At 48.7% G+C, this 101582-nt stretch overlaps 6 protein-coding genes across 7 annotated transcripts in view; 4 read left to right on the forward strand and 2 right to left on the reverse strand.

Moving 5' to 3' along the window:
• NXN (nucleoredoxin) overlaps positions 1–33843 on the forward strand; it is a 47835-nt gene extending 13992 nt beyond the window's left edge. The window contains exons 2-8 of the mRNA XM_042879831.1: positions 17723–17840; positions 19247–19380; positions 19774–19874; positions 20155–20261; positions 27460–27639; positions 30054–30178; positions 32780–33843. Of these exons, the coding sequence (XP_042735765.1) occupies positions 17723–17840; positions 19247–19380; positions 19774–19874; positions 20155–20261; positions 27460–27639; positions 30054–30178; positions 32780–32962 (948 nt within the window). The 3' untranslated portion in view covers positions 32963–33843. The remainder of the gene's footprint in view (positions 1–17722; positions 17841–19246; positions 19381–19773; positions 19875–20154; positions 20262–27459; positions 27640–30053; positions 30179–32779) is intronic.
• A 1987-nt stretch (positions 33844–35830) lies between these two features.
• MRM3 (mitochondrial rRNA methyltransferase 3) lies at positions 35831–38220 on the reverse strand. The gene is made up of 4 exons (XM_042879750.1): positions 37970–38220; positions 37645–37889; positions 36684–36839; positions 35831–36498 (listed from the first exon to the last, which is right to left on the reverse strand). Exons 1-4 carry the CDS (start codon positions 38218–38220, stop codon positions 35930–35932), a joined length of 1221 nt encoding a protein of 406 aa, XP_042735684.1. The 3' UTR covers positions 35831–35929.
• Positions 38221–38304: 84 nt separating this feature from the next.
• On the forward strand, positions 38305–42462 carry GLOD4 (glyoxalase domain containing 4). The gene is made up of 9 exons (XM_042879772.1): positions 38305–38424; positions 38633–38682; positions 39120–39240; positions 40128–40272; positions 40471–40607; positions 40917–41003; positions 41222–41335; positions 41422–41508; positions 41771–42462. The coding sequence occupies exons 1-9, from the start codon at positions 38335–38337 to the stop codon at positions 41834–41836; spliced, it is 897 nt and encodes a 298-aa protein (XP_042735706.1). The 5' UTR covers positions 38305–38334; the 3' UTR covers positions 41837–42462.
• Positions 42463–42872: 410 nt separating this feature from the next.
• On the forward strand, positions 42873–46225 carry GEMIN4 (gem nuclear organelle associated protein 4). Its single transcript, XM_042879771.1, has one exon. The coding sequence runs from the start codon at positions 42873–42875 to the stop codon at positions 46089–46091; it is 3219 nt and encodes a 1072-aa protein (XP_042735705.1). The 3' UTR covers positions 46092–46225.
• A 358-nt stretch (positions 46226–46583) lies between these two features.
• TLCD3A (TLC domain containing 3A) lies at positions 46584–51511 on the reverse strand. Its single transcript, XM_042879773.1, has 5 exons — positions 51360–51511; positions 51185–51268; positions 49253–49466; positions 48701–48796; positions 46584–48538 (listed from the first exon to the last, which is right to left on the reverse strand). The coding sequence occupies exons 1-5, from the start codon at positions 51479–51481 to the stop codon at positions 48269–48271; spliced, it is 786 nt and encodes a 261-aa protein (XP_042735707.1). The 5' UTR covers positions 51482–51511; the 3' UTR covers positions 46584–48268.
• Positions 51512–51693: 182 nt separating this feature from the next.
• Positions 51694–100419, forward strand: VPS53 (VPS53 subunit of GARP complex). Of its 2 annotated transcripts, XR_006180587.1 has the most exons (23): positions 51694–51790; positions 53686–53766; positions 54714–54763; positions 55551–55617; positions 65869–65955; positions 66210–66325; positions 67324–67443; positions 71839–71917; positions 73003–73146; positions 73826–73968; positions 74277–74418; positions 75890–75991; positions 78729–78823; positions 82518–82760; positions 84158–84305; positions 84462–84544; positions 86628–86706; positions 90737–90885; positions 94634–94703; positions 96086–96223; positions 97963–98067; positions 98423–99463; positions 99793–100419. XR_006180587.1 is itself a non-coding variant. In XM_042879637.1 (22 exons), exons 1-22 carry the CDS (start codon positions 51707–51709, stop codon positions 98591–98593), a joined length of 2496 nt encoding a protein of 831 aa, XP_042735571.1. In that variant the 5' UTR covers positions 51694–51706; the 3' UTR covers positions 98594–100419. The 2 variants fall into 2 exon arrangements, 1 of the variants encoding a protein (XP_042735571.1); XM_042879637.1 differs by having other exon boundaries at positions 98423–100419.
• The last annotated feature ends 1163 nt before the right edge of the window (positions 100420–101582 follow it).

The following is a 101582-nucleotide window of genomic DNA, read 5'->3' on the forward strand; positions in this document are numbered from 1 at the left end:
AAAAAAAAAAAAAAAAAAAAAAAAAAAAAAAAAAAAAAAGAGAGAAGTACATTTAGGAAGGAGAAGAAAGCCTACAGTTTGCTTTTTGCTGCATGTAAGAGTTGGCTACAGGACATGCTGTTTTCCATTTTTCATCTTGGTAATGTGCATGATTTAAATATGCTGCCCTGGTTGAATGCATCTGCTGGTGTCTGCTTCTTCATGTCCACTTGGGTATCCCTGGCATCTCCAGATGCCATTTGACCTTGGCATAATGAAACTACAGCAGTGGTGTTGGGTGGAGGAAGAGTTTTCCTAGAGAGAATATAAAGGTTCTCTGGGTGCTCTGAGGAAATGTATGAGCGTTACTGACAGGAGAACTGGCTGAGCAAGTTAGCAGTGGGTTTGAGATAATAGCTCTGTGGCTTTTGTCTACCAGAGCCTGAGCAGTATTTGATGTGCAGACATGTTTTCAGACATTTCTCATAGAGAAGGTGTTGGCAGGTCTGTTGTTAACACTCCTGCCTTTAGGCCAAACTATTGAAATTTCAAGTTCAGCTTGAATCTTATTTCAATGGCTTGGAAGGCTGCAATCTGATGGGCCAAAACATCTTGTCCAACTCCAGCCCTTATTAGGAGCTTAATCTGAAGCGTGGCCAAAGCCAAATAAGGGGGAGGGCAGAAAAAGCAGTAGAATGGAACCAGAAATGTGCATCCAATTTACAGTATTCCTCTGCAGCCTTAATTCAGCCCCCTGCATGCGTTACAATTCAGTTTCTAATTACGGGATCCCGTCCTGCTTTTTCCATGGCACCCCTGCCCTTGCTGCTCACGCAGGGTTGACAGAGCTTGGGAAAGGAAATGGAAGCAACCCAGAAGGGGATGCGACCGTGTGCGTGGGACCTCTGCCCTGGATGGTGCAGCATTTGGGGTGAGTTGTGGGAAGCAAGGAGGGATAAAGCCATGGTAAAGGAGCCTGGAGCCCTGCTGGGCTTCTGCCGCAGGGTTTGTGTGCAGTGTGGGGCTCTTCAGGCACAATCAGTGCCTTTATTTCATGGGTCCCAATCCCAGGGCTGCTTTAGGAGTGCTGCGTGCTCCTGTTGCAGATGATCTCATGGGAAGCCGTACGTCAGACATTTAAGGCACTGCTCACTGCTGTTTATTTTTTAAAAAGTGAGCTGGAGGCTGCTTCTGGAACTGCGTCTGTGCCTCTTTTCTTCAGCTATAAAACGGAGGTGTTATGAATGTAGCTCTCTAGGTTTTACTGAAAATAAATGTACAGTCCTTTGAGAAGTATCCCAGCTCTGCTGTAGCAAAACGCCTTCATTTTTGCCTCGGAGCAGCGCATGGAAAGCCTGAAGTGAAGGGAGCTGAGCACCACGCAGTGAACGACTGGAAGCAGCTTTTGTTTTCTCAAAGCGAATGTGAGTGGTTCCTCACTTCTGAGCTCAGTACCAACTGCATCAGGACTTCATGCACACGTGGTATGTGTCCGTGCTGTAAAGACCATGCACAAGTGGATCAAAGTGAAGCTATAGAGAAAACTTACTTCCAGCGCATCCTGGCTGTTTAGGGCTTGGCAACCTTAATGCAGCCCTACAGATATAATATGGTATAAATTACAGGGCTGGGTGAGTAAGAAGTTGTGTGTGGAGGGTACAGGCATAGCTGTGGCATACCTTACAGGGAAGCTTGATCCTGAGGGTGGTAATTCATTTGCTTTTCTGACCTGTAGCAGAAAGCAGGATGGTTTGGGACCCTCCAGGAAGGATCCTGTGTGCAGTTGATGCCAGATGTCTGCTTTTGGCTTACCGGCCGTGGCTTTTGTTTCATCTTTAGGCTGGGCCACTGCTGCATGTTGGAGCCTCACTTGCAAAGCAGCTCATGTGTCCATCGAAGTCAGAGGTTGAGGAAGTTATTTTTTCTGTGGTTTTCTGGAACTTCATACTGTCGTCTGTCTCTAAGGAAGATGTGACGCACGATGGCTTTACAACTATGCAGCTCGATGGAGAGGCACGCAGCTGCCTGTGCTGTCATAGGGATACTCTGGTGAGAGGCTTGCTAAGCAGAGGGGCAGCCTGTGTTTCTTCTCTTTCAGCCCAATCTCCTTCTGTCATAGCGTGGCTTAGGAGCTGCAAGCGCTGTACAGGAGAAGCAGCACTGGCCATGCTGCTGGTTGAAGGGTGGCACTCAGCTGTGCTGCTCCAGGGCTATGCGAGGTTCTGGGCTCAGCGCTCTTAAATCAGCAGATGTTGTCAGGCATGCACAGGCAAAACCTTGCTCTCATTCACTAATTACAAAAATTCCTGGCAGAAGCTCGGTGTGAGTCAGCTACAGAAAAATTACTTAGGAAAAAGAAAAGTTGATGGTATGAGGCTGAATTTAGCGCACAAAACGGGAAGTCGGGGCTTTCTGTAAATGCCAGTCAGCCCACCATGCATGTGTGTGGAGGGAGAGGTGATGGGAGAAGCTGGGAGGGGACAGCCTGAGAGTTTGTCCTGCGCCCTGCAGCTGGTGGTGTGCAGGGATGGATGGATGGATGGATGGATGGATGGATGGAATGTCCTTCCCATGGCCACAGAAGAGCTGGTGTTGCCTGATGAACAAGGCAGGCTCTAAACTGCAAGCTTTGGGGTTAAGCAGGAGGCTGTTGCCCACTTGGGGTTCTGTGTTTGCTTTCAGCTCCTGAACAGCTCGCCCAGAGCTCTGCAGGGGCCAGAGGAATCCTCAGACCTTGACAGGTCTCGAATGATCTGCAAACAGTGCAGTGCATTTGCAGCACTGTCTGCTAGAGAAGTTGCTTTTTTTCTTCCCCCCCCTCTGTAGAACTTTGGATTTTATTTTTGTTATGAAAACCACACAACTAATTTCCCTTGGAATCTTCTGCAGGCGTCTGCTCTGAGTGTGTTTTGGCCTCACTGTCCATTGCTGGGTTTGAATCCCAGTCCCAGCGGTGAGAAGATTTAGAATTAATGCCAGTTGTATTTTATTTTTTTTGATAGAATCCTAGTGTCCGCCTGTGGGGTTTTAAACAAATATCCTTCACTTTGCATTTTTCCTGCAAGTAGACAGGATCCAAAGTACATGCAGCCAACAACAGTGCTTTGGCAAGGATGCAGCATTTCCCCTTTGTCAGAAGTGGCTTTGTGTGTCTTTCTGTAATCTAGCATGCACTGCCCAAGTCCTGCTGCTGTACCTGGCTGCTGCAGTCCCTGCAGGATCAAGGGAGGAGGTGTGCAGTCCCCATGGGGGGATGATTGAAGGTTAGCCCTGGGGAGCACACGGTGGTCCTGGTGGGGTGTGGTGGCTGCAGAAACATTCAATGGTAGCAGTTGGTGTTTGTGTGGAGGAAGGTGGGGATATAAAAATGCTCGCATTTGGAGTGGGAGAGGGAAGCAGAATTCCTGCAGGCAGTTTTTTAGCTTCTTGAGGCTTCTGAACCCGAAAAGCCATCTGTATCCTGGAGGAGGCTTGCATTTATTCCTTGGAATCCAGAATTTGCAGAGCATGTGCTGGCTATGCAGAATCTCAGCTTTGCCATAAATCTGTTTTTTGGCAGCGCTTGTCAAAATGCCATATTATCCAGATAGGAATAGATAGGGGATTAAAACAGAATCCTTCCACTATTTATGGACTGCCTTTGGGAATATGCTGTATTATTCTTTTGAATTGAATAAAAGGTAACCACAACAACCTGCTGCACATGCTAAATCTTTTCTGCGACCCTCCTTAGAGCTGTGGAGGGGGGAGGGGGATGCTGTGAGAGATTCCAGCCCGCAGCCCTGCAGCCATGTGCTTGGTTCAGACCTCAGCAATATGCCACCTGCTGAGCGCCTGGGAAGCACGAGGTGAAAAGCCTAATTCAGAGCAGAGTTTGGGACGGGTGCTTGGTTTCTGCACAAACTGGTTTAAATCTCTATTGTAAGTAAGTCTGAGCTTAGAGGAAATTAATTATTTGGTTTTGAGGGAGAGGTGTGTGGTTGGACCAGGTGTGGCTGCTGGCTCCCATGGCCTGTAGGAGCTGACCCCAGAAGTCCCTTCTCCTCCTTGTATTGGAAACCGTAGGTGTAAGAGATCAGTGTTGCACAGCAGATGGCCCTATGTGGGTTTCTCAGGGTGTTTGCACGATGTGCTGAACCCATAGCAGCCCCTAGGGCAAGCATCTGCCTGCTGCAGGGCAGGTGGGAGCACTGCAGTGGAATGCTGCTGAATGCTGCTTTCCCTTACCAAGCACTTTTTGTTTGTATTCAGGAGCAGCAGGTTTACCCGTGTGGGGAGCACACCTCACTTCCCTCGTGGTCCTTTTACCTGTGCATGCTGAGAGACAGTAAAACCTGGAGTACCCGCTTGGCCAGTGCTCTCTTTCTCCTTCACATGCCTGGTAAATTGGATAATCTGCTTGGCCTTGCCTTTCTGTTTACCTTAGCGTTTGTTATGACAAAGAAGATGGATTTTTCCTGGCTCTTGCATGTACTGTACGTAAACCAACAAGATGCAGTACATGGGTCAGCATGCAGTCTGCTGCCAGCAGGGAACTGGTGCTGTGCAGTGCTGTCAGTGTTTACTCACTGCCTTGTGCCTGTGGTTTGCATTACACCTCCGCAGCTCGGCTCCTCCAATTCCCCAGCCACTCACTAGCACACACAGGGCTGTTCCAGACAGTTTTTTCCATGGAAATAGAGGAATCTAGGAGAAGAGTTACAACTAAACCTTCAGTGTCCGCCAAACCCCTTAGACCTGGTGAATTCTTGGAAGTGAGAAGGAATTTGTCTTTATCTTCAGCTGTGTTCATTCTCCACTTTTAGTCCAATCAGATTGGCCTTGAATCTCAGGACAGTTTTTGCACAGATTTTCCTTGTTGTCTTCTTGAATCCCGAGTTTCTCAGCTCTTACAACCCGTCTAGGGAATTCCTTTTCTTTTTCCCATTCCTCTTCATTATTGGTGGCAGTTGTAATTTATCGGCGCTAGCTTGTCAATAGAAGGTTGGAATAAAAGGCTTTGTGGTGTGCTGCTCAGCTGGCTGTATAAACATGAAAGCACTGGGTTTTTAACCAGCTGGATCACATGGCTTTTCCCTGCAAAGCTTTTGCCAAAACACTTTGCTAGATAAAAGGGCTGCTGAGAAAGACCAGGTCACTAACAGATTGTCTGCAAAGGAGGATAACATTGATCTTTGTTTTAGTTTTACTTTTGTTTCTTGTAACTTTTCAGTAAGAGCAGGGACTGAGTATGAATCATTTTTATCTCTTGGTCGGAAATGAAGCTGGACAGGGCGCTGGGCTGCCTGGCAAGAGCTGCTAAAGGGGGAGCCCAGCTGCATCCCTGCCTCCTCAGACCCTGGTGTCCTCCTGGCAGCCTTTTCCCAGCTGTGGGGCAGCAGGACACAGGGGGGATGGAGGCTCACCCAGCCTTGAGCTGCTCCCTATTCGAGTTTTGGGGTAGGTCAGGCAGAGCAGGATACACCGGTGTGGTGCTCCTCTAAAACGGGGTTCTCTCAGGCAGCCGGAGACAATTTATGCCTTGCCCTGTGCTTACTGCAGTGAAAATGAGGCAAGTCTTGTTTCTTCGATGTTTAAATTGTGATGGCAGTACATTGCAGGAGGGCACAGCAGAAACTGATGTTCCCAAGCCTTTCTTCCAGGCATGTACCCTCTCAGGCTGAAATAACACAACCATTTCTATTGCAAACCATGCCACCAGCAAAGCTAAATCTTTCGTGCCTCTTCAGCATTTACCAGGGAGAGAGAAGTTTGCACAGCTGTCGAGTAGCTGTTAGGAAGAAGTTACAACTCAGCATCTCTTTGATCTGGCTTCTCGCAGCTCTGCCTGTCCCTGCCAGTCCCTGTCACAGCCATCTCTCGGTGCCACCAGGCTGCAGGACCAGAGCACAACCTTGCCCAGGAGGTATGCATGGACCTGGATACTGCTGGTGCTGCAGGCTGAACTCCAGTTCTGCTCAATTGCTTTTGATGGGCTGAGCACAGTTGTTGCAGAGCCCTGCCAAAAAAGCACGATGCTGTTTAATAGCAAAGTAGCTCCAGGCCCAAACAAGTTTTGTGCTTCCTGCTTCCCTTCCCCAAACTCCTCTTTAAATATCTGAGCTGGTGACTTATTGCCTTGAGTTTGCTGAGCTCTTTGAACTGAAATAAATGACAGGCCCCAGGGATGAGGCCTTTGATCAGGCGCTCACCTCTCACCTCTTGGGGCAAGGCTTTGAGTCAGGTGTGGGATTAAATGCATGAGGTTTGGTGCCCCCCAGGTCATGTCCTGAGCGGGCTGCAGAAGCTGGCTCAGATCTGGGAAACCTGAGTTTTAGATCCCAGCACCGTTCTGTAGAGTTTGAAGGTAAACAAAGGGCAAAGCAGGCTTTGAGTAAGAGGCAATGCTGTGTTCATGTTCAGACTTTAGGATTCCAGGGTCTTAATTTGCTCTTTTTTTTAATGCAAGATTTCACAGAACAGGGAAATATTTCTGCATCCTGTGTCGTGATGAAGCACAGAGGGATGGGAGCAGGCTGGCTCTCACCTGCCTCATGTCCATCAGCAGTGCTTATCACTGCTCTGGGTAAGTTGTTCTGCTACTTGTGCAAGCAGGTCCACCCTGTCCTGCCTCCTGGATAAGCCTCTTGTAGATGATTGAGAGATTCCTGGCACCGATCTCTTTGCGTAACGCTCTCTTAATGTTGTTATTTTGTTAATGAGTGTCTGAAGATGCTTTATTGGAAGGCACTGGCTCTGTCGGTGCAGGCTGGGGAAGACGCAGGTCGCTCTTGTTTGGCCCAGCAAGCCTGGGCGGGGATCCTGGGGGAAGTGCCTTTCCCATCCCAGGATGATGCTCAGCACCCAATGCATGGGGCTGCCTGGGGAGGCTGTCATGGCAAGACTTGGACTGAGAAGTGTCAGGAGAATTCCCTATAGAAACACATTACTGCTTTTTACTGTTGTTGCCACTGTTGGAATAGCCCCTGGCTGCCTGCCTTTGTAGTGTCCCTGAGAGGACGGAAGTTGCAGAAGCCACATGGCAAAACAGGGCACACTGGGACCTCTTGGTGGTGTTTATTTTCTGAAAATCAGAGTTGAAATCAGAGTTTGAGCCTTGGCAGGACGGAGACCTTTCTGACTGTCTCACTGATGGCAGGGTTACCAGTGAGAGTACATAAATCCCAGTGTCAGGTTGTTCCCAAATGCCTGACCTGTACTTCTCTGTTTCGTAGTCCCTGTTGGTTACAGATTGGTGTTTTATGACAATGGGGTCCCAACCCCATTTAATCTTCTGGCTGCACTGCTGTGATGATGGTTGGCATTAGGGCAGATTTAACGGTGATGCATCCAGAGCACTTTGTCCTCACGGTTCCCAGTGGGACAGCAGAGGGCTGAAGCTTGATCCAAAGCTATACAAGATCTGGGGGTCTCCTGCTGAGCTCCCTCTGCAGCCATGCCAGTGCTTGGAGGTGAAAATTGAGCAGCAGCTGCTGGATAATGAGCCCTTGGGTTTGAGAATTTCTTCTTCCTCAAAGGGCCAGTGCAGGGCTATTGCACAGTGCAGCTTTGGGCAACTCCAGCAGGATGTGTGCTGGTGTGCATGGCGGGATGACTGTCCTAAACTTCCTGGCCTTTGATGTGCTGTGTGTGTAATGAGCATCTGCCCTCTAAGAGAAAACAGATTGGAGTTATAAATTTGAAAAAAGAGGGAGCAGTTTTGCTTAATCATTTTCACACAGATCCACAGGCATTTCTATGAGAGTGAGCAGCATCTGGTTCAGGAGTTTGGACTGCTTTGAACTCTCGTGTAGCTTCTGCAGTCTCAGGCAGAGAGTGATGTTCCAGATGCTGTTCCCTGCAATCAGATCAGTGACATCCTTATTCAGACTTTTCATTTCTTAAAGAAGGAAAGAAGTAGTTTGCACTAAGGTTATCTGAAGTATCAGGGATCTGCAAGCATTTCTTCCCTCTCTTATTGGAGTAGAGCGCTGCAAATTATTTCCCCATTTACAAGCACCATTTAGGAAGCAGGAAGAAGTGAGCTGCCTCTCTTTATAGGTTCCTGTACCCTTCAGGTTCTTGTCACTGCAAGAAATACAGAAATTTTTGAATTTAACTCAAAGATTTCATTTCAGGGAGGAAAGGTGTAATGCAGCAGTGCCCCTCCGTGCAGCTTGCCAAGCAGGCTGTACTTGTGTGCAGACATCTGTGTGTGTGGGAAAATCACTGAGAGGCAGGGAAAGTGCAGGAAGGCTTTTGGGATTTAAGTCCATGAACAGCCTTTGTGGTCAGCTGCTGGTGCAGGGACGCAGCTGCCAAGGCTGCTCTGTGCCACTTTGCCAATGGGATTTGCCAGAGGCAGGTTGACTGTATCCCTGCTTCCCATCTGTAGCAGTGCTGCCAGCCTTGTGGTGTCCAGTGCATTATTTCTCAGATGGAGACGTCCTCAGGGTCACCAAGTCCCCAGATTTGGATGTAGCTCCCCTGGCATCTCTACAGTGGATCTGTAAGGGTTTCCATCACCCCCTGGATCTGCTCTTTCATCTCCTGCCTTGGCTGAGAAGTGTCTGAGTGGCTGAGATCACAGCTGCAGGACTTTCCTTGGGATGTCCTGGAGGGAAGGTTTCTGATTTTTCTGCCTGTAAAAGGCATTGGGCAAGAGAAGGACCCACACCTTGTCCCTCATGGAATTGGTGCTTGCTCAAGGTCTGATTGCTGCACAAGATACAGACAGAACAAAATTCCACAAAATAAGCCAAAGATTTTGTTCTCATTAGTGTAAAATCATAAAATCTGATGTTTCCGATGTCGCTAGAGAGAGAAGGAGAATTAACTCCTGGAGAACGTAACCAGAGGATACTTAAAAGGCAAATTGCTCACATACTTTCTTTAAAATTTGCATGAGTGTAGTAAAAGGTCATCGTAAGTGCTGAATCTGCTCCTCAGATCCTCGCCTGCTGGCGGCTGATTGCAAGAGCCTGTTGCTAAGTGTTCCTGGAAACGGAATAAAGATGAAGCAAGATAATTGAACAAGAAGGAGGGAGAGGGGAAAAAGCTTGGAGCTAATAGTCAAACTGCGGAGCTGCCAAATGAGATGAATATGTCAAAGTTTGACTCTGTGGCTGCATCTAATCAGCTCTGACCGAGGGCTGGATGGCAATGCCCAGCCTGGAACTTCATGGCAGAGCCCTGGTAGGAGCTGCTCGGATGCCAGCAGCAGATTTGCTGCATTTTCCAAAGCTCCTCCAAGTCCAAGCATGCTGCTTTCTAACGTTTAGTTTAGAGCAGAGGACGAGAAAGCAAAACACGCTCTGAAGATGGTTTGTGTTATTTCTGTGTATAAATATGCTGTTCCTGCGGTGTGCATTTTGTTAACCTGGGATCTTTATCTGGACAATCAGTAATCGCAAAAACCAACAGAAGAAAGCAAAAATACAAACCAATCCGGAGCTTGGCTGAGCAGACAGCTGCAGCTCCAGGTGACCTCAGAGGGGTTTTTCCTGCTGCTTTTGCAGCAGGCTGCCTTTTGCTATGTGAAATGTGGGTCAGGCTCCTGGAAAAGCACACCCTCCAGGGAGTACCCAGTTTGTCCCAAGGCTTCAGCTTGTCTCATGTCAGTGGTTTGCATTTTCTGAGTCAAACCCTTGTGCAGCTCCTGTTTGTTGCCGAAAAGACAAGGAAGCAAAACTTCCTTTAGCTGCGATTATTTCTCCCGTTGAAGCTTTTGTGAAAGTGCAGAACTTTCTCTTTCGCTGTCTCTATGGATCGATTTCCTGGAAATAGTTTTAGTAACTGTTTCTGGAGTGATTTTTATCATCCCAAAGCATTTTACAACCTCTGAATTTAGTAACAGCTGAAAGACAGCCACATCTGAGGAAGGCTGCTGCCAGTGCACAGCAGCATTAGGCATTCCATAAAGGAACACACACTTGGCTCTTTCTTCGTACAGAATCCTCCTCCTTGTGCCAAAAAGACAAGGCTGTGCTCTACCATTCATCCCCTTTGGGTTCGGAGCTCAGCGGCGTCGCGGCACACCGAGCAGGCTGAAATCTTTCCTTCCAGTTTCCAGCTGGGTCTGGCTGTCGGAGGAGGTAATGAATACGCTGCATCTTATCTGACATTTCAACTGCCCCTGTGGGATTCGTGGTGTCATCGGCTTCTGACAGCGGCGTCTCGTTCCTGGCAGGTTCCCTTTGCACCGTGCTCAGTCTCTGTTTAAAATAGCAGCCTGGGGAGAAGGAGGCTGCTCAGTGGAGTCGGCGGTGGGGGATTGGTGTCCTAAATGCCATGTTGTGTCTGCACACTGACTGATGGACTCGCTTCTCCAAGAAGCCATTTATCTCGTGACTTCATGACTCGAGGCAGGATGGAGCTGGAGCTTCTGACCTTGCAACTGATTTATCACCGCTCCTTTTCTTCTTTTCGATTGGTTCAGCAATCTCAAAGCATCACTTAAAGCTGAAAATGAAGGTTTTCAGCCCCGAGGGCAGCCCTGACCTCTTGTCAATGAGATCGTGGTCCCAACCACACTGCTGAGTGTTGCAAAGCAAAGCTGCACTCCCGCCCCATTCTGCATTGCTTTCTACTTTCTTAGCTAATTCTGTGAAGAGTTTGAATAGAGAGTTTAATGGGCAAGCCTGTCCTGTAGAGGAGCGGTCAGGTGAGGAAAGGGTTTCTCTTTCTGCTGTACGCTGGCTTTTGCTGCTGTTTTGGTATTAGTTTAGCCAGAGCTGTGTTTAGGGTTATTCTAGTCTGGTTTTTAACATGTGCAGTTGATTAATTACTAATGCTGGCCTCGCGGTTGCATTTTCGTATTTGGACGTCACTGGCTTGGCTCCTGTCGGGTTTACATTTCCAACCTGCAGCCTTTCTGAGGAAGGATTGGGTTTCAGCTTGGGGCAGAGGAGGAAGAGGGGAGTGCAGCAAGCCTGCGCGGTGCATCCTGCAGCAGCTGCTGCCTTCAGGTGATGGCTGAGCCCCAGGTAGCCCCATGCTGTCACTGGAGGGGATCACTTCCAGCACATGGGGCTGACTGACTCAAGAACACTGAGATCAGAGTCGTTGCAAAGTGAATTACTTGGGGAGGCTGCAGTGAATGCAACTGCAGTGGCTCGACCCGGCGTGCTGTAATCATTCACTCCCAGAACCACTGGAGCTCCTGCAGGAACCTGTTTGCTTTCAATAGTGTGTATATTTGCAGTGATGCAAATGCTTTGTTTAGTGCAGCTTTGTGCAATGAAGTGTCACCAGTGATGCTGTGGATGAGCTATTTCATTCCAAAAGGTGCTGCATATTGAGCGGGTTTTCCATCTTCTGGTTGTTCTTCATACGTCAGCAACAGTAGGTAGATGCCTTCGTAATTTTACAGTGCTGTTTCTTACCATAACTGTGAGCTGTTCATTTGTACCCAGTTCAACGCTGCAGAGCTTCTGACTTTCTAGATGCTGTTAATTAGAGAGGCAGAAACTGATACATTTGGGCAAAGTGGCAGCTAGTTGAGTCACCAGCACTTTGTGTGAATTCATGCCAGCTCCAAGCTGCAGTAAACTTTCTCCTTTCTTTTTGAGATCTGAAGGGTTGGCTAAATACGCTGTATTTCAGGCACTGTATCATTTTCCTGTGATATACATATACTGCTAAGACTCTTGGTATGACACTTCTTGGATAAAAGCTAAATTAGGTATATTTTTAAATGCAAACAAGTATAAAAATGACTTACCTGTCCCTTTGGCTAGATATTAGCGTAGGTGAAGATGCTACAGCTGGATAACCTGATCTTACTGTAGCTGTCCCTGTTCATTGCAGGGGTCTAGATGACCTTTAAAAGTCCCTCACAGCTCAGATGATTCTGTTATTCTATGCTAGCAAAATACTCCTCCCTTGCTTTGGTAGCACCTTCATTCTTCGGAGGCCATGCGAGCGTGGGAGCAGCGCAGTGGAGGCTGCCAGTCTGTGGGGTGTCCTGGGGCAGCTCGTGGCATCCTGAGGCTGTGGCTGCCCCGGGTTCCTTACAGCACCAACAAATGCTCTTTTGTCTTCTTAGCAATGGTGTTGTTTTTTTTTTAATCTGATTGTGTAAAGTTCCCTTTCGGATTAAGTGCTGAAAACAAAACAGAAACCACACCAATACCTCATTGTGTTTATTAAACAACGGCAAAAAATCCCTGTGTCCCTGCCGATTTAAAAGGCTTTTGTGTTTGGTGGGAACTCTATCTAAACTTTGGGCTTTTCAAAAGTGTTTTCTTTCTTGGTGATCTGGGATTGCAGGGCATTTGACCTCACGATGACTATCTGCGCTATATACCAGCTGCCTTCAAGTGAACGGTAGCAGCAAAAGTGAACGTGACCGATAGGAAATCCATGCTGCAGTGTTGAGGTAACCCTGGCAGCCAGCCTGCTCCGCATGACAGATGAGACCTGGGACCAGGAGAGACTCTGAACTTGTATTTGATGTCCCAAACCGACCACCCCACCCCTTCCCTTTCCTACAGACGGATGGAAAAATATCCCTTCCCCACAGAGAGAGAGAAATTATTATTTTTTCTTATTACCTTTATGTTTACATAGCTGTTTCTTACTTAGTGCTAGTCATCTGGGGGCACAATTTATAGGGGCCGTGTATGATACACTTCTACGTGTGTCGTGACTTTTTCTCACAAACATTTGAGCTCCTTCCATCCTTACTGCTGTTTGCGTGCATGTCCTGCTGCCTTACTGCCAGAGCTCTGCAAATGGGATGACAGAGAGCTGGCAGAACAGAGCTCAACCAGAAAGGTTGAGATCAGAGCCTTCAGCAACCAGTCCTGGCACGTGGCTGTCTGATGGGTGTGCTGGGACCGTGAGTAAATGTGTGTGAGGGTTTCAGATGCTGACAGACCTCCTGGGTCCTGCACCCGTCAGCGCTGTGGGTTTCTCAGTGAGCTCTGAGCCTCTGTTTTCCTGTGGATAAAGAAAGAACGCGTGATCTCTGTAAAGTAAAACATCATTTACAAAATACCTGGAGGTACTTCGGTACAGATCTCCTGTTAAACAAAGTAAACAAAGTCATGCTCGTGAAGAAAAAAGCCATTTTGGAGGAATGCTTGTAGGAATATCTCCTGGTGTATGAAGTACGAGGAGCAGCCTGTCTCACAGCATCCTCCCTAAGTGAGCTGCTGGGTTGTTGTGTGGGCATTCAGGCAGGCGCTGCTTTGCTCTGCTCTCCCCGAGTGCAGCTGCTCGTTGAAGCCTGCGCACAGGGCAGGCCGCGGCTGCAGGCCCCGAGGCTTTGCTTGCCATAGATCATGTTAACCTCTCTTAAGTCCTGCTCAAATTAAATGTTTTCGTATCAGATGTGGGTTGTGGAAGATCCAGTCTGTCAGCCTGAATGTGTGTCAGGAGGAAATGAGGCAGCTTGCGCTCGGAGTCTGGTGTGCGCGCCAGGGCCTGGCAGCCATATGCTGCTCTGCCCTAACAGCAAATGCTCAGATCTCAGCCGCCAGGGCTGCTTAATCCGGGAATTACTGCAGTAAGTGGGACGCTTCATTGGGAGTGCAGACGTATTTTCTCACCTTGATGAAGGACAGCAGGGTGACAGAGGGTCCACCTGGACCCTCCGTGCAAATCCTGATGGGATTTAACAAAGCTTGGTTGCACGTGGCCGTGGGACGGGGCTGGTGGTGGGGGCAGCTGCCACGTGCAGAACCCTGTGATGGTGGTGCTGGGGCAGTGGCTGGAAACCAAGAGTGGTCAGAGAGAGCAAAATGGAGGAAACGATGCAATGGGAAGCATAGGGTTGTGCTGGCTGAGCCCCTCCTTGGTCAAGAACTTTGACCACTGTGCTCCTCGGAAATCCATAAAGACCTCTGCTGGCAGGGGCTTGGTCAAAAAACCCTAACAAAAGGGATTCCTTCTGCTTTACCTTGGAAGCTTTTGGCCTTGTGTGCAGCAGGGAGGAACGAAAGCTGCAGGCATGCAGCGGTGCCAGTCTCAGATGTGAGCCAGCCCCACAGCTTGCAGAGGGGCAGCTCTGACATTCAGCCTTTGGGGCTTTGGTTTTGGTTTTTGCTTGCACGGCTCATGCAGTTGGGCTGCAGCCAGCAGGGGGGAAGTGCAGACAATTGCATTTACAGCAATCTTGTTGACTACAATTCCAAATCCTCTCTCCTCGTTTTATTAATGGAGGAGACAACATCTCTCTCACCATTGTGTTTTGTAATTAGATTTTAATTTCCTTTTAGAGAGAAGCAGCAGCACCACAGCCATGAATTTATCTCAAGCCCACTTGTTTGGTCTCCTGTATGACAAGATCAGACCCTGGCAGACACCATCTGCCCCCAAACTCTCCCTTCTATACTCAGCTGAGTTTTGTTCCCTCACCATGCCCCCTTCCTACAGACTGGAAGGGAAGGGGAAGCCTTCTCCTGAGCTCAGCCTGAATCGCTGGGACAGGCGTTAAGTGGATTTAAATCCATGGGGTGAGGGAGCTGCCTGTTGTTCTGCAGTCTGTTGCTCTTTGCAGAGCCTGGGTGGCCCCTGGTGCTTGTAAACCCTTTAAGGCACGCTGTAAAAGCTGTGATTTAACATGGAGAGCGAGCCAGGACTGAAGGGTCCCTGCAGCGCGGGGCCGTGGGAGCAGGGCAGTGGAGAACGAGGGTGCTGTGGGCTCCGAGGGGCTGCAGCCTCCCCATTGTCCCTCTGCCATTGCAGGTTTCCTAGTTGTTATTCTCGTTTGCCACGGGAACTTTAGTCACCTTGAATGGCGTGTGTTGGTCAGCTTGTCCTCCTGGTTCACGTGTTTGTGAACTGATGTGCTTTGGAGTGAGGTCTGGGGAGGAGAGGAGGAAATCCAAACAGGATTAGTTATGGTATCTTCGAGAAATGACGAGAGCTGTAAGAGCTGCAAAACACACAGAATTAATCTTTCCGTGCCTTCTGGCACAGGCAGGTATCGCTGAAAGCTCCCACTTCTGGCTGGAGGCAGCTCTTTAAGCTATGGAGGATGGAAGTGCAGCATCTGTTGCAGTCCCAGTTTGCACAACAGTGGAAAAATGCAGCTACCAGGGGACTGGTGAGCAAACCTCCTCTGCAAGCAGGGCTGCATCCCAGTCCCCCCATGTTGCAGAGCTAAGAGCCCCCAGGTTGAGTGTTGAATTCAGCAGGCGTGCACAGTGATGGGGAGTGAGGAGCACTTGGAGAGGATCAGCTGATTTCAGGCTGAGCAGTCTGTAGATTATTTCCACATCTGTGTTAGCTTTGGCTTGATCCCACAGATTTGCAACAGCTGTTGGGAAGCGGAGCAGAGATCCCCTCTTTAAATGGATGATCAAATCCTCCGAGTGTGGAGTGTGTTATTTCTATGTCATCCTCTTCAAGACAGGAAAAACAGCTTTTAAATGTTGCTGAGGCAGCACTCAGCTCTGCTGCCTGAGCTATCATCCGATCTTCCTGCGGTTTCAGAGCCAGTCGTAATTTGCGTTCTGCATCCCACGCCTCGCCCGACACGTGGCCTTTGGAGAGCTGCACATCTGCCTGTCTTTGCCCAGATACCTGCACAGCAGCTGCCTCTTTCCTCTTGGGCTCACCTTTCTGCACATCACTGACATGCCGTGTTGTGCCTGGGGAGTGACCGGCTCCCTGGATTTTCGTTGTTTAAGATACCTAACCAGTGCCAGGGTGCCTCTGGTGTCTCCCTGTATTTTAGTTATCCTGTGAGGGTATTGACTGCTACCAACAAAATGTTTAACATTCTGATTCAAGGGCAGAAGCAGAGGTGGCAGCAGGTGCCTCAGACGTAACACAGAGTGGTCTCCTCCATGAAGGGGTAGAATTAGAGGGTATTTGAATTCCAGCATTAAATACATGAGAAAATGATTGAGCCCGTTTCCCATCCAGGCTGCGTCCCTTCAAGTCTGACTTGCAGTACAAGGAGCCATTGGGCTCCGGAAGGCTGAGCCTGTGGGAATGGCCACCTCCATGGGGATGGTGATAAATCTGGGTGGTCATCCTTCAGAGCATGCAGTTCTCGATTCCAATCAGCTTTCCTAATGCACAGCAGGGCCATCAAATCGGACTGCTCCAGTGTTAACAGTGCGCTCGTGTGCTTTCTGATACAGGCATCAAAATTAATATGGTTAATGCTTTGGGACCATTAATTTGCAATTCAAAGCTTTTATAACTGGCCTTAAAATGGCAACGTGATTCAGGTCGTCCTACAAGCAGTGATGTGTTTGTTCATCCGTGGTATAAATGACATCTCTGGCAGTGTCAGTAGCTGAGCAGCCTTTCTTCAAGGGGTGGTTTGGGCCCCAGCTGCTGCTGCTGCACCCTCAGAAACCCCATATGGTTGCTTGGTAAGAGCTGCCAGGTCAGCTGGAGACCAGGGACCAACAGCCAGGTGTGTGTGCTCTGTCCATCTGTCCATCCCAGCCAGAGTGGGTTTGGTTTGCTTTTACCCCGTGCTCTGGCTGCCCCTGCCCCCTTCCTTGGAGGCAGCGAGCTGATTCCGCCTGCTGGGCTCCTTCAGCCAAGCCAAACTGCTACAACACACTGCACTGCCCTAAGGGAGCTGCTTTCCATATACAAAAGGCTTGGCGAAATGAAGTGAAATGTAAGCAACTCTTTGAGGAGAACTATCCAATTGCTAGTTGTAATTTCCTCGTTGTTTGCAGCACCCTATTATGTGCTTGTGATCCTTATAAAGAGCTCTCCCCCACCCTTTAAACTTCACAGAGTTGGATTTTACCTTCTGTGGTTTGACCACACTCACTGCAGGGGGCTGGTTTGCATTTAGTATCTTTTTTTTTTTTTTCCCCTTCTATGTGCCCAAAGCTATTTGGTTTGTGAATGAGCGTTATGAATGAGTTGGCTTATCCCAGGAAATGTGTCTATTCGAAATTCAGGGCTGGTGGGCCAAGCACAGTACCATATATTTCTCTAGATCCTGGTAAATGGAAATCAGTAGCGTCTTCTTTGATTGTGTTAACACTTTCCTTCAGAGCCAAGAGGATTTTGAATACACTGAAAGCGTGTTAGTTCTTGTAACTCTCTCAGATAGCTTTTATGTTGGAAAAACCATTAAGTATAGTGACAGTGAAACCTAAATGTGCTGCATAGACCCAAATGCTGTGGGAAGCAGCTGCAAAGCAAACTGGCCAGAAGACAGCAAAATCTACATTGGGACATGCAGTGTGCAGCCGTTCCAGCCTGCAGGGCTTTTGTTTGGGGTGGGCAGAGGACTGCAGCCAGGCTGGCAGCAGGCAGTGCAGCCCCCAGGCTGATGCCAAACCCATTCAGTGGGAACAAAACTGGGAAGCCCCAGTTAGAGCAGAATCGTGTTTCTGTGTGTTGGCCTTGTTTTCAGCATGGCTGTGTCTTGGCAGAGGTTATTAAATTTATTTAATGAACGTCGAAATTGGAGAAGAGGAAGCAGCCAGGAAAGCATTACAAATTGCTTTAGAGCAGTGGCATTAAAAGTATTTGTGCTTACCATATCTTCTAAGCAAAGCCCTCAAAGCACAGTACAGGGCTGGTAAGTGTTATCCCCTTTGACTTGCAGAGAGGCAGATGTGTTTGAAGGAGAAGCCTGTACCTGCATCCCTGTTCAAGCCTGCAGCAGGAGGCAGGCAGCATGCAGTGGCTCCAGCATCGTCCTGCATCAACTCCATTTCTTTGCTTATCTCCGAGCCCTTGTCTAAAAGATGGTAGTGCCCCAAAGTCTTCCTGGTCACGCTGCCAAGCTTATCTCTCTTTTCTCTTCTTCTCCCCTCCCTCTGTGTTACAGCTGAAACTGTGGAACAAGTACAGAGTCTCCAACATTCCTTCCCTGATATTTATCGATGCCTCTACTGGGAAAGTGGTTTGCAGGAACGGCCTCCTGGTAATCCGTGATGACCCAGAAGGTAAGGCCTGTCGTCCTGTGCCCTAGATGCATGGCTATGCAATGCCTTGTTATTTTAGCACGCTCCAAATTGCCTTGGAGGTTTAAAAAGAACCCAACAAAACAACAAAAAGAGGAAACAAACAGCTATTGTCATACTTGACTAATCAAGGCACTGTATTATTTTCAGTATAACATTTTCTGCATCGTTCCTGCCAGATCTTGTGTTTTGGTTTTCTTGTTCAGAAGAACAAAGACTTCCCCTCCAGGATTTTTGTCTGAAGTGCTAATGAGGAAAAAGACTAAGTGAAACACAAAGTTTAGATTTTCTGTGATGGAGGCACACAGAGAGAACCTGACTTTCTGTACCTCGGGAGCAGAATCTTTCCTAAATAGCGAGTGGGTGCTTATCACTGGCATCACAGCCTGTTAGGATGAGTTCTCCATTATTTGTAAATGAGACAGAAAAATGCTATTGTTCTCGATTCCCAAAGTTGTGTTGGGAGTTAATTTTAAATCCTTCTTAATTATATTTGTAAAAACTTAAACGTGCAAAATGCACACCCTCACTCACGTTCTGCAGACCTGATGTTCGGCTGTTAAACTGCCCATGCAAACATTCCTCCACGCAGTAGATACTGAAAATGGTGGCTGCTGGCAGGAACTGTGCAGCAAATACAAGTTATGGCCTGGGCCATCTGTGTTGCTTCCTCATCTCTGGCTGAATATCTCAGATCAATTTCTGTAGGAGCTGGCAGCAGATGATTCTGAGCATGTGTTTGCATGTATGCAGACATGCTTTATTTGGGGTGCAGAGGATTAGTGCAAGTTCTAGAAGTTTGTGTGCGTTCAACATGAGGAAAAAAAAATCAGTCCAGTGATATGGTTAATTGCTATGGTTAAAGCTTTAAATTTAGAGGAATTAGAGCTGTGATGATGTGTCCTGCACCATCTGCTTCTCTGTTTGTGTAGAATGGCAGCTGGTTGGGAGGCAGGGTGGGTGCAAGGACTGCAATCAGCAAAGTGGCTTTAATCTGTAAGTGGCAAACAGTCTGCCTGTGTTCCTGAGCACGTACCACCTTGCCCCTGTTGTTTAAACAAACACTGTGGATAAGGAAAAGGTGCATTATCAGGCACAAAACCAGAGCAGAAGTTGCTCTGACTTGGGCAAGGATGCAGATACCTGTGGAGCTGAGGTCACTCTGGGTGCTCAAGGCAACACTGTGGTGGTGCCAGGGCAGTTGAGTAATTCTACATTCCCCTTTAATGGGATGAGCCTCAATAGGGTCCCTCAAATAGCACCCCCCCGTATCTTTTCAAATGGCAGGATGGCTTTTTAGTGGAGCTTTTGAAGCTGTAAATGCTCCATATGCTTCCTATTTTGTATTTTGTATTTTTTTTTTCTACTCCCATCCCATCCCTCTCTAGGACTGGAGTTCCCGTGGGGGCCAAAACCCTTCAGTGAAGTTGTTGCTGGACCTCTGCTGAGGAACAATGGCCAGACACTGGACAGCAGTGCTCTGGAGGGCTCTCATGTCGGGGTCTACTTCTCTGCACACTGGGTGAGTGGTGGGTGCTCCGCAGAGCAATTGCAGTGAGCTCTGGGCAGCCCTTGGGCGAGGTGAGGAATCACTGCCAACCTCTGCAGAACCTCTGCAAGAGGCTGAAGACCTCAGGACGGTTGGTGCATGAGCAGTTAAGATGCCCTGGTCCTTTTGGTAGAAGCCAGCAGCATTACAATTGCATGACATCCTCATCTGACTCTTTGGAAGGGGAAGAATTTTCAAAGTGGGAGAGATTTTGGCAGCAATTTCAGGAGTTGGTGACCTCCTGCCGTTAACACCAGCCACATCCAAAGCTGTTTCCTGGCTCTCCAGAAGAGAAGAGATCACGTTTGGCTTTTGGCAATGGCTCCATCATCTAGACAGTGTGCCCATGTGTGTGTTGTTTTGCAGTGCCCTCCCTGCCGAAGCCTCACACGGGTCCTGGTGGAGTCGTACCGGAAGATCAAGGAGGCTGGCCAGAAATTTGAGATCCTCTTCGTTAGTGCAGACAGGTAATGAAGCAGTACCTCTTGGTGCAGGCAGAGCTGATTGCCACACAGCAATCGGTCTTGGAGGTATTTTAATCACAAAAAGCGTGCTGCAGAACCTTTCTGGAGAAATTTGGGCTTGAAATTTAGTGCAGCTCGCCCCAGGTTTGTGTGTCCCAGAAGCAGTTGCTGGTGGGCTTAGTGCAACGGGGAAAGGTCTTTGTGGGCCAGGTTTTCTATGAGGATAAGGGGTGTGTCAGGTAGTGGGGCAGCACTGAGGATCCTGCACTGTTCTGTTGCACAGGTCAGAGGATTCCTTCAAGCAGTATTTCAGTGAGATGCCCTGGGTAGCTGTGCCGTATGCGGATGAAGCCAGACGATCACGCCTGAATCGACTCTATGGCATACAAGGTAGGAAAGGCCCTTCTGAGGTGCAACTCTCCTTTCTGCTGCTTTTGTTGAACGTTTGTGGTGTCTCCTCTTGTTTAACTAAAACAAGAAAATGGCAAAGCAAAGCGCAGTGCCCCCAGGCAGAGCTGCTTCATGTTTCTGCTCTCTGCAAACTCACATTCCTACCACCTGCCAGGCAGGCTGTTAATCGAAACAGGACTTCCATAAACAACCTAATTCTTCCTGGAAACTTGGAAGCTTTTTTTGGCTTGGATGTTTTTTACCTAATTACTGATTTATTTATTTTGTCTTTTCTTGAAGGTTTAAGTTTCATTTTCTTGCTGTTTTATGTAATGCAAAGGCAGGCGATCATTCTCTGCAGAGGCTGAGGAAGATGGCATCTGGTTTATGTTAGCAGCATGAATTACAGAAGAGTGCATGTTTGATGTAAACCATGGCTTTGCCTTTACTGTATGCGTCTGTGCCAGAATCCAGCAGCCTCAGCTGCTCAGAGGGCAGGGAGAGGCTCTCTCTGTCTGGGTGTTTTGAGAGTGTCCCAGAGATGATAAAAGTTCCCAGCAGCCCTCCTGGGAACTGGTATGTTGTTGGTGCAGGGGATGAGGTGCACTGCAGAGATGTGAAAGGTAAATAGCTTGCAAGGAAGCTTCCATGTATACATCAAATTTCTCCTTGTACATAAGGAATTAGGAGATAAAGAGCCACCAGTCTTGCTGCAAACTGCGTGTTTCTCATTGTTTCAGTGCAACATCAACCAGGTGGGTGCAGGCTGAGGCAGGCAGAGAAACAGGAATGTTGCCAAAGGTGCCTGGGGACGTCAGTGAGGGTCCCTGGACCATCCTGGTGATCGTGTTTTGCCCTCCTGTATTTGCCTGCATCGCTTTTGCAAAGCGTCAGCAGCAGCAGGGTCCCAGAGTGGCCAAACCTCTGAGTGCATTCATTTCAGCTTATTCATCCGTGTTGACTTTAGTGGGATAGTTTTGCTGATAAGAGCATTTGGCAGAAACCCAGCGAGCAGGAGAAACGATCCCTCTTCAGAATCCTCCCCGAACACCCCTTCGGGGGTGAGCTCAGGTGCCAACGCTGTGCTCTGTTCTCTGACCTCAAATCAAGAATAACTGTTAGCCTGCTTTAAATAGCCATCATTTTGCTTCTTAATTACCTTCCCACGAGGCAAAAGCTTTCCATGTTCATCTGTCTTTTCCCCAGCCTGCTCAAAACCTTCTCCAGCGCTGGTTTCGGTGGAGCCCTGCAGGACTGCTGCCAGTTTCGCTGGGACTTTCTGTAAATAAGGTGTCCAGACATGGATACTCAGCACTGAGCATGCTGTAGCCAGGGAAACAGTAACAACAGCCTTCCCTTTAACTTCAGCCGCTGTCTCCTTAAATGTCTCTCTTGGTTGTGTGCTGACCTGAAAATGTAAACATTTGCTGTTCCCATGTGCCCTGACCCTTTCCTCACTGACATAGCTCCCATTTTACCCCTCGTATTCCCACATGACAGGGATGCTTTACTGGGGATGCTGACGCTGGGATTTGGGCACGTTTGACTGCAAACCCTACTTGTTCACAGTTTTTTCATAAAGTAGGAACCTCCCTGCAAGGATGAAGTGTGATGGGCAGTCACATTGAAGTGTAGAGGAGGACTGGTTTATATGTTTTGGGGGGAACCTCCTCTGCTCCCAGCAGTTGCTGGGTTGTCACTTATTCCTGCACAGGCAATGACTCCTCATCCTCACAGAGCATTCGAGCAGTTTTGCTCTGTGAGCGCCTGCTTGGCTTCCCACATTTCCTGCCAAACTTGGACAACGCTGTGCTGCTCCAGCAGCTGCCTTTGTTCTCAGTCCTCACAGCACTGTGCAGGGAGCAGCATCCATGCAGCCCTGTGCAGCCCTGCTGGCCTCTGACACCACGCATCCCTTGTGTAGGAGCACGTGCCTCGGGTTGTGTCTGCAGGGTGGCTTTTCCTCTGATTTTTCTCAGGCCAGCAGAGCCCTTCCTGGAGCTGGAACAACAAAAGAACTTGTCTTCCTGAACAGCTCTGGGCTGCTGGAAAGCAGCAAGACAGTCAGACCTCATGTTGTTTTAGTCCTGTGTTGGCCCCTACAGCATTCAAATAAGTCAGTGTAAAATGTAAGTTGAGTTATTGGCCTTTATTTGGGTTGACCTGAATGCTTCTATTCATAACCCACGTGCAGTCAGTGGGCTGTACCATACCCACCTATATTAAATTGCTTCTGGGTGCAGCACTGTCTTGAGAGAGAGTTGTTTCTCGTGTCACAGCTTCTTATAAGGAATTCTCCATTGTGTGCTTCTGTGTGGCTGTCACAGATGAAGTCTCCTAACTCTCCTTTTTGGGCAGGGACTGGTAGTGAATGCTGTACTTAGATGGGAATTGTCCTTTATTGCCATGTCCTAGGAGAGATTTTGTGATCCTGGAAGTTTCCTGCGGGATGTATTGCAGCACTGTGGGATTTGCAGTTACCTGGGGGAGCTTCAGAGACCTGTTGTTTCAGCCCTGGGCTCTGTTCCAGACACCCTCTGGTCACTCCACAGCCCAGCTGGGAAGTCATGGCCAGGAGAGGTTTCCCATGCTGGGTTTCTGAAGCTTTCTTCTAAAGAGGTCAAAAAAAAAAAACAACCCAGCAATAAAACCCCAGTGTTGTGTTCTCCGAGCGTTTTATTCACGGTGATTTTGATTGCTCAGCCAGCAGACTTAACGCAGATGAGATTTCCATGTCGGATATGGGTTTTAGTATATAAATAAATGCATTGCCAGGTTCAGTAACAAATCATTTGGCCCCCATGTTTTCGCAAAATGCTCGCCTCGTGGGAACTGAATCCATTTTCTAATGCGTAGAGTCAAACTGAGCCCGTCTATGCTAATTCTCATCTAAAGCTTATACAATATTCATTGCAGAACGTCTGATCTATGATTCTTCTTGATAACTAAATTCTGGTGTTATGACTCACGGCAATTACCAGAGCCCCCAAAAGGCTCTAAAATAACACGTAGTGGCTGTAGGTGAGTAGGGAGGGGGCGGGTGGAAGCACCCAGGTTAGCAGGTGTGGGTTTGGTTTGAGGCTTGGTGGTTAAGGATGCCCAGCCAGAGATGCAGGGGAAGAAGCTTAGGAGACCAAGAGAGTGCTCAGTATGCTCTGGGGTGGCTGTGGCAACAGGGACAGATGCACTGCAGCAACCTCAGCCTTCACCGTATGGATCCAGAAAGGAAAGCAGAGCTTTGTGGTTGATGAGGAGCTTCTGATGCCAAATGAAAGGTGAAATTTATGGATCCTGCGTGTCACGTGGCTCTCAACAGGCTGCAAATCGTGAAATCAGCCTCAAGATTTCAGATGTGTTATTGGCATTCCCAAAAACATTAAAACACAGGGTGGTTTATCTTAGAGTCTTATTTTTTGAGTCTTGGAAGTTTTAGCAGCTGGGTGCTTTGGTGCGTGTCTGCATATGCAGATCTAACTGTTCTGAATAGCAGATGAAATCACTGGTGTCTGTGGGGTAGCACTAACAGAATGACCTGTGTCTAAAGCAGGCCCTGATTATTCCCAGGTCAGACGGCCTCCTTTGCAGCCTGCTTCAGTCTGCTGGACTTCAGGGCTTGCTGGCGAAAGGAGGTGCAGGAAGGGCTGTGGCCTTGCTGAGAGCTGATCCCACAGACCCAGTGCTGTGGGCTGGCTGGCTGCATCTCTCAGATAATGCAGGTCTGGAGGGGACCAAATAGCAGGCATCCAGGGTGAGGATGTGAATCGTAAATGGATGGAGACCTGAATTATGTGGGGTGCTGATCATCATGTGCTTCTCTTGGCTTCAGTAGTATTTCTGATGCTTTGTGCCTTGCAGGGTAGGGACAGAGAGAGTTTTCCCAATTTCTTCCACTCTGTTTAACCTCTCCCTGCCCTGGAGCTATTTTGAATACCAGAAGGTAATGAATAAGATTTTCTGTGATAGAAAATCTGTTTCTTGGCATTCCCTTAGGATTTGCAAGCCCAGCCATCACGCTGTGTTACTGTGCAGCTCCTGCAGCTGACCCAGCGAGTGCAGCCCCGTGCATGGGAGGAATGTGAGCAGCCCTGTCTGGGCTGGAATGAGGGGAATGCAGCCGCTCGCCCGGACCTGCAGGCAGGCTGGGACAGACAGTCAGCCATGTATTTCCTAGAGAAATGCCTAGAATTCAGAGGGCTCGTGAGTAACCCACTGTTGTATAGGACGACAGTGCCAGGAGACAGCAGTAGCACGCTGGTTTCTCCTGCACGGAAAATGATTTGATCGAGTATTTCTAATAAATGTGGCTTGAAATGAACCTTTGGGCTTAGAGGCGAGGGTAGGAAGATTTGTTGTCTCAGTTTGCTGCTGTGATTTGGAGGCTGTTGCTGGGTGGATGAGGAAATGCCTGATAGCAGTTGGGTTGAGCACTGAGTGATGAGTATCTGACAGCAGAGCCTGCTGCTGACACTGGCTGCCTGGCCCCTGTCTCTTGGGGCCCGGTATCAAATTGTCTCCCTTTTCCTTCCTTTCGGGATGTTTTTTTACGTCCTTTATGACAGAAAACAGTGTTTTTCCCAGATGAAATCACCAGCATGGGCCATTCCTGTTGGCTTTGACCACCAGCTCCTGCAGCTCCATCCTCCTGCAGGTCAGGGGCAGCCATCAGCAGTCAGTGCAGAACGAGCCTTGCCTGCAGGCGTGTCCCAAAAGCATCTCACTGACATTCAGCACCATTCACCCCCAGGGCCACACTGCAGGGGCTTGCCACAACTGTCAGTTCTGGGGCCTGGAAGCCTCCTCTGTGTGCTACTGGCTGGGACAGTCACCAGCTGGTGTCCCCTGCACAGTACCTGGTCAGATGTTGGGAATTGACTTGTGCTAAATCTCAGCTGCATGCAGCCACTCCTTGCTTTGTCCCAGCCAGCAAATCCCAGGGCCAAGGCCCCACAGCCTGCAGAGCCAGCAGCCCACTGCCTTCTGGTGAAACCTTGCCTTTATTCCCAACAGTTTGACTTGTGTGTCGTTAGAGCAGAGCTGCAGCTGGTCCTGATGTGAAAAGCTGCAGTTCTTCTGAGCCTGTGTCACATCTGCTGTGTTTTTCTAGCTTGTGCTTAAGGCTTCCTGGGAGAGCTGTCTTAAGACGTTGCTGCAGCCAGGTGGGATGAATGAAAGCATCATTAAAGCCGCGCTCTCTGCAACCAAGAAGAAAAATCCCTTAGCTATTGCTGGGATCCCTTTCTCTTCTCTTACCTATCCTGGCTGTGTTTTCAGGTTCTCATTTTAGTGCACTCCTCATAAGGCTTTTGTTTTATCCTTGGGCTTTCCAGCCCTATAGGTCTGGGCAGAATGGTGCTCTGGCCTAAATTGACACTCTCTGCCACATAGCCACACATTATTCTCAGGAGAGAGGGTCTGTGCCACATCTACCCTTATCCGTCTTTGTATAGAGGGACATATTTAACTGATTATTTCTCTGGTTTTGGTTTGTTTCTTTGTTTGTATTCCATGGATGAAGCAGAACATGCGTTCCTCCCTCTCCCAAGGGCTGCTGCAGAAATAAACAACTCAGGACCCCCATCCTGCAGGCAGGAGAGCACTCAGCCTGGCTGTACTGGGGCTGGAGGAGCTGCATTGTGCTCAGCAATGAGCAGCTCTGGGCCCCAGCTGGGGAAATCAGCTTGGATGAGTGCCAGTGATCTGCAGGCCGGCACTGGTGTGAGGGATTCTCAGTTTCCCCATCTGCTCCCACGCTGTCCCCTGGCAAGGACGTGGCCCTGCCCAGAGGTGCTGGCAACATCCTATGGGCTGGCAGCACAGCCAGGGAAGGCTCAGCGCATCCATGTGCATGCACTCATCCTGAATCTTGCAGTTTTGGTGTGCACCTACATCCGTTTGTTGGATGCCAGCTTTCTGCCCTAGACAGAAGGCCCTTTTTTGGGTTAAGGGCACAGCTCTGCATGGTCCCTGTGCCATCTGGTGTTGCTCAGCTCCAGGGGACGGTAAATAATGGTGCGTTCTGCAGTCTGAGCAGCTGCTGGTGCACACGCAGCTAGAAGTGCGATGTGCAAACCCAGCAGGACAGCATTTTTAATAACTTAGGAGCCGGCTCCAAAGTAATAAAAGGTGAAATAATTACTTGCAAAATTGATTTGAAGTGCAGGAAGTATCCAGTAGCTCTGCAGCCCTGTGCCTGCAGAGCTTTCCCCACAGCCGCAGTGCTGTGCTGGGGCAGGAGCTGCACAATCATTGGAGCAGGGTCCCAGCATCACATCCCCTTGGTCCCCTGGGGGCTTGGGGAGGGAAGGAGCAGCACAAATGAATTAGCACTGAGCTTAACTTCCCCTTCTCTTAACCTCTGGGCTGGTGGTGCCAGCAGAGCTCCCAGCTCTGTTCCTGCTCAGTGCACCAGTTCCTTGGAGCATTCCCAGCAAGGACCAGTAGTCCTGTTTGGCCATTTCATTCAGTGAAGGCTGTGCTTGCTGTGCAGCTGCCTTCTGCTCCTCAGCCTTTCATCAGCTGGGGACCTCAGGTGTCTGCCTCTCCATACACAGAATGGTGTCCCAGCCATGTAACATTCGTGACCTGCTGGACCCAGATGTGTGCTGTGAAAATGATGGGATGATTACTTCTGTGTCGGAAGGGGTGTGGGGGGTTCATGAAGGAGTTCATGGCTGCTGAAATGTGGGCTTCTGCTGGGAACAAACACACCCTGCTTCCTGGCTGCTGCTGCTTGCAGCCTGCCTTGCCACGAGGTTTGCTTGTGATGCTTTGAACCACGAGTCTCCAGGCTGGGGTGGTGATGTGTGTGCTGAGCTCTGCTGTGCACACGGGAGAGAATTCTGTCCATGCTTTGTGAGATGCAGTGAGCTCCTGAGCAGGGTCCTGTCTGCTGTGCCACAGGTTGTGTGCAGGAACATCAGCGTCAGGCAGCAGTGTGTGAGCTCTCCCTGTAGTCAGACAGGAAAGGAAGGCGATGCCGGAGCCTGTCTCCCAGCTTCCTGCTCTGGCTCCTCAATTACTGCTCTCCCAGAGCAGAAACAGGATCCAGGGATCCCGCTTCCCATCACATAAGCTGCAGCGGCTGCACTGACGCTGGGCTCCTGCCAGATCAGAGGCAATAGGACGGATCCTTTTCCCCACACCCTTTTACTCCCATATTAGCACTTTGGCACTAATCCCTGTTTTTCTCCTATCACAGGCATCCCAACACTCATTGTGCTGGACTCCCAGGGAGAGGTGATCACACGGCAGGGGCGGGTGGAGGTGCTGAATGACATCGAATGCCGAGAGTTCCCCTGGCACCCCAAACCTGTGCTGGAGCTGACGGACTCCAACGCTGTGCAACTGAACGAGGGCCCCTGCCTTGTTCTCTTTGTAGGTATGGAGCCAAATGCTGGCAGGGAGGGGTCTGTGTGCTGCGAGGGCTCTGCAGCTTGCTGCTTCCCCTTTGGGGATTCAAGAGGGTGACAGTCCTTGAACTTGCTTCCTAATGGAGTGTAGGCTGCTTGCCGCTCACAGGGGTTTGCCAGAGCCATGCCCATGGCACAGCTGCCCATGTCTGCACCTCCAACTCTGCAACTCCAGCCCTGCAGCGAGACATGCTGAGGAGCAGCCATTTGCAGCAGAGAGGAGCTGTCATAAAAGACACTTTAGTGGTGGCTGTGGTGAGGCATGCTAATTAACATTGAAGAGTGCTGGAAATGCACTGGTGGTGGCTGAGAGGAGGAAGGCCTTTTCTGGAGCTGATACCTGAAGCTTGGGAGGCAGAAGAGTTACAGCTGTATGCTGGCAACTGCAGCTCAGGGCTTGAATTCCATGGCTGAGCAAGGTTTGTTGGTTCTTGAGTGTCCCCCCTACATGGGGATCTGGCTGCAGGACAAAACAGACTTCCCCTCCCAAGCTGGGGTTCCTCTGCTGCTGCTTACCCACTCATGAAGCTCAGCTGTGGCTGGAGATGGGCCTGGAGCACAGCTGGGTTGTCCTAGTCCTTCCTCTCCAGCAGGAAATGGTGAAATCTCACCAGTGATCCCAATGAGCCAAAGAGCCCAGTGGGGAAGCTGCACTTGCCCTGATCAGAGTGCAATGGGTTTGCTGAAGAGCCTGTGTCACCCCGAGCCTGCTTGCCAGGCACTGGAGCGTGCTGGGGGCTGCTGGGACGCAGTCAGGGCTTGTGTCCTGCTTCCTCATGCCCCCTTTGTTAGCAAAAACCCTTTTCTGCAGCATTTATGATGTGTCTCTTGCTCTTTCCCTTCCTCCCTTTCAGATTTCCTTTTGACCCTGATTATTTATTCAGTAGAACCCAGCAGGGGATGTGAGCACTGAGCCAAAAATACTCTCCTCAAGCTGGGAGGACTCGCTCTCCACGCTGAGTGTGATTGATGGGGGCTGTCGCTGCAGGCCTCGAGAAAGAGTTATTTTTGTATTGCTCTGAGCAAAGTTTTTCTATCACCTTTCTGCAAACAGCGGCCAGGGCTCTCGCCTGGGTCCAAGGGGATGCTCAGCCTTGGTGAAAGCTGCTGGTGCTGCACTAAGTTGTGTGCTGGGAATGTGGGGATGGAGGCTTCTGGCCAACCTGTGTCCAGCTGAGAGACCCCCAGCAGCAGTGTCCTTGCTTTTTGGGGCAGTGCAGAGCTCAGTTGTGCTTTCCGTGTTGAGCTGATGTTGGGGTCACCTGGAGACAGCAGCACCCCCAGGAAGAAGCAGCCTGAGGCACTGGGAGGGACGTGGGATTTGCTGAGTGCAGTGTGTGAGGTCGGGGCTGTGTCAGTGGGCTTAGCAAGAATTGGGGGTGAATAAATGCTGAGCGATGTACATCTGCCGCTGGAGAGTTTAGGGCTGGGTTAGCCAGAATGTTGAGGGCTGGCCTGGAGTGCAGCCAGCAGCGTTTGTTAGCAGAAAAATCAATCACTGCATAAGCCCCACAGCTCTAAGTATTTATCTCTGTCGTCCACACAGGACACATCCAGCAATGCAGCATGCAGTGTCCTCAGCGTTCTTGTCTTTGCTTGAAGAAGCCAGGGAGGAGGTGGGGAAGCACTGTGCAAAAGCTCTGGTACTGGGAAGTGCCCACCAGGTGGTTCCAGGGGTTCACATGAGCTGCACACTGCCAGGCAACAAGGAGCCTGTTTTCTTGGCTTTTTTTTTTTTGGTTTTTGTTTTAATGATTTATTATTATTTTTCTCGCTGAAAGTTGTCCCCAAATTGAAATCGTTTCATCTAGGTGCTGCTCAAGGACGCTGTCTCTCTTCTCCCCAATTCAGTATTTGAACTTCAGCGGTGGCTGGCATTTGATTGATGTTTCCATCTCTTTCTACTCTACCTCTGGCAAATCAAAGCTGCCTTTACAGAGCCGCCGCCGCGGAGACTCGAGCAGAAAAGCTGCTGAGCTGCCGTCCCAAGGCGGAGGGATGGTGGGTGGCGGGCAGGGTGGCAGGCAGCTCATTCGTTTGGTCTTCAAAACAGCCCGACCTTTTCAAGCTGCACACCAGCTTTGTTGCTTCTGTTTGTCCCTGTGCTGCAGCAGCAGCAGCACCAAGGGAGCAAGCGGTGAAGTATTTTGGGAGAGGGCGCTGCTCTTCTGTTACATGTTTCCCTGTCTCACATGAAAAGTGCAATTCAGCTGCTCCCTAATTGCTACACAGCCGCATGGCTTTGAAGTTGCTGCTGTGTGTTCAGACTCCTATTTCCTCCTTGTTGCTGCTGTGGGGTAAAGCTGCCCGTGCCCTGGGCTGTTTGCATCTGTTTGATCCTAACCTCCTTTTTGTATCGTCTCCCCACGTCTGTGCCCTGCAGATTCAGAGGATGACGGAGAGTCGGAGGCAGCGAAACAACTGATTCAGCCCATAGCTGAAAAAATCATTGCCAAGTACAAAGCCAAAGAGGAGGAGGCACCGTTGCTCTTCTTTGTGGCAGGCGAGGTAAGCAGGAGGGGAACGTGAGGGCTCCCTGCAAGCACAGGGCTGCATCCTGCGCTGCTGGGGCTGGTGGAAACAGAGCAGTTTCCATCCTGTGTGCTGCTGAGCCACGGGCCTCAGGATGTGAGCTGGGTTGGGTAGTGCTGTCTGCTCTCCAGGTGGGTAAACTGAGACACGGAGCTGCAGCAACTCGTCATGGAACTCAGCTGAGCTGAGTGCAGCCACGCAGCCTGGGTTGGATTCTAGTAGCTGAGGGATTCTTTCCCAAGTTTTGCTGTAGGTTGCCCTCAGTACTTTGAGTCTTGGGCTTGTACAAAGGTGGGAAAGCCTCAAGGCCAGGAAGGGAACTGGTGGGGACAGGCAGAGATGGGCGCTGGGAGACAGGAGTGGGTGGCAAGCTCCCACGCTGGGGCTCCCAGCTCCATGCGGCCACTTCAAACACTGGGGCTGTGTGTGCTGGCTGCACGGGCAGCACTCCCAGTCAGTCTCTGCTTTCAGTCTGTTGGCAGCCAGGTCAACCTGGCTGTGCTTCCCACCTCACTGCAGTGCTGCTGCTTTTCTTGCCACCCTGAGTGAAGGGAAGGGACTAGCACTCCAGCCTCTTCCCTAATGGGCTGGCAGCTGCCCAAAGTCATCGCGGTGGTGCCAGCGCGAGCTGGCAGCATGGGCTCTGCTGGGAGCTGGGCCAGGCCAGCCCAGGCTGCCTGGAAGGGGAGAGGCTAGCAGAACAGAGCCCTCCCACGTCGCTGGAGAGGGTTTTCCTCATCCCAGCTTTGAAGTGAGGGACCCCAGGGTGCATTCGCCCAGTTGATGGGGCAGCCCCTGGCTGTGGTGTAGGATGAGCCTGGCCTGCAGCTGGTTTGCATGCTACTGCCTGCCCAGTTCCTGTGGAGGCAGCCGCGATCCCATGGGGAGGGATGATTTCTGTGCCGTGCAGATAATGCTGGACAAAACTGCCTTTGGGAATAGGCAGGGGCTGCCTGAGGAGCAGATCTGCAAGGCCTGAGGTTTGGCTGCTGTGCTGTAAGGTGCTTTGTCACAGCACTCCCTCCTCTTGGGCTTCACCCACCCTGTGGGAAATGAGTGTTTCCCAAGCTGCCACGCTACTGGTGGCTGGACTGGTGCTGGGAATGTGGTGCAGAGTGCCCAGAGCCAGGGTTCTGCTCTTGGCCTTCAGGGAAGCGGGACACTCTTGTCCTGTGTGTAGCATTTCACCCTTCTATAGGCTTGCAAACCGGAAAGGTTTTGCGTCAGGCTCTAAAAAAGCTCCTGGCTCCCCTCCTGTGGGACCCAGGAAGGTGGGAACTGCCAAGCTGCTGTGCGCTTGCTCGCCCGCCCGGCCTCCATGCTCACGTCACAGCCGCAGTGCGCACCAGCGGGTCCCCCGGAGCCGCCCAGCACACAAAGAGGCCTGCGATGCCGCACCGGGCTCCCCCCACACTGAGCCCCCACCACCACCACCCACAGCCCCTTGGGCCCCCGCCACCCAGGCACTTGTGCTCCCATGGCCGTGACGGGTCTCTGAAAGTCCCAACTCGGCCCCACGCCCTTGAATGAGTCTCTTGTTGGAAGGGTTCTATGGTGAGGGTCTGGGAGCTGCCCCCCTCCCCCAGAGCCTGCGAAGCGTTTTCCTCCTGCTTGCTGGCTGCAGCTGAAACATTGCTGCTATTCATGCGGCTCCCGACATCCCTGTGGCAGCAGGGCCGAAGAATGGGGAGCATCCGGCACGTCCCATTCATCCGTCACCTCAATAGCCCTGGCTGCTGGCCTCGGGTCTCCGTTGGCCCCAGTGCACAATGCAACCAGGCCGCGGCCGGAGCAGGCGCCTCCCATTCCTCTGCCAGCGCCTTTGGGCCGGTTTTGCATTGATTAAAAGGTTTCAGTTGCTTTGCAGCGATCACATAAAGGACGAGGCATCCCAACACCTCTGCTCTTGGCCAGTCCCAGAGGTGGGAAGCGCTGGGGGCCGAGGTCACGGGCCCAGCCCTGCTCTCCCTTCCCTGCCACGTGGTCCTGCGCCAGAAAACCCTGCAGTGGAAGGGGAGGCGCGATAGGAACCACCCTGCCGGCCACCGCCCCGTGCTGCATCGCTCCCAGCCGCCTCTGGATTCCTTTATTTCCATCGCTGCTGTTGGAAAACTGCTCAGAGAAATGCCCGGTTTCAATGACCAGGCAATCTGGACACGGCTCCTGTGTGTCCCCACATTTCCCTGCCATGCTCAGGAAATGAATTGCCCCAGCACCGACGTTTGAATTCCACAGCCCCAGCAGTGATAAATGAGTTTTTCGCTTTCGTGATTTGTCTGGCTGCGGAGCGCGTTGCTTGAGTGTGCTGTGGGTTCTGGGCCTGCACTCACACACACTGTGGGTCTGCCTGTGGGGTGAGAGGTTCTGGGGGGTGTGAAACAGAGGAAGGAAGGGGCTGGAGAGGGGTAAGAAGAAGCAGGGTGAGAGTGAAGCCTGGGTTTGCTCAGTGGGTAGGTGGTAGGGCTCAGCACGGCGCAGCGCAGCGCTCTGTGGGATGTGATGTGTCATGGCAGCAGCGCTGCTCCTGGATGTGTAGCTCTGCTGATGCTCCTCTCTCCCTCTCGTTTTGGCCTCCAGGATGACATGACTGACTCTCTCCGGGATTACACCAACCTGCCTGAGGCTGCACCCCTGCTCACCATCCTGGACATGTCGGCCAGAGCCAAGTATGTGATGGATGTGGAGGAGATTACGCCGGAGATCGTGGAAGCCTTCGTCAGCGACTTTCTAGCAGACAAGCTAAAACCCGAGCCCATCTAAGGGAGCTTCTGCACCCACGGACATTATTTAAAACTAGGTCTCTCTTCCGCCGCTCATGGATTCTCCAGCGTGTTCTCACGCCCGACCCAGTATCCAACCTTCTTGTGGTGCCTTGTTCTACGCAGTGAATCCTTCTCCTAAGCAAACTCCTTGAGATGCACTTTCAGCAGGGAGTCGTTGGCGTTCGGAGACTTCGCTTGTGCTTCGTGGTGATATATTCTCTAATAACCAGGCCAGAACTGTTACCGTACTTACTTTATACATGGCACTAGCTAGCAGGCAAATCTTTTTGCATGGTGTTCTTCCCAACGTATGCATCAGGCGGTGGATGGGGTTCTCGGGGCTCTTTTTTTTTCTCCTTCTCCCTTTTCTTTCCTTTCCTACAACCTCTGCTGACTAAATTACTTTAAGGAAGCAATAAGGAAATTGTCCCCTTTGCCCCTGCCCCACCTTCCTTCCCCACTTGAGTAACAGTGCCCTGATGAGGCCAAACAAAGTCTTAACTGCTGACAACCTCTGAAAGACCACAGCGCAGCCGGGCTTTTCCTCCTCGGGGTGAGAACTTCCTGGGTAGTTTTCCCACCCCACACACCGACAGCCTTATGCAGCATTGGCTGCACACATTGGGGCAGTCCAACCCCCCCGTGGCACACAGATATCCCTCCTGCACTGAGCCAGGAGCAGAACACCACCAGGCTGCCCTCGTCTCCCCGTGGTCTCTCCCTTGTGCTCTCCCTATCCCCTCTCCCTTTCCTGTTCCTTCTTTCTGGTATGAATTGTCGACCCTTCTATGTTAGTCGTTTTTTGTAGTTGTGTCCCAAACCTGACAGTAATGGTGCTGTTCTTTAAAAAAAGAAAAAAGAAAAAAGAAAAAAGAAAAAGAAAAAAAAGATTCCAGTCCTTAGCAGCACAGCCAAGCCCTCCCGAAAGTGACATTGTAAAAACTGTACATGGTGATTGGAACTTTGTAATAAAACTGATGGAATAACCGAGCTGGGAGGTGCCGGTTGCCGCGTCCCGCAGCCCAGCACAGACCCCGGTGCTGTTTCCATCAGGGCGGTGTCCTGGAGCTCAATAGTGGGCGTTGTGTGAGCCACCACGTTTCCTTTCAGCTCGTTTGTCAGCAATGGCAGGATTACAGCCTCTCCCTTTATCACTGTTACAGCAACCCACCCTGGCAGGAGCTGGGAAAAGCAGCCAAGTGCGGGAAAGGCAGAAATGGTGTAAATCTCTCTTGTTGTTTTGCACGTTTCAGATTCTCGTGTTCGGTGCTGGTTAGCTGAGCTGTGAGGCGGTCAGGAAGCAGCAGCACGGTGGAGCTGCCAGCCACAGCTCACTGCCCTCCCCAGCACTAGGCTGGAAGGTGGGCTCAGCCCTGCTTCCGTAGTGCCCCCGATGAGCTGAATCAACTCAGATCCCCTCTTTTCTGGGGATTTTTTGAGGGAATAATGCTTTGGTGAGTTACCATCCACCTCAGGGTTAAGGGAGCGCGCAGTGCGATTGCAGTCCCAATTCTTGCTGCGTGTGGAGCAGCTAGGCAATAGAATCACTTCCAGACCCCACTGCCACCTAGCGCACGTTGTCTGTGTACTGCAGGTCCTGCTGGTTTGGGGGCAATCCCGATGTGTTTGTGGTTTGAAAAACGGTTACAGTGAGGTTGGAACTGGAACCGCAGTGTCTGTAGTGTTTGGTCATGCAGCAGTGGCTGATGTTTGTAGGCAGGGAGAGCCCGTATTTGTTTCCCTCTGGACACTGCGGTTGGGGCTCCCAGAGAGGCAGCAATGCCTGCCACAGTCACGCTGGTCACTGCTTGGTAGGAACTGGAGCAAAGCAGCAATTTTCTGCCCTAGAATTGGGTTGTATGGGGTTGATTTGATGGGAACCAGCACAAGAACCAGTCTGTGGGGATAGAACTGGTTGGCTGGAGCACTTTCAGCTGTGAGCTAACACCAGCTTAGTCCTCAGCTATCAGGGCTTAGATGTGGAGGAGGCTGGCAGTCTGGGTGTCTCACAATCAGACCTATCGATGACCTTTCGGTGGTAACAGGAAACAGGAGCCGGCAGTGGCTGTGTGAGCAGCTCATGCAACTCACAGCCAGTGAAGGCAGGTGGCAGCCAGCGCTGTCACAGGAGCTGTCAGTCAACACACAGCTGTCAGGGAAGCTGAGAGCATTGTGCAACATGGGCAGGAGCCCCCAGTCCTGCAGCGGAGGAGGATGTTAGTGCAAGCTAATACTGTCCTCAAGGAGACATGGACAGGGCCCCCGGTCTTACTCTCACTGTGAACATCCATCTGAGGAGCAGCAGTGCCTGCAGCTCCCTCTTCCAGTCCCTCATTCATAATTTATCAGTGCTGAGGCCCAGCTGCCAGAGCTGAGCTGCATGGGACAGGCACTGCCACCTCCTGGCAGTAGCACAGTTCTTGGTGCTCTGCTGCCCTGCACCACGGTGGGGTGCCTGATGAGGTACAGGGTTTGTGTAAGCATGGACAGGAGCTGCTCAGGTGGCAGCTGTCAGGCATTCCTAACCCAGAGCCACAAGTACAGTGGCTCCTTTGTCCCCAGGCAAGCAGTCCAGCAGTACTGGTGGTTGCACAGCCTAAGGGCTGCAAGAGGAATGACATGCTTTGCCAGCAGCATCCTGGCCAGGCTGGCACTGATGCTACTGCAGCTGCTACGTGGGGTTTGGTGTGAATGGAGCTCTGCTCACCTCTCTGCAGCATTCCTGACGAGGCACAGGGCAAGCTGTGTCCCTCCTCCCACCCCCAGCGTGCACACACACACACAGGTAAGCTGGGGAGCTCATGCTCCACTTGCACTAGCATGGAGCAAGAGAGGCTAGCTCCAGGCACAGCTATTTAACAATCTCTTAGCAAACAAAACAGACCAGGCTGCTCTTTTATTAATTAATTCCTCTGCAGAGTGCCAAAGGGAAGGGGTGCTGCTTCAGCACCCAAGTCTCAGCAGTTTATCCCACTACTGGGAACTTCTGCCTTTCATCTTCTTGCTTGTGCCTCCTCCACTGCAACTGCCTCTTCCCTTCAAACAGCACAATGGCAGCAGCTACAGCAGAGTTCAAACTGTCCACACCAGGCACCACAGGGATGACCAGTCTCTTCCCACCTGTGCTGGCTGCAAGGTGAAGTGCATCTGGGCTCAGGCCGTGGGTCTCTCCACCAACCACGACTGCTGCTGGGGACCGTATCCAGTTCTCATAGTAATACTGTGCAGCAAGCTCCGAGGCGCAGATGCCCTCCGTTCCCTCCTCATCCTCATGTTCAGGAGGAGCAGCCTTGTGTTTGGGTTTTACAGGAGCCTTTAGGTTGCCAGAAGGGGAGCCAAACCTGCCAGCTCCCTGGGGTGTGGGTTCTGTCTCAGCCTGAACCCCTGGGTCTTTGTTGTCAGCCACGCAGACCCGCACACCAGAAGGAAGGTTGCTGGGAACAGATTCCCAGTCCAGATCGGCAACAATGGGCACTCGGAAGTGAGCTCCCATGCCTGCACGAAGCACCTTTGGCTCCCATGGATCCACACAGCCTGAGACAGGGGAGGAAAACAGTGACAGTGCAGCAGTTCCAGCAAAGACTCAGGAACTGCTTCCCACAGCAAAACCTGTCTGTGCTGGACACTGCTTACAAATTCCATGAAACAACATCTTTAAGCACTGCCTTACCCCAGAGATCTGTCAAACTAAACACCTGTCCTGGAAAAAAGGCCCTTACCTTTGGTTAGCAACACTTTTTCACAACCTGCTCCTGCTGCAGATCTCAGAATAGTCCCCAGGTTTCCTGGATCCCGGATGTTGTCGCAAATGAGAACTAGGGGCAGCTGGGCAGTAGGGTAGGACATCTTGGCATGGTCAGGCTTGGCGAAGATCCCTGAAGAGACAAAGTGCTGATGAGCTTTGGGTGATGCACCACAAAGAGAGGGGTGGCTGTCATAGCTGTAGATGTGCAGGAGAAAGCCCCAGGGAATCACAGAATCATTAAGGTAGGGAAAGACCATAAAGATTCCTGAGTCCAACCCCACCTAATTCCCTCCAGGCCCCCTGAACATGTTCCTCAGTGCCTCATCTCCATGGTTCTCAAATGCCTCCAGAGATGGGGACTCCCTCGCTTCATGGGGCAGCCTGTCCCACTGCTTGACCACTCTTTCAGAGAATAAGCTTCCAAATATCCAACCTGAACTTCCCGTGGTGCAACTTGAGACCATCCCCTTGTGTCCTATTGCTGTTACGTGGGAGCACAGACCAGCCCCAACCTCACTACAATCTTTCAAGTCACTGTAGAGATCAATGAGGCCTCACTCACAAGGCCAAGGGATCTGAACCATCCCAATTCACTCACCTGCTCCCTCTAAGATTTCTGCTCCACACCCTGCACAGCTCCATTGCCCATCTTTGGACACACTGCATAAGGGACATCTGTGAAGAGTTTGTCACTCCACAGAGAGAACCGTTTCCCAGCAGAGCTAAAGCAGCGTGCTGTGACAATCGAGCATTAGCACCCTGTACGACTCCAGCAGCCGCTTTCACAGCTCTCACAGCAGAAGGGAGCTCTCCAATTACACTGTGTTTGACACACTGCCAGAGCTGCTAGAAGCCAGAGATCGTCGTTATCTGCTTATCAGCTGTGGAATGACTTCCCTCTGAGCACCGTTGTCACTGTTTCTATCGCATCTCACCTATCATCCCCTGCGGGGCCACCACGTCGGACCAGCACTTGATGTCCTCGAACCTCACCCTCACCAGGCGGGCTCCCTTCAGCGGTGCCGGCGGCAGCTCCCTCAGGTGCAGGGCGGTGCTGAAGAACAAAGCCCGGGGCACGGCGCCCGCCTCCAGCGCGTCCCGGATCAGCCTCTGCCCCTCCAGCAGCACTTTCCCGTGGCGGTCGCGGAAACTCCGCGACTTAGCGATGGTCACCACTTTTCTGGGGAGAAAACGAGGGTAGAAAGCGTGAGGTGAGGGGAGCGCTGCCGGGACGGGGCCGCTCCCGCCGTCGCGCCTCACCCCAGGCTCCTGTCGCCGGGCGACGCCTTCTCGTACCACAGCCCGGGCCCGGCCGAGTCCCGCTCCACAGCCGGGAGAGGCGGATGGTGCTCCACGGGGCTCTGCTGCGCCTTGGCCTGCTCCTTCAGCGGCGGCAGCACCCGCACAGGGCTCCGCCTCAGCGCTCGCACCCAACGCCGTCCCGGGGCCGCCCCACCGGGCCCCGCCAGCGCCCGACTCAGCACCGGCACGGCGCGCCTCAGCGCCGCCATCTTGATCCGCGACGTCAGAGCTGCGCCGCCGTCTCCGAACGTCATCGCTGTGCGCGGCGGGAAGGTCGGGCTCGATGACGTCATCTTTCTGCGCGAGGGGGCGGTGGTGGAGCGATGGCGGTGCGGCGCGCCTTGCACTTCGTGTTCAAAGTCGGCGACCGCGCGCGGACTGCGCGCTTCTACCGGGAGCTGCTGGGCATGAGCGTGAGCGCCGTGCGGGGGGCGGGAGGACTGAGCGGGAGCGCGGCCCTCAGCCCCGGGGAGACGCCCTGCGCTGCGGGAGGAGGGTGAACCGGGCAGAATCGCGTTTGCTCTTCTTTTAGACAGCACAGCCCCCAGCTCGGCCCGTTTACCCCCTCCTCCCCTTTTTTTTCCCCTTCTATCTTTAATATATGTACATTTAATTCGTAAGGTTCTGAGGCATGAGGAGTTTGATGAAGGCTGTAAGGCCAGCTGCAATGGGTAAGTGCGTTGCCTGAAGTGCTCGTTTCCCGTAAGGCACCTCCCTGTTCTGCCCCGGTATTTAACGGATGAATCCACGTGGTATTAAAAATTCACCCCGTGGTGCCATTTCTGTGTCAGCGTGGGGTTTGCATTTGGGCTCTGCTATAGCTGTGTTACGTTGTGTTCTGATACCGAACCTGCAGAATGAAACTGTTGGGGTTGGACATGGGGATCTTGGTTGTTTTTTTCCCACCTGAATGATTCCATGATTCTACAGTCATGGCAGCTTTAGCCACAACAGCTCCAAGAACTCTCTGTAAGTGTCAGCTCCTTTCCAATGGGAGGTGCCAGGTTAGCTGTGCCATTTGTTCTTGAAATGATGTTCTTTGCTGAAGCATTCATGGTTGCATCTCTTGGTGTTTGTTTCTCATATTCATTCTGAATAAATCTTCTAGCCCTTACGATGGAAAATGGAGCAAAACAATGGTGGGCTATGGGCCAGAAGATGACCACTTTGTTGCAGAGTTGACTTACAACTATGGTATTGGAGAGTATCGCCTTGGCAATGACTTTCTGGTATGTGCCAAGCTCAGCAAAACCTTATTATGATCAGTGCTTTCATTTTCTCATTAGGAGTCTCTTATATGGCTTATAACAGGTTTTTTTTTTAATACTATTTGATTTATTGAACCCTTCTCATTCATGCATTTTAGTTGTCTCTAAGCTAGAAGAGCAAAAGGTAGAGGAGCTTTGTGTTCATGTAGGATTGTGGAAACGCTTCCTTCAGCACTTCCCCACCCGTGGTTGCTGTGTGTTTGCTGACAGATCCAGCTTGAAGTGGTCAGCTGAGAAGGATCATGCTATAGGGACACTCATTTGTTATTACTCATTCATTTGTTAGCTGATGGTTAATGTGTTTGCTCACTGTTTCTGTTGAGCTAATGTTTTTCCTTGAGTTTGGAGAATGTTGAGGATCAGGTGCATGGAGCCACAAACATCTCCCTAAGCTGGTAGAACAGCCGGGATTTGGTTTTCTGCTTTGTACAGTGCATTGACACAAATTCTTTTCCCATTACATTTCCCTTTGGCGTGAAAGAAGAGTAGAGTAGTATGTCCCAGAAACATGGGAGATGCAGGGTTAGCCTAAGCTTATTTTCTAGGAGCAAGTTACCTGCTTCTCAGGAGGTTGTGTGGTCAGTGTGCTTTATAAAGTAATCTGGCTTGTTTCTTTAGAGGCAGGCTTTCCAAAGGTAGGGCTTCACCCTACCTGGGATGGTCAGATATCCTTGACCACAGCCACAGACTGTGGCTAACAGAGCCTGGAAGGGTGAAAGCAGTGAAGAGTGAGGTCTTCCTGCTGATGCACGTGGGTGAGAGTTGCTTTGTCAGCACAGCTGAGGGAGGTGGTTTTTCGGCTGTTGTTGCACCAGTGGATTTATTGTTGTCTTTTCTGTTCTTGGCAGGGCATAACCCTGGTGTCCAGCCAGGCTGTGAGCAATGCTAAGAAGATGGGATGGCCCCTCAAAGAAGTCACAGCCGGTGTGTTTGAAACTGAAGCCCCAGGTGGATACAAGTTCTACTTGGAAGACAAGGAACAGAAAAAGCAAGGTGAAATAAATGTACACGTGCTCTTCTTTGTGTTCAGAAGATATTTACAAGTTGGATGTGCGTTTGTCTCAATGGCATTTTATGAAACAGGGCCTATATTGTTATTTCTTTATTACTTTTCTTCTTAAGATTGTAAAACAACGCAATTAAAACCATGATTTATCTTGTAACTATTCTCCATTTACTGCACTCCCACAGATCCTGTGCTAAAGGTAACCTTGGGTGTCTCTGATCTGCACAAGTCTGTTAATTACTGGTCTCATTTGCTTGGGATGAAAATATATGAGAAGGATGAAGAAAAACAGAGGGTTTTGCTGGGCTATGCGGATAACCAGGTTGGTTCTGTAGAAAGCCTTCCAGTTCTTTAAGAGTCACGTCGTAGAAAGCTCTCATTTCATTCTGTGATTCTGTAAATCTTATGATAGAAACAACTGTGCACTTCAGAGCCTGAATGCTTTAATTTAACTGCTTTTTCTTCTTTTTTTACAACCAAAAGCTGTGGTTTGCTCTGGGAATTTTGATTCATCGGGAAATTCTTGTAAGGGCAGTGTTGAAACAGTCTGCAACAATGAGAAGCTGGAGCAAATGTGGCACTGAGAGCAGTGTTCCATGCAAGTTTGTTAGGTTTTCTTGTTTTCCTTCAGTGTAAGCTGGAGCTGAAGGCTGTTGGAGGAGCAGTGGATCATGGAACAGCATTTGGAAGGATTGCCTTTTCCTGTGCCAAGGAAGAGGTAATCATCATGCTTTCATTACCTCTCATCCAGCTGAGTAGTGGGAGATAGGTGTCTACTACTAGCAAAATCTCTCAGAATTGATCAAAGTAACACTGATCAACTTCTCACAGTGGAAATGCAATGGAGTTGCAGGTAACAGGAAACTAACTGAGAACGGCCTGAATACATCCTGGCTTCATCTGACTGGGGCTGGTGTTGTTTGTTTTCTGTTTAAGTTGCCAAACATTGAAGCACTGATGAAAAAGGAGAACCAGAAAATTTTAACGCCTTTGGTTAGCTTGGACACACCTGGCAAAGCTACAGTGCAAGTGGTCATTTTGGCTGATCCTGTGAGTAGCATCAGAAATAGTAATAAAGTCAGTTCTAATTTCTCTGCCCTGGTTATCTGCCTGACTTGCTGTTAAATTTGGCTTAGGATGGCCATGAAATCTGTTTTGTGGGAGATGAAGCATTTCGAGATCTGTCCAAAGTGGATCCCAATGGTGACAAACTGTTAGATGATGTAAGTAATGCTCTGCCTTTTGTTTTCATCCTGATCACTGCCACCTGTAGAATCAAACTTTCTTTGCAGCAGAAAATATTGGCTGTCAGTGCCTGTTTTCATTAGTAGCACACAAGAAACAGTTTCTTTGTCAAGATAGCTTTCCTCTGGATTATAGAGCCTTACAGACAGCCTGTTGTTGTGGGGCAGGGTGGTGAGAGTGGGCAGCCCAGTGTTTGGAATGGCTGAGTCAGCCAAACATGCTCATGTTTTCATTTTGCAGGCTATGGCAGCTGACAAGAGTGACACGTGGTTTGCTGCCCGAAATATGAAGAAGGTGTCTGCATAGCTGGAGGAGGAGCTGGGCTGGCTGGTTGTCATGCCTTATTTTTCATCTGGGCAAAACTTGCTGTGCTGTCCGTCCCATGGGAGAGTGCAGTCATGTCCCATACTCTTCTGTCGGTTCCTTTTCAGCTTGTTATCTCTTTCATTTCAAGCTCCTTTTTATTTTCAATCAAATATCATGTGCTCCTTCATACGTGAAAAGTGAGGAGGATGTCGAGCACGTGGCTTCCAACAAGGGAGCTGCAGGCTAACACCTCGTGTATCTCTAGTGTGGTTGCACTTGAAGGAGAAGTTGCCAGATTGATTAGAATATCCAGATCTGTAATTAATGAGCTGTAGCCCTCCTGACTGCAGTGCAGGGCTGAGATTTTGGGGTATCAGCAGCTGTAGTGCCTGGCATTGTTGGGCAGGCTGTTTGTTTTTGATCTCTCTCGATGAAAATCAACAGCACTGGCAGTCGTTGCACCGTGTCAGTGCCTGCAATGAATATTCCGAATGGAAACAGTGCTTGATGTGATGGTGTTGCGTTGGCATTGATGCAGTCAATGAGTTGGGGCTGGATCAGGGCTGGTGCTATTGTTGGAAATTTGCCTTTACTTGAATAAAAGTAACGAGCGACGTCCCCTGGGAGTCTGTATTGGGACTGCTGCTCTTTAACATCTTTATCAATGACATCAACAACGGAATCCAGTTTGCTGATGACACCAAGCTGAGTGGTGCGGTTGATGCGGTGGAAGGAAGGGATGCCGTTCAGAGGGACCTCAGCAGGCTTGAAAGGTGAGCCCGGGTGATCCTGATGTGGTTCAGCACAGCAAAGTGCAAGGGAATATTGGTGGCCCTGCACGTGGCAGGGGGTTGGAGCTTCGTGATCCTTGAGGTCCCTTCCAACCCGGGCCGTTCTGTGTGTCCTTCCAACCGCGGCTGAATTGGGGGGGGAGGCGGGAAACCTCCGCTCCGCCAGGGGGCGCTGTGGGACCGCGGCGGCCGCCTGCTCTGACGGAGCGCAGCGCGCGCCGCGTTGTCTGCCCGGAGCCGCCGCCATGGAGCCGGGCGGCGGGAGCGGGGAGCGGGTCGCGCCTTGGGGCGTATGCGAGGAGACCGCTATCCTGCACGGCGCCTTCCTGCTGGCTTCCAGGCTTCTCCAACCGCGGCCTCTGCGGGAGCTGCGCAAAGCCGAATGGCCGCTGGTCGGGCCGCCCATCACCGACGCGCTGAGGGAAATCGGCGCCCGCTGCCCCTCGCCGCGGCAGCACGGGCTGTGGAAGCAGGAAGCCGTGGCCATCGTGTGGGCCAAGGTGCTGCTGCCCGCCCCTCCCGCCGCCTCTCTGGACCGGGAATGGAAGGAAGACGCCTTTTTCTCCGTGGGCGCGATGATCCCCGACGTTAACCGCACGGTTCTCTTCGAGCTGGTGAAAGCCCTGGCCGCTCCCCGGCTCTTCGTGCAGCTGCTGCTGGCGCTGCCGCACGCCGTGTGCCGGGCTGAGCTGCGGCGCCTGGTGCGGTACGTCGGGCAGGACACGGCTCCGTCGGATGTCGGATTCCTCCTGGATGTGTGGTGGGAGGCGATGAGACAAGGGCGGGATCCGGAGGAGGGCACTGTCGCCGCGTTCGGCTCCCTCGTGCGTGAGCACGGCTGTGAGCGCGCTCTGGATGATGGCTTGCGGCCCCCGAAGCGGTTCAAGGAGGACCCCGGCTCTCTGGATGGCTCTTCTGCCGCTAACAGCCTGCTCGTGGTCCTCATCGAGGGGTTAAAGCAAACCTACGGGAGCATAGCCTCACCGCGCGTGAAGTGCTATGCCCTGGGCAACCTGGTGGAGCTGCTGTCTATGTTCACCGAGCTGGAGCCGCAGGGCAGCCCCCTCACCGTTGCTGAGTACCTGGCCAAGATTAGCTCGGTGGTCAGCCTCTGGAACAGTGATGCTGAAAGCCAGCACCACCACAGCGGGCTGGACGAGAAAGTGAAGGAAGCTGAGAGGACCGTGAGCTTCTCGTCCATGGCTAAGCTGTCACGTGAAGAACTGATAGCTGGCTTGGACTTTCTGCACAGCTTGTTGCGTGTCTGGGGAGAGGAGCTGCAGGGCGTCCTGAGCAGCACAGAGAATCAATGCTATGAGAGCTGCTGGCTCCTTGATATTCTTCCCACCTTCAGGAAGGCCCTGGTTTGCTTCTCTGAGACTGGAGACCTGAGTGAGGATGAGATGCGTGTTGCATTAGAACTGGCACAGACAATTGATGACTTTCTCAAGGAGATAAGCACCACTCAGAAGAACAAAGATTTGGACGCCAGCCTTGCATCTTCAGTTGCCATGACAATCATTGAGCAAAAGCTGAACCGGCACATGGAGATGTGCTCCATTTTTGCTTCTGAAAAGACCTGGGCCTTTTCGAAAGACTGGGTTGACTGCCTTGTGAAAAACAGAGCTCTTTTCCAGAAACCAGACCTAGTTTTGAAATTGCTGGAGACTGTGGTAAACTTTGCCACATCCTGCAAAGACAGGGAGGCCCAGGAGATGCAGTTGCAAGTGACCAAAACCATCGTGGAATGTTACAGTGAGCTTTCACTAGCAGACAAAAACGAAGTGATCTCTGGTGTTCTGGAGGCTTGGGGTGGGCCAGGGCTCTCCCTGAACTTGCAGGTTGTCGTGGATGGATTCCAGGAGGACCTCAATGTGACTTTCAACCAGATCACCAAAAGTGTATCTGATGAAGGCCTTACCAGGGCTGTGGCTGCTGTGGCTAGGCTTGCTCTGCTGCACCCTGAGGCCACTGTGAAGCAGATTTGTAGTCTTGCTGTAGTCAACCTAGGAGCACACCAGTTGCTGGCACAAATCCTCTGCTCTTTCCCAGCACTGAGCTTCCTAGAGGTGCATGATGATCCAGGCAGACCACGCAGTCTGGTGCTACGGTGCTTGAAGGAGGCAGCATGGGGGAAGCTTTCCTCTGCGAGGGAGGAGGAGCAGTTTCTTAAGTTTTTGGCCTTTCTCATGCAGCCAAGTTCAGCTGCCCCGCTTGTATCACCTGCAGAAGTGACCAAAGCTTTTGTCCTTCCCTATTTGAAATCGGACTGTGCTCAAATTGAGCTGAGCCTGCAGATCCTCAGTAAAGTTTTGGAGATACAGCCCTACCCAGAAGAGCACTGGATCAAGTCCTGCCACCCGTTCCCACTTCTCCTCAGCCTCTGCAAGCTTCTAGATGGCTACACAAAGTACTGGCATCAGCCCAAGGACCAGCTCTTCCCATCCCTGGAGATCAAAGACCTGGTGCTGAATGTCCTCGGCCAGCTCTGTGAGGTAATGACTCCAGAAACTGCCTCCTCCCCAGAGGTTTGGGTCCAGTCTCTGGCCTGGCTTCACAGGAAGGTGGCATCACTGGACTGGACCATTGGTCTCCGTTTGAAGAAGTTTTATGGAGAGCATTTCAAGAATGAGGTCCCAGCAACGCTATTTGAGATCTGCACGCTCCCTGAAGATGAATGGACATCCCAGCCTTTGCCAGCCTACGGGCCGGGCAGCGGGCTGCTGGCATGGATGGAGTGCTGCTGTGTGTCCACTGAGCTCAAAGAGACGATGCTCTCACTCCTCGTGGTCAACGTGGACAACCCTGAGGAAGTGAATCTCTTCAGCAAAGGCTTCCTGGTGGCTTTCATACAGGTCCTCCCTTGGTGCAGCCACAGTGAATGGAAGAGGCTTGTGCATGTGGTCACAAACCTGCTGGAGAGGCAAGTGTTGCATGTGCCCTACACGCTGGAGTACGTGCAGTACATGCCCCTGCTGAACCTCCGGCCGTTTGCCTGCTACCTCCAGCTCTCCGTGCTCTTCCTGAGGGGCTTCCAGCTCCTCTGCAGCTCCAGCTGTTCCACCTGGCTGCCACCACAGGCTTGGCTCCACGTGGTCCAGCTGTACTGCAGCAGCCTCACGGACCTGCTGAGCTCCATCAAGAGCGCCACAGGGTCTCCCTTGCACCCCGCTGAAGACAGAAGCTCCACAGAGGAGGTGTCCTTTGTCTGCATTCAGGTGTTTTGCCACCTCCTGCACGTTGCAGCCATGCTGCCTCCAGATAGTGGGTGCACTGAGCTGCTGGTGGTGGTGGCCTTGGAGGTCCTCTCTCAGTACGAGGTGTTCAGCTCTGCAGATTCGTCCCCCAGCAACGTGCTGAGGAGAGCCAACGAGAGGCACTTCCTGGAGTCCATCACTGACAACATCAGGGACAAGGCACTGTGCAGCCCCCTCCTGCAGAAGCTCAGCAAGCTGGGTGCTTAGGCAGCCCACTCGGCCAGGGATAGCCTGAAGAGTTAAAGGGAGAATCATAGGGGAGCACTGACCCTGCTGCAAGGGACCACTATGTGGAAAGCTGTAAGATCTGTAATAAACCTCATCTATTTTTCACTTTTGAACTCATTTCTTCCCTGCTCTGTTCTCTCGAAGCCTCTCTAAACAGCAAAGCAGCCACATAAACAGCTGTAGACAACTACTGCTGCTGCAAGCTGCCAGTCCCTTGGTCCCAACCTTGCCCAATAGTGGTCTGGAGTTGTAGTGAGCTCTGGCACTCTGGCATCAGGGAAGTACTTCTGTTGGGCTGCCCTCTCCTCACCACAGCCACACTGCTGTTTGTTTCAGAGCAGCGTGCTCTGCAGGATGAGCAGGCACCTTGGGCAATAGGTGTGGGCTGCTGCCTTGGGGTGGGTGCCCAGTGGCAAACTGCTGCTTAAGTGCCTCCCCACCCAGAAATGAATGGCACGTGGGAGGGAGGCATCCGGTGGTGTGACTCAGGAAAGAAGTCTTTATTGATCTCTTCTGATAGGTGCAGTAGTAAATGGGGCAGTGTTAGTGCAAACTGAGATGCCTCAGTGGATTTTTTTTTTGTCTTTACATAAGGCACGTTATCTGTAATAAAAACAGCAGTATACAAATATTTGCAATGGGTAGCAAGCGGTTTATAACAGCAGCTTGTCTCAATGGTTAATGTAACAGTAGTGCTTGTGCAATAACCGACTGCGTGCCGGAAGAGGCTTTTTTAAAATTATTATCATTCTTTCCAGCCTGCACAGCCATGGCTGGGACAAGATCTGACACCCAAAAGAAATGATTCTCCCAGACTAGATCTCTTCCAGCCATCCTTTTTAGCTTTTAGACAGAATGAAAGGCACAGAGTGGGTGCTGGTCTGTCAAGTGCTGGTGCAGCTGGCTGCCCTGGAACAGAGGAAACTCCAGGCTTGTGCAGGAGGCAGTGGGGAAAACCTGGCTGCTCAGTTTTACGCTGTGCTCAGAGAAAGCAGGATTGCTGTCCAGCTTGTACACGCCTGCTGGGCTGCAGTCATGGTGCAAGGTGAGCACAGAAGCCTTGCCCCTTTTTCACTGCACTGAAGGTGGAAATGGGCTGAACTGGTTAAGGACACAGCTCAACACCCTGCTCTGGTATTGCTGGTTGCTTATGCACTGACCAGTTCCTTCCCTGCCAGCTTCAGGCAGGCCTCCCTTTGTGGGAGACTCGGATGGGGCAGGAGGGGCAGCTGGAGCTCAGGTTGTACCCACAGAGTGCTGCTGGTGTCAGCTGAAAGGGAGAGCAGGGGCAAGGAAATGTGTTGGGCTTTCAGTTACCTTATAGAGGTAATGAGACAGATGCATGCATCTCCATGTGCAACTGCATCAAGGCAGGGGGGTTGAAACCAGCCATCACCTGCCACGGAAGGGCTCTGTGTTGGTGGGATGGGGACAATCTCCTGCCCCTGTCCTACCCTTCAGCGATGGCCCTCTGCCTGCCTTGCTTGCAGTGCAGCCAATCCTAGGATCTTGCTGGGGGCTCCAGAGCTGCCCTACACCATCAGCCACAGACATCAGACAGTGGTACTGAAAATCCTCTTTGAGTTAAGTGGAGAGTCCCAAGTGCCCAGCAGCAGTGAGGTGTGGGGAAGTCAGAGGCTGAATGCAGCTGTAGTGTAAAGGCACTGTTGGGGAACAGGCTGTGCAGAATCGTGGGGCTTGGCTCTGCTCCCTGCTGGAGGAGCAGATCTGAGCCCAGCAGGGACAGCACACAGCTCCCACATCCCCAGCACTGCTGCCTGGGGCTGGGCACGCTCCAGCACCGCCTACCCTGCTGCATCCACTCCACAAGCTCCTTTGTGCCGTGCCTCACTGTGCTGCCATCAGCCCTGAAAGATGGGGGATCTGTAACAATCCCCTCTCGTGTAACCATTAGTTTGGTGCCCAGCACTGAACCCCATAAGTTATGCTTATGGGTAGACCTCCCCCTTGCTCAAAGAGCAGGAGCAGCGTGGGAGGAAAGTTCCCCCTAGCTGAGGCTGGCACTGCTGACAGCAGGGCTGCCTCGTGGTATCGACGCTGCTGTGCTCTCACGATGGTTCCTGCAGCGCTGACTTTGCAGGCAGAAGAGCTGGGGAGGGAACAACCCTTGTCCAGCCCTCGTGCTCTGCCAGCCATTACCTGCTCTTGTCAGCAGGTGAGCTGCCGTAGAGGCGGGCGGCTTTGCGGCAGATGAGTGTGAACCAGTAGAGCTGCGGGGCGATGAGGGAGGCGTTGGCTATGTTGCAGTGCAGGGGGATGCGGAAAGGCACCATGTAAACTGGGATTCCCACCTGCCTGCCATAGGCTGCGTACATGAAGGGGAAGAGGAGAATACGGCAAAGGAAGAAAGTCACCAGGATGAGGATCCCGTTCACCTTGTGCAGCAGCGTGTCCTGCATCTTCAGCTGGGAAAGGAAGAAGGCGAGCACAGGTGAGTGCTGTGTGAGCAATGCGAGGGGGACTGCCTGGGGTGGGGAAGGGGAGCAAACCCCTGCAGGCTCCCAGAATCCCCTGGAGGCAGCAGGAACCCAGGCACCCACCTCATGGCACCCACCCTCCTCGCATACCTGCATGAGGATTTTGCCCAGCGATACAAAAGGAGTGCTCAGCTCTGCCGTGAAGATGCAGCCCACGAAGAAATCTCCAAGCTCTCCCCTGAAGTGCTGCAAATAACAACATTAATGAACACAGGGCCTTCCCCACTGTGGCATATTTCATACAAAGGGATCTGCTAATGGACCTTGCTGCTTTTCAGGAGAGCTGGGAGCTGACACTGAGCACCTCACATCTCCTGGCAAGCAGAGATGCTTTCCAAAGTCAGCTGAAAGGGTGTTGATCATGATGCCAGCCAAGTAACAGGCACAGATCCAACACACACAGCTTGAGGAAAGCTCCCTCTTGGTCACTGTATTTATTCTCAACTGATGTCGGTTCCTCACCCTGGAAGCGTTTATGAAACATGGAGATGCGGCACCACGGGACATGGTTAGTGGGCATGGTGGGATGGGTTGGGCTTGGTGATCTTAGAAGTCTTTTCCAGCCTTTAAATGATTTTATGATCCCCCCCCAGTCAGGGCTCCCAGTTGTCTGGATTCACAACATCCATGCCTGGCCCTCACCTGGGTGACAGGGGTGAGCACGATGAGGATGAAGAGGTGGTGGGTGACCATCAGCCGCTCCTGCAGGAGGAAGCTCCGCACACTGCTCAGCGAGTGCTTCCTCTCTGCTATGCCTTTCTCTCGGCTCTTGTGCCAGTGGCAGAGGTACATGACGTAGATGTCGTAGGTCATGTAGGGAACCAGGACCCAGACGTACTCCACAGCCAGCCAGTGCCTAGGGAGGGAGAGCACAGATGTGTAGCAATGGGTCTGGGAGGCCCACGAGGTAATGTTCTCACGCTGTGCGCCAGGGGAGGTTCAGGTTGGATATTAGGATAATTTATTCTCTGGAAGAGTGTTCAGGCAGTGGCACAGCTGCCCAGGGAGGGGGGGAATCCCCATCCCTGGAGGTGTTCAGGAACCGTGGGGATGTGGTGCTGAGGGATGTGGTCAGTGGGCACAGTGGGGATGGGTTGGACTTTGACCGTTGAAGTCTTTTCCAACCTTAACAACTCTATGATCGATGAGCTGGGTGGGTGCCTGGTGCCCTGATTTATCTGGACGAGGACCTTCAGCTCAGCCATCCCAGAGAAAAGCTATGTGAAACAGGAATGGTACAATGGGTGATTCCTGAGCGCAGGCACTGAGTGGGGCATGGCTGCCTTTATCGAGTCGGTGCTGTTTGGTGCCTGCCTGAGCTGTGCAATCAGCCCTGCGTCAGGAGCAAAGGCACAGTGCAAACAGCACGAGTTGAGGAGCACCCTCAGCCTGGGGCAGGTGTTTGCTGGGGCTGTGGCACCTCCCCAGGTCAGTGCTCATCTGGTAGCTCTGCAACAGGTAATCCTCTGCCCTACGCCCTGCATCTGATGGTAGGAACAACACTGTGACCGTCTGTGTCAGCTGCCCACCCAGAGGTGAGTGTTATAACACACCCAGAGAGCAGAGTTAATGAAAGATGCCCAGGCTTTGGAGAGTGAAGTGCAAAGCCTGTAACAGCGGCAATAAATCCCTGGGAGACGTTTTGTCTGTTGGGAAATAATTGCACGCAGATGCCTGTTCCCAAAGAATGTCGGAATCCCAGTTGCACAATGTGGCAGCTGTAACCCCTGCTCTGCAGGGAGCCTCAGAAAACACCACGTGAATGGGGCTGGTAGGGAACTGCTGCTGGAGAAACGTTGCTTGGGGCCCAGTGAGCCTTCCACTGCTCTCCTGCCATCCCAGAGGGATTCCCCTGCATGCATTCCTGCTCAGAGTGCTATCGGAGATGCAAAGCAGGAAGGCTGAACTTCTCAGAGGGTTTTGGAGGGCAGAGGCAGTGCCAGCAACGCGACGGCTCTCTGCCTGTGTCAATAAGCTGGCAGCCTTCACGGTGCTTCCTGTCCCGCTGCCATTCTCTGAGCCTGTCCCTGCTGAGAGTGGAGCTGCAGCTCCTCCAGATTCAAAGGAAATCTGGGGCTCGGGCTGCGCTTTTGCCCAAAGCCAGCAACCTTCGTAGCAGCCGGGCTGGGGCTCCTCATCTGCCCTATCGGTACCGCGTGGGGCTGCCTGCATCCAGCAGGGCTCAGTCCAACACTGCTGCAGCAGACGGGACCCTGCACAGCCGGGTGCCGCCCCACCTCTAGCTCTGCTGTTCTGGACCATAGCTTAAGAGCCATCGCTGTTGTTTCGTCCCCACAAGCAGCACGGGCAGCCCGGCCTGGTGATTTTTCCCATTTCATCTCCGTGCCTTTCTCCAGCAATGGTTTCCCATCCCGGGCTGCTCTGTGTGCAGGAAGCGGGAGCTGCCCCGCTCCGCTCCATTCTCACCGGATCTCCTTCATCTCCAGGGCCGGAGATGCCGCACTCTGCCGCTCCCGCCGCCCCCCGCCCGGCCCCGTTACGCCCTCGGGACCGTTTTCTATGGGTTTTCCGCACTGACTCCGGAGGGCAGGAAGGGCCCCCCCGTCCCGTTACCTGTCGTGCACCACATCCTCGCAGCTAAGCACCACGGTCAGGCCCGACACCGTGGCCATCGTAGCCTGCACCGTCGACACCAGCCTACAAACAGCAGATGGGAACCGAATCAGGGCCAACCGGGTCAGGGCCCATCCCTCCGGTCCCCCAGCCCCGCCGCACCCCGCGCCCGTACCTTCCGCTGAGCAGGACGCGGTCTTTGAGGCTCCATCCCGGGGCGGCCCAACGGAGCGCCCGCACGCAGAACGCGAACAGCCCCGGGAAGAAGGCGGACGCGACAGCCAACGTCCGCCACATGGGGCCCGCGCTGCCGCCACCGCCCGCCGCGGGACCACGGCGCCGGGCGGCGGGAGCCCCGCCCCAGCAAGCCCCGCCCCCCGACGGCAGGCCACGCCCCTTTGGAGACGCGGCTTTTCCCATAGGCCACGCCCGGCACGAGGCCACGCCCCCAGCCCGGCAGGAGGAGCGGGGCGGTCCTCCCGCATCCCGGCGTGCCCCGCGGCCCGGAAGCGGCGCGGCGCCATGGAAGAGGACGAGTTGGAGCTGGCGGCTGGGCTGGAGGCGGCGCTGGAGTTGGCTCCTGCCGTGCAGGCCGCCATCGAGCAGGTGTGGGGCCGGGGGAGCCGCTCCGCACGGGGCCGGGCGCGGGAGGCCGCCGGTGAGGGCCTGCCGGGCTCCTGCTGCGCGGGGCCGGGCCCGCTGTTGGTCCCCGCCGCAGTGAGCGGCCTGTGAGGGGCGGCTCCGCTCTGCTGGGGGCCGGGAGGCTCTTGGTAACGCCGAGCCTCGCTCTCAGTGCCTTTTTAAGCCGAGCGGCTGTGGCTCACCCAAATTCAGGCTGACCTGAGTGAGCGCTGCGCGTGGCAGCCCCGTGTCCTGCAGTGCGCTCCGTGTCCCTGGAGCCACATCTCTGACCCTCGCGGCTCTAATCGCACGTCTGTTGTTTTCACGTGGGGTCGGCGTACCTCGCAGTGAGCTTCTGGGTAGTTCTTACCTCAGGAATGGCTGAATGAAGGGCCTGCTGAGGATGGTAGCGCCTTCCATTGCTTCCTATCCCTCCCAGTGTTCCAGTCCTGCTGTGAGTGTTCCTCACGTTGTTTTGGGCAGCACCTGCTGACTTTGCTCAGCAAGTGGGAGCATGCTGGCAAACCTAGGGCAGTTGTTTTTGGTTGGTGGGTTGTGATGAAGATGTAGGAGTAGCAGCTTCCCCAACCAGTGTGGCTGCTGGCAGCATTGGTGTCTGTTTGTGTTTTGAGAGTGAAATCCTTGCTGGCTTTTATCTCCCCTCCACCTCCTTGCTTCAGCTGCTGTTAATGCCTGTGGAGCTTTGGGACGAGCTGAACGTGCAGAGCAGGGCTGGTTGTGGTACTGCGTCTGTGCTCTTAGAACAGGCTGATGTCAGAGCACTTTCCTCGCTCAGGCATGACCTCTTGTGTACTTAACAGGTTCCTGCTTCTTTTTGGCCGCCGCACAGCTGTTGTGTTGGACAGCTGGGACAGCAGTACTCCGTCAGTAGGTTGTATAAGGTCATAAATCTCAGAATCATTCAGGTTGGAAAAGATCTCTCAGATCCCCAAGTCCAACCTCAGCCCGTCCCACCATGCCCTCTGACCACATCTCTCAGTGCCACATCCCCACGCTTCTGAAACGCCCCCAGAGACTTCACCACCTCCAGGTTTTTCTTTAAGCATCCTCATAAAAACACTGCTTTTATTCTCTAAAAGGCATACAGTGAACAGTGCATGTGCACCAGGCTTTGTGGAGGCTCTGAGTGCCTGCAGAGGGCTGCTGTGTTTACTGGGTTTGGTTTTGGCCTCAGAGAGCAGATCTGATGGCTGTGTAGACACGGAATAAATATGGTAACAGAGAAAGGAATGCAGCATGTTTTACTGTGGGGGGACAAAGAGCAAACAAAGCCTGACAGCTGCATTGCCATTGTTTGAGCTGTTCTGAGGACAGATGAGATCTGTTTGCACCACAGCTTCTCCCTTCCCTTTTCCATGGGCTGCAGGAATCACTCAGCAGATTCTGTTTCTCTCCTTTTTCACATGAGGGGGGCAAGCCCAAGGTCTCTGGACAACTTGTACAACCATTTCTCAATTTATCATGTTCTGCATTACGTGACTGCAAAAAGCAACTCCCCTGTCTGTCACCACAGGGCCCCTGAAGCTCAGGCAGAGAGAAGAGCAAAGTCTCAGCAGGGCTGCCACTTCCAGACAACACAAAAGCATTGGAATGCTTTGAGATGCATAATTAATGGCTCGTATGTCCTGGGAGTTTCTTGTACATGATGGATTATGCTTATGCTGGCTTTGGAAGCATGCAAGTGCATTATCTCTGTGTTATGAGGGGCTATAATAGGTTGGGGACCCCTGGAGAACACTGCACTGCTGTTTGTGCAGCCTTGTCAGAATGGTGCTGTTGCCCAGCGGTGCTCCATAAAGTTACAAAAACTAAAGTTGATGTGTTGTTGATTGTTTTTTTTTTTTCCTTTCACCCTTCAGGTATTTCCCAGCCAAGACCCCCTGGACAGAGCAGATTTCAATGCTGTGGAGTATATTAACACTCTCTTTCCCACTGAGCAAGTAAGTTGTGCTCACAGCACATCCCTCTCCTCAGTTTGAAGGGTAACCTGGCTGAAGGCATGCTTAAACCTTTATCTCAGCTTTTTCTTCTAAACATTACTGTGCGTATACTCTGAATACTATGATGATAATCACTTCTTAAATTAGCATTTAATGATATTCACTCATTATGCAGTTTCTTTATACGCAAAGCGTTTGCTGGAGTAAAAGTTCTGCTTTGATCTGGAGGCATAAACTAGCTTTCTGTACTTTGGCAGTACATCTCATAACTTGCTGTGTGTTAATCGTTAGGAATCCTCAGTATTTTTCACCAAATGAGACAGTTGTTGGGTGTGGGATGTCACCAAAGGGTCATCCATGTTTGAAACCTGTTTCTTCTTCTCAGATGTAAGGAATGAGTTGACCACAGGGTCTTTATCCACCCTTGGTCTTCCCCTCATCAGCCTCAGGAGCAGTTGTGAAAGGAGGTATTTCCCAGCTGAAGGCTGGACTGGGAGGCAGTTCCATTGCAGGTGTTTCCATGTTTAAGATCCTCTGCAGAAGCTGCCTCCTTGGCTTCCAGCTGTCTCTGTTTAGTTTCCTGGTGGTGCTGGCTCATCCTTTTTCCCTTTGCCAGTGCAGAGCTGTTTTTCCTCCCAGTAATACCTGCTGTATCTCCAGCAGCCTCCTGCACCCAAGTGCAGGGTGTTGGGTTCAGCAGGAGGCCAGGGAAGGCCAGAGCTCTGTGCTGCCCACTGGAGGTCACTGTCACCACAGCATTTCAGGACAGCTCCTCCAATCACAGGGACACCCTGCAGCTGACTTGTTTTGTGTCTTTTTCTCCACCTGTAAAAATCATCGCTCTCCTTTTTGTAAAGTGTGGTGCATAAGAAAGGGTGAGCTGTCACAGCTGATGTGGGTCAGAAGTTTTCTCCTTGTAATGTTCTTTTTTGTTTTTCCTCTTGTAGTCTTTGGCAAACATCGATGAAGTTGTCAACAAAATCAGATTGAAAATAAGGTAAGTGTTTCTCCATTTCATTGCATCTCAGATGGAGTAGTCTGGTTGCCGCCAGGGCTTCATAAGTACAGCCTATACTGTAGCTAATTGGAGTTAATTTGCTTAAAAGACAAGGAAAGGATCAACCTCAAGTCTAATAGAGTGAGAAAGAGACAAAACTATATCACTAATTGTAGTTATTTGTATTTTGCTCCTCTTTGTAATGTGTCCCCTTCAGGTTATTTTAGCTGGTGAATTGCAAAAGTTGACCTTTGAAAAGCAATGAGCTGGGTAGCAACGGGTACCAAATTTTAGTACAGTTTGGAGGTTGGAAGGACAAACTGTCCAGAATGTTTGGTTGCTGAGAAGTTTATTTTGTTTGTGAGGTCAAAATAGCAATTGTTAAAGGCTCTCCTTTCATTGGTTATGGTTATTCATACTGTAAATATAAAATGTCAGCAGGAAAAAAACCCTTAGATTTTCTGTGCAGTTTGGCATTGCCAACTTGAAAGAATTGAGACTGCTCTTTACTATGTGGAAAAAAAAGAAATTGAAACTGACAAGGAACAGCTAACAGGAGAAATGTTAAGTTAGGTAATGGGTTTTTATTTTTGCAACAGGAATTTCAAATTGTGTAAGATACTGATGTCCCACAGAGAGAAAGAGGGAGGAAGAAACTTGAGTTTGGTGTTGGTTGGTAACAGCAGCTTTCCGTTTTTTAATGCCTTTTGTAAGTCTCAAAGTTCCCAGCTGATCGGGCATATTGAGAACGGATTTGACATGATAGTTTTGTTTTTATTTTATCCAGGAAGTTGGATGACAGCATTCGAACTGTAGTGAGAGGACAGACCAACGTGGGTCAGGATGGCAGGCAGGTACGTGCGCCTCATCGCAGGCGAAGCCAGCGGTTCTCATCTTGTGATGCTGCATTGAGGGTTGCTTTGGCGGGCAGAAACCTGCTCTCATCATGAGGGGGGTGTTTCTGCTGCCTTTTGCCCTGCTGACTTCCTGAGGTGCTCATGGAGCAGCTGTTCTAACCTGCTTTCTGATCGCCCTGCAAAGGGAAGCAAATGAGAAATCAATTTCATAAAGCAAGAGCAAGAACAGGAGGCTTGCAGCTGTGCCATTATGTGGCTAATTATAAACTAACTGGATTAAACAGGTAAAAACACATTTGCTGTTGAGTAACAATCAATAAAAGGATATTTTGCCTTTTAACTAGGTTGTTTGCTGAGGTATCCAGGGCTGCTGTGACTGAGCTTGATGACTGACTGCCAGTTCATCTTGTGTATCTTATTCAGCTCCCAGGTTTTCATTTGTCTTTGTCTTGACAAATGTGTTTGCTCAGAGTTATGGTATTGACCAGCACAGCTATGGCTGTGGTGTTTGTGAACACTGAGCTTGGACTCTGTGATATTGGATTTTGAGGTATCATTTGGTGCATCTGTATTTCCCGTATCTGTTCAGACCAGGAATATTAATGTCTCGAATCATCCATCATTCTACTTTCTTCTGTGTAAACAATGATTCTTGTGTTTTAGTGCTGGATTTAAGAATAAGTTGCTGGGTCATTGCCTATCCAGAAGGGCTTCTCCAGCAATTCTACTCCTTGCTGCAGTAGCAACTGGTGTGTATTTGTTCTGTTCCTGTGATAGTACCAGCTCCAATTTCACTTTTTTTTTTTCCTCTTACAAAGTCTGTTGTGTTGAAGGAATAATTTCTGTGCAGACTGGACGTTAAGGCTGAGCAGGAAGTGGGGAGAAGCTCTGCATGGGGAACAGAAGCAACTGAAATTAAAACATACATCGTTGGCTGACCTCCAAGGGGCTGTTTGTGCAGCCCTGTATTCCAAAAAAAAAAAGAAAGACAAAAAGCCATTCCTGTGTTTTGACATATTTCCACTCCTTGACACAATGAGACCCCAAAACGGTGCAGTCCATCCTTTCCTTGGAAACCTGTGCTGTGAACAGAAGTGCCCATGAACCTTGCTATTGCAGCTGCTTGAGCTCAGAGTGCTGTGTGGTTACTGAGAGATTGGATCTGGAAGGTGTTTTGCAAATACCTCTTGCCTTCAGTGAGGTTCTCACCTAACACTGCACCATGCAAATGGTAATCAGAGTTATCTGACTGCGTGGTATCAGAGCTGAAGGAGCTGTACTTGTCTGGGGGGAGAAACAGTACCGTTATTTTTTGATCTCTGACTTCCCAGGGAAACCTCAATCTCAGATGCAGGGGTAGGACAGCAAAACAGTTCCTCTTTGAGCCCAGGGGAGCCAGGAGAGATTCCCTGCCAAGCCCCCTTCTGTGCTGTCCGTGTTAACTGTGCCAGCACTGTGTATGTGTGGGGCACCCAAACGGGGCACATAAGCAGCTACTGTCCTTGCAGAGCACATGCCATGGAAGAGAAGCTGATTCAGGGCACTCAGCCTTGGCTTTTCCATCTCCTGCCAGCTTGAACTGCCAAATGGAGGACTGGGAGTCTCATGCAGGCTGTTGGTTCAAGTACTGCCCAAATCCCTGGGATTACGTATAGTTCTGATAGCATATTAGGAATCCAGTGATACCTAGAAGACAAACCAAGGCTATTTAGCCTATAACAGTTTGTATTCTCTTTGAGTGTCATTTACCAAAGCTGCCAGCAATGTAGCTTTCCTCAGCCTTGCTGAGAGCTGCACCTTCACAGCTGTCCAGGAGAGGGGAGCCCAGCCTTGCTTTTCGGAGCAAAGTGGTGTTTTGCACGATAATGGAGTGCTACCAATGCAGAGCTGTCTGAGTAATGCTGTGTGCTGTTCTCCCGGTTAGAACAATCTGAATCCATCAGGCCCAGCGGTGAGTGTGTGGAAAGCAGCTGTGGTAGCGTGCTCTCCATGCTCCTTAAGCAAAAAGAGACCTCAGGGTTTAGTGAGTTCAAAATCATTGCAGATTGGAGCCCCTGCACTGCCAGTGTTTGAGGCCCCTGTGCTGGTGGTGTGGCAGTGGGTGACATTTGTGTCCCATCTCTGGGGTGAGACGAGGAGGCAAGTCTGGGTGGTGAATGGTTGGTGTGGGAAGGATGCCAGAGCAGCTTTTTATCATTAGTCTTTAAGTTTGAAACACTTTCCCAAGTAGTCTTCATCACGTGCTTATATCAAATGGCATTTAGGTGTTAGAAAAAGCACCTTTTAAATCTACAATTAAAAAAAAAAAAGTCAAACAGATGTGGCCCCAAAGAGTTACTTAAGTGGCTCTAAAGGCAGGAATGCTCTCTTGTCTCTGGAGTGTCTCGGTTCAAAGCATCTGCCTTTGAAATTTTGCCCTAGAATTTCCTCCGAGTGCAGGAGCCTTAAAATAGTCTGGCTTGTTTGGCTTCCCCTTCCTGGTGAGATATTTCAGTGGAGAAATCTGCAGACAATACTGTGAACTCCAGAAATTAACTCACTAATAATCCTTTTATGGGAGGAAACAACAGTTGTGGGTGGAACATTCCTCTGCAGGGTGTAACAGCTTTTTCCTTGGGAGTCCCAGACTTGGGCTATTTTGATGCCTTGGGAGAGGCTGGGAATGCAGAAGCTGCCATGGTTCTGCTGTAGCAATCCATGGTTCCAGCCTGTGGATTTTGGGAGCCAGCATTATCCTGTTTTCCCTCAGTGAGGTTTTTCTTCAGCTCTGCTGCTAAGCTGGAGTCTGAGCTGACCTTGCTGAGAGCTCTTATTGTTGTGGCATAATTTCCTCTTTGCCCCAGGGTGTAGTATAAAAAGTTCCCATAGATTTTTCCACTGGATGTGTAACGCACTCGGTATGTTTTTATTTGTCACTCTTTAGTTGTGTTTATTGCTGAACCTTCTACATCGCCTGGCTGTAATTTTTTTGACAGCTGCTGACATGCCTGTGCTCTTTGTTTGGCTGAAGCTGCTTCACCTATCACGCACTGCCCTTGTAACAAGCAGTCTCTGCATTTGCCATCTAGCTTCATTAACCCTTGGCTGTATCTGCTCAGCCAGACACAGGTGCCTGCGTCAGCAAAGGTGAGGCAGCTTTCTGCAGTCCATTGGGGAAGTGTGAACCTAGGGGGAATTCTAGCATCCCCTCTGGTTTTATGGCTTTACAGTTTGAATCTTAAAACAATAATAATAATAAAAAAGCCTTTGGCTCTGGTCCACCTTCCCTTTCTAACTTGTACACCCAAAATGACTGAATTTGAGTAGGGAAAGACTGTTCTAAAGAAAAGCTTTGCCATTCCTAGAATGGATCCACTGGAAGGAACCCTCCAGGACCACCTAGTCCAACAGCCTGAGCCCTGCAGGGCCAAGCAGCAGTCGCTGCTTCCCCAGACACCTTGCAGCACTGTGCATACCCTGGTGCATTGGGACTCTGGCTTAGTCAAAGTGCTGCAGAGGAAGTGGAAGTGCCCTGGGCTGGGAAAGCCTCGCGTGTTTTTCATGGCTGAAGATAGTAGCTGATAGCTCAGATTGCTTTGCTTGGCTCCTGCTTCTTTGCTTTGCTCCACGAGAACAGTAAGTTGTTTTTTTTCTGAACTACAACGGCGCAGAAAAGAGGTGGCAGCTGCTGTGGTTAAAGAATACAAATATATTCTTGCTGCCCAGCCTGAACTCAGCACAGCAGTAGACGGCTTAATTAGTCATCCCATACTTTGGTAACCACTGCTGTCCTCCCTCACTGCATGTAAAAATAAACATGTCTGAGCTCTGCAGCTGTGCAGAGTCCCAGGCGGTCCTGTGTGCTGCAGCCTCCGTGGAAGGAGGAGATGTGTCTGGCATAGAGAAATGCCCACGGGTTATTGGGATTGACAAGGTCATAGATGGAATGATGGGAGAGACTTCTTTCTTGTTTTAATAGCAAGCAGGAAACGTGTTGCAGAACTGATAGAGGGAGGAAAGGAGAGATGAAGATGAGTGGCGAGCAGGATAAGAGAGTGATGTGCAGATGCTGAGGATGGCAGCAGGAGAATGGTGCTCCTCTTCTGGTGGTGTCAGCCTGGCTACCCACGTTCTTACTGACATGGCCACTGGTGGGTGCAGCAGTAGGCAGAGCTGTCTTTGTGCAGTGCCTGCATTGCATAACCATGCTTAGCAAGCAGCACTGTTGCTTCAGGTCCCTTTCCACCCCCCACCTGTTTGTGTTGGGGCTTGATGATGTTCGTGGTCTTTTCCAGCCTTAGTGGCTCTTTGATTCTATTCTGAAACACAACCAGGCAAGTGGTAGCTTTCACTGTGTGTTTTAAGGTGATGAATGGATGAAGGATAAATTGCTGTGTCATTTTATATATTAAAAAGGAAAAGTCACACCACAGGTTCTCTGAGATTCCAGCCCAGCAACTGAAGTCCCAATGTTCTTTCATAACCAGTGAATAATCACCAGAAATTGAGCTGCCAAAATGAATAAAAAGTGAGAATCATTTACAGCCATTTCCCTAGTGAGTTGTGACAGTTGGGCAATGTCCTTCCCCTTGAAGAGGCGCGGAGCTTTTTCTAGCCCAGAACATGTTTACTGAAAAGGATTTCAGGTGCCTGGCAATGCCAAGAAGAAATAGTGCTGCTTATTATCCTTCTGGCTCCTGGCCATTAAAACTGGCATCTGCAACTGCACAGAGAGGTCGGGCAGAATTTCTGCCATCTGCCACAACGCTCAGTTCAAGGCAGGTCTGAGTGTGACCTTGCCTTGTGCTCCTATGTCAGGAGGTGATGGATGCCTGTGGCACTGCCCTGCCACCCAGGGCTGGGCACCAGCTCACGTTTTGTGCAGGCAAAAGACATTTTGTTTGTGACAGTGCAAGCTGCAAAATGAGGCTGGGCTGTGCCACAGCCCAGTTTGGTTTGGATGCCAGCAAAGCGAGAAATCCAGCCTGGAAATAGCAGTCCTGACAACAGGCAGGAGGTTCTGTGTTACTGTGGAACTTATTCATTTTAATTTTTCCCTCTTTCTTTCCTTTTTTTGTTGTCTTCTATTTTTGATGTGTGTTCAGGAGTTGAGCACTATGTGAGGTATCGCCTCTTGCTTCACACCTCCTGTCTGCCAGTGTTTGTGCAGCTGTTCTGAGCGCAGGTTTTGATTTCTAAGCGTGATTCAGGGGTTAAGTGAAGGAACAAAAGCAGCAATTTTAAGCTTGGTGCAGCTTTGGACATAATCTGTTGATTTAAAGCATCCTTAGTGCAGCCTTAGTGGTCAGAACTAGAACTGATGACAGAAAATTGTATTCTTTAGCGATGATTGTGGTAGTTACATAGTATTTGATCGAGTCCTAAGGTTGAAATTTGCTAAAATTAAAGCCAGGGGTGCTGAGCCCATCAGATTTGTCTGCCCAGGGAAGCATCTGGCTGTCTGTGTGCTGCCAGAAAGCTCCCGTGGACCAGCCCCTCTGCTTGAGTGCTACAGCTGGAGCTGCAGTGGTTTATCCATAGCTGTGAAACTTAAAGTCTTCTCTAAAATGACATCAGGCTGAGAATAAAAATGTATTTCCACCCTTTCTCAGTCTGGAGAGACTCTTTGTGTGATATTTCAGTGGCACAAATCAGGAGTCTGGTCACAGTAAGCACGAGTTGCTTTGAAATCTCTGCAGCTGAGGCTCTTTGAGAGTTGGGAATGGGAACTTGTTTTCAGTCATGGTCCAGAGGCGTTCATTGATCAGGGCTGTAAGCGTGGCAGCAAATGAAAGGAGCATTAATACTCTGTGCTCAGGAGCAGGGACCAATCCAGAAGCATTAAATTCTCAGCGTCCTGACCGCAGCCCGATTTGTGACATTAAAAATTCATTTGGATGCTGCGAATTTGGCAGATGTGTCAAGTGTCTATAAAGTACTTAGCAGAGGGCAGCTTTCTGATGTAATGACATCCAATTGAAATATATATTGGCCAGAATCAAATAAAAGGAGCGTGTCTCTAGAACACCACCAGTGAGCATATGGAAGCTATCAAGGTATTTTAACTGTTACTGGGACAGAACAAAGCTGACTCAGTCCTAAATCTCAGAGTTCCCAAAGCAAGCAAGCTGCCTCTGAAAATGTGGTCTTTCCCCAAATGAATGACATCTGGTAATAACACTCTACTTTAACTGCCCTGTTTGTGTGACTCCTGGCACTTTGTTGACTTGCTCCAGTGCAGGGACATGCAGTGCCTGGCTGGGAGGGATGGGGCAGCACCGTGGCAGATGGTGAAGCTGTGTCTTGGGTAGAGTGGGGGATCATAGAGTTGTAAACTTTGGAAAGACCTCCAAGATCACCAAGTGCAACCATCGCCCCATCACGCCCAATAAACGTGTCCTCAAGTGCTGCATCTCCATGATGTGACACCTGGGCCATACCTGCTGTCCTCCTGGGATGACAGCCACCATGGCTGTGTTCCCCTGCAGAGCTGTGGGGATTTGCAGGCTGTCACTCAGGCTTTGTTTTGTGGCTTGGCCATTGTTGCTATGGCTGTAAATCACTGCAGGATTAACTTTCAAAGGAGCTTCACTTTGAAATACTGAGTTAAAGTTCATGTTGGCATTGCACTGTTAGACTCAGTCTCTTCCCACCTCTCACTCAGGTTATTTATTTTCCCCATTTTGCTGGTTGGGAGATCAAGCTGAAAGATGCCACAAGAGATGATGCCCTCACAACTGCTTGGGTCAGTGCCAATGAAGATATTTTGCAGGCAGTTTTTTCTTAGTGATTCATGCTTTACCTTTACTCCCCTGTTGTTCTGTAGTGTGTTTGATGGGCTTGCTTCTGTTGCATCTCAGGGTGAAGAGGTTTAAAGAGCTGTGGCTGGTTGGTGTGCTGTGCTTTTTTCCTGCTGCTTTACAGAATGTGATGACTTGTGGAGCTCAGTGTCTGCCTGCCTTACCTGAGCTGGATGCAACTGGGCTTTCCAGCTCCTGGGTGAACTTCTCAATGTTCTGCTCTTCATCCCTGCTGTTAACCCAGGAGCAGGGGAGCTTCGTTGCATTAACACAGAGTGGCTGAGAAACAGGGCCAGGTAAAAGTGCATCCCATTAAATGGAGAGATTCCTCTTCCTCACTCCAAGAACTGGCTGAAGAAAGCCAGAGCAGGAAAAAAGCAGAACGCTCAAAGCCTGTTGCTTTGTCCTGCATGCTCTCCCTGCAGCCTCTTGCTGTGTTTCTGCCCTCTTTCCTCAATGTACCACTGCTGGGTGCCCTGGGACGAGTAGCTGTGGCCTCTGTGGGCAGCAGGCTCCTGCCAGGGCTGTTCTCAGCTGCTGCTGGGCGATTGGGGACTGCAGAGGTTGCATCAGGTTTCATAAATAACGCTGCTGGGTTAATTGTAGCTTGCAGGCTCAGTTGCTGATTAGAGTCATATGATGATGTTCCAGTACATCGCAGGCTTAATTTCAACATCCTCGTTTCATATAACCATGGGTGATGACATATCTGGGTATTTCTTCATTTATTAGTAGTCCTCAGCCCTTGAGATGCTTTAGGAAAGGAAGTGCAATAACTTCTGTACGTCAGCTGGGAGTGCCATCAATTTGCACATAGGGCGAGGAGACAAATTGGTGCTGCACAGCAAAGCCTGCGTCAAGCCACAGAGCAAGGCTGGTTGCTGCTCTTTGTCATGTAAACCAGTTCTGTCCTTGAGAGCAATTCCTATTCTCTTGGTATTGTTCTGCTTTTAGAATTTCTGTCCAAAAACAAAAGCTGTAACAAAATGCTTTTAACATTCGTGATTCACTGTCTTTACAGGAGCAGAGCGTGGCTTTACTGGAAGGGAAAGGCATTCTTACCAAAATATAAAGTGTGGTCTTTAACACATCTGCAGTTTCCCATCTCTCGTTTTTATAGGCAAGAGAATAATCGTTTATATGAAGTAAAAAAAAAAAAAACAACAACAACTTTATTATGCCTTAAAGAATTAGACCTGCTTTCCTTCCTTAGATTGTCGATTCCTTCTCCCTGAGTAAGGAGAGCTACTGATCAAATATGAGGTGGTTTTGCTCTTTGCATTTCTCTACCTTCACACTCAGCAGAACGGTGGAGTGATTTGGTTTAATTTATTTCCTTCCCACACGTGCAATATTTTACTCTCAGATGCTGCAGCTGAAATGTTGCAGCCAACATTTTTCATTGGTTTCCTGAAAGAAGAACCATTACAAGGTTTAATTAGGCTTTGTGAGCTGAATAACACTTGCAGTTCGTTCTCAGCTTCCCCTCAGATCTATCTAACAGTGCCTTTCTGATTAAGAAAAAGGGATTTACATACAGTGTTACCTTGGGCAAATCTAATGCATGCTTCAAGAGAAATATTTTCATCTTTATTATATAAACTATATTAAAAAAAACCCTGCAAGCACATTGATGAGCTAGTTTCTTCTAACTCAAAAAAAGAAATGTGCAGCTCATTCACAAGAGCGGCCCCTTGAACTAGTTGCAGATTTATGTCTCGATGGCTGGGCAAGTCTTTGGAAGCAAGTTTCAAGAGATGAAATGAGTGTTTATGAGCAGTTCTGTGTGTGTGGTTTTTGTTTTTCTTAGCAGCTGTAGGAATGCATGCCCTCCCCTGAGATGCACACACAACATGGATCAGTCTCTCCCCACGTTCTGGCTGTGCTGCTTGCACAACAGCAAGAGGCCTCGGGGTGCATGTCATCTCCTTTGTGCTTTCCAGAGTCTGTAAGGAGGTAAAAGCAACAAGTGTCAGGACCAGGTGATGACACCAGTTTGCCTTTTCTTGGCAGTTTTCAGTGTAGGAGAACAAAACCCTGTTTTAATTTGCTCAGCATACCGGAGGCAGCGTGCTCATTTCCTCCAGAGTGCAGGAGGACCACGTGCCTCAGGTACAGAGCTGGCTTCTTTATGCAGGCCTACTCAGACCCTGGGAGAAGCATTACTGTGTGCTCAGTGGCCCACAGAGGCATGTGCTGCAGCCAGGGGCTGGGATTGAGCACAGAGGCTGCAGTTAAATATGTTGAAAGGACCATTCTTTGGTTTGCGTTTAATTCACGTGCCTTTAAATGGGATAGAAAACCTTATTCCAAGAGGGGGCCAAGCTGGAGCCAAATGAGAAGGTGGTGGTGTTCATTTCTAATAGAGCTGTCCCTGTAGCTTGGTGGAGTGCTCATTTCATTTATTGAGCATGCCGTGCGATAGCTGTGTGACACTAATGGATAAAGTGTTAACTTTCACATGATTCAGAAGATATTTCAGAGGAGACTTTCCTCCTCTGGAAAATGAATTATCAAGCGTTTCCAGCTTTTAGACTTTATTGTAATGCAGCTACATTCCAACAAAACCTCCTGGCAGATAGTTTGCTGATGCGTTTTTAAAGGAAGATGTGTTATGTTTCTTTGCTGGAGGAGCCTGCAGCTAGCACCATAACCTTGGTCATGGGGCTGGATGCAGAAGGAGGGACAGAAGCCTTTCTAACAGCGGGAAACAAAGTGGAACTGGAGCTGGGAACGTTATCAGAGCAGGAAAGCAAAATGGGATGAGTTACTGCAGAAAGCAGATTGTGAATGTGTGATTTTTTGGATGTGTGGCTCCACTCCCTGAGTCCACGTGGATCTGCACTGTCTGGGTAAGGCATGCATGAGGGGGACCAGAAGTTTGCAGGAAAACAGCACAAAAATGCAAACCAGCTCTTTTCCATGCTAGATCTCTGTAGGTACTGCAAAACTGTCCTGCAAAACTTCTGCTTTTGCTTGTGTGCATGGGATCAACAGAATAGGCGTTGGTCTTCCAGCAGGATGGTATCCTGCTAACAGTACTCTGTGCTCTATATGTTGTGCATTTTTGATTGAGAATTGATCAAGCAGAGAGCTTTTAATCAGAGGTTTCCTTTCCCTGCTCTCAATGCTTATTGATCAGGAGGAAGCTCTGCTTATTTTTCCGCACTTAGTGAGTGGACATGCACTGCAGCAACCTTAACCCCAGTGGGTCATGTCACCACAGTGCTTCCATGGAACATCCCAATCAGATTTTACTGAGCATTATTGTGAGGTGGTTATGGAAGCACCAGTCCACTCAGGCTGAAATCCCACCCTACCCCTTGCTGTAGGTTGGCTTTTGTTGTGCTGATGATCTTTTCTTTGCTGACCCAGCCCAGGATGCTGTGAGGAACAGCTGTACATTCTTAAAGGTGAAAACTATTTGTGAGCTTTCTCTCCACTCTGACCTTGTTGTTTTTTTTTTCAGGCCCTGGAAGAAGCCCAGAAAGCCATTCAGCAACTCTTTGGTAAAATTAAGGATATTAAAGACAAGGCTGAAAAATCAGAACAAATGGTGAGTAGCAGTTTCCCCTTAGCCTTTAAAAGGGATAAGACACTGATTTTTGCTTCAGTCCTTATTAAGAAGGGAACGTTTTTGTCTTTGGATGTAATTTGCTGTCAAGCTTGTGTTGAGCCTGTACCCTTGTCCTTGTGTCAATTTGGCTGTAGAGCTAACATGGAGTTCCTAAGGGAAGAGAGAGCCCTTCTTGGCTCCTTACAGTTTTGGTGCTTGATATTTAGCCAGATTGCTGTTTTTTCATTCACTAGGTTAAAGAAATCACACGGGACATCAAGCAGCTGGATCATGCCAAGCGCCATCTGACCACCTCCATCACCACCCTCAACCACCTGCACATGCTGGCAGGGGGAGTGGACTCACTGGAGTAAGCACGTGAATTTTAGTGGCACTTTGACCCTGCTGAGTTCTTGATTTCAGAGCCGGCCTATAACAGCTGCTTATATCTCTGGAGGGAAGTTTACTTAATAGGTTGGGAATGAGAGTCTGGCTTCATGAAAGTGTAAGGCAGTCTGTTGAGTTAGGTGTCATCACCAAGGATGTGCAATTCAGAGGTTTGGGGGATTCTTAGCAGTCTGAAACTACAGTGGGATCTCTTTCTGAAAGGTCTGCTCTAGTTCTGAAAACAAGTTCAGAGAGGCCTTGCAGCTTGTGCTGTGTACAAAGTGGGATTAGATGTTTCTAATAATCCTTCCTGGTTGTCTTTTTTTTTTTTTTTCTAATGTGCTTGAGGAACGCACAGGCTGAGGAAGTTCAGCTTTTACATGTTGCATCTGTGAAGCTGCAAGACCCAAGCACAGCCTGTTCTTGGATTGCAGCAAATTCTGCACGAACGCTGGGTTGTCAAGTGGTCAGAATTAAATTTTACTTGGGCTGCTGTCTCCGATGGAATGATCTGAAAGGTTGAAATAAAAATCAAGTTGGTTCTTCTATCAGTTCCCTGTGAAAATTATTAACAGAAAAGCCAAGGCTAATGGCTTTTCAGTGTAACAGTTCTCCCTGTGAAGCTTTAACTCACACTTTGTGTGCCATGATGGACAGCATAACTCAGGTCATTACAGTGAAATAGCATTTACTGCCTCCGGACCCTTGCTGGGAAGAGGATGCGTTGGGTAGTTTACACGTTCTTTGCCAAGTGTTGGTTTGGACATTTATGTTTTCTGCAGCGTTGTTAGATGTGTGCTGGATTGGTTTATTTTAGCATCAGTTAAGTGAAATTTTAATGCTGTATTGGAATGTTAATGAAGAATTGTGTATTTTAGAAAAATGAATGTCAGCAAAGGCCATATGGATGAGGTAACCTGGGAACTGCCACCCAGGATTTTCATCAAACTCCCCTTTGTAAATGTTTAATTTCCTCTGCAGGGCTATGACCAGAAGGAGACAATACGGGGAAGTTGCCAACCTTCTACAAGGCGTTGTGAATGTGTTGGAGCACTTCAACAAATACATGGGAATTCCTCAGATTCGACAGCTTTCTGAAAGGTAAAACAATCAAGCACTGACCGCTCACATCCCTGCTGTGCTGGAAAGTTAGGCAAAGCATTAGGCAGAAGCAGTTCCTAAAGATGGTGGCCCTTTCATGGTTGTGGCAAACCCTGAGATGAAGCTTTCTTTGCTTCCTTACCCTCAGTGATGCAGTCGGTGACGGGGTGAGTTGTAGTGCAGATCCAGAAGGAAGTGCCTACTGCTCTCAGCAGTGGAACGTGGCAGCTTGATGTGACAAAGCCACCAGCTCTCCTGGGTCTTGGCTTTGGTTTGACTTTGCATTTGGGTTTCTCAGGAACAGGGCCCTCCCTCTTCTAGGTAACATGTCTGTCCCAGCCCAAACCTACTCTTCCTGCTTTACAGCAGGCTTCACTTGCCTTGCACCACACGCCTGACATTTACTTAACAGCCTGCTGTAGTGCTGAGCACAGCTCAGAGGTTAAAACCACTTATTAACATTAGGGATGAGCCTTCTTAATAATGCAATCATATCTGATAGCATTTCTTTCCAGCTTGCAAATTGCACATCTGTCACCACCATCCTGTTGATACGTGAGGCTACTTTACTCATTACAAAGGTGGCTAGAGGAGTCTTCCAGGCACTAATTAATTTAGTGGTGACTCCCTTTGCTAAGATGGCAGCTGTACTGTGTAGTGATGGAAGCAGTGTTTGAGTGATAACTGTAATAATTCACTGTCAGTCTGTTGGACTTCCTTTGTGGTATGGATACCTCTTCCAGAAAACCCAGGTGGAACTCATGACACTGAGCAAAATAAAGATCCACCCTAAATCGAGAGGGAGAGGTGGAGCCTTGCTTTAGCAAAGTATTTGGCCATAAGCATTTGCTTAAATGAGCATCAAAGAGAGATAAATTCAGAAGAGCGCTGACATTTGTTTAGGTTGTTGTCTGTTCTGACCTCATGCTCAGGAAGATAACTTGATTTATTTTCTTCCAGATTGGTAGTGACAGAAAGCTGCTGTCATTGGCCATGGTAAGGCCACAGATAATTGAAGCCTCTGTGCAGAATTCTGGCTGGCTTTCCCCTTCTAATGGACAATTATTTAATGCTTTCATAGTTGCTGATAATTAAAGAGATACTGAGTCGCACCAGAGAGACTGGCAGAGGCGTGGAGGAGAACTTCCTTTGTTTTTGTCTCCTTTCAAGATGAGGGTCAGAAAAGCTCAAGACTCTCTCCTATTTTTAGCGCTGCTTTTAGGGCTTTTCTTCCAGTATTTACACAGCACGAGTTGCACCATCTGGTAGTGATGGAAGATGCTGCTGGTGGGGTGAGGAGGGCTGCACGGCTGGTGCTGGGAGCTCTGCACTGCTGACACCCAGGGCAGGGAGGTCTGCCTGAGGCCATGCCCAGTTGCAGCTTGACTCCATGTGGAGGTAGGAGGGCCCAGCCTGGAGCTGACTGTCCTCTCTCTTTGCTTGGAAACACTTTCTTGATTCATGAAACATCAAAGGAAGTGTACCGGGCTCCTCTCAGTGCTATTTTCAGACTGAAATTGCTGGGGTTTGGTATCTCCTGGGTTGGTTTAATAGTGCAGCTGAAGGCTCTCCTGAAAGCAAAAGTGCATGGGTAGGTTTTGGCACAGACAGTAACCAAAGTTTATTATATACAGTAAATCTATTATATGCAGTGCTGAATGAGCAGATTCTCTCTTTATTAAAGAGCCTTTCTTCCTTGGTGTGGATGGAGCAAAGCCAAATATGAACAGGAGGCCGTGGGAAGGAGAAGTGCCTGCTTGGTGTTGTTGGATGGGAGCTTTGTCATGGGGTGCTCGATTCAATCGAAGTTCTGCTCCTGGATGCTGTGAAACTAATGATGTGTTTTCAGGGTTGCTTTCCACCTCCTCTGTACCCTTGAAAACAATCAAAAATCCCATTGTAAGCATTCATTGGAAACCTGACTGAACGCTCAGTTGGGTTCTTGCGGAGGTCCTGTTGGGTATTCATGTACAAAATAACACAGTTGACATCCAAAAGAGAATATTTTCTTAATGATATTCCTAAAATGACTTCAAATTTGGTGTAATGGAAGCTGTTTGTCATAGCAGAAAGTGATATTTTGTTCTCAGTTCCCTTCTGTTTTCCCTCTGTAGAAGGAGCTACAATTAGTGGTCACCAACCCACCCATGCATGTTGCTGAAGCCTGGCAGAGAGTGGAGAAAAGCTTGGAAAGTATTTCCAATAAAGATGATGCTAAGTTGTTTGCCCCAGCAAAACGGGCTCGCTCAGCCCCTTTGCATCCCAACAAGATGCCAGGCATGGTTTAAGATTTCTGGTAGCTTTGGCTGAAGCAGTTATGGCTTCTAATAATTTCTGTCATTTGAGATTTAAGTGTGAGGTTTGTTTTGTTTCGTGGGTGCTTTTTTTTTTTTAATATTATTATTTTTGTGGTGGAGAAACAGAACAAAAGCCACTAATAGTAAAACAAAAGTCAGGAAAACAAAAATCTCTAACCCCCAAGTAACCAAATGTTTGGGGGGAGGTTGGCTGCATGTACCTAAAGCTCCAGCTGCTTTGATTTCCCTACACTACCCTTCTTGTGCAAAGCACGCAAGAATGTGCTGGAACTTATTTTGCTGTTTTGCCATCAAGAGATTATTTTTAAGCAGGTCAGGTTTAAAAGAAGATATTTCTCTTAGCATCCCAGCTCTGCAAGGCATTCGTGCAAGTTTCTTAATTGAAGGATATGAGAATCCCCATTAAGAATACCCTTAAGTACTTTCCTGAATCAAAGCCTAAAACAACAAAGCCTGTGGACAGGGCTTTTAACTGCCTGACCGTGCCTCTCTTGGGTTTGTTGAGTCTTCAGGAATCTGGCTGCTCTGCTCTTCAGTGCTTGAGCTGCAGCTGCTGCCTGATGGGAAGTTCCACAGCTAATGGCTGCAGTTATTTATACAAACTCATTCATTCCTGTGAAATTCAAGACTTCTTGTTTCTTCATTGAAAAGATGCACTTTTTCAATCCATTTTAAGCATCTTTTTGGTTTGTTTTGGAGGAGGATAAGAGGGTTTTGTTCTGTGATGCTTCTTCACATTAATTGATGGGGTTTACTTGTGCAGTCTAAGCAGGATTATGGTTGTAGTTTGGCTGCTGGGCTGAGTTGTCCTTGCTTAAATTTCTTGCTCCTATTTCAGCATTTAGCGCATCTCTTTTGTTTTGCAGCTATGAGGGTGTTAGCTGTGGATCTCTACCTGGAAAGGTATTTGGGTTTCCAAACATTCCTATGAAGCAGAGAGCTTAAGTGAGACTTGTGTTTGACATCACAGGCAGGAGGCTTTTCAAGCAGAACCTCCACAGAGAAATCCCAGATAAGACAGGTCGTACATACAGCTAAATCATTATGAAGTCACATTTCAACCATAGCTTTGGAAGGACTAGAACTTTCTCCATTTGGCAGCGTTCATTTAGCCAGGCCTTTCTCCAGCATTGTCAGCTCAGCTCTTGGTGTTCCAGTGAAACGAACCTGGAAGGGGCAGATTAAACAAACAGATCAGTCCTTGTTGATGTTGAGGATTCGTAAACAAAAAAAGAAACCAAACAACAGATTCTTTCCACGGTGTGAACAAATGCCTTCACAAAACCCATCCTTTGAAACATATCAGCCTCAATGGAAAAATCTGCTGTTTTGAGTAATCAGTTTAGTCCTTCAAGTGTTTCCAGCATTATAAAAAGTGATGGAAGAATTCAAGGGCTGCAGAGGGGTGTGAGGGTCTGACTGTTTGTTTTGGCTCTTTCCAGCATGTGTAGGCATTTCCATTTCTCTCAAAGTATCAATTAAGCCATATTGACTTTTATTTCTGGAAATTGGAAGCCTTATTCTCTCAGCTAAATAAAGAGCATGATTGTGGTCTCGTCAAACCTTTTCATCCATTTCATACCTTTGCTCTTATGCTTCTTAAGTTGGGATTTATAGGATAAAACCACAGCCAGCACAATTCACATGGATGCATTTAAAAATAGGTCGGTGCACCTGGAACTGTGAAAGGTTCATTATGAAGATGGAGACGTCCGTGTTAGAAACGTGCTTCTGAAACTCGATCAACATCCACAAATGTAAAGACCTGGCATTAAAGGCGCTGTGCTGATTTCTCAGCTGATTAACTGGCTGTTATTGAAATACTAAATTTCAGCAGCACGAGAGCATCAAGGACTTGTATTGATGCTGTACAGATGGAGTTGTCATCCAAGTGTCGTTCAGGGAGAAAATACTTTCACAGTTTTGACATAATGCCTTCTTAGTGTGGGTGGTTTTTTCTTTCAGGCTGCTTTTTTTGTCCTTTAAGAAAACCTTGTGGAGCTGCTAGCTTTTTCAGTCCCCTTCAGAGCAAGGTGTGCAAAATGGAACAACGTTGTGTCTTTTCTGTCATCATCAGGGTGAAGGCAGCACAGAATGAATTAGGACAGCAGATCCTGGCTGACTTTGAGGAAGCCTTTCCTTCCCAAGGTACAAAGGTAAAGTTCTCACTTGCTGAAACCTTGCCAACAGAATTGTCCTCAGCTTCTACCTCATTTTACTTCTGGATCATCCTGGTGACTTTCAAAGTCAGACTATTGTTAGAACACAACTGTTGTAGTGAGGTCTGCATGCTAGTCAAGGAATACCCCAAACACTGTGTGTGACCATATAGACCGCAGTGGGGCCATGAACCCTTAGCATCTAACCCAGGTGTGTTTCTCCATATTGCTGCTTATTTGTCAGACACAAAAGGTCTGTGCATGTCTAGGGGAAGCCAGGCACCAGCTGTCTGTTGACACGCTGCCATCAGATTTGTCTCTGGTTTATTCAGCACAGATATAGATCTGGGCAAAGGCTAAGGCAGCAAGCGTGCTTCCCCCAAATTATGAATCCAAACGTTTGGGAGCAATATGGGAGTAGGTGTGAAATAGAGTTTATTCTAAAGAAAATGCTAGTTCTGTCTTTCAAAATACCAGCTCTACTGGTTTCTTCACAAAGCTAACAGAAGTACAGAAAGGAGGAAAGTAGTTGGAACAGATTCTTGGTGAAGGATGGATCTGTGTGTACATGAAGCAGCTTCAAAAGAGCATTGTTTTGGTTGTTTTTTTTTAAATGCTTCTAAATCTTTTTATTCTCCACTATCATCTTCGTATGGGCCAAAACAGACCAGCAGGTGCTGCTTTCTGTTGCAAGCTGATCATCCCTAGGCTATATTTTCCACATTTATTTAGCCTTCCTTTTGCAGAAAAGAGGTTGTCCCATGGCAGCCCCTTTCCTTTAGCTGCTTTTCAGAATATGTAGGACAATGAAGGGGTTTGCAGAAGAGATGGGATGACTGTTCTTATTTGTGAAGGAGGTTGCAGTACTTCTGCAGTAGTTGAGCCACAAAACAACTTTTATGGCCAGGGAAATGGAGGGAGCTCAATTTTCATTCAACCGAAGAAAGATGGTTAAGTGATAACACTGAGAGCATGAGAAGAGAGTAATGGAAAAAGATTAAAGCAAAGGTAACGTGGATGCAGTACAACTTACAATTGCCCCTTCTGTTGTTTAACCTTAAATCATCTGTTTGTTTTGACAGAGACCTGGTGGACCCAGCAATGTCCTGCGTGATGCGTGTCTCGTCGCCAATGTCCTGGATCCCAGAATCAAGCAGGAAATCATCAAGAAATTTATTAAACAACACCTCTCAGAGTATCTGGTCCTTTTCCAGGAAAATCAAGATGTAAGGAAAGCATTGTGAGCTGCATTGGGATTTTGTAAATGCTCCTGCAGAGCAGAGCAAAATGCAAAGTTCATGTTTCCTCAGCTTCCTGTGGCAGTCTGGGTTTGACCTGAGGGCTGGGAGCACTGACATGGACAGGCTGGTGGGTTGGGAGGCTACCAGAATGACTTCCTCTCCTCTTAGAGCTTAAGTTCAGAGGTCTGCACTGTAACAAATAAATAAATTCAAGTTAGATGTGCTTTCTGCCCTCTGAAGTGTTGGAAATTTATTCTGATAGTTGCAAACCCAAAAATCTTAAAAGTAAAACAACACTAAGAGGAGGAAAAGGGGGGGGGGGGGGCGCCCACCCCAGGAAACAGATCAGTCTTTGTAGCTAATTTTTCAGCTTCTTGTCCTGATGGTAGAAACATTCCATCCTGTGCATGTTGCAAGAACTCCTTTAGAAGTATGTAGGAACACAACCCCACAGTTGTGTTCCAGGAGTTCCAGCATTCTCATCCCTCTGTTCTCTTGAACCTCTCAGCGAAACAAAGCGGATGGTAGGACAGAATGGATTATCATTGGGCTGAGTTTTCAGCAGTACCTTCGTGCACGAGGAGATTTTCAGTCTAGCGTGAATTTGAGCACTTCTAGAATTATTAGCAGCTGCTGCTGTTAAGGGTGGTGTTCTCCTCCTCAGGTCGCCTGGCTGGATAAGATCGACAGGCGCTACGCGTGGATCAAACGTCAGCTGGTGGACTACGAGGAGAAGTACGGGCGCATGTTCCCCCAGGAGTGGTGCATGACGGAGCGCATCGCTGTGGAGTTCTGCCACGTCACCAGGTAGGCTCGTGGTGCTCCCCAGCAGAGCCACGCTCCTAGAGAAGAGGATTGGCATCTCTTCTGCCAAACAGGGCACACAGCTGTGCGACCTTAAAGGTAGCATCCAGATATCTGTGTAGAATTTGCCCGTGGTTAAGAGCAAGAGTGAAGAACTTGAGAAGTTGTTGAAGAGAGCATCTTTAAGAATTAGCTTGACTTATGTGATGAAAAGTGTTGCTAGGGAATAGAATGAGTTACCATCTCAAGTTCTGGATCTTTCTCTTTATAGAAAACCACATTGTTTTTCCTGTTTTGTCACCCTCTTTCAGGACAGAGCTTGCCAAGATAATGCGTACAAGAGCAAAGGAAATTGAAGTGAAATTGCTTCTGTTTGCAATCCAGAGGACAACCAACTTTGAAGGACTTCTGGCTAAGCGCTTCTCAGGCTGCACTCTGGCTGATGGCACAGTGGTAAGGGGATTTCTAAAGAGCAGACCCACAGCTTCCTAGGGGGAAAAAAGGGCCCAACTCACACACAGCTGCAGTAGTGGGAGACCTGAAAAGATGTCACCTGCAGCCTCCCCTGGCAGGTAGAACATTTAGTGTGACTGTGCTCAGTGGGTTGCAGTTGGGAAGGAAACTAGATTGTGTACTTTTTTGGTTCTCCTGGGCACTGCTGTTTGCAACTGAAGCCACATTGGTATGGAGAGCCACAAAATAGTTATGGTGTGGTGACTGCATCATAATGTTTGTTTTCTGCGTGTTGATGACACGTTATAACCAAAAGTTGTCTCTTTTGTTCATTTCTTCTTACCACATTTACCACAAGGTACCAGCTTTCAATCCCACATTCTCTTGGGTTACTTTTTCTTGTAGGGCCATTGATAACTTCCATTTTTCAGTGTCTCATTTGACAGATTGTAAAGCCAGAGCCAAGAGAACCTCCTCAGTGAATTTCTCTGGGGTCATCTCTGTGCTTTTTCAGCCTGAAATCTCAGGCAGGTGCTCTGCCAGCTGATTGCCCTGGGAGCATGGAGCACACGTGTGACTCAGAAGCTACTGCTTTGAGGTTCGCTGCTCTGTCCAGCTGGTGTCTGGAAGCCTACTTAAATGTGCTAATTCCCCCTACAAGATAAGCCTGCTGGGCCTGGTTGTTATTTGTTGTGGATCAGTAGGTGCTGCTAATTAAAAAAGGAAGTCCTGTAAGGTTTTCCTCCTGGCTGAATTTGAATCTCTCAAGAATACAGCCTTATTTTTATGACAAATTTCATACCAAATTTGCAGCTTTAATTAGATTTACTTCACTGGTTTGTTGTTATCCCCATGGAAAAGGTAGGCACAGAAGCTTTTGTAACAGAAAAAAAACAGAAGGGGAGGATGTATGTGGCCTGAAAAAAAGGAAAAGTGTTTCTCCTTCCCTCTTTGTGATGTGCCCTCAAGCTTTGACACTGATGTGTGGTGGGGCCAGTAAAGGTACTGCTTATTCCCACTAGCCCACATTAGAATCTGTTTCCTCAAGAAAAGATGCACCCACAGCTCTGAGCAGGAGCACTTGGTCCCCTTTTCAGTGTGGCTATGCAGCTTGCCCACAGCTGAGTACTTCCACAGCTCTGGTCCTTTACTAAGGAATAACCAGAGGCCAATACTCTGCTGCTGCTGCCTCTTAAGCTTTCTGAGCTCTGGTGTGTGGGCTTTGAGGGGGTGGAAATTTCTCATTAATCAAAATGCCCCTTCCAGGGATGATTAAGTGAGTGTGAGCATAGAGAGCTTCGCAGCTCAAATGCTGAAGAGGAGGTCTGCAGTTGCCTCTGTGCTTGGAGAAGTCAGGCTGCTGTCAGCGCTTTGAAGGTCTCAGTAAAGCAGCACATGGCTGCAGCGTGTGGACAGGAGACAAAGCAGGCTGTTCTCTAAGGAGCTTCCTTTTTTGGTGTGTTCTTTACAGAAGAAGCCAGAAGCACCTCCTCCTTCCACCAACCCATTTCTAGAGGATGAAACTGGGGCAGAGACGGATGAGATTGTAATTGAAAAAAGTGATACAGACAAAGTAAGTCTTCAGAGCTTTCCACTTGTCAGTGAGTCAGTCTCTGTGTCAAAATCTCAGGTGGCATCTAAGCTTTTCCAATGACATTGATTGGAAAGGTTTGTTTTCACAGCAATTAATTTAGCACAGTTTTGGTTCCCTGGGCAGCATGCTAGCTCCCAGTATGACTGATTTGCTGCGGCTCATTTCACTGAAACCAAAGCAATCTTTATTTCAGTTAATAGTGCAGGGACAGTCCCACCACGCAAGTAGGATTCTGTTCTAGCTCATGCAGCAACAGCTCAAATGTAACTGCAGAATTTCTGTCGAAGAAAGAGAGCCTGCCATGGCTGGGTTTTCAGATCCCAAAAAGACCTGCAATTCATATTTTGCCTTGTCAGCCAAGGAAACTAAGTCTGGAGCCATCAGACACCTCGTTGAACTTTCAAATGTCAGTTTTAGACTTTTGCTCCAAAGGTGTTACTTGTAGGATTTATATTTGTGGTGTTTTTCATCCGCTGCCTCTGTGTTGCAGGTAACACCTAACTGCTTGTAAAAGCACTGAGTTTCCAAAGCCCTCTGCAGATACTAAAGGAGTGAATAGTGAGCACTTTTGTTTTAATTGGCATGGATATCAAAGTGTGTGAGCTCTCTATTTTTCACTCAGCAGACAGGCATTTTCTAAGCATTCAGTTCTATGCTGCTTGGGACAGGTAACCTCTCTGTGCTCGGTGACTTCACAGTGTATTTCCAGGTGGTATCCTGATCCGTGATGAGGGCCCTAGGACCTCCTCACACCCATGTCCCAATAATTTGTGGGGTAGTAGCTCACTTTTCAGCAGAGTTGGGTGTTATCCATCTGGATTTTTACATAAGCAGGGCAGCCTTCTGCCCTCCACCAAACACCTCAATACTTGATTTCCAAAATGCCAGCAGCTGCTTAGTGCTGGTGGGTTGATGGTGGAAGACTGATCTGCTGCTGGAGAGAAGGGAAAGGAAGGGTTGAAGAGGAGGAGTTCTGAGTGGTAGAGCTGCCCCAAGACATCAGTGCTGAGAAAACACAAGAGTGAGGGGGGGGGGGGAAATCCATGTTAAAAAGAACCTCTTTGAGTGATCCTAGCAGTTAGATTTAAACTGTTTACTTTGGATGGTAATGAAAGGAAACTGGGCCAGCTGCAGGCCTCCTTACTGTGACAACAGTAACCTTTTATTATTTCCATCGAACTCGAGGAGGAAATAGCTTAAACATCTGCAGCTTTTGGACAGGATTGCACACACCAAAATACAGCTTCAGCGCTACTGTTAAAAGATTTAGTATTCTCTCCACCAGACATGCTGGGAGCAGCGTGATGCAAAGACACACTCACACAAAAAAGCAGTTGTGCTTTAGGATTCAGCTCCTCCAGCCTGGTAAATCATAAATATAATGAATGGGCAACCTTGTGCTGGCGCTGCCATTGCTGAGGCTTGGCGGCTGGAAGGTTTCTGTAATTACCACCTATTGTTTTCCTTCCAGCTCTGATGAGCACGTGCATCTGGCAGAAACAGGCAGGCACTGGCAGAGGATTGGGCAGGAAGTGCTGGGCAGTGGCTTTCTCCCAGCGCTGTAGAACTCTGCAGTCCTGCTGCTGCTGGGGAGGTGAATGAAGCAAGGCTCCCAGGGCTGCTCTGGCCTCCATGAAACCATTCTCTTGCTTTAAGTTTGCAGCCATAGGTTCATATCCGTTGTGTCTTTGAGTCTTAATTATTCCTGAGAAATCTGTGCCTTGCAATTTCTGCCAACAGCTCGGTGCCACCATTCCTGTTATTTAAGAGAGGGTGTCCTTTAGGCTCTCTTGTTTTGCTTTTTTTAATGCTTTAAAAAAAAAAAAAGAAAAATCAACTGGAAAAAAATCGTATCTTCGTTGGCTGAGAGCTGATCCTGTCTCTTTGGAATGGAACTCTTGCCTCTCTGCACAGAGTTCTTTGCAGGCAGTAAAAAACTGTCAGCTCGCCAGCAAGCAATGGGGAGAATTGTTTGTCATCTCAAAAATAAAATGTGGCTGTAAGGCAAAGCTTAAAGCCTCTGTCCAGCCTGATGCATGTGCATATTTAAGCATGGGAGTAGACTCAGTGGCTTCAGTGAGATGTGCTTGGCCACTTTACAGAGCACAGTGCTAAACTAAAACTCAACTGGATGGCTCCCAAATGGCGTATGTGCTTAATACTCTAAATGTGACTTCAGAGTAGAACTCTGCATCCCCAGAAACATGTTTTACAGTGGAAGCAATCCTGTAACGTTGCCTGGATGATTCCAAGTGCAGTAATTACATTCCGTTTATCTAAATAATATTCATTCAGATGAAGTCTGTAGTTATTTTCCTTAATGTTCCAAAACATAGGGATTTTTCAAGGTTACTTGCAGATAACTGCTGCATTTCATTTCAGTGGTGACTACTTCTGCTAAAAGAGAGCAGGTTTCCTTATTTACAAACTGCATTAAGCTTTTATTCCCTACTGATATCTTTTAGCATGGAAAAGTCTTCCCTTGAAGGATAGAGGGTACTTTACAAGTAAAAAAATAACTCTGGAATGCTGACGGCTCTTTCAGAGCGAGGGAGGCTGGGACACACTGACCTTGTCTGTACTGCCTTTGGTTATTTGTCAACAAATTTCAGTGCTGTATTTCTGAACGCTCAGATCCTCCATGCTGCTGCATTATGATTTCTCCTAGATCTTACAGGGCAGGTTCAAAGCCAACGCTGTAATTGCTTTCTTACAGCCAAAGAAGCCGAAAGTCCCGGACAATCCTTTCCATGGCATTGTTTCCAAGTGCTTCGAGCCTCACCTTTATGTGTATATCGAGTCCCAAGACAAGTGAGTAATGGCATCCTCTTCCAGTTTTGTTTGCTTTTGAATGTGCTTTGCTGTTGCATTGTTCTGGGTTCCGTACGCAAGCTACAGAAGGTGCATTTCTTGAAAGTTTGCTTTCTTATTTTCAGTTCACGAGCAAAACTCGTGGTTGGAGAGCAGTAAAGAAATACTGAGCGTTCCGAGGGCTGTGGATGTTGGTTTCAGCTGAAATCACCAAAGCCTGCAGGAATGATGCCCGCTGCCTTTCTGCGGAAGAGGCTTTAGTGTTTCTGAAATTGCTCCTGTTCCCTCTGCAATTCCCACTGCAGACACAGGGCTTCCTTCTGTCTCACATCTTCCACAAATAGTAGGTTTGCTCGTTCTGTAAAATACACAAGTGGCTCCGTGGCAGAGGAGCTTCAAGATTTGCTTTAAAGAAAGAAGTTATTTGAGATTTTCAGATGAAAGCTGCTGTAGATGAGCTGGCTGTGAGATAACATTATCATTGGTCACAGATTAGGGCTTTGTCAGAGGTTTTAATCCCTAGAACCCTACTTCATTTTCCTCTGACTTACAGCAAAATAACTTCAATGAAAGGAGCTTTCAGCTTGCAACTCGGGGAAGCTTTTAGAACTCTCATCGCATATTTTGTGCAACTTGATTCACGCCAGGATTTAAAAATCATCTCTGTGACAACTGCAGTGTCAGCTGGAAGAGAAGATAGCTGAAAAAGGTTGAATGCAGTCATTTAGTGTGGGTTAGTGGCTGGGAAAATAAAGTCAGGCGGCCGCCTCGTGTACCTCAGCTATCTGTGCCCTTCTGTCTTCCATGAATTTACACACAAGTGTGCAGAAGGTAAAGCTCAGAGTCTTGGTTTTGTCCATACTGCAAAATACTCATCCTGAGAAAGGCTTCAGAGCTTCTATGCCTAATAATGAAAATTACAATTGCACACAATAGTTTGTTGTGCTGAGGTTGGGTTTCACTCTGTTGTAAAACAAAAGGAAGCTGATTTTTTTCCTCCTTCTCAGTGATCCAAGCACTAACTTGTTTGAATATTTCTGCCCATCTCACTGGGGGCCATTTGAATCCCCATTTTGGTAATTCTACCCCACTGTGCTCCCAATCCTTTCAGTTGCTTTTATTTTTTTTCCTTTTCCTTTTCAATCCTGAGATGTTTTATATTAGCTTTATAGCCACAGGCTGAAAGGAGTTCAAAGAGAAACTGCCACAGTATTCCCCATGCTGCCCTGGCTGCCAAAAATTGCTTTTCTTTGATTCTTCACTCTTCTTCCCCCTTTGAAATTGTGAGGAATCTGTTACTGATGTCTGAAAATGAGGAGTTCCTTAGATAACTGTATGCTGGGTGTCTGGATAAAGGAGGCAGTGTGGCAGTTCACCGTTGGCTTAAGTCTGTGGCAGAAAGCTGCCTGGTTCTTTCCTCCTGAAAAATTGTTTCCATACCCATTTAAAGAAACACGGTGCCAAAATCTTTCAGGTGTCTCCTGTTAAATTGCTATAGAAGAGCTTTAAAGATGCTGTTCTCCACTCATAACTGCAGTGTAAATATCAGATTTCTTAACAGTGAAGCAGATTTCATTTCTTTCCCCGCAGGGATACACGTCTTCAGCTCTTCCTTGTGATCTGCTGGAGCAATAGATGGGTACATGTGTGAGCTAAACCCTTCTGCTGGAGCAATGGCTCTGTCGGGTCTGCAGTGCAGAGAGGGTGCAGAGTTGTGTGCAAGCATGCTGTAGTGTTTGTGTTTATTCAGATTGCTTAGAAAACTGGCACTTGCTCTTTGCAGCATCATGAGCAAAGGGGCTTCCATAACACCCAGCCCGTGGGAAATATCCTTCCAGTGATCCAAGCTACCTCAGAGCCGTTGCCCTTCCCCCCTGCCCAACTGATGCCAACTGTTCACACCACTCAACAGATCGAGTGACTGGGCACTGTGTTCTTCTTTCTGAAGAGTGCGTAGTTCCTCTTGCAATGGCCAGAGATGCAGAAAAATCTCTGAATAGATTGAGTGGAATTTAAAAGAGGAATAATAGGAAGGTTGGGCTTGGAAGCCAGAAGACAATTCTGTTCATATGATTTCATTTCATGTTTTTTCCTGGTTAAGTTTGGACAGTTCTTGCTCCCAGTAGGTATGCTACTGTTAGGAAGTATCACATCTGCACTACCAGAGAGCAGAGCCTTTTTGCAGAACCTGCATGGAGAGGATGCTCATTTTCTGTTGCTCTCCTGCCCTCTTTGTGTTTCCTCTCCCAGTAGGTTTTTCTGCCACATGGTTTGTGCTTCCATTGTCCAACACTCACAAAAGGCTGTCAGCCTTCATATTGTCTTTGAGCCAGCTGAAACTTAGGAGGAAGAATCACTGACATCAGGTGTGTGCGCAGTATCCTGATGTTTTGCTCGTTTCCATCTTGCAATAAACTGAGCACGTTCTTTGCCAGGCACTTTGTCCAGGTTAGGATCAGAAGAAGCACAAAGTTCTGGCACTGCTCTCCCAGCAATTTGGACAGCTGCGTTTGCTTGTGCACCCCGTGAACAAGAGGACGGGGGGGACGACAACCAGAGAAATGCAGATACATTTCACTTTGCCTCAGAGTGGAGGAGAGCATGTGGAGTAAACATAATGAAAAGCCATTGACATTCCTCACTGTGCCCTGAGAGCCTGAAAAAAACACGTGGCTGGTGAGTGCTAAGAAAGCTCCACTTTGTTGCACAGATGGAGTAAAGTGCAGATGCAGAGGTAGAGATGCAGCTGTTTAATTTAGTGGGACTTTTGACAAGGGGCAAGCCACGTCTGTTTTGCTAGGGAACCTGAAGGAATGCTGCAGTTCATAGCACATGTGAGCCCTCCTGCAACACCATCTGTGTGGTTGGCGTACAGCCACGGGGGAAGGGAGATTTTGCTTCATTGTGGTCAAGTACAATCAATGCTTCAGTTCACTGTTCAATTGCTCTTGCCAGTGTAGAGATCTGTCACGTAAGTTTAGCAGCCTGATGGTTTTGCAGTTCTTGTTGGAACTGTGTATTTGTGGAATCAGAGCTGCGACAAGTCATCAAAGCAGAAAGCAACCATCTACCTGAATAGCTTCTGAGCCAAGTTCAAGCTTGAGAGTCTTGCTTCACACTTTGGAGCCCTGGCATTACCAGCACAGCTCTGTAGATTAGCTTGGCCCAGGCAGATCATCTGTGCTAGGAGCTCATCCTTTTGGTGCAGCGATCTGTATGTTTACTGGGGAGGAGTCACATCACCTCTCCTTCTGGACCTCTGCCATGCTTAGAAGTGTTTTTGTCACTGTGAAACGATGGAGAGAAGCTTACTGTTGCCTAAAAACACCAAAATGTTTGAGTAAGGACCAGGTTATAATAAATCACTGGCGACAATAGTAGGTGGTACTCAAGCAGAACCACATGATGGCTGATGGAGTGCCATCTCAAGCACATCCCTTTGAAAGCTGAGCTCTGGAGGCCACTGATCTGCAAAGTCTGCCTGCTGCTTCTACTGGTGCCAGCAATGAAATCTGAGCATAACCTTCATGCACTTGCATCAAATGCACCAACGCAGTCCTCACTGCTGCACAAGGCTTGTGCTGAGATGAGAATGGGCTGCAATTCTGGACTGCTGGAATGTGCTTTTTGGTGTCGTAAGACAGGGCTTCTCCCCAACATGTTAAAGTGTCTTTCCATTGTTTCTCTGTGACAGGAATCTCAGCGAGCTGATCGACAGGTTTGTGGCTGACTTCAAGGCCCAAGGGCCTCCCAAGCCCAACGTGGATGAAGGAGGAGCTGTGCTGCCCAGCTGTGCTGACCTCTTTGTGTACTATAAGAAGTGCATGGTGCAGTGCTCCCAGCTCAGCACAGGTGAACCCATGATAGCCCTGACCACCATCTTCCAGAAGTACCTTCGGGAGTACGCCTGGAAAATCCTGTCTGGCAACCTGCCCAAGTGAGTTGAGCTTCCCAAATGCTGCAGCACGGTCTGGTGAGACATTCCAGTGAGGAGCAGATGCTTTGTGAAGATAATTAATAAATACAAACTTGTTAACACTTAGTTTTTGCTATTACAGAAACCACGTAGCAGCATTGTGGCTACATTTACAGCTAGGGACCAAATGGTCACTCGTGGCATTGGGTTTCTTTGTTTATTTTGTTTTATTTTAAGGGTTGCTAGAAGTTAGCTTCGTATTTGGCTTTGATTAACAGTCAGATTTACAGTTTGTTGGAGTTCCTTTTGAAATACCAGCCCAAGACTTCTGCTACTTGGGTGGAAAAAAAAATAACATTGAGACTTTCAGCTCTGTTGTGTTAAAAGCTCAGCATCGTGCCCAGATACAGTAATTTATAATGAAGGGGGTTTATTTGTGTGATGCCAGAGTGCTCACCTGTAGCTTTGTGCTCTATGAAGTTGTATAAATGCACGAATAAATTATGAAGATGTAAATGCAGTGAAAATAAAGGAAATCACGTGTAGGTCATTACTCAGGTCTTTGAGATGCAGTCACCTTAACTACAGATAACTTTGTATGCTATTTACCATCTTCAGTTTGTTTCCTTGTAAACCTGGAACCATCAGAATGAGTTTTCTGAAGCCAGTAAAGTCTTTCACAGATGGAAGGGAGAGGGTTGTGTCCAGAGAATTGGAAAGATCAATGTAATGTGCATTCTCCATTAGGCATCAGTTGCATTCTTTGTACACGTATTTTTGGCGTGCCCCGTTTTTGCTGTCCAAGATAAATAGTGGTGTCCTATTTTTTTTAATGGATTTGGATTATTAATCGTTGAGACGTAGGGAATTTCTTCACTCTGAGCTATTAGAGTTCTTTCTTTGTTGATACGCTGCAGTTAATCACTGCAACAGAGTGGGAAAAAGCCACATCTTCTGTAATTTACTGCGTTGATATCATCAGGTTTTTTTAAATGGGTTACCAAAGTTTCAAATGTGTGTTGACATCTGTTTGGTCCTGAGAAGATAAATATGAGAAGGAACCCGATGGGCACTGAGATTTTCCTGTAATCTTTAATTAGATTTTGAGTAACTGACAGTGAAGGTGAAGTTAGCTGGAGAAAGCTGCGTTCAGTCTACGTCCTAATTTAACATGTTGTGAATAACTGAGTTGTCCTTTTGCCTGAAGTTTTGCCATCAAGTTCTGCCTGTCTTTCTAAAAGATACTCCCTAACCAAAATAGCAATTGCCATGTTTGATGCACAAAGAATTACACACTGCACTTTGTTGCGTGAGGCATTGGGCTTAATGGTCATAAAGACTTTTTATGGCACTGGAGTAATTTTGCAGTATGTCTCTGTGTACACATGAAAGCTTTACAGCTTTTGTCTTTTTTCCAGGACAACGAGCAGCAGCGGCGGGCTCACCATCACTAGTTTGCTGAAAGAAAAGGAAGGCTCTGAAGTAGCCAAGTTTACTTTAGAAGAGCTCTGCCTCATTTGCAGTATCCTTAGTACTGCAGAGTACTGCTTGGCAACGACTCAGCAGGTGAGCTTTCCTCTCGAGCACTTCTGAGGTGACACCCAGGTTCACCGACTGAGTTGTGGATGCAGTTTGATCACAGCTTAGGTTTTAAGAAGCTGACTTTTCCAGGATGCAAGTAGGAATTCTGGTCTTTCTGTTGCTTTTTTTCTTTTCTAACAGTTGGAAGAGAAACTCAAAGAAAAAGTGGATGCAAGTCTGGTGGAGAGAATCAACCTAACAGGAGAGACGGACACCTTCAGCATGTATGTAGAGCAGATGCATCCTCCCTCCCTATGTCAAACATCCTCGTTTGTCAGCCAGATGGTGCTGGAGTCGTTTAACCCAAAAATCCCAGTGTCATAGGACCCACTCAGATATGCAGTCTAGGTATAGGCATTTCCTTGGTGAAGGAATGGTCCAGAGAAGGAATGGTCTGCAGTAGTACAGACATCAGATATAGTTGTTCCTCATCATCCTAGCCAAAGGAACGAGAGCACTGGAAAGAGGAGAGGAAATAGTGAGTTTCCAGTTGAAACATCATTTGCATCTTGGCAGCTCTGTGAGGTAGCTGTTACATTTCAGAAAAGGAAGCTATTTCAGTACATTCCTTCCTGCTTTAACTTCCCACTGTTAATCAGCAGCCTTGTCAGTATGATCAAACCCCGTTTCAGATGACATAAAAGACTGATTCAATCTTACATTCAGGGATTGTAATTGAGAGAAGATTATCATTCATTAAAATAACTTTTCATGTAATGATGCTAAAAATATTCTCCTCTAGCATCATTTGCTCTCCACTACCATCAACATATAGAATACTTTTTGAGAGAAGTAAATTGAGGCAAAAAAAAAAATTGTTTTGCCTCATGTCAGATAAAAGAAAACCTTGGCAAAGATGGGGAAATAATCTGGATTGCCAGTTCTCCCTTAATCTAAGATTCAGCCCGGATAGCAGCAAGATTATGTTTGTTTCAGAAGACTTCCTTCCTGTGATAGCTCTTGTCTCACTCCAGTGGGCAGGATTCACTGAATCTCCATCCAGGTTTTTCATGTGGTGTTGGGCTCCGCTCCATGCTGCACACTCCCTTTCCTCTAGATAATTCTCAGACCTTTTTAAGAGTGAATCCTTGACTGCAAAATAGGGCTGCTATGTCCTCTAAGCCAAAGCAAGCAAGGTAACTGGGAGTAGAAATAAAATAACACCGTGCAATGGGATTTTTCCTATCATGAGCAAGGCAAGAGTGAGTTCTGCATTTCCCTGTGGCCTGTCAGGAGATATTTTGTGTCACTGCTCAGTTTCAGCAGTGGCTGCCATGCAGTGAAGTTGGTCCTAGGCAGCTAATACCGCATGTTTTGGAGACTGCTTTAATGTGTAGCTTGTATTTGATGTTTTAAGACATCTTTCAAGTTAAACTGTCAGGCCTGCTGTGATATATCTTGTAGCAAAGACCTTTTAATTGAGGTTCAGTCTGTTCCAGAGGAGAGCACTTTGTTCAGTCTGCTGTCAGTTTAAGTCATAGCTATAAAACTCTCTTTGGCGTTCGCTCCTTCAACATCAAACAAGTTGTTTCTCCTGAGATTTGACATCCTGTTACTCAGGGTCATAAAGAAAATAAAATGTTGCTGCTTACGTACCCTAGGAAGGGTTTATTTCATCACAGACAGCGTGGAGCTACCACCAAACACTTTTACAGCAATGGGCTGGGAGGTTTTTACCTCTGTGGTAGGTAAGCATTTCTGGGGGGAGGCTCTTCTCGAAGCTCAACTGAGGGAAAAGTGCTGTCACTTAAATCTGTGCCCTGCTCTGTTGTGAGGCTATGGGTGGCCTTTAGAGTCCCTTTGAACTCCTGAACTCTGTAGGCTCTGTTAGAATGCAGGCTGCTTGCTTATGGCCTGGGCTTCCCTCACTACAAACTCCTGTGTATCTGCCTGGAACTGTATGGGTTTCATTCCCTGCTGCTGAAGTACTGCTCTATGCTGTCTGGAGTGAAGGTTTCGAGTGGCTTCCAGCATAACCAGCATCAAATCTCTCATGGTGTGTTGTGATGCATTGCATTTACAACACATTTGCTGCTTTACAGGAGGTGTGTTTAGTTTGAAATGTAGTCAAATAGGTTTCTCTCCCCATTTGCAACCTTTCGGTCAGCTATAAAAATGTCCTCTCTTATGCAGCTCCTGATGAACAACGTGCAGATTTTCCTGGGTTCTTTTCAGTACAAGTTGTAGCCATGTAAATTCACAACATAATGCCAAGTTCATCTAGTAAGTTTTCTTCCTTCCACAGCCAAAGAAACCAGTTCTGACACTGAATTCTATCCTGAAACTTATGCTTGATTCTTTCTCCAGTGTGATTTCCAACAGCATACAGCTGCTAGTGCAGGACTTGGACGCAGCCTGTGACCCTGCCCTGACTGCTATGAGCAAGGTAAGGGTGGATTTGCCTGGGGAGAGGTAACCTTAACATGCACATCATTTACTTAGAGGTCTTGTTTGCTGTGATTGCTTGATTTCATTCTTTACTCTGAGTCTTATCCATATGTTGATTGCTTCTTGGAGCAGTGATTACTGTAACTATAAATATATCTTTCACTCCAAAACCTAAAATTCATGTTGGAGCTTTCATTCTTTTGCAGCTCTTTAAACACACAAACAACTGAATACTTTGTATATCTACCTCAGACTCCCAGTGCTAATGCTAATGAGAGTCCTCAAGATGTAGAGAACTTTTTTTAGCATGAAATTTCAAATCTCCATTCTCGTTTGCTGCCTTGCTTGTATTCTTGGAGGAGAAGTTTCACTTGGCTGCTGGTTTGTGGCTGTTAGGTGGAGGCAGTCAGAGAGTAATGTGGAATTGGGATATTGAGCCCTATTGCTTCTGTGCTCCTCCTGAGGATGTATGGAGCCATTCCTAGAGAGGCCCACATGAGCTGAGCTGAAGGATTTGATTGCAGTTATGCTGTTGGCTTTTATGTGTTTGAAATGCAGAGCTGTGTTTTCTTGCCAAAGTATTGTGAAAACCCAGAGGGCTCTGGACAAAGGTGAAGACAACAAAAGTGAACTGAAATTTTTCTGTTTTTAAAGCAGAAATATTAAATGTAGATCTCCATTTTGGTAGGATCGTGCCTTGAATTTTACTCACTTTTTCTTTATGATACAGTCCAGCTGTCACCAGCCTCACCACCCCCAGCTAATATTGGAAGTGGAATGCAGCTAGCAAGAGAGCTTGCACAAGTCCCCCACAGAAAGGGGATTTTTTGCTCCAGTAAAGTAACACCATTAGGAAGGGCTCAGTGCTTCAGGTGTCGCTTCTTTGCCATGACAGTTCCTTAGATCCTCCTGAACCCACCCAGCATAGCAGAGCTGGAATCACTCGGCTCTGTTTATACCCAAGTAAACCACAGCCTTGGGAAAGCAGCAGCTGGTGAGCCATTTATTTTTGTCTTTGGAAAAATAGTAAGATGCAGCATATGTGATGGGACTGATGATTTATAAACAAGTGAAGTGCTATAAAATTAACTAAATAAATACTTGTCACTTGTGCACGCATTCCCCTATTGGCTTTATACAAGTTTTACTAGACCTGGGTTTGGTGCAAGAGTTTTTCCCTCACCCCCTTCTTCCCTCTCTTTAACATTTAATATTTGGAAGCTTAAAATCTCAGTCTGTGCTAAGAGCTGCTGGGCTGACCCGTTCCAGGTTTCTGTACGTGAAGTTGTATCTATCTCAAGGCTGCTGCTCCATTAGGGCTCTCCCACTGTTCAGTTCCTCCTCATTTATTTTGCTCTGATGTCCAGCCCTGATGCCCAGGACTGAACAGTGCTGATCCTTTCTTTGAATCTGATGTACGTTTGTGAATAGATGATGGAAATTCTGCCAAGAAATGGCTTGCTGCCACACAGTACTTCTTGTGGATAGCAAAGCGCTGTGAACGTGTTGTGGCATTTAATTACCTGGTGTGCTTTTTAATTGTTGGGATGAGAAGCAGCTAATCTGCATGAGGTATTTTTGCCCCAATTAAGCTTATGGGTTGCACTGGATAAGGTTTCGTTTATTTGCTGAATTAAACATCGATTTATATGTAAAACTGCATGCAGAACAGGGACTGGGGAATATTTTAGTGACTCAAGTAGATCGCTTGCTGCTTTTAGATTTTGCTGAAAACCTTTTGGCACAGCTGTAATTTCCCACTTCCTTACAATTGAATGGACAGCAGCAAGCCTTTAAAAGCACAGCTTTAACATCTCCAATGCGTACGAGGAAAACCCAAGAGCAGAGCAATCAGAGCTGCCAGCTGCTAATTAAAGTCAGCACGAGCATGTTGGAGCTGGGATCCAGGTGCTCCCTGCCCCCTGCCTTCACTTTGCTCCCTCCTTGTGCACTGATCCGGGGCTGTGGGTGCTCCCTGTGCCCAGGAATGCTGAGCTGGCAGTGGGATGCTGCAAGGGAGATGTGGTTCATCCCCAATGAATCCACAGTATGACCCGTTTTGCTGCAGACACAGGATCTGCTGGTTCCTCTGCTCTCATCCTCTGAGTGATTTTCAGCTAGTGTATGTAAACTATGTGGATATCCCAAGAAAAACATACGGTGGGGGAAAAAGAGGTATAAATTGAAAATGTCAGGAACAAAGCTTTACCAGAAGAGTTGGGCTCATATTTCTTTTGATGACTTTTCAGTATGTGTACGATTTCTTGCATTGCAGCTACTGGGTTTTTTTTTTTTGCTGGTGAAATACACACAAAAAGAGCTACTTTTACTGTCCGTGCTTTAAAGTCTCAGTTGTAAAGTATTGCTTTTGGAGTGAAAACCAACAAAATGAAAAAGATTACTCTGTTGTTGTTGTAGTAAGTCAGCTCAGCAGTCCCTTCCCACTTTTTGGCCATTCCTACAGATGGGAATGTTCATCTAGGACTGCTGTCTGTTGAGAAGAGCCAGCACTGAGAATGCCCAAATCCTGAGTATTTTCTCCAGAAGTTGGATATTAGGAAGTGTTTCTTCTCAGAGGGCACAGCTGCCCAGGGAGTGGGGATGTCCCCATCTCTCGAGGTGTTCCACATCTTTGGATATGGAGTGAGGGGACATGGTCAGTGGGGTGGGTTGGGGTTGGCCCTGGGGCTCTGAGAGGTCTTTTCCAACCTGAGTTTCTATGAAGCAGTTGCCTGCTGAGCAACCTTCCAGAGAAAAGGAGGAATTAAAGCCTGTAGAGCAGGTGACAGGAGAAATATCCCTTCTGAATATGCAGCTCCTGGGAGATGAGCAGTCTGGGTTGTTGGTTGTACATAAGGACAGCCTTGGTAGGATGCGTGCAGACTGTCAGACACTGTGGTTTTGTAAAGAATTTGGCTTCTTTTGCCTGTTAACTCACTGCTGCTGCATGTTGTTTGGATGAGATTGAATCAACTGGGGGACAAAGGAGCTGTAATTAAATTAGAAACAGGACGAAAAAACCCTTTACATGCAAAAATGAGAACTCGAGGAGGAATATTTAAGAACAAATGCCCAGGCGAAAGAAAAAATAGTCACCTTCTGCATCTGTCCTGGTTGTCACATTTTCCTCCTGTTCCATCTCCAGCACGAGGAGCTGCATCTCTCAGCGAGCTCCATGAAGCTGCTGCAGGGTGCATGAACAGCAGCTGTGCTGGGAGCACTTTGCTTGCGTTCCTCACTGGGACTCAGTTTTGCACACAGATGTTTTGCCAGGGCCATCGTGGTCCAACCCAAGCGCTTCTTTTTTCCTAACGCCTCATGCTGTGTGTGCTCCTCATGTTTTTTTCACAGAGCTCTGAGAAAGCCAACAGAGTCACACATCTGGCTGACAGGGGATGGTCTGTTGTGTTTCTGCTGACAGTAAATGAAGACAAAATGAGAGCTTGAGTAATTTTTTTTTCTTTTCTTTGTGTGCTTGGGCTGAGCTGAAGTTGGCATCCCAACTGGTACACTGAAAGTATTTCAGTGTGAGCTGCATTGCTTTAGAGTGTTTTGGACTTCATTTCTACCTCCTCCACCTATCTGTCATCGGTCTCTCCAATATTAAAGCCTTGGCTGCCGTGCAGGAATCCAGACTTTGCAAGCTTGCAGTTATTTTCTCAAATGCCTGTAATAAGGATTTATATGGGCACTTCATCCCAAAAAACTGGGAGCTGTTAAATATTAAGGCAGCCTAGGGTGCTCCAAAAACCTCTTTTAATGCTGGTGTTTCCCATTACCAGCCATAGTCTCTCTGTTCTGGTGCAAAAAGGGCTGTTCTGGGTCTTCCTTCTTTGCATTTTGTTCTGGTTTTGCTCAGTCAATGCAGTGACAAGGGGTATGACCTCGATGGTGGTGAATTGCAGAGACAGTCTCTTGATAATTAATTCCTCAGAGATCCTTCTGCAGGAAGCTTGTACAGTTTTCCTTATGTATTGCTTGAATCCTGGTGAGTTAAACTGCTTGTTTGTTATCTCCTCTTTGTGCAGATGCAGTGGCAGAACGTGGAACATGTTGGTGACCAGAGTCCTTATGTCACCTCAGTGATTCTCCACATCAAGCAGAACGTCCCCATCATCCGTGACAACCTGGCATCCACCAGAAAGTATTTCACTCAGTTCTGTATAAAGTTTGCAAAGTAAGTTACCAACGTGGCACAGAATTCCTCTGCTTTTCACCAGTCTGTCAGTATGTGACCATTGTTTGCTTCCTAATGTGCAGGCAGTGCTTGGGTGAAAACCCTTCCCATCCAGGCACATGGGGTAGGGCAGCAAACACCTGCAGCTGCTGGCAAAACTAAAAGATAGTTCAATTTCTTATATCAGGAAAGGTCTGGAAACATCATAACCCCCAAAATGCAAATATCTGAGTGTTTTCCAGGCAAATTGTTTGATACTGTGAAAGTAACTGGAAAATGAGACAGAAATTTCCTCTTGCCTTTGTATTCAGGGCTGAGGGTGTCGTTCTCCAGCACTTCTGGAAATCCAAGCTTTGAAGCTATGTATCCAAAACCAAAATTCAGTTCTCTGGGAAGATGTTTTCAACTCTTGCTTGCTTGCCTGAGGCCATTTGAGCTCTGCATCCAATGCCCCAGGGAAAAGGCACAGGAGGACTTGGCCAGTTGTAGCTGCACGTGGCTATCCTGGTAGAGCCTTGGGAGCAGCACCATACATATCATGTGTCTCCCTTTAAAATCTTTCACATTTCATTCAACCATAATAAGCTAATCATCCTGAAATAAACCGTATGGCCTGGCAGTTACTGTGTGGATTTGAGAGCAGTGCTCCAGTTCCTGCTTCAGCAGGAAAAGCTGCAGTAGGCTCTCCTGAGAACCATTAACTTTCGCAGCAGGGAGGCTGGCCTCAGCGTTTCATTCCCCCTTTCTATCTCTGGGTACTCATTAGTTTGCATTAAGGAGCAGTTACTGATAAATCATATTATGACATTGGCCGTAATCACTGTTTGAAAAGCTGTCCCAGTGAAAATGTATTGCACTTAAGCCTTTTATGTGGTTATGCTTGAATTTTATATTGCTCACATAGTGATAAATAATAATAGAAAAAAAATTTACTCAGCTGTTCACAGCACACTCATAATACCTCAGCTTAGTTGTCTCCCTTTTAACTTTATTGCTAAGCACATACCCTGTAAGCTCTGCATAAAATACCTCAGTCTCACATACAAGTGGAGTCCAGATCTGAAGTGTGTGCCTTCATCAGAGCTTATTCCATGGAACACCACAGAAAGCTGCCTTCTATATGTTAATGCCTGCGTCTCTGTGACCTGCCAGCCACTCTCTGCTCTAATGGATTGCATCAAGGGCTGGGGTTGAGTTACAGGACCACGGGGGAGAAGGCAGCTAAAGTCACCAAATTTAAAAGAGAGATGTGAGCCAAGTCTGGAAGAAGAATTACCGTCAGGAATTGCATCAATCCTCTAATCTCATCTGTCATTTTCGCTTTGTTTTGACCCATGTGCAACCCTCACTGCCCTGAATTAGTGAGAGGCGTGCAGCAGCTGGCCCTGGGGGTTACATGGAGGAGGGCTGCAGCGAGGAGCTCTGTTGGTTTGGAAGCAGAATGCTGAGCTCAGCCTGGGCGAGTCCACAAGGGCTGGGCACGGCATAGTGCAGCGCTGCGGTGACGCAGTGACACCGGGATGCTTGGGATGACATCCCATCATTGCTCATCTCCCTGCCTGCCCTGCTCAGCACATCAGCGTGGGGGATTGGGAAAACACAGGCTGAGCCTCTCCCATCGGATGGGAGCCTCTCGCATGCTGTGGTTTCTGTGCTTTAGGTTCCTCGTCTGCTTTATTGTTACACGAGGGACTTGTCTGCTTCGATGGAGCTGGTTTTACAGCCGAAGCTGCAAATGATTTCTGGCATCCAGTGGAGCTCTGTGGATGTGCAGGGAGTTAAAGGCATTCAGAGCACAAAACTGTGCTGAGCACTCACTGCTGAACGTGCACGTATCGCTCACATTGGGTTTGCTTCCAAGAGCCAAACTCTGAGTCCTACACAAGAAAGTCAAGTGATTTTTTCTTTTTTTTCCACTTAAGGGCAACTGCTCTTAAAAAGAAAAAGAAAAAAAAAAAAAACCCTAAAAAAACAGAGCAGCCCTTGGATCTCATGGTTTGTCTCGTCTGTCCTGCTAGAGCTGAAAAGCTGTTTCCAATAAGACAGCATGAAATAACAGGCAGGCGGGGATGGAAGGTCGCTTTCTCCTTCTGCACTGATTGTGGGTGGCCATCCTAAAAGGCTTGGGAATGGTTTTATGTGAGGCAGAGTGCTGGCTGTGAGATACCACGTGGTTATACGGTGCTAAAAAGTTTCTCATGCACAATGTGAGCATCAGCTCCATGTCTGACCTTACAGAGTGCAAGAGCATTGGACCCACATGCAGATCAAAGGTACAGGGACCTCCTGTGCTCTTCCCCTTGGACACACTGCTGCACCCGGAGCTGGTGGCATTGCCTGAGCTCCAGCTGTGCTCAGCACTCACTAATTGCTTTCTGGGAATCATTCACACACCTGAAAAATGGCCTTCTAAGGTATAACCTGCCTCCTGAGCTATCTCTAAGTGCTTTATTACAGGAGGAGGCAGGGCTTGTTTTTCTCCCCTTATTTACGTTCTATTGCCAAGGCTGTTTCTCCAGTGGCCAAATTCAATGTTGTTTAGGGCAGCCCAGTAGCTGGTTCTCAGCAATGGTTTGAACTTGTTCTACTTGATGCCTCTCCAGGAAAGGATGATTCAGTGAGAGGTCACAGCTGTGTCTGAGTGAAGGGAAAGGGAAGGAGATTTTGCTTGGGAAGGCTCTTCCTTGAGCCATTTCGTGCTCTGTGCTCAGCAGCTTGGCATGTTCTATGCCTGAGTTATGCTTTTGTCATTCGTTCATGAGGAAGGGTGAAAAATAAAAGTCCTGGCTTGGAGAACAGGTGTCAGGACAAACAAGACGCTGACGGCGCTCTTTGGTTCATTGGAAGGGAAAAAATAGCTTGACAGATGGAAAGGGGAAACCACACTGAATTCACATCATCACCAAAAGCAGCGCCTCATTCAGAAAACAGACCCAACTGTGAGACCTAAGGACAGAGATGCTGAAACTGAAGAATTGCCTCATGCTGGGACAGGGCCCTGGAAATAACGTGAGCTGCATCCAGCTGATGAGGGCCCTTATCTTCTGCTGCTTTGCCACAGGAGCACGAAGCTACCACAAAGCCTGCTAACAAGAAGCAAAAAGCCAAAACCAAAATTCTGGGATGCTTTGTGCAACGTGGTGGATATTGGGCTTGGCTTCCAGCTTTACCAAATTCTCTGCTATTGAGTGTATGTACCTCGAGCATCTTCCTGAGTCTGAAAAATAGCAAAATAGGAGAATGTGTTGTCCTGGCTCAGTTGGCTGGAAGCTCCCTGGAGGGATGCTGTCCTGTGTGTGTCCCTGCAGACCTCCAGCCCTGGCTGGATCTCAAGTTCAGTTTGTAATATACGTGTTGTGGAATTACTGGTGTGCAATAAAACGTCAGTTCTGGATACAATCTAGATACTTCCACTCCATGTCCATGAATAGCTGTGCTAATCCTGGTGTGTAGAACGTACCATAGTTGGTTTCCTTGTTCTTTAACTTGTGCTGTTGTACTTCATATATAATTTACAGCAGTTCATTTATGTGCAGACTCTCAACTTAAAGATCATCGTGGAGTAAAGCAGAATAATTAATTTCTATTTATTATTCTTAACGTGCCTAGAGTCAGCTAGAGAGCCATGCACCTACTGTGCATTTGTGGAAAGCCAGGTGCTGTTGTGGTCCTGCATGCTTTGTTAGCCCAGCATCCCGTATGATCCAAATACTGACATTAACTGTCATTCTGTGTCTCTTCTTTGCAGCTCTTTCATTCCCAAATTCATCAACCACCTCTTTAAGTGCAAGCCTATCAGCATGGTGGGAGCAGAACAGGTAAGAAGTAGTAGTTGTGTTCTAAGTAGTATTTCACCATTTCTGTATTCAAGAAGTCCATGCAGATGTTGGTAAAAGGGGCAGAATTCGTGTACACTCACTGCCTGCTCAGCCATCAAGCAGAAGGATGCCATGTCCTGCAGGGGCTTTGCCCACTGGCCCCAGGTGCTGGCCCCTTCTGCTGGGAGGAAATGAAGCTGAAGGAGCCAGAGGGCTGATGACAGAGTTTGTGTCCTGGCCAACAGGGAGTGCAAACAGATTTTTGCCTCCTATGATTTTCCTGCTATGTAAGAATGGCCATCATCTTCCTTTCCTCAGAACTGTGCCAGGAGATTGGGGTCATGGTCACAAAGTGGGATATTTTTTCTATTTTGTTCCCAAAATTGCCAAACCTGAACTTGGTGGGAGTTTGAGTCTTACTAGGCAAGAGGTGCTGGGGAGCCTTAAGGCAGAATGGTTTCCTTTCCATGTAAGTGAGCACGAAGAAGTCTACATGGAAAGGAGAATTCCTCAGCCAGGAAAAAAATTCATGGGGTCTGTTAGGATCTGCAGGAATCCTGCTCTGAGGGACAGCCTGACACAGCACCAGGCTCAGCAGCTCTGCTGTGCACAGAACTGCCCCTTTGTGCTGTGGTTTCCTGGCTTCCCAGAACCGTACTGATAACATCAGTTCATCTCCTGCAGTTTCTGACCTCCGCCTCTTTAGATGTATGGGAACAGTGCAGTATTGGGGTTAATTTCACTTGGTGACATCCTAACCCATAGGAGTGGATTGTCAGGCAGGGGCTGAGCAGTCAGTGCTGAACACAGAGGCTGCTGCTTGCTTCTGGGCTGCTGAAAACCACCATGCAGCAGGCTGAGAGCTGCAGTCAGCACAGGATGTTGTGCAGTTCTTAGGGTAGAGATGTTGTGTTGTAATTCTTTTTTAACGTGGAAAAACAATTGGTTGAGTAAATGCAGAAAACTTGATGTAATTGCTTGTTAGCTGCAAGAGGAAGCATGTTGATAATTCATTTGACCTTGGTATTTAAATAATGATCCAGCTACAGGTAATCAGGATTGTTTGTACTGTTTATAGTTCTCAGTTCATACTGTCAGAAGGAAGAGGAGGGAGGAATGCAGGCTGTGTGTGCCAGGTGCTGGGCTGCCCCAAGGCCACAGAGCAGTGCTGTTAGAGCCAACAGCTGGTGCTGATAAATAGCTGTGGGTGATCTTGTCTCCTTGAAGTGCCATTACATGGGTCAGCCCCTCCTGTCCCTGCAGTCCCATTACCAGGATGCTTTCAGCGTGAGAAGTATTAAACTTTTGGCGTGTTGGATTATAGCAGCTAATGGAGCTGTGTAGAAGGGACCCACGTAACAGGGTGTGATTAACTATTGCAGCTGCTGCTGGACACTCACTCTCTGAAGATGGTCCTCCTGGATCTGCCTTCCATCGGGTCCCAAGTGGTGAGAAAGGCTCCTGCCAGCTACACGAGGATAGTGGTGAAAGGCATGACTCGGGCTGAAATGATCCTGAAGGTAACTCAAGGCTTTTGATAACCTGCCAGCCAGACTGCTGGCCTGGGAATCCAAGCAAGCAAATTCCAGGGGGCCCTTGCTCTGAACACAGCACTGCAGATTGCACGTGAATGTATGCGTGCTTGTACGGGTGTGCTGCCAGCTGCTGCAGAAACCTGGCTCGTTGGCCTTGGTTTTGCTGCTGCTTCTCTTTTATCACCACATTTGGGGTTTTGTCCTCATTTTTCAAGATAGCTGAGTGCTCAGGTTCTGCTTACTGGGAGAGCTGAGGCAAGCAGGTTCCCCTGGGAGGTTGTGAAAATGAGAGCTGACATCCATGAGTGTCTGTCTTAGGGCAGACCCTCCAGTTCAGGTTACTCCAGGCCTTTGTGCAGACTTCATCCCGCAGGGGAGCCAAGCTGTGCTTGAGTCACCTGTTTACTGTCTAGTGCAACAGCCAGTGCAAACATGTCTGGGTTACTGTATTCACCAGAGCCCTTTTTCATTTTCCAGACCTGGTGCCTGGAAAATGACCCAAAAGCTGTGTGTTGTCTTCATAAAAAGTAACGAGCAAAGCAATCTCCCCTGCTTCCCCTTCCCCCTCATTGTCTTTCTGCAGCAAGAAGGTAGGTCTGAGCCCAGGGGAAGCCAAGGGAGCTCTGCAGTTGTGCTGGGCAGTGGGTTTGTCCCCTGCTCGCTGACCACACTGTGAGGATGTTTCTGACAGTGATTTGGGCTCTTTGTGCTCGGCCGCTTCTCCATGTTGCTTTGCTCACCCACCCAGGGTGATGTCATGGCTGAGTTTGTGTTCTGGATTCGTAAATCAGTTCTGAAATTCTCTGCTTTTGGGATGAAATGACTGAGGTGTAATTAGATACGTTAAAGCAAGTCTAAATTTTTGTAGAAATAGCCTGAAGAAAAATACCCTTTTATTGCCAACAGGAGCAGGAAACGGTGTTGCCAGTTGTGCACAGAATCCGGTCTTTCCTTGATGCTTACACTGTACATTGAGGAGTCTTTTCCCTAAGAAATTCACTCCGTCAGAAGGATGGAGTAATGCACTCAGGGGTCACAGGCTCTCCTCCGTATTACTGAGATGGTTTAGAAGCGATGCCTCTGTTGCACACAGTGCCACTGTGTAGCACTGAGTCCTGGCTTGTGCCCGTGCAGCTAATTCAGTGGGAGGATCATTAAGCCCACGGATGGCACAAACATGTTAATTCAGCTAAGCTGCAGAAAGCTCAGATGTGAGCACGGAGGAGGGAGTCAAGGAGTGCACATCCTGCAGAGCCATTTCCTTTCTTCTCTGGCTGCAGTGTCTGAATTTCCAGCTTTTCATCTTAGCACTGGATTTTTACAAGGGCTGTAAATTAAGGATTTATAAGCATATACATGGCTATGATGTTTCATTGGTCTGAAGTGCAGCGAAAGAAAGAAATGTCTCAGTGACAGAATGCAGTGTGGGGTGAGATGGGTCAGTGGAAACATATGGAAACATTTTCAGAGATGGGGAAGAGTCTGGTCCTGTGCTCTTCCTGCCCTACATGTTGCCATGCACATGCATGCATGACTCTTGCTGCCTGGTTCCCTGCTGGGCAGGGGACTTCAGCTCACATTTACCTGTTGGCACATGCAACATCTTACTTGTTCCTTAAACATATTTTATGAGAAACCAGACCCGCTGTCACTCTCATGCCTGAACTCAGCACTGCCTTTAGTTCCTAGAATTTGTCTGAGCTTCTCTGTTCTTGCCTTGGCAGGTGGTTATGGCCCCGCATGAGCCCCCAGTTGTGTTTGTTGACAACTACATCAAGCTTCTTGCTGACTGCAGCACGGACACTTTCCAGAAGATACTGGACATGAAGGTTAGAAACAGTCCTGCAGAACTTCTACTCGTTTCTAGAGCTGCTCTGAGATTATTGGTGACTCAGTAGAAATAAAAGGGATTTGGGAGTGGGAAAGACATTTTTGAAGGCAAACGTGTCCTCTCTACCGTGAAAGTGTGTAGAGTTGCTCCTGAAGAACACCTCCTCAGTTTGGTTAGTGTGCTTATAGCTATATAAGCTATATACAAGGGGCAGAGCTCAGCTGTCTCTGTGTCACTGAGAGACCTGCTGTTTGGGGGGTGAACAAAGGAGGTTTGAAATGAGTTTTCCTGCAGTCATGAGCCCATGTGCCTGCTCCTTGATCTAACCTCATTGCTTCCCTTTGCTGTGGCAGGGCCTGAAGAGGAGTGAGCAGAGCAGCATGCTGGAGCTTTTCCGCCAGCGCCTCCCAGCACCTCCTTCTGGGGTGGAGAACAGCAGCTCACTCTCACTGAGCACCCCAACCCCTGAGCAGGAATCCTCCCGGATACGGAAACTGGAGAAACTCATCAAAAAAAGACTCTGAGCAAAAGGAACCTGTTGCTCAGGAGTTAACTGCAGGCACTGGGAGAGCACAGCTCTTGGGAGTTAATATTTACAGAATGCTGCTGGAAGATCCGTGTCCCATCGCTCTCATGCCCTGTGATCTGTTGCCCATCATGTGCTGTGGCACTGCTGCTCCATTCAGACCAAGGGAGAATCTGACCACGGTGTTTGCCCTTAGATAGCTTAGCATGGGTGAAACCCAGGACACCGTGGTGGAGAAAACAGAGGCACCTTGAAGTCAGCAGCTACAAAAGGGGTTTCGGTGCACAGAGCATCTGGCTATGATGTGCTTGTCCCAGCTACCAGCCCAGTGAGGCTCTCCTGCTGCATCACTATGGATTTTGCCTGAGAACTTGGTGTTACTGCTTGCTCCCTGCTGCAGAGCTGCTCCTCTGTTTCGTTATTTATTTGGGGATTGGGAGGGACAGAAAGAAACAAAATAATGATGATGATAATAATAATCTTTAACAACTTTCAGGCATCTGAAAGCTCGACTGCAATTGTTGGAAAGGCCCAGGACAGAGCCATGATGCCAACACCAAGTAGGATCTGTTGGGGTGTCAGCATCCCTGCCCTGCCTGTGCTGTGTCCCAGAGGAGGCTCAGTGCAGGCACTCATCACCTCCTCTCTACCCATGCTGGATTTCTTCCTGAACTCCTCTCTACCCTTCTCCTGGGACTCTGAAACTGTGTGCCCACTCAGTAAATAATTGAATCCCACATGGACTTTGGGGCCAATAGACCAGCTGTGCCTGCTTTATGTTAACTCAAGCTTCACAGGTATTTGCAGGAAAAATGTCGTGTAACAGTCCTGCAGGTGAGGAGTGAATGCACTGTCAGATGCCTTCCAGGTGAGGTCCCAACTTCATTGAATTTGGATCTTGTGACTTTAATTTTTAGGGGACTGGTCCCTATGGATGTGTCACTGTGGACATCAGCACTCATTGCTGCACAGCTGGGAGGGAGGGGCCAGGCAGACTGCAGGAAAATGAGCTCTGTCCACCCAGCCCCTAAGATTCACTGCAGGGGGAAAATGAGAAGCTCCCAGCACAGCTGCCATTCCCTGCAGGGGCTGTATTTGTGGGGCATGGGCTGCACCCCTTCCTTCTGCCCATTTGGTGACAGTGGGAAGGCAGGATGTGTGCCCAGCATAGTAAAACCCTGTACTCCTTCTGCACAGCCAGCAAATCAGCCTGCTCCAAGCAGTCAGGAGATGGTCACAGGATTCGAGCAGAACGAACAAACCCACAGAGAGGAGATCCTTACTAGGCAGGTGTCTCCTAACGGCTCCATACACCTTAGCCCTGCAGTGAGGTGCATGCCAACAGGTGAGGTAACACTGTCTCTTTTGGCTGTGTTTTTGGGGTCCCCGGGCCAGGATCCTGCAGTGGGAGGTAGCAACGAAGAGAGACAGCATTACAGATCTCCCCAAACCCATTTATTCACTTATTTCTTCTCCTAATTTCACATCGGGTGACAAAAGAAGGGTATTGGAAAGCTCATGGGGATTGTGAGCAGCCCTTCTTAAAGGACACATTATCTCAAGGCACAACGTGAATTATTGTTGTTGGATGCAGTGGTTGGGGTGGGGGGGAACATGGTGCTGCAGAGATTCATTATTCCCAGAGGGGGGAAATAATTTATTTGAGATAAATTTTCGCTATGGCTGTGGATGACTCTCTCACTGAATTATGAATAGCTGAAGATGATGTTCAAGTTATCGTCATGTGTCTTTCCCTGAAGGCTTCTCCTGTTTCATTCTCTGTGTTTCATTCTGGAAATAAGAGGAAATAAAAGGAGAAATGGATTTTTAGTTTCAGCCCTTGAGGAGTGCTACAGGTCTGGATATTTTGAGTTCCACTCTGCATTTTTCTATTGCCAGTTTTGAGGATTTTGTCCCCCTGACTTTTGGGTACTTCTGGGGTTTGGCACGTCTGTATGCATATGTGTCAGCTTTTGGCATTTACTTCTCTGGGGAATAAAGGAAGGGTTTTTCCTGTGTACAGTGTCACTTTTAACGTGCTTTGGCCGAGGTGTAATTCTGGCTGTGTGTTGGACTGTGACACTGAATTAAATGCTTCCTGGATGCTTCTGGATGCTTTCTGTACAGCTGCACACAGCAAAAACACCCAAAACTGTGCTGTGTGCTGGGGCTCATGCTCCTGATTGCTGTGACTCCCTGGCAGCTCTGCTCCCTCCCGGCCTTCCCACCTCGTTGGCCTCTGTAGCCCCGCTTAGGAGCTTGGTATAGAATTAGCCTGGAGAATTAGAGCCTCATTTGCTTTTCTCTGGGACTGCTGGGTTTACTGCCTGTGCTCATTCGTGGATCTCAGCCAGAGAAGCTCTGCTGGCCCTGAGCTCCCAGGTGTGAGCACATGGGGTTGGATTTGGGGCTTTGCCAGCTTTTGCTTTGCAGAGAGCTGGTGCCATCAGTTCTGGGGTGGTGGCAACCAGGTGCCAGCATGACTCGGTGCCATCACCATCATCCATCAGAGAAGAACCTGATTCCCAGGGCTGTGCAGTTCCCAAATCCCTGCAATTCCTGCTGCTTCCAAGCGTGGCTGCGAGCAGAGCTCGGTGTCCAGCTCATTTGTGGTCTGCACCCACGGGAGCAGCCTGGTATTTCCCATCATTTGGAAATAATTTTCCATCGTTATCAAATAACACAGCATCCTTCTGATTTGTTTCACCAGCCCTCAGGGATGGCCCCCCGGCTCGCTGTCAATGCAGTTATTGTTTGATTACTGATTACACTGAGCGAGCCCAGCCCTGGTGGAAAGTCCTTTATAGAAAGAGGAGCTTGATAAGAGTCTCAGATCTGCTTTGTCCCAGCCAGGGGGCAGGCAGTTAAAAAGTAAATAATGTGGACAAACAGGGAAAAGATTTCCAGGGCCATTGGTGATGATGTATAGATCCACACAGTATGAGAGGCTTAAAGAGAGAGGCTGTCAGCAAGTGTCCTTTTAATTA

Source organism: Lagopus leucura, unplaced genomic scaffold (assembly GCF_019238085.1).
Source record: "Lagopus leucura isolate 7727_CA_CO unplaced genomic scaffold, USGS_WTPT01 Super-Scaffold_100024, whole genome shotgun sequence".
NCBI lineage: Eukaryota > Metazoa > Chordata > Aves > Galliformes > Phasianidae > Lagopus > Lagopus leucura.

Coding starts and splice junctions, on each gene's coding strand:
- MRM3 (XM_042879750.1), bottom strand. CDS start 38,220: ATGGCGGCGCTGAGGCGCGCCGTGCCGGTGCTGAGTCGGGCGCTGGCG. Junction 37,890..37,969: donor CCCGGCGACAGGAGCCTGGG/GTGAGGCGCGAC, acceptor TTTTCTCCCCAG/AAAAGTGGTGACCATCGCTA. Junction 36,840..37,644: donor GGCCCCGCAGGGGATGATAG/GTGAGATGCGAT, acceptor TTGTCTCTTCAG/GGATCTTCGCCAAGCCTGAC.
- GLOD4 (XM_042879772.1), top strand. CDS start 38,335: ATGGCGGTGCGGCGCGCCTTGCACTTCGTGTTCAAAGTCGGCGACCGC. Junction 38,425..38,632: donor GGGAGCTGCTGGGCATGAGC/GTGAGCGCCGTG, acceptor TTAATTCGTAAG/GTTCTGAGGCATGAGGAGTT. Junction 38,683..39,119: donor TGTAAGGCCAGCTGCAATGG/GTAAGTGCGTTG, acceptor TAAATCTTCTAG/CCCTTACGATGGAAAATGGA.
- GEMIN4 (XM_042879771.1), top strand. CDS start 42,873: ATGGAGCCGGGCGGCGGGAGCGGGGAGCGGGTCGCGCCTTGGGGCGTA.
- TLCD3A (XM_042879773.1), bottom strand. CDS start 51,481: ATGTGGCGGACGTTGGCTGTCGCGTCCGCCTTCTTCCCGGGGCTGTTC. Junction 51,269..51,359: donor CGCGTCCTGCTCAGCGGAAG/GTACGGGCGCGG, acceptor TGCTGTTTGTAG/GCTGGTGTCGACGGTGCAGG. Junction 49,467..51,184: donor GAGGATGTGGTGCACGACAG/GTAACGGGACGG, acceptor CTCCCTCCCTAG/GCACTGGCTGGCTGTGGAGT.
- VPS53 (XM_042879637.1), top strand. CDS start 51,707: ATGGAAGAGGACGAGTTGGAGCTGGCGGCTGGGCTGGAGGCGGCGCTG. Junction 54,764..55,550: donor AAAATCAGATTGAAAATAAG/GTAAGTGTTTCT, acceptor TATTTTATCCAG/GAAGTTGGATGACAGCATTC. Junction 55,618..65,868: donor TGGGTCAGGATGGCAGGCAG/GTACGTGCGCCT, acceptor TTTTTTTTTCAG/GCCCTGGAAGAAGCCCAGAA.